Source organism: Dasypus novemcinctus, chromosome 17 (assembly GCF_030445035.2).
Source record: "Dasypus novemcinctus isolate mDasNov1 chromosome 17, mDasNov1.1.hap2, whole genome shotgun sequence".
Classification (NCBI taxonomy): Eukaryota; Metazoa; Chordata; class Mammalia; order Cingulata; family Dasypodidae; genus Dasypus; species Dasypus novemcinctus.
In genome coordinates this window covers 9,197,324-9,341,502 of record NC_080689.1, presented here as the reverse complement: position 1 = coordinate 9,341,502, position 144,179 = coordinate 9,197,324, and the positions used below count along the sequence as shown (strand labels likewise).

Sequence of the window (144,179 nt, the reverse complement as noted above, 5' to 3'; positions counted from 1 at the left end):
CCTTGACATAAAACATACCCCCCCAGCAGACAGTTGTCTGCTGGCACTTTCCCTCCCCTTTTGTCTTGAACATATGTAAACATTCATGGTGATTGCTCAGCTAGTGTGTACGTTTAATGGCACCTGGCCAACCTAACCACTACATCTGTTTCTGGTGAGGAGGTAATAAGATCATTCTTCACCTGCAGCAGGAGAGTGGTGCAGGCATGCCATCTCCCTGGATTGATTGTGGCGTGAGACCCGGTGGCCATGGAGGACTGATGCATGCTAGCAAAGCTGCTCTCGCCCTGCCTCTTCTCTATGTGAGTAAAGCATTGTAACATCCAGTGCCTATGTGAGTCATACTTTTGTTGGCAACCCCATCACCTGCAACCATGGAATGGGTTGAGATCCTAGAACTGCTGTTCCTGCGGGCAGGCATTGTTATTCTCCATGCAGCTGGACTCTTTGCTGGAGGTGGTAAGGTATTGCTTCCCTGACAAAAATAAAAGAAAGATTGTGTTCTTCCACATCCTCACCAGCATGTGGTGTTTGGATTTTCACCTTTACCATAGGTACACTCCTATTAGTGGTACCCCCTTGTTATTTTAGTTTACAATCCTCTAATAATATATGATGTTGAGCAGATTTTCCTATGCTTATTTGCCATCTGTGTATCTTCTTTGATGAGGTGTCTGTTCATGTCTTTTGCTCATTTTTAAGTTGTTTTTTTTTGTTTTCTTTATTGTTGAGTTTTCAGAGTTCTTTGTATATTTTGGATACAAATCCTTTGTTAGATATTTTTTGCAAATATTATCTCCCAGCCTGTGGCTTGTCTTTTCATTGTCTCAATATATGCTAAAATTTTAATAACGACATTTATTATGAGTATCCTGAAAGTACCTACAAGATTTCTGGAGCAGAGCAGATTATTATTATTTGCTTACAGTAAATAATACCTGTATGGTTCCCTTATATTCCAATTCTTTTCCCTGGGGTGATGTGATTAAAGCCAGTTATTATTATATACATATGGGATCTGTATTATAGACAGGTGAACTCATAAAAAATGAATTTGGATATTTTTATATGTGATAGATTTCTCCCTTCTTTTCAGAGAGTCTTCTTGGAAACATAATGGGAAAGATTCTAAGTTCTTAATCTATTTGAAATATAAGTAAATTACTCAGAAGAAAGATAAGATCAGCTTCTTGTTCTTGAGTCTCATCCTACCTTGAAATGTAAATATTCCAGGGAAATAACTCACTCTGGAACTCTTACTATCTACTGCATCATAAATTAACCTCTAAGGCTTGTGGTTTAGTCCAGTTCCCCAATTTTTTTTTTAAAGATTTATTTATTTATTTATTTCTCTCCCCTCGCGCCCCCACCCCAGTTGTCTGTTCTCTGTGTCTATTCGCTGCGTCTTCTTTGTCCGCTTCTGTTATTGTCAGCGGCATGGGAATCTGTGTTTCTTTTTGTTGCGTCATCTTGTTGTGTGTTGTGTCAGCTCTCTTGTGTGCGGCACCATTCCTGGGCAGGCTGCACTTTCTTTTGCGCTGGGTGGCTCTCCCTACGGGGCGCACTCCCTGCACGTGGAGCTCCCCAATGCAGGGGACACCCCTTCATGGCAGGGCATTCCTTTTGTGCATCAGCACTGTGCATGGGCCAGCTCCACACAGGTCAAGGAGGCCCGGGGTTTGAACCGTGGACCTCCCATGCGGTAGACGGACACTCTAACCCCTGGGCCAAATCCGCTGATCCCCAGTTCCCAAATTTTAATAAAACTTCTTTAGTAAGTCCTAACTATGCAAAATCATAAAAATATTTTCTCTACAGCCCCACAGCATATTTTGGTCCATCTGATATTATATCACAGCTTTTAGATTCTCTGTTGTTTATTTTTCCCCATTATTTTTTTCTCTTTGAGCTTCAGGTTGGGCAATATCTATTGACATATCTGCAAGTTCCTTGCTTTTTTCTTCAGCTGTGTCAAGTATTCTAATGATTCTATCAAAGGCAGTCTTCATCTCTATCAGTGTGTTCCTTATTCCAAGCCTTTGCATTTAATTATTTTTTATAGTTTCTATCTCTCCGCAGAAATAATCTGTCTGATCTTGCATATTGCCTGCCTTTTCCATTAGAGGTGTTAATATTTAATTCAGTTATTTTAAATGTCCTTGTTATATTTCTAAGATCTATATAATATCTGAGTCTAGTTCTGATGATTGCTTGTCTCTTCAGATTGTGTTTTTCTCCCCTTCCATTCATATGCCCAGTAACTTTTTGTTGAAAACTGGGAATGTTGTATAGGACAGTACCTGGTGAGAGTGAATAATTTTTATGCTTGATATGGGCACACCTTTTCTTCTGCTAAGCCTGTAGTATGAAATTTATGTTAATCTGGCCAGCGGTTGTAGAGGTTTAGAAGTTTGATGTTGCTATGGTTATCCTTAGTAAACCACAGACTTCAAATTCTTCTAGAAATACCTTCCATTTAAGGTGTGTGCAACTTTGCCAGAGGGTTTTTCTCATTGTCAGCTCCCTATTTTCCCTTGGGCGTTCCCATTTTCTGCTCTTTTGTAAGAACCTACCTTCTTGCTGTATTCCACTGTTATCTTGGTCCAAGGCTTGTTAGCATGGCATTAGAGGATGAGAGAGGGTTATGTTCTCTTAAGATATAATCTAAAGCATCATTCTTAAACAGTCACACAGAAACTTGTTCTTGAGTGTATGGCCTTCATGACTTTCTCTGACCCTTTTCCAGCTATAATGTTGGGCCAAGCACATATTCTTGTTCTTCCTCAATTTCCAAGTTTCCTTCCCCAAGCCTCAATGAGGTTTTACCCATGCCAGAGACAGCAATGTTTGTTACTTTTCTTCCTGTTTCAAGTGCCTGGTGCATTCATGAAGAAAAGCCTGGAAGATGGTACAAATGCCCACAATGTCCGTAACCCCACATTAGTCAACACTCAGTCTTTAGGAATTCATCGGAAAAAAATTTAACTGAATCATCTTACTGGCTTAAATATATCCTGTGATGTCTGCCCAGGTAAGCTACCATGCAAGTCTTGTTTCTCTCTATAAGTGCCTGTCATTCTACAAATTTCATGTTAGTTGTTTGTCCTTCAATCTTATTTATATGCTAGGTTTAAGAAAAATTGTTCATTTGTATTTTTCCCAGCTTCTGTCTTGTTGTAAGTGTGGGAGATATTCTTTTCCACTCAACATCTCCATGATGAAATTGGAAGTATTAGAGGCTGCATATTATTTAACATGCTTTGTTCATTTGAAACATCATGGATATCTTTCCAGTGAAATGTGGAGAGATTTAACTCAAATTATTTAAATAGCTGCACAATATTCTGAGTATATATAATGCCATAATTTATTTCACCTGTCTTTCATTAAAGGGAATTCAGGTTTTTATTAGTTTATTTGCTTATTGTTTTCTGCCATTACTAACTTCACTGCTGTTGGCACTTTTATTCCTATAAAATACATAGTTCGCCCTATGGTTAAAACTATTCATCATCTTGGCAATAAGATTTGAGACTACTTATTTCTCCACACCATCATAACCATATGGTTATAATAAAATGTATTTCTAACACTTCTAATGAACTTGAACTCAGTAAATTCTTCAGAGAGAAGTTTGGGGGTCATCAAATCATAATATATTTTATCTAAAGGAGCCATGTTGAGTATTTAATCCTGTAATTCCCTCCCACCCCCAGGTTTGTTATTTGGCAAATATTTATTCAGACAGAAATACATGTGCCTAAACGAATCTTAAACAGAAATACATGTGACTAAACGAATTCAAGGCTACACTATTATGATGAAAGGAGGGCTTGTTTTTCAGATGGTGTAGTTGAAAGATGGTAGGACTTCAGCCTTCATCTCTGCATGGACAGCTCTCTTCAGAGTAGCCAAGAATATAGGCAAAAAATGTTTGTTGTGACTAAGGAACTGGGATTTGTGGGATAAGCTTTACCTGTATCGTGACATAGACTATCCTGACAAATATGGATACAATGAATAACTTTAGTCAAAAAGCAAAGGATGTAAAATTATAATTTTATCTAAGGAGTGGTAAAGACTGACATGCATATAAGTTACTAGAATAGTATAATGGCAAGTGTCAAAAAGTAAGGCAAGCAAAGGGTTGTGAGAGCATTATAATGCACATTGTAATCCAACAGGAGAATCAGGCGAGGCCTCACAGAGGAGTTAGCATCTGGGTGAAGCACCAAGAGCATCGGCATTGCACAGCATTTTCTACTTGAGGTATAGGAGCCCATTCAGGTCCTGGCAGAGTCAAGGCCAACCTTTGGGTCTCCTTTCAGACTGCCTCTGAAACAGCACTTTTTATTATAATAAGAATTTATTCATTTAAATAGTTTTGATTAAAAAGACCTCAGAATTGACCTTTTACAATTTTTAAAGATGGCAAGAAATAAGAGGAAAGAGCTATTTAGAGAAAGTCCTTAGTGAGTGTGAAAAGCTGTCCTCCTGGTGACCACAGGAGATTTTTCTTCAAGATCTCCCACAGTCAGATGCTCTGACAGTTCACCTCAATCCCATCACTGAAGCATCAAAAAAGGATGAATTTGTGTGTGTGTGTAAAAATGTATGATATAGAAGGGCTACTTACCAGGAAATAGAGGGAATCTGTAGTTATTTCCCTGAAAATGTTTTTCTGCTTGTTTGGATAATTATTTCCTCTTAGAAACTGTCTAAAAGTCTCAGTCTATAAAGTCCATATTCAGCTTCAATAAATAGGCTGTTGTAACTGGATCGCTTCTACAAAACTTCTCTATTAATGTCTTCTCTTCTATACAATTGTTTTTGCCATAATTGTCTTGAGTATATTTGTTCATCAGAGGAAACTCTCCTAGGGATTAAAGAAATTGGCAGGGACTTTTGCTATTATGACCTGTGTGATTACAAATATTCCTGAAACTGTTTTCTATGCCCTTTTGATAATATCTTAAAATATAAAAGTAACATTTTTACATTTTTGTTAAATTACCAAATTTCACATCACATTAAAATATATTATTATAAATACCTGAGACTTTGAACCCCATAAACTAATTAGATTTAGGTCCATAAGCCCAGGACAGGCTTGAAAAATTCCTGTAGTCCATAGAGACTTTGTGGATAAAACTGTACATATGACAATCTGTGTGGAGGACCATGATATAAGGCTAGTTGTGCCTTGTCCAAAGATACCTCACTGAGAGAATGTGTTTTAGTTTGCACTGAGGGATTATTACCAAGTGCCAACTAGCAATGCATCTGGAAAAAGACCTTGACCAAATGGGGGAAATGGTAACTACAAATGAATTTTTATGGCTAAGAGATTTCAAAGTGAGTCGGGAGGTCATTCCAGAGGTTACACTTATGCATGTCTCAGTAGAATCTCATAGACTGCCACAGTAAACAGTGCCTCAAATAATGGGGCTCCTGAGGGCTCTAGAGACTCCAGACACTATAAGCAGAGCACACAAGCTCAGGAATTCAGCACCCTGTCTGTGGGTTTTGCTTTGGAGTTTATGCTCCCCAGTGTAACAAAGATAGACTCCTTTATAATTTCCCTACACATGGCTCTTCTGCCCCTTTTATCTGAACCTATAATTAGCACTATTCTTGTTAAACATATGTCTCAGAGACTTAAATCTTTGGTCCGTCCATGTGCCAGTTGAGTGCTGAATCTCAGCATAGTTGCAACACCTACTCTCCAGTTCTTTGGACTCACCCAGGTCAACTAACAGGGAGATGATGATGGACAACATCTATCACAAGGAACAGAGAGTGTCTGCAACTACAAACAAGATAGTTTCATCCATCCGCCCTATGGGATCTAAGCCCTATCTCAATTGAAACAAAGTGGAGTGGGCATCATGATTCCAAAATCCTCAAGATTGGGGAATGAACAATGGACTAAAGTAAACATTATTATTCTATTATAGGCTTATTATTAGTCTAGCAATGGAAGAACTTTTATCATTGATATAAAGGCAGTGGCCACCAGAGGTTCTGAGAGGAGAGAGAAGGAAGAATAAGTGTAACATGGGGCATTTTGGGAACATTAGAATTGTCCTGCATGACATTGCAATGACAGATACAGGCCATTATACATTTTGTCAAAAGCTATAAAATTGTGTTGGACAAAGTATAAACTATAATGTAAACTATAATCCATGTTAGTAACAATACTTCAATATGTGTTCAACAATCATAGCAAATGCACCACACTAATGAAGGATGTTGTTAATGTGGGAAAGTGTTGGAGGGGGAGGGAGTGGGGCATACGGGAATCCTCTATATTTTTTATTTAACATTTTTATGTAATCTAAAGCTTCTTAAAAAATAAAAAAAATAAAAATAAAATAAAAACTTTTAAAAAGCTACTGGGAGTAATACACCAGAAATGGGTTAGCTTTTATAATGGGAATTTGTTAGGTTAAAAGTTTATAGTTCTGAGAACTTGGAAGTGTGCAAATCAAGGCATCATCAAGAAATACTGTCTCACCAAGTTGCACCTGTAGGTGATCCAGCACAAGGCATGGCATGATGGCTGCTCTGCTGATTCCTGCCTTCTCCCCCAGGCTTACTTTCACCCCAAGCTCAGGTGTGAGCAATCATGCATTTCTCTCATTTCTCCCCTCTCCTTCAGGCCTCATCTCTTTCAACCTCTTGAGGACCTTCTTCCATGCTTCTGAGCTCTGCTAATTCCAACCTCCAGCCTCTAGGACCTCATTCTCAGCCTCTCTGGGTTTCTCTGGGTGTTTCTGTGTATCTATGCTTATTTATCCCATTTATAAAGGACTCCAGTAAAAGGATTAAGACCCACCCAGTGTCACACCTACTGAAGTAATCTAATTAAAAGGAAGGTCCCTAAATGAATCTGCTCAAATGGTCCCATCTACAATAGGTTTACATGCACAGGAATGAGTTTGGTTTAAAACAAGATTTTTCTGGGGTCCACAACAGACTCAAACCAGCACAGAATGAATAGGGGCCAAATTCTAGTCTATTGTTTACCAAGTCTTGTGCTTTTGTCTGATTATGAGCTATCAGTGAGAGGAAAGTGTAATTTATTCTTTCCTGAAATCTACAGGCTCACTAAATCATGAGACCCCAAGTCTGAGTCTCCCACTGGGTAGCATTTTTTCTAATTTATACAGTGACTTGATATAGTTTAGCAGTGAAAATAAATTATATATGAAAATAAAGTGGAAACTCTTGAAGTAGGGAAATAGAACTACTAAAATTATGACCTTAACAGATGCATTTAATAGCAGATTGCATGCAGTTGAAGAGAGAATTTGTGAACTGGAGCACAATTCAGTAGGAAATACCAAGAGTGGAGCACAGAGAAAAAAGGATGGAAAAGATAGAAAAAGGTTTAAAAAATACATAGGTTATGTTGAAAAGCCCATCATATATGTACTGGAGTCACAAAAGGAGAAAAGTAAGTGAAGCAGAAGCAATATTGAAAGAGATACTGGCTGAGAATCATTGAATCTAGAGTGAGACACCAATCCTCCTAGTCTAAAAGCACTATAAACTCTATGTAAAATAAATACCAGAAACAAGCTAACAAAAGTAGACAAAGGAGAAAGAAAATTCACATAGTCATGTAGAATCAAATTGCAGAAAACCAGTACCAAAGATCTATAAGAAGTAAGCAGCCAGGGTAATAAGACTGACAGCTGACTTCTCAAAAGAAATGGGGAGGAGAACCAGCAAGATGGCGGCAGAGTAAGGAGCTAGCTGAAGCATCTGTTTGGGGGCTTCAGAAGATGAGAAGATCATCCTGCAATGTCCTTGAAGGAGTCGAAGGAGAAGACTGCCCATCTGTAGAGAAGACTCGTAGTAGACACTCCACACCCTGAAGGCCAGTGCCCATCCTCCACTGGAGGCATAAGCTGCCTCAGGAACTGTTCTGTGGCTGGAATTGAAAGCTCCACTTCCCCAAAACGGGGGAGGAAGAGAAGGTTGGGCACCAATTTTAGCTATGATGAGGAAATTCAGTGGGCTGCAGTATGATCCTGAGAACAGCTGAGGTTTGAGCTTGTCCAGGTCAGAAAGAGGCCAGGAGCTGCCATCTAAACTATGTGCCTGGCACGAGGGAAAACAGGGTGGACTGAAAATCCCAGTGCTGGTAGGGACTGGCTTCTTCCCATCCAGATCATATTGCAGGTCTAGCCTAGGTCCCAGTGCCACCTCCAGTAGGGAGGAAGCTGGGGGGACCTGCACCAGCCTCTCTGGGAAATTACCGGCCAAGCTGCAGAGACCGGTGATCTTCCTACTCTGGCAGCACAAGCCACCCCAGGAACTGCTCTGTGATGGAAATTGGAAGATCCATTTCCCAGAAACAGAGAAGGAGACAGTTGGCTGCCAATTTCAGCTACTGATTGGGAGGCTAGGCTGGCTAAGAGATAACCCTGGGAACAGCTGGGGTGAGAACCAGCCCAAGTCAGAAAGAGGCCAGTACCTGCCATTTTGACCCCACCCCCAGCCTGAGGGGAAGCCAGGCTGACTGAAACACTCAGTGTTGGCAGGAACCAGTTTCTCTGATGCAGATCAGCCTGCAGCCTGCCTAGCCTTCAGCCCCACCTCTGGCGGTGAGGAGACTGAGGAGCCCTGTACCAGCCTATACAGGTAACTGCAGGGAACTTTGGCTGGCATAGACTGAAAATCAGAAATCAACCAGGGAAACTGCAGTCATCTTAGGACCCACACTGCATAGATTGCTACCCACAGCTCCATCCCTGCCCCAGGCAGGGGAGAAAGAAATGTGAAGCTTCATCAGTCTTTCTGAGCAACTACAGTCTAGGCCTACACATGGATTATTCCACATAGTTGTGATTCTGTCCCTACCCCTGGCAAAGGAGAAAGTTGGAAGAAGCTTCACTGGTCCCTAGTGCAATGAGGGCAACTTGAGCCTCCACAGCTTACAGCACCAACTACATGCTTGACTCCTACTGCATAAGCAGCAAGAGAGAAACAATAGGAAGCCCTAAACTAGAAAGAAAAACTGCACCCAGAAAAAAACACTCTAGTAAGCCAGATGCGAAGACACCAACAAAAAATTACAATCCACACCAAGAAACAGGAAGCTATAACCCAGTTAAAGAAACAATTCTCCAGATGACATAAAGGAGTTGAGACAACTAATTATAGATGTTCAAACAAATCTTCTTAATAAATTCAATGAGATGGCTAAAAAGATTAAGGATATTAAGAAGACATTGGATGAGCACAAAGAAGAATTTGAAAGCATACATAGAAAAATAGCAGATCTTATGGGAATGAAAGTTTCAATCAATGAAATTAAAAAAAACATTGGAATCATATAATAGATTTGAGGAGGCAGAAGAAAGGATTGGTGAGCTTGAAGAAATGGCCTCTGAAAGTGAACATACAAAAGAACAGATAAAGCAAAGAATGGAAAAAATTGAACAAGGTCTCATGGAACTAAATGACAGCAAAAGGCATGCAAACATATGTGCCATGAGTGTTCCAGAAAGAGAAAAGAAGGGAAAAGGGGCAGAAGGAATATTTAAAGAAATAATGGTAGAAATTTTCCCAACCATATTGAAGGACAAAGATATCCATGTCTAAGAAGTGCAACATACTCCCATCTGAAAAAATCCAAATAGACCAACTCCAAGACACTCATCAGAATGTCCAAGGCCAAAGACAAAAGAGAATTCTGAGAGCAGCAAGAGAAAAGCCATGCTTAACATATAAGGGATATCCAATAAGATTAAGTGCTGATTTCTCACCAGAAACCATGGAGGCAAGAAGACAGTGGTCTGATATATTTAAGATACTGCAAGAGAAAAACTTCCAGCCAAGAATCTTATATCCAGCAAGACTGTCTTTCAAAAATGAGGGCAAAATTAGAATATTCACAGATAAACAGAAACTGAGAGAATTTCTAAGCAAGAGACCAGATTTTCAGGAAACACTATAGGGTGTGCTAGAGTCTGAAAAGAAAAGACAGGAGAGAGGGGCCTGGAAGAGAGTCTAGAAATGAAGACTATATCAATAAAAGTAATTGAAAGTGTCAGAAGAGTGGTGAAAATAAAATATGACCAATAAAACTCAAATAGGAGTAAACTTAACCAATGATGTAAAGCACTTATATTCTGAAAACTGCAACTCAATGTTAAACAAATCGAAAAAGCCCTAAATAACTGGAAGAACATTCCTTGCTCATGGATTGGAAGACCAAATGTCATTAAGATGTCAATTTGGGAAGCGGACTTGGCCCAGTGTTTAGGGCATCCATCTACCACATGGGAGGTCCGCGGTTCGAACCCCAGGCCTCCTTGACCCGTGGTGAGCTGGTGCACGCAAGGAGTGCCGTGTCACACAGGGGTGTCCCTGCGTAGGGAAGCCCCACACATAAGGAGTGTGCCCTGTAAGAAGAGCCACCCAGCATGAAAGAAAGTGCAGCTTGCCCAGGAATGGCAGCACACACATGGAGAGCTGAGACAGCAACAAAAAAAAACACAGATTCCTGTGCCACTGACAACAACAAAAGTGGACAAAAGAAGAACACACAGCAAATAGACACAGAGAACAGACAACTGGGGTAGGGGGTGGGGAGCAGAGAGAAATAAAATAAATCTTTAAAATTGAAAACACGATCATTAAATTTATTTGGAAGGGTAAGGAGTCCTGAATAGCCAGAAACATCATAAAAAGGAAACGTGAACCCTCATCTCCAGACTTTAAATCATAATACCTACCTATGGTGGTAAAACAACATGGTACTGGCCTAAAGACAGACGCAATAGACCAATGGAACCAAATTGATGATTCAAAAACAGACCCTCACAGGTATGGTCAAATGATTTTTGACTAGTCTGTCAAACTCACACAGCTCGGGCAGAACAGTCCATTCAACGAATGCTGCTGAAAGAATTGGACATCCATAGTTGAAAGAAGGAAAGAGGACCCCTATCTCACACCTTATCCAAAAACTACCTAAAAAATGGATCAAAAAACTAAAAATATAAGCAAGAGCCATAAAACTTCTAGAAGAAATTATTGGAAAATATCTTCAAGACCTGGTAGTAGGTGGTGGATTCTTAAAGGAGATAAGAGAAGACTGAGTGGACTACTGATGTTTAATGTATGTAGAAGTTTTAATTAGCTTTACTGTAAAATTGTGGAAATGTATAGAGTGGATGGTAACTCAGTGAGTTAACAGCTAGTTTATGAATGGGCATATGACTGAAAATGGTAGTCTCGTTATGTAAATGCCAGTTGACAGAATGCTTGAGAATAATCTAGGAACTGGATAGCACAGTAAACCAAGAGGTGGGTGAGAATTGTGGCTGATGGTATAGATGCAAGTGTCCTTTGTTAGCTAGAACAAACGTATATCCCTACTGCTGGGTGTTGGGAATTTGGAGAAGCATAGGAAAAATACAGCTGGAGTGACCTGTGGACTGTGGTTAGTAATAATAATATAATATTCTTGCATCTATGCAAAAGATGTACTGTGCTGATTCTGAGGCAGTATGGAAAATGTGAGCCAAATGTACACTATGGACATGGCAATAATCAGATGATATTATTTTATCTGTCACAAATGACACACCACATTGTGGTGTGTTGATGGAGGGGGTGTTGTTTGGGAATTCTGCACATGTGCATGATTGTTTTATAAGTTTACAACTTCTGTCATAAAAAATATATATTTAAAAAATAATAATAGGGTGGGATGGGGGAAAAGACACCAAATGTAAGATAAGAACTATGATTAGTAGTAAGCTTTTGACAGTGTTCTTTCGTAATTTGTAACAAACATTTTATGACAATGCAAGGTGTTGGTGGAGGGTTGATGTTTGGGACCCCTGTATGATGTTATGCATGTTTGTTTTGTAAGTTCACAAATTTTACTATACACTTACTTGTTTATGTATGTTCATATATAAATGATATAAAGACAATGATAATCAGGCTAGGGAAAATACTTTGTTTAGTAGTAATATTTTGACAATGCTCTTTAATCATTAAAAAGTTTAAAAACAATGCAGGTTTTTGGTGGTAGGGTGAGAGGTTATGTGTTTGTTTGATGTTATATATGTTTGTTTTGTAAGTTCACAACTATTATACATTTATTGTTTATGTATGTTTATGTATGAGTGCTATGTTTTAATAAATTTTTTTAAAAATATGAAGGAAAAAAAACCCTATGGAGGGAAGCAGATTTAGCTCAACTGATAGAGCGGCCGCCTACTATATGGGAGGTCCAGGGTTCAAACCCAGGGCCTCCTGACCAGTGTGGTCAGCTGGCCCACTCACAGTGCCGATGCACTCAAGGAGTGTCATGCCATGCAGGGGTGTCCCCCACATAGGGGAGCCCCACATGCAAAGAGTGTGCCCTGCAAGGAGAGCTGCCCCGTGCAAAAAAAGTACAGCCTGCCCAGGAATGGTGCCACACACACACAGAGCTGACCTAGCAAGATGACCCAACAAAAAAAGAGACACAGATTCCCAGTGCTGCTGACCGGAATACAAGCAGACACAGAAGAACACACAGCGAATGGACACAGAGAGTAGACAATTGGGAGGAGGGGGCGAGGAAGAGAAGAGAAATAAGTAAAAAATAATCTTAAAAAAAAAAAAAGAAATGGGAAGCCAAATAATAAAGTAGTGAAAATTAAAAAGCTGCAAAGCTAGAATTCTATACCCAGCAAACCTTCCTTAAAAAAAATGAGAGGAATAAGTAAAGACATTTTCACAAAAGAGAAAACAGATTGTATTTTTTACAAGCTCATACCAATGTATGCTAAGATGATATTTAATACTCAGAAGGAAAAATGAACCTAGGCGGACACACAGAAACAAATGAAAGAATGAAGAGTAACAAAAGGTTAAACATTTTGTTATATAGATATCAGCTGTACAAAACAATACAATAGCAACATCTTGTGTAGTTCAAACCCCCGGCCCCCTTGACCTGTGTGGAGCTGGCCCATACGCAGTGCTGATGCGCACAAGGAGTGCCATGCCACGCAGGGGTGTCCCCCGCATAGGGGAGCCCCACGTGCAAGGAGTGTGCCCTGTAAGGAGAGCCGCCCGGTGCGACAGAAAATGCAGCCTGCCTAAGAATGGCACCACACACACAGAGAGCTGAAACAACAAGATGACGCAACAAAAAGAAACACAGATTCCCATGCTGCTGACAACAACAGAAGCGGACAAAGAAGACGACGCAGCAATAAACACAGAGAACAGACAACTGGGGTGGGGGGTAAGGGGAGAGAAATAAATCTTAAAAAAAATAAACATGCAAAGATATAAAATTCTTGAAAATCAAAACATGAGAGAAGGGTAAATGAAGTTGAAAGAGTTAAAGATCTTTGCTTTTGTGGGAAGTTATAGAAATACTAATTTATATTGAACTTTAATAAGTCAAATAAAAGTTTAATATACACATCTGGATATCCAATAAATTAATAGTAAAATAATCTATAAAAAGAGGGGGAAGTTACATAAGACACACTACTTCTCCAATGCAAAAAGAGAAAATTATTAACTCCACAAAAAACTAAAATTATTTTAAACAGAAAAAATAAAACTAAGAAAAAATTAAAGAAAGAAAATGCAATTGTAGTCTACTTCATAGGTTAGCTACAACTAACATTTGCAAAATTATAAAAATATAGTTATCAGATATTGATCTAATCATAAGGAATAATATCTGGAAAATAGAAACTGAATGTAGGAGAGAGAAATCCACATTTGGAAGTCATTGGAGCATTTTAAAAATGGAAACATTAAGAAAACACAGTATAGAAAAGTAAAGGCATGACAAAATAATACAAGTAAAAAATATGAATGTAAGACCCAGAAGAAACAGCTAAGCGTGTTTACCTCTGAAAATCAGAGGTAAAGAAGGGAAAGGAGAAGCAAGAGGCTCATGATTTTTCAGTGTAAACCACAAAGAAAATTTGATTTGAGTGAAAAGTAAATATTAAATTAAAAATAAATATATTAAATTATTTATCCAAAAATGAGTAAAAACATAGCATAGACCTTTAAGTAACTCAGGAAATCAATAACTCCAGGGTTAATAGCATTCTCTATTGAACTAATATAGGAAATGTATTGGATCCTTAGGTGGGAATTGAGGCAAAAATTTCAACAGATGACAAAGGGAAAGAACTAGTCCATTTGAATTTTGCTCCTCTCCTTTAAGATCAACAGACTTTTCTTCAAAAAAGAAATACTACAATATTTGTCATTTATATCCTAAGAAAATAAGGAAACATTAACTCCCTATCAGAAGCGCTTTCAAAAGCCTTCCAGACAGAGGTCATGGAAATCTGTAGGAGGCTAAATTACCAAACTCTTCAAGAGGGGAACAAAATATATTGTAGGCATTTTATAATATTTAATAATTTCCTATAAAGAAAATTGATGATTTGTGAACTGTTTAAGAGAAATAATGATATCAAGTAAGCAACATAGGTTTGCTAAGTACAAGTCAGGCTGTATTAATCCATGATCAAAGACTGAATCTTCTTTCTTATAGCAGATCTCAATTTCTGCAATATATTGATAAAAGCTATCATGATATGTTTGTGTGCATGGTTTAGGAGTTAGTAGGGAAGACTATAGGAGACCAGAATATTTATCCATGCTGTTTCACTAGAGAAACTCTTCATAAACTTTTGGGGAGGTGGCGTGCTACTTCCTAATATTTATTTGAAGAAAGATTTCCCTGACAATAAAGAATTGAACATCACTGGTTAGGTCAAGGGTCAGAAAACTATGGTCCCTGGGCCAAACCTGGTTCACCGCCTATTTTGGTAACTAAAGTTTTATTGAAATGCAATCATATCTTTTAGTTTTTGGCTCTTTTCATTTTACGGTGGCAGACTCAGTTGTGACAGATCATCTAGATCACAACACCTAAAATATTTAGTATCTGGCTCTTTATAGAGAAAGCTGTTGACACTTGGGTCAGACAATACTCTTAGGGCAATTAATATTTTATTCAGCAATCATACTCTATATTGTCAAGCATATATATCAGTGAAGAGAGTGTCAATTGGAAATGTGTTTGGCAGAAAATAATAAAAACCCAACTCACAACCACTTACACTGGACAGGAGATTAGCCTTACAGTGGGGTCTGGAGAGGGTGAGCCAGGGCTGAAGACAGTTGCTTAAGGATGCCAGCCAAGAGCCAAGCCTCTTGTAGTTTTTCGTTTTGACTTTTTAAAAAACTTTCATCTTCATGGTCTCAAGAAAGCTGCTGTACCTCCAAGAATCACACCACATTACAGATAGATTACAGATAGGACAAAGAGGAAAAAGCTTTCTTCTGGTGAGAGTTTGCATTTTTGATTGGAAGGGAAAGGCTTCCACAGGAACTTCTGTCTATATTTCATTGGTCTTGGAGGATTATTCATTTATCCAACAATTAATTATTGACTGTCCACCAAGCTAGACACTGGGAAAGGTGCTAATGCTAAAGTGGCAGGTAAAACATTGACAGGTCCTCTCATTAGTGAGATCACAAGGTAATGTGAAGGTAGATGATAAAATAAAATAAATACAATAAAATGTAGCATCTTATGATTCGATAGTGTAGGATAAAATGGGGGCGTATATCAGAAGCCTAAGAAATTCCAAAAGAAATTTTAAGCGTAAGATAAGATTTGAATAGGGAAAACAAAACAAAGAATGACATATTCCAGGCAAAGAAAGGACATTATGATAAGATGAGAGGTGAGAATGACTATGTCATATTTGAAAAAAATCATTATCACAGGGTAAAATGGGGCAAGGGGTGGTAGGCCTTGGAGATCTGAGAGGTCACCAGAAGTCACCAGAGGTTAGACCTGGATAAGCAAGCCCTTTTAAGGAGCTTTTGGTTACCACAAGGGCATGGCAAGGCCACTGAAGCAGAGGAATGATTCGATCACATCATTTTGGAACAATGACTCTAGCCACAGTGCAAGAAAATGAATTAAAAGCTGACAGTGCTGGAAGTGCAGAGACCTTGAGGAGGTCACTGGGATAATTCAGACAGGAAGATCGTTGCCTGGAAGGATGACACAACAGAAGGAGTAGAGAGACAGATTCAGGAGCTCCTAAGGAAATGAGTCAACAGCACCTGGGGGCGGTGGCTCTAAGTGAGGGAGCTGGTGCGTGCAGGGAGAGGTGTGGGCATCTGTCAGGAGCAACTGGCTGCTCCCTTGGAGGAAGAGCACCAAGGAGACATGGCGACAGGGTACCCCCGTGAGCGCTGCCTGGGGCACGTGCGGTTTGAGGGCCTGGATCCATATATCCACATTGGGAAGTCATAGGCAGTTGGCTATCAGCTCTGCACGCCAGGAGTAGGGAGGGAGGGGTGCAGCATTTTGGGGGTCAGCGGAATTAGCTGGGAGTGAAACCAGAGGAGTAAACGAGCTCCCTCGAAGGGGCTTGTGCAGTGAGGACAGACCACGGTCTGGAATGGACCCTGATGACCACTAGCTCTGAGGCAGAGCTTCTCAGATGAATCGCCCCACGTCAGGTCGCCTGGCAAGCTTATTAAATCAACAAAAGGAAATTCTCTTTTGATGAGGTCCAGGCAATTTTTCATGGTATTAAAACTTGTGAATCACTGATTGGAGGGTGGATCAGGAAGGTGGTTTAAAAGGAACAATTGGAGAAGTTTAAGGAAAAAGGAAAAATTGTTTCAAAAGGAGGCAGTGGTCTACCGTGACAAAGCTGATGACAAGTTTGAATAAGAAAAAGGTTGGGAATAGCTGGGAATAAACCTCGGGCATTTTATTGGCATCCCTGGTACATGCAGTTTCAGTGGAGTCAGGAAATCAAGAGTGAAGTATGGGGCTGGAGCAAGAGGGCAGAAGGTAGTCAGAGGAAAATGAAGAAGTTGACCTGTGGACATTTCTTTTAGAAACAGGGCTGTGCCGGAGAAACCAGAGCTACAGAGGCAGAGGAGCAAAGCAGGGAGACTTTTTACAATATGGGTATGAGAGAGACTTGCATGTTAATGAGAAAGAAATTGGAAAAAAAAAAAAGCTAAGTGATACAGGCCTGTGTCTCATGAGAGAATGGTATTCAGAGTTGAGGTGGAGAAACTGGTTTCGGAGAGGAAGAGGGATAAGCTTATCTTTTGTGACCTTCTGGCATCTGAAAATTTGGTGATAGGATTTTTCACATCTGTATTCGGTCAATCATTCTACAATCGCTGGTTTGATTTAGTGACTCTTATTTTATTAATTTTTTTTGTGGTACATATATGTAAGTTTCAGTATCCAAGATGTGAATTGGGCCGCTTTTTAAATGGGAATTGAGTAGTTTAATAGTTTTTTCAATGCTTTGTAATGAATTATGTAGCATGGGAATTATCTGTTTCTGTTTTTGTTGCTTTATTTTCATGAACATCAAAAAACAGGTCAGAATGTTCTTCTTACCATTACAGTATTAATATTAGATATGCTTTGTACCAATTCTCAAAATATTCCTCAGAATCTACTTTGCCCCTGAACTCCTTTCCTCTCTGTCCTCTCAGGCACTAGTTGGTCCTTGTAACAGTTTGATATTATTGATGAATTCCAAAAAGAAATATTGGATTATGTTTGTAAACTGATCTTTTCCTCTGGGCATATCAGATTACATTGAATTTAGAGGTCTACTTGATTAAGTAATCAAGTAAATTTCTTGTGCCAGTAGGGTGATAAAAGACATGGCAAAGGACAGAGTGGAGGGTTTTTGATGTTGGAGTTTGATGCTGAAGCCTTAAGCTGGAGCCCTGGCAAGTAACATCAGAGGAAAGAGAAGCAAACCCTAGGAACAAAGGAACCCCGAGCCTGGAGAGAAGCAAGCCCTGGGAAGAGAGGAGCCTTGAACTAGAGAGAAGCAAGACCCTGGAATGGAGGAACCCAGGAAGCCTGAACCCTTGCAGACATCGGCAGCCATCTTGCTCCAATATGTGAAAAACAGATTTTGGTGAGGAAAGTAACTTATGTTTTATGGCCTGGTATCTGTAAGCTCCTACCCCAAATAAATACCCTTTACGAAAACCAACCAATTTCTGGTATTTTGCATCAGCACCCCTTTGGCTGACTAATACTGTCCTCAACCTAATGATTTCTCACCTGGGCACCTCACTGGTCTCCCATCTGACCCCCAGCTGCCAGTCTTTTCCCCACTCCATTCACCTTTTACATTGCTATTAAAATTATCTTCAAAAAAGCAAAATCATTTATGCCATGGATCTGATTAAACAACATTGATTACTCCTGATTAGTTTCAGCATCAAACTCCTAACTATTCAGCTTGAACACCTTTATTCCAGCCTACATTTACCCATCCTCACTTCTCAAATTCCAGTGCCATACCTACCGTCCAGTGCACTTGTGTTTCTTTGTTTCCTCATCATTTCAGGTCTCATGTCTTTGCCCCTACTTAGAATGCCCTTTGCACCTTTGTCTTCTGGCAAGATTTTGCCCAGTCTATAAAATCCAGATCAAATGTCACCTCCTCAGTTTAGCTACTGTCAGGTTCCTGGGCAGTGTTACTTCCTATCTCCACAATCACATCACAGTGGTTGATTTTATTTGCTTGTACTACCAATGAATTTGTTCCTCAAAGCACGGAAACATGTCTCCCTGATAAGTTCCCCACTTTTAAAAGAATGTTTGTCACATGTAGAGTGCTCAGTAAATGTGAGGTGAATGCACAGAGTGGATGCATGCTGAAGGAATAAATAAATGAAGAGCTACCAGTCTCTTCTTTGAAATATACCACATGGTATCCCTTCCTTTTGAACTGTACCTGCTCTTTTCTTCACTCTTTAACTCAATCACTTCTTATTGATCCCACAGCTATGTTGCTGTGGTCTCCAATCTATTCTTCATATTGCTACTAACTTATTCTTGATGCTCTTTACATCAGCTCATTTCTCTGTTTTTGTGTCTACCATGGCTTGGTTTCTCTTACTTTCCTAAGTCTAAAACTAGCCCACCTTGTTTCAAGAACTATTGTAACCTGGTCTATCGTATTCATCATATTTTAAGCCATTTATGGACTCAGACTAAGAATAACTACACCAGGAAGAGGCTTCTGGAAAGAAATCAGAATCTCCAAAGCGACCAGGTATTGAGGTAGACAATACCTAGATACAGGTCTGGGGAGTTTCTGGGGACCAGGAGGCAGAGCAAGATAGCAGAAAAATTGATGATGAAAAACAGACAGATACACATAACATCAGGAGATCTAGAAAAAAGTAGCAATGATTAGAAGTTCAAGGACAGGTGATATTCTGAACTTCAGGTAGGCAGGCCACAGAGGAAAGTGTATCAGTGGCTGGAAAGGCACAAACTACTTGGCTAAATTTCTGAGGAGGCTCCAGGTTTGCTTTACAAGGCATTGGACCCATGGAAATTAAAAACAAAGCCCACTGCTCAAAGGATTGAGCCCCAAGGTACTAAGGTAAGAACAATGGGTACGTGGGACCAACACACAGCATCCCCGTCAATTTAAGGTGAGCACACAAGAACAGTTGATTAACGTGGCAATGTCAGTGAAGAACCATTTATATAATCAATCTTCTCTCCCAACCAGAAAAGGAGAAATATAAGAACAGAAATATTAACTTTTGTGACAAATTTTGAAGAGAGCTGCAGTGGTTTTCTGGTCTTAAAAAATTCGCCCCAAAAGGTGACACATTTCTGAGATGAATGAATGTTTCCTAAAATATCAGTAAATATTTCTCAATGGGCAAGACAGAGACAAGAAGTGGGCACAAATTTTAAGGCTATCTTCCCAAATTTCTTACATGAGCTATTAACTCCCAATTGCCCTCAAGATCTCTTCTGCGAAAGTGTGATAAATGTTTCTGAGCTACGCTCCTACCTTAGAAAGTTGTCTTAAGAACAAAATGTAATAACGTGAAAGTTTTCTGTTGACTAGAGGTGCCTTGCAAAAGCTTGTCACCTTGTCACCGTCACGGGTAATAGTATAATAGTGGAAAGTATTGTATAAAAGTGGAATACTGATAGTATGTGGACTGTATTTGGAATCCTTTCCACTTAAAGGACAATTCAACCTGAAGGATGTGTGCTCTTTTCTGCTTTTCTGGTTAGCTTTACGCAGGTTTGGCCCCCGTCCAAGTGGTGCAGCAGCTTGGACTGATGACTGAAATTCACAAAGAGCAAAGATATTGCTGGAAGATAATGCCCTGGACCAGGACCCTTTCCCTCCCTCTGTCACCCCCTCCCCACCACTGTCTCCCTCCTGTGCTTCTCCTCCAGAGTGAGCTCCTCGGCGTCTCTGCCAGTACAACAGTGACAATATGAGATATCGCATCTGAAGAAGCACAGCCAAATATTTGATTTGGACGATCATACTGAAGATGCCTCATCACAACTGTGCATGCCCAGATTACCAACTCCTTGCTCTTGGCTTCCGTACACTTTACAGTGAATACAAACTGCATGGAAGAGCGCATTACAACACTGATGGAAGCGATCCCAAATGGCTGATGTGGAGTGTCTTGTTTGGGGAAGGGTTTACTGATGAGGAGTAAGCTGAGGAGGCAAGATGCTGTTGTTTTTCCTGTCAAGGCAAATGGTACCAAGAACATGGCAAGCATATCCGTCCTCCCCCCTACCCACCCCCAACTTGGATTCAGAAATTCTTGGCATTGAGAAAGCAATTGCTTTTCATGGGAGATCACACAGGAATAGTCACAATGATTCTCACCCTTCTGACCTTGACATACAATTGTCCCCATTTCTCATTTACCATCAGAGATGGAAATTACAGATCTGGAAAGAATCTAGACTTAGCTGTTTCTATACCTAGCTGGGTTCGTGTTTCAATCTGATTGTAACATAAATACAACCATTGTGCACACTTGGCATCAAATAATACCATTTTTAGGTTTTTATTATACAAGGGATAATATCTTTCAAACTTTATACAGAAACAGAGTTCTGAAAGAAGAGAGGATACCAGAATTTCAGATTTCCCCACATCTGTTGAAGAAAGGAGAGGTACAACACATTTTCACTTTAAAGGCATAAAAGTGAATTTCTGATTCAAAAGTATCCAGTCTCTCTGCCATTAGAGTTTCAGTGACAATTGTAGTAGTTATAAAGTTTAGGGGGTACATTGAAATGCAAGACTGGTGATGCCCTAGTCATTATACACACACACACACAGCACACACTCACATACATTAATTATGTGAGAATATTAGTTGATACACATGCAGCCATGCAAAATGTGAAGTCTTCATTTTCTACCTATGGTTATATATGTTTGTGTGTATTCATATACATGTGCATGTACATAAATATGCACATGTGCACACAAGCATGTATGCATACCTAAGTTGAGGTCTTAAAAAACTCTGGGTAAAGAATTAAAGTGTTCAAATATGTGCATGCATGTGTGTGGGTTTGTGTATAGTCATTGATTTCTCTACTTGACTTTCATAGCCTGCTCTGAAAAAAAAAAGCCAAGTCATATGAGAGGAATCTGGGTAATACGTTTCTTGCTATGTAGTTAGTTCATTAGTTCTATGCTAACCATATGAAGGTCATCGGCTCAGTCCCTACGTGGACCATATATGTTTACTCTGCTCCAAAGCAGCACACAGCATGCCCAGCCCCACATCAGTCAAGTGTTCAGTAAGTACACAGCAAAGGAGCTTGGAGGTTTAAGTGTGAACTTTGGAATTAGACTCCATGGGTTCAGAGCCCAGTGCTCCACTTCCAAGATATGTCATTTCTGACAAGTTATTTAATCACCCTCTGCTGCTTCTATTTCCTCATCTGTGAAATTGGAATAATAATCATACTTATCTTATCAAACTTATGGAAATTGAGAAGACATACAAAGGGTTTCTCATAGTGCCAACATACAGAATAAACAAGGATGGATGGTGGTAGAGGCTGGGGAGGAGTGAAAATGATGGCTATGATAGTTTGAATTATGTACCCCAGAAAAGCATGTTCTTAATTTGAATCCATTCCTATGGGAGTGAATTCACTGTAAACAGGAACTTTTAAAGATGTTATTGTTAGCTAAAGTGCTGCCCTGAATGAAGTTGGGCCTTAATCCTATTACTGGAGGCATGATAAAGAGAAAGCCATTTGGAGAAAAGGCTGCTGGAAGTCAAAAGGACCCAGAAGAGAAAGAAGGAACTTTGCCATGTGATAGGAAAGCCAAAGAACCCAAGAATAGCCAGCCAACCAGAATGCTATGGACTCTGGAAAAAAAGAAGCTTCTTTCCTCTGAAATTCTAAGCCAATAAATTTCTGTTGTTAAAGCAATTCATTGCATGATATTTACCATAGCTGCCAGGAAATTAAGATGGTAGCAATATCCATAACTTTTATCACAGGGGAACTAAGAAGTTATTTTGAATGGGTTGTATACATCTTACCTAGTGGTGGTGATTCAGTAGTAAATTTGAAACCAGGATAATGAGTTTGAAGAACCTGATACCTAGAAATTCAAAATTAATGGAACAATATCTAGCTTACTTACCAGCTTTTTACACCCGACAATTATTTGAAAGATACCTTCAATGGATTTCATGGTTTCAAGACCAATTGGACCTTTTGTGAAGAAGTGAAAAACAAAACAAAACCAGTAAACATAGAATTAATGTCAAAAGTATGTAGTCAAAGATTCAAAGTGAAATACCTGTACAGTAGAAAGTTAGTTAACTGTGTTTTCCATACAATCCTATTCCTAATCGGCCTCTGCCTTGTCTCCTTTCCACCAGTGTTGCTTCTCCAATTACACTGACTCCCACTGAAGGATGGGCCTAGACCTTTTATTAAGATATGCAGTCACATTTCATTATTTTATCCAAACTCCTACTTCATTAATTTCATTAAGATAGAAAATATGAAACCAAGTAGTGAGCCCAAGTGATATCCAGAGACAGGTATGGTACTTTCTTATGTGATAAATTACCCGAAATCATTAACAATGGGGTCAAGATTCATGTTCAATTTGAGATGATTATAACCCCTAGACTCTCCTCTTCTGTCCTTTATTCACTAGTGGCACAATTTCTTATCAGAATATTATTTTACATTGCTTCTTTAGATAATTTTCTCAAATGTTTTTTTCCCCAGATAAATAGGGATCATGAATAAACAAAACCTCAGCTTGTTAAAAGTAGGAAAAAATTGAACCTATCATTTATCATCATCTCTCCCCTTCATATTAATTCCCCAATATAGATGAGTTAAATGAATTCAACTTGTGATATAGAGAAGGTCTATTTTATGATTAAATATAACATAACCTAAATCTTAAAAAAAAAAAAAAAACCTGAAGTTTTTCAGAGCCATTTGGAAGAAATTCTTTCTAGCTCTTTCTAGAAACTTCTCAAGGGAGTTATCTAGAAAACTGTTGAGTATCTCCAAAAGGCCAATCTTATTTAAAATATGTTCACATGATTGATTCATCCTACATTTTTTATCTATATAAAGTTTTAACATTGTTTATACAAACATGCCACTATTCATAGTTCTTCAAGCAATTCTCTGCAAAAGCCAGCTAATTCATTCTAACACTTTTCCTCTTCAATATTAAATCAAACGAAAAAGAAATTTTATAAAACTGAAAACTCTACTCAGTGCACCTCTAATAAAACCAAATAATGTTTTACTTTAATTATCTCCTCACCTTGGAGCATGAAAATGTTCTAATCAAGCCTAAAACAACCTTTATGCAAGAAAGCACCTATTGTCTACCCCAAATCCTAGCCCCACTGCTAGTAAGTGTAACATAATGAGCATGTGGCATATTTATCAGGGGTTATAGAAATGAGAAATATTTCCAAATATGGATTCATTTGCATTTTTGTTAGTAATAAAATAAATAAAACTACCATAAGATGTTTTCTAAGATGCTAGTTTTTCCTGTTGGGTGTCCTCCTGGCAGTTTAACGAGGCTTCCTGAAAATAGAGTCTGGCATATCAGATTTGACATGACCATACAAGAGGGCCAGAGGAATAAATCTTCGAATAGAGAGGCCCAGACTTCTCCCTTCCTCTCTTTCTAATCCCAGACTCTGTTAAAACCTAAGCTGGGGAGAACTCTAGGTGTCTGCCCTCACTAGGAGCCACACCCTGCAAGCACTATGGGCACAAAACAGAGCCACTGTTCCAGAGAGTCCACAGAGGATGCGGGATCATTTGAAGATGTTCTCCCCATGTCCCAGACACTAAGACAGTGCCACCCTCCCCATCCCACCTCACCCCCGCCTTCTTCGTTTAGGGCACTGTGATTTCAGGGCACGTTTTCCCAGTGAGGTTGTGCACATACTTTTCCAGTTATGTTAAGAGGACGGAAATGTACAAAGAGCATATTTTGATAATGAGTAATATGATGCTGGGAAGTGGATGTGGCTCAAGCGGTAGGGCTTCCACGTACCGTATAGGAGAACCCAGGTTCGATACCTGGGACCTCCTGGCGAAAAAGAAGAAGAGAAAGCGTGCCTGTGCGGCGAGCCAGTGCCCACATGGTGAGCCAAATGCCCATGCGGTGAGCCGAGTGCCTGTGCAAGTGCCACATAGTGAGCTGAGTGCCCACACGGCAAGCCAGTGTCCGTGTGAGTACCCACGTGTTGAGCCGAGTGCCCACGTGGTGAGCTGAATGCCCATGCAGTGAGCTGAATGCCCAGGCGAGTGAGTCACACAGCAAGATGATGATGCAACAAAAGAGAGATGAAGGGGAAGGTCAAGATGAAGTGCAGCAGAGACCAGGAACTGAGGTGGCACAGGTGCTAGGGAACCTCTCTCCACATCAGAGGTCCCAGGATCGAATCCCAGTGAATCCTAGAGGGGGGAAGACAAAAAGAGAAATAGATACAGAAGATCTCACAGTGAATGGACACACACAGCAGAGACAGCAGGGCACGGTGAGGGGGAGGGGGTGAAGGAAGGGGAGGGGATGAGAAAAATATATGATGCTAATTTGAGGCAGGAGATGAGAAGAAATCCAGCTCAAATCAGTATCATTCCTTCTGGTACATTTCAGTCAGGGGCCAAGGTTGTGAAATGGTTACATTTTGTAAAAACCATAGAGCAGATTCTTTTCTGGTTTCATACTTCAACACTTAACCCTTAAGTATTGCCCATGGCCAAAAAGAAAAGAAAATAAATAGTATGTAATGCTAAGTAATAGACCAAGGGAGAGAATAAAGCTATGAAATGGTGATAAAGCTTCTCTTAGGATTTAATGACTGTTGGAAAGTGGATTCTAAGTACTCGGAGAGACAAGGTATTACAGAAGTCAAGTGCAGCTGAGGAGATGTTTTCTGCATCATCAGTGGCTGAAGTGGCTTTGTATGGTCTCCCCTGCATACAACACCTACCTTATTGTGAGGCTCAATAAATATTAATGGAAGATGAAAAATGCATGAAGAGACAGGAGCAGGAGCTGCGTGCCAGAGGAGAGGAGATTGAGAACTCGAGAATGCATTCACTCCCTTTTTAATCTGGATGAATATAAGGAGTTTGAGTAGGATGAGGAAATCCTCAGAACAGAAAGGATGGGGATGTGAGGAAAAAGGAAATTGAGAATGATTTTTAATTATTCTAAACCTGCTTATCACCACTTTATATTTTGAAAAGAGCCTTGTAACAACTTATTCCTTACAACAACACTGAGAACAGGAGGAGTAAGATGCAGAAATCAAAATGACAACAGGAAATACAATTATAGAGGGGTAAGAAGTTGAGCTTTTGGTAAAGAAAGGCAATTAAGAAAGGAGAAAAAAAACGGAAAAAGCATGAAATCTTTAAGTATGATAAATAAGACCTGAGGTGCAAACACAAGAAAATAAAAGGAACATGGAGCAAGGAAAGATGTTTGATTTTAGTTTTTGTCTGGTTTTTAATCTGCACTGAAGGCCATGTCTAATTATATTTGAGGCAGGGAAGAGAAAAAGTGTTTACTCTTATTTCAAACAAGAGATGCTTCTTCTTGCCACAGTATCATCCCATCATTTCTGGTATTCGAAGAGGGAGTTTTGGAGTCAAGGTGCTGATGTAAGAACATTAAGTGCGAGAGGTAATCAAGGCTGTCAGCTGACAGGAGAGAAGGTGATTGAATTACTTAGAGTCTGTAAGTAAAATATATTGTAGATCCCTAGGGAATGACATCTACAAACACCTTGTTGGCTGCCTTTCTCAAGGTCCTTACTTGTTTTCTAGATACTTGTTTATTTGTTTTTAATAAGATTTGTTGACCTTAGAATCATAGAAATTTAATAGTGGGAGAAGAGAGAACCAACAGTTTTTAATGAAGATAAAAGTATACAATGAATTCCTTATTTTAGTAAAAACTTTACTATGATCAACCGAAATTAGCCAACAAAAGCGAAATGTTCCAATAAATGATCATATATTCCTATTGGGTTTGTTTAAAAGTGATGATGTGGATTTGTGTTTATCAACATGGAAATATGCTTATGGCATATTGTTAAATGGAAACCAAGGTTATAAAGCATTATGTATACCATGATTCTAAATTTAAAAATATATTTTATGCATACATACATTACTAAAATGATAATGGTAATGAAGGCTGACTTTTAGCTCCTCTTTTTGCTTCATTCTATTTCCTATTTTTTCCGCAAAGGCTAACAAGGTACTTTCAGAAAAAAATCTGAAACAGTAGCTCACACAGAACTCAATTACATAAATAGTAGATGGCAAAAGGCTAGCTTGGTAATAATTCATGTAACAAGTACCTAGGGGTTTTAGTTTGAAAACCAACCTATAGTTTATCAGAAATGATAGAACTGATTTGGCAAGGAAATGTTTAAAAGGATTTGCTTAACAATCAGAAGAAAACAGAAACTTGAGATTGTGTAAGTTGCACTGTAATATTCATATCTCAGAATCTTAGCCTTGTCATATATTGTTGAAATCCTATCTGGAGTATCATAGATACTTTAAGGTATAAAGGGAATATTGATCTACAAAAGAGTGGCAATCCTCCTGGAAAAGTGGTGCTAAAAGGCCAAAGAAACCAGAAGTTTCTAAATGGAAAAGAAACTACTGGGACAGATGTGGCAACACTCTTCAAATATTTGAAGAATTGCTATGCAGGCAAGACAGCAGGCTTGCACTGTGTGTTTACAGAAAGGAGACTCATGAGAAGTAGCTGCAAGGAGGAAATTCAGTTTAAAGTTTAGAAAGTGAAATCTTCACAGTTACTCAATATTATGCCAGTGATGGGGTGGGCTGCCATATGAATATAACGCCTCTGTGCTCATAGTGTTCCCTTTCCATGGCCATGCTCTCAGGAAGCCACTCTTGTAACCTTCCTCACATCCTCAAAAGTTAGGGACAATTATGATCTGTAGCTTTCAAATGAGTAAAATGAGGCATAGGAAACATTTGCAATGTATTTAATGCCACACAGTTAGTGACTAGTAAATTCTAAAGCTACCATACCATTGTTAATCATTGTTCTATGCTACCAAAAACAACAACATGAAATTAATAAACTCCTACATCACTGGTGACATTGGAAACATGATTTTTGTGTGCGTGCATATTTCTTATGTCATTTGTCAATGTATATGTAGCAAGAGCAAAATGACATTTGTTCACTTTACCTAATAACTGTAGTCCTAGAAAATTCCTAATATAAATAAAGAGAAGCAAACTTAGAAGTGTGGCAGCACTTTTCAGCTCTTCAGCATAGTCTTTGCTTGTAAAAACCTGGACGTTACAGATGTGCAGTGCTAGGGGAATGATTGTGTGTGCTATGGCATAACAGCCCATTTGAATTTTATGTGGGCATTGAATGAAGGCCGCAGAGAGAAAGAGAAAATGTTTATGATGCTGAATTTTAAAATACAAAATGGTAGCTGCCACATGCTTGTAATTACATAAAACTATATACAAAAGAATGGGCAATTCATATAAAAACTTTTAATTATGGTAAAAGAGTGACTTTAAGAAATTTTTTTTCCAGAATTTCCTTACATTGCATTACCTTTTGTTAATAAAATACATATCTTAAAAATATTATGAGTCTTCATAGTTACTGAGATGCTGAGTATATAAAACAAATCCAAAGAAATAAAATTTGACATGACCATACTTCAGCTATGTGAAATCCCTAATAAGAGGAAAAGAAATTCTGCCTCAATATTAAGGAAATAATTTAGCCTTCTTGTTACCTCATTTCCTGGTTGTTTTCTTCACTCTTCTTTATCATTTTCCAGCTTTCACCAAACAGTTGAAGATTCTGCTCTGGAAATAGTGGAAATCCTGGAACACTAGACTAGCCCAAGGACACAAAAGATTTTCCCTTAGCTTTCTCCCTAAAAATTGTATATAAAATCATAAACCCGTATCAGTTTCACACGTAGACCATGATGCATTTTGAGTTAATTTTTTTTACATATGCTGTCCTATTTCTAGTCTCCAACTGTGGTACTCTGGTCTATTTTTCTAGACACCAGCATCATAGTCTTATTTACTATAGCTTTCTAATAAGTCTTGAAGGAACTTTGTTCCTCTATTTTTTAGGTTGTTTTCACTATCCTAGGTCTTTTGCAGTTCTATCAGAATTATAAAGTCAACTTGTAAATTTTTACAGAAAAGCCTGCTGAGATTTTGATTGAGAATGCACTGAATCCATAATTCAATTTTGGGAGAACCATCATCTTAAGAATATTGTTATCCAACCCTTAACATAATATATCTCTTCATTGATTTAGGTCTTCCTTAATCCACCTCAGCAATGTTTTGTAGTTTTCAAGGTACAAGTTTTTTCACATATCTTGTCAGACGTAGCCCTATGCAATTTTATTTTTGACTGTATTGTAAACAGTATTTTTATTCAATTTCTCATTTTAAGTTGATGGTATTTAGAAATGCAATCGATGTTTGCATATGGACCTTTTATCCTGAAACCTTACTAAGCTCACTAATTAGTTCTAGTGGTTTCTATCAAATTTTCTACATAATCACATTATCTGTGGAGAAAGATTTTGTATTGCCTTTCTAATCTGTCTAATCTGGGTGGTTTTTTTTCTTTGCTTTTTTGAACTAACTAGGTGGTTCAGTACAATGTTGAATAGAAGTGATGAGACTGGATACCTTTGTTTTGTTTCTAATCTCAGGTGGGAAACATTCAGTCTTTTCCAGTTGAGGATGTCAGCTGTAATTTCTTCAAGGATGCTGTTTTTCAGGGAAGGAATTTCCCTTCTATTCATAACGTATTAAGATTTATCGTCAAGAACAAATGTTGGATATGCTTTATCTTTTGTAGCCTGTTAATGTGGTGGGGTGGATTGAACTGTGTACCCCAATTTGGACAGGTTCTTCACCTTGGTCCGCAATCCAGTGGGAGTAAACCCATTGTAAATAATTTCTCTTCAAGGTTTTACTTCAGTGTGGCCCAACTGAATCAAGTTGGGCTTTAATCCAATTACTGGAGTCCTGCATAAGCAGAGTGAAAGTCAGATGGAGAGAAAAGTCAGAGGGAACAGTCAGAAGGTGGAAGTCAATGGAACACAGAAGAGAAATGAGAAGACCTTGCCATTTACATTGCCATGAGATAGAAAAGCCAAAGTCATAGATTGCCAAAAGTCATCCCCAGAAAGCTAACAGCCTTTGGAGAGAATACGTTACCTTGTTTGTGCCTTGATTTTGGATGTCTCTTAGCCTCAAAACCATGAGCCAATAATTTCCTTTATTTAAGTCAACTCATTGTACAGTGATTGATTTAACAGCTAGGAAACTAAAACATTTGGTGAATTATGTTGATTGATTTTCACACGTTAAACCAACCTTGTACCCCTGGGATAAACCACCCTAAGTCAACATGTATTATCCTGTTAATATATTACTAGATTTGATTTGCTGAAAGAATTCTTACATTATTTTCACGAAGCATGTGTGTCTGTAGTTTTCTTTTTTATTATGTGTTTACCTGGGGTCGAATCAAAATAATGCTGGCCTCTTAGAACAAGTTGGAAAGTATTCTCTTCTCCTTAATTTTCTGGAACAGTTTGGGTAAAACTGGTATTAGTTCTTTCTGAAATGTTTAGTAAAGTTCACAAGTAAAGACATCAGAGCCTGGATTTTTTATTTTTTCAAGGCTTTTAATTAAGAATTAAATTTTTCAATAAATGAAAGACTATTCAGGTTATCTATATCTTCTTGAGTAAACTTTGACAGTTTGAGTCTTTTAAAGAATTTATCCATCTCATTTAAGATGTTGAATTTAATTACATAAAGTTGTTCATATTTCTTTAGTATCCTTTGATTTTTTTAAACTTTATTTTGCACATTTAGTAATAGAAAGTATAAACAATTAAAAACTAAAAAGAAAACAGTAGAATAAAAACATATGTTTCTCAATGAAATGTACTGGATACCTATAAAAATATTTTTCTTGAATCATACAATAAGTTACAAAATATATTTGGTTGAGTTGAGGATGTGTAGAACATATAGTGAGGTCACTTTTCTCCTTCCTACTAATGATAATTAGTGTTTTCCCTCTTTTTTTCCTGATCATTCTGGCTAGAGGTTGTGTGGGTCTTCTAACAGTTCTATAGTCACAAAGACAGTGGGAGATAAAACCTTTATAGGGCTCTGTCTCCAGTTCCCCCTATGAAGTCCTTCTTTCTAAACTTGCTAACTTGACAATATCAGCTAGCTTAGGTAACAAAGTCTAGTCAGGCTTTAAAGACTGGTGAAAATGGTGACTAGGATTCAGCATATGTTGGTTTAACTTCATCTCAGTAAAAAAGGGCAAGGGATACTAGGATAAGGATATGAGTGAGCAAGTTCACACAATTCCCTGGTGTCTTCTTCAGTGTCTCGTGAATGCATGTCTAGGTTTTAGAGGTCCACAAAGGCAGTACAGTGTAGGAAAACTGCCAAATCAGAATATACAACTATGGTTGGGAGGAGGCTATACCAGCCTTAAAGGGTAAACCTACTAATATATAAAGAAAATATTTGCTGCCACAGATTCATGCTATTGCATTTTAATCATTGACGTATCATCAGGTCTAGTATGCCCGTGCAAGACTACCATCTCATCCTTCACATGTACTATGGTGTAGTGATCAAAGAATAATTTGATCAATTAATTAAATAATCAATTAATTAAACCCTGATGATGATTGCTTTTGTAAATAATGCCTATGATGATCATTATTATGCCTAAAAGTAGCATTGTTAAGTCAAAAAGTGCAGGGTTGCAACTGATGTAAAAAATAGAACTATACCAACAAATTATCTTCAATGTCAAAAAGACTTAGTGAAGTAGTTAAATTAAGAAGACGGAAACATAGAATATCCCCAGAAAAGGACAGCTTCCCAGTTCTTCAGACCTTCCCCACAGGCAAATAAGGACGTGACTAATACCTGTGATGTTGAATAGGGATTCACCAAACATAGGAAATGCTCTTTGTTAATCCAAGTGGATCTTTATGCTTTACTGAATTTACCCTTTCACTTGGATAGTTTTTATATTTTAACTATGTACCACTTTCTAAGCACAAAAGTCTTTTTCTTTTTAAGGGATCCTAGACATTCCTAAATATTTCATCTGAGATTGTAGAAAGAGGCCATTTTCCAAGAAACAACAGGTCCAATGTTTAGACTTGGTTAAGGTTCATTCCTTAAAGCAGGATACAAACCTTAAGATTTTCATGGATATTACTAGACTATCGGTTTGAGGTTATATATTCAAACTAAGACCTGAAAGAAAGAATTAACCATGGATATTTAAGTAAGGACATGCATTTCTAGCAATATGGTGAGAAAAACTGTTAAAAATAAAATACATTTGAAAATAATCAAATAAAGTTTTTAGAATTAAAAATATTGTCATCAAGTTAAGAAATTTAGTGGGTGATTTAAATAGCACATTAGGCATAGATGAAGAGAAAATTGATGTAGCATCATGTAAGTTTTTATGGGGGCACCATGGTTAAAGAACAGAAAAAAATAAAAGAAGAAGTTAGGGTAGTTGCTCTATCACACAATAAAATCATATTATATAGCGATAGCAATTAGAATTAAATGATATTGATGCACGGATAAACAAATAGTATAATGGAGGAAAAATTAATGCCCAGAAACAGACATATGCAGTACATGAAAACCTGATACATGACATGATAAATCAATTAGGAAAGGATGAATAGAACTTTTCATAGTTCTGGGACAATCAGTCAAACACATGGAGAAAAAAAACTGAGATCTTTTCCTCATACTGTACACGTAAATAAATCTCAGCTTCTCTCCTGTCTCTGCTTCCTCTTTCCCCCTAAAGAAACCTAATTTAAAATATTTTTGATTAAAAATGTGGTGATATTTGGGAAAAATAACTAATGTAATCTGTAGACTATAGTTTATAACAACACTGTAAAGTCTTTATAGCAAAAGCAAAGTTGATACTATATTAATACTAAAGATTAAGAAAAGAACATGGGATTTGGTTTTGTGAGATATGAATATTATTAAGCATTGTTTTCTCACCTTCATTTTTTTCCTTAATAAGGAGACCTAGTCTGTATTATTTAACTAATCTGTGTTCTTCTGTGTATGGTTCTGAACACTAGAGGAACTATTGAGTTAATAGTTGGAATGAGATAAGATGAAGGTGCCTGGACAGAACTTTTTAAGGTAATGCTTCTGTAACTTGATGAGTTGCCTTTTCCTGTTTTGTTTTTTTTTTCAGTTTGAAATAAAGTTATTAAAATATTTTAAATTTACCTTACTTTTCTAATACAGGCCCAACATATCAGCCCTTGGGGGTGGGGTAGAACCATGTGTCTAGTTCAGACCAATGAGTTGTGAACTGAAGGGATGACGCATGACACTTTGTGGCCTGAGTGTTTAAGTGCAGTTAAAATACCCTTCTGATCTCTCTGCCCGTGAGATGGTGGCTGCTGCATCAATCAGAGTCCTGGAGTGAAGAGTCCTGGAACAAAGTCCCTAACCAAATTGTGCTGCATATGTAACATGAGCAAGAAATAAAACAAACTGTTTTAAATCAGGGAGATGTGTGGGTTGTTAACTGTCACTGCATGACCTGGTCTTTCTTTAACAAGCCTCACTTTGTTTATTTGTGTCATTTTGTGTATCACAGTCGTCTTCCCTTGAGGCTCCCTGTGCTTCTTTCTTGCAGGCTTTATCTTTTTTCCTTCAACTTGAATATTCACAATTTAATTTTCTTATTCTTGTTGTTGCCCCCATTTTATATTAATCCTTGTTCCTTGAGCAGGTAGAAAGTCCTCTCTAGATGCCTGGGATGCCAACAGACCAGTTAGGCAAATTCCCCTGCCTCAGATTACTGACCATTGGGTAATGGATGAATCCTCTTCTCAATGCTTAACCCAAAGACCCCTCTCTGACTGGTACTAAGTGGAGCAACCCTGGTTTACAGAGTTTACAGTGTCAGAATCTTTAAACATTTTTCTGATCTTCTTACATTCTGGAGGGAACAGCCTGATTCTAAGAATATCTCAACCAAGATAGCATAGTGAAGTTCCAGTTCCAGGCAGTTCTTCTCTTTTTCTCTGCACAACTGAACTCCAGACTCTCTTCCAGGAATCATTTCTCATCATCAACTCCTCATGGTTGTTTGGGACTTATTTTTGGCTTTGAAGATAGGAAGTAACAAAGAAGCACATTGTTTGGAATTCTTATGCTATTGTTATTTAATACTCATTATTAGAGAGTTTATATCAACTCAGATTTTAACTTCATGATACTCTTGAGGAATCAGGACCTGATGATGAGTTCTGTGGTTTCTCCCAAAATCTGGGTCATGCTTTGATTGAAGGATGGCTTTTATTCTTTGTGGCAGGACCTCTGCCACAAAACTCTGCAACCTCAGAGTGATTCTCACCCTCTGCCTAGGTAAGTGGTTTCTCTTATATTAGATGGAAATTTATCTCTAAGTTCACCATTTTATTTTTGACATGAATTGAGTAAGTTCTCAGTAGCTCAGACTAGGCAACTATAGATTCAACTGGGAAACCTGAGAGAAAAAATGAAGTATCAGTCATTATAAAACCTCAGTCTAAGGAAGCAGGAGAGCTTCAACTGAGTAATGAAAGGTTGGGGAAACACTAAAAACTTCCTTCGAGATACTAGCTGTTGACCATATCTAATGAGGATGAAATGAATACTTCCTAAGTAGAGAAACAACCTTAAGAATGGTTTTCCTCCAAACAGTTTCACCAAACCTATTATTTCCCAGTCCCAGCTCTGACACCATCACTTGGTCAAATCACAAAATCTTGTGATGCTCAGTTTCCTTATGTATAAAATGACGGCAGTGAGACTGGACACTGATGTACGATACTGTCATGAAAGTCTACAATTAAAAACATATAGAGCAGAGCTGAGAATGAGAGAAGAGTTGGGCCTCTGGCCTGCAAACCTGCCCTCCTCTTCTGGCCTCGCTCTTGTAGCCTGCTCATCCTGCAGAACACCTTCCACTATGGACACCTCCTCAAGTTCCCACTTGAACAACGCCATCAAGCAGTTTTACCTGGCTTGTATATCTGGATTGTATATCAGGCCATGTAAATCTGGATTGATGGCACTGGAGAAGGGCTGTGCTGCAAGACCTGCACCCTGGACTGTGGACCTAAGAATATAGGAGAGCTGCTCTAGTGGAATGTTGACGACGCTAGTATTTTTCAGTCTGAAATTTCCAACAATGACATGTATCTCAACCCTGTTGCCATGTGTCGAGGACCTTTTCTGCAAGGACCCTAGCAAGCTGGTGTTCTGTGAAGTGTTCAAGTACAACTGAAAGCCTGCAGAGACCAATTTGAGGCACACCTGTAAATGAATAAAGGACATGGTGAGCAACCAACACCCCTGGTTTGGAATTGAGCAGGAATATACCCTGATGGGAACAGATGGGCACCCCTTCAGCTGGCCTTCCAATGGCTTCCCTGGGCCCCTATTACTGTGGTGTGGGAGCAGACAGAGCCTATGGCAGAGACATTGTGGAGGCCCACTACCGGGCCTGTTTGTACTCCGGCTTCAAGATTGAAGGAACAAATGCTGAGGTCATGCCTGCCCAGTGGGAAGTCCAGATAGGCCCTTGTGAAGGAGTCAACATGGGAGACTGTCTTTGGGTGGCCCTTTTCATCTTGCATCATATATGCGAGGACTTTGGCATGATAGCGACCTTTGATCCTAAGCCCATTCCGGGGGAACTGGAGTGGTGCAGGCAGCCATAACAACTTCAGCACCAAGACCACGAGAGCAGAGAATGGTCTGAAGTACATTGAGGAGTCCATCGAGAAACTAAGCAAGTGGCACCAGTACCACAAAGAAGCCTACGATCCCAAGGAGGGGCTGGACAATGCCTGGCGCCTAACTGGGTTCCACAAAACCTCCAACATCGATTTTTCTGCTGGTGTGGCCAACCACGGTATCAATATCCACATTCCTCAGACTGTTGGCCAAAGAGAAGAAAGGTTACTTTGAAGACCACCGCCCATCTGCCAACTGCGACCCCTTTGCAGTGACAGAAGCCCTCATATGCACATGTTTTCTCAACAAGACCAGTGATGAGCCCTTCCAGTATAAAAACTAAGTGGACTAGACTTCTGACCATCAAACTCTTCCCAGCTTTTTATCCCTTGCCCACTTTTCCTCCCTCCCAATTGTCCTACTAGCTGTAACTCAAAGGGCAGAATATTATTCCTCAAGCCCAGTTAGTAACTCTTGCTTTTATAGGCCAGGTTGAGAGGGCAAGTTCATCTCTGCACCCATCCCAGCCCACCCCTTTTTTCCTATCATTGAAGCTTTTGAAGACTGAGGCAATATTGCAATAGTGGGGAGGATGGTGGGGAGACCCAACCACGGCTTCCATTTAATCAGATGTGTTTGTCCAGTGGGTATCACTGTCTGGACAGAGAGCATCTCTGTTTGTGAAGGCAGAGCAGGACTTTTTCTGTAAAGTAGCTGAAAGTGATGGGGACCTGACTATCTGTAGTTAGAACACCTCCTTCCCTTTGGGGGAAGTTCCATTTTTTGAAAAGATTATAACCAATCTAGAAGGGGGGATTAGTAGAGAAAGAGGGTTAGGGAGATTAGGAGGAAAATGCCTTGGTCTCTTGGCTGTTAGTCTTCCCTGGCTTGGGGCTAAAGCCCTAGGCTGTAGACAAAGCTCAGAGGATTAGCTGATAGATAGCCCTACCTTAAGAAGAAAAAGTTCCTATCAGTTGGTCCTTCATTTACAATACAAAGCAGAGTAGTATTTTTATATTTAAATGTAAAAACAAAAAAATTATATATATGGGTGTGTGGATATGTGTATTTTTTTCTAAAGGAAACAAAAGAAACTTTCTAAGAACCAGGAAGCAAATTTGATGCAAGTCTGGTTAGAAATAAGGGTCTCCTCTTAAGTGGGGGTGGGAGAGACATTGCTTGAAAAGGTGGCTGTTGAGGGCCATTATTCCCTCCCTACCACTTACAGAGTTTGGTGTGCCCTGTCCACCTTTCTGAAGGGAATGGAGATGGGTCCATTAACAGGTGGAAGCAGGTGACTGGCAGTGGCAGTCACCTGAGTCCGGTAGCTCTAGCTTAAAAGATTCACATGTGCTTGTACACACACAGGGTGTTGTTCTTATGAGTTGGCTGGCCTCCTTAAGCATGTTCCCAATGAAGGGGGTATTGGGATTATTTTCTGGTGGGAGTAGCATGTCACTAAAGCAGGCTTTTTGATATATTAAAAAAAAATTAAAAGCAAAACAAGTTTAGATTTTAATCATATTTTGTAGGGTTTCTAAGTCTTCTCATTTTACCTAATTTCTTGTTGGCTTCAAGTCTTCCCATCTCTTCCTTTTGAAGACACCAGGAAGGCCTGGAGTCACACAATTGTTCTGGTGTCTTTTACCATGAGGTCAGGTATTCCTTTCCTTTAAGATTTTTAAAGTCATTTTTTTTCTTTTATAATTAAAAAAAACACACACAAATCCTATCTTAATCCTTATATTTTCCCCTACTGTTCTTTGGTTATTTTTGTATTGGCTACAGCAAGTAGGCTGTGGTTTTCTCTTGCCATGATAACTTCTAATTGCCACATACAGTATGTTCACAGTTAGATAAATCCTCATCGTAAATAAACTGTTAACTGCCCAGAGCAGCTCTTATAAGTTCACCTAACATTTAAAAAAAAAACAAAAAAAACATATAAGTCATAGTTTATATAAATGGAAATGGCTCCTAGAATATTAAGCAAATGTAGTGTCAATGAATAAGACATTGTCCAGTTGCTATAAGACAGTCAAACTTGAGCCTTCTGCGGTAAGTATGGCTTCATAACAGGCTAAATTCAGAAAGGTACACTCCATACCAAATGGTATATATTTTCTATAGACTACCATATAGTACAATAAAAATAATTTAAATCATTATGTATTGACACAAGGTTTAGGTATCACTCTAACCTCCAGTTTCTGACAAAGACACACAATCACTTGCACACCCCCACTCATTAGTATGTGTGTGTGTGTGTGTGTATATATATATATATACATGCTCCCTCACAAACACACTCATATACTGTGTACTTTTCCATGAAATATTTCAGTGGTATGAGTAGACTGAGTACTGCTTTCCTCGTTTTATAGCTGCTCAGACACAGAGAATCCAAGTAAGGTGCTCCCAATTATTTAGCACATGCGTATGCAGACAAGAAACTTATCAAAATGCCCAGGCTCCATTCCAGGGCTCAACAGTATATTGCCTCTAGCCATTCTTTTTGGATGAAATATGTCAAACAAAGATAAGGCTGATACCACATTTAATTGAGTAAGAGACTTTCAGAATTTAACTCTACTTCTTAAGAAATAATCATTATAAAAACAAAAAAAACCAAAAAACCCTAGGGAAAGGAATGAGAGAGCCCCAAGAAGGCATCACTGGCTGATGCTGTCCTGCTGCTTCCCTAACACTTTTTTGTGAAAGCTGCCCTGATACAGTGTCACTGCTTGACAGCCGAAATGCCTCTTGCTGCGTAGGACTGAAAGAAAAAGATAACCAGGTGACTGTACTCTATGTCAGTAGCAAAGAAAACGGTATCTCTTTTACCCCCAAAGCCTGAAAGCCGTTTGAATGCCTGAACTAGGATCTCCTAAGAGGAATCTATTTTCCGTGTAGTGGTATGAATTTCCCTCATTGAAGCTAAATATTCATGACTTTATGAAAGCTCTAAGCTTCTGTAAGGAAAAAAAATAGATTCTAAGTCCATTTTACACATTTTGGACAAGCTAGTATTTGACATACTCTATATGATCTGAATAGTATTATAATTTCAAATAAATCTCTACAGACATCATTTCAGTAATGTCATATCCTTAAAACCCATCATAGAGGTGAGTTATGCTTTTCATGGATTAACCTAATAGACATATGAGGAAGGATGTAGAAGAGAGAAGAGAAAGCAGGCCAAGAAAGGGACTCCCTTCATGTTCTTTGCTGGAATCTTCCCTCATCTTACAGTCTCTTTTCTTGCTAAGCCTCTCACAAATCTGTCAGACTTCTTTATGGTTCACTGCTTAGGGCATTTCTCAACAAAGATGTGGCAAAATAGAGAGAATTTTTCTTGCTCTTTTCCTCAATATGGGAGAATTAAGCCAAGCATGTTATACAAGCAAAACTGATCATGGGGCCATCTTCTGGGCCAGGCTGTGTCAGGTAGGAAAGTGAAATGTGTTTTATGCATCTAGCCACGAAGGTGATTTAATGCAAATAAAAGACCTTATAAACAGTACAAATCAGGGGTTCTTAAACTTTTTTGTTCCATGGATCCCTTTGCCAGTCAGGTGAAAACCATCTACCCTTTCTCAGAGTGTGAGTCAGACAGCTTTATGACACTCAACTGGCATCGGGTCTAACAACTACTATAATTTCAAAGTGTGGTTGAGCATAAGCAATTTTTTGAGATATGCAGCAGCTGTTATGTGATATGAAATGAATACTGGGAAACGGACTTTGGCCCAGTGGTTAGGGCATCCATCTACCACATGGGAGGTCTGCGGTTCAAACCCCGGGCCTCCTTGACCCGTGTGGAGCTGGCCCATGCGCAGTGCTGATGCACACAAGGAGTGCCCTGCCACACAGGGGTGTCCCCCGCGTAGGGGAGCCATACGCGCAAGGAGTGCGCCCGGGACCGAGAGCCGCCCAGCGCGAAAGAAAGTGCAGCCTGCCCAGTAATGGCGCCGCCCACACTTCCCCTGCCCCTGACAACAACAGAAGCGGACGAAGAAACAAGACGCAGCAAATAGACACAGAGAACAGACAACGGGGGATGGGGGGGGTGGGGGGCGGGATTAAATAAATAAATAAATCTTAAAAAAAAAAAGAGAAGAAATGAATACTACTGTAATTTATTGTATACATTCATAAGTGAAGGAAATGCTAGATTTCAGTTAGAGGTCAGAGAAAGATAAGTTAATTTTTTTCAATTCAATCTCATGGACCCCCTGAAATCTCTCCACGGACTCCTTGACCCCTGGTTAAGAACCCCTGGTATAAATCCTCCAAAACCTCATTTAGAATGTTCTTTATATATGAAAAACCACACTCGTTTCCCTTTGTAGCCTCTGCATCCTCCATGCTTATTCCAGGAACAAGCCTGCTACTTCAAACACACTCATATTTTGTTGAATACGATATAAAAATCACTCGTCAAAACTCCGTGCTTGGTGTGTAGTTGGTGAATATATAACATTTGGAGACTATGTTTGAAAAAGAACATCCAAATGTTTAAAAGAAAATCAATATATATATTTTAAAGGATAGAGTCAAAAGGTCAGAGAGGGGGCATGTCATCAATTCTAAAAGAGACAGTGTTTTAGTTAATGCAGCTGTCTGAGGCTTCGGAAATATCTCAGGAAAAAAAATGCATTCTTCTAATATTCTTGTTTTCTCTTCACCAATTTTTCTTAAAAGGGAATGTATTCAAAACTTTTTCTTGGTTTTCAATAAAATGTTTATTCTACTAGCAGCCAGTTAACAATGATTGTGAACACAAGCCAGCCCCGCTTTCAGATTAGAATATAGCAGGAGAGGGAAATAAGGAAGTGGGTGACTACATTGCAGAGAAAGGAACGCTGTGCTAGGTTATGTCAAATCCCTGCAGATAGGAAGGCAGGGGAGGTTATTTCTCTCCATGCGCCAGACTTGAGCCCTGAGCTTTTGACAGAGTGAAGCGGAGAATGAAAACGTGGACATTCAGCTCCAAATCCTGATATCATGAGTTCACACTCAGTATAAGACCAAGAGCCCTCACTCTGCAGACGGTTGATATGCCCCCGTTTCTGCGGCTTAGCCTCTTGTGAGCCATCCCGTGCTTCCCAGGCAAATGCTTTTCTGCCTGCCCTAAACCTCCTTCCTTTCTTCACTCCTTCTAGTCCCTGTTTTTGAATTTTCTCTTCCCAAATTTTGCAGATTAGCCAATATTTTCTCTGCAATCCTTAACTCTTCAGTCCAGACTTGTGTGTGTCCTTAATTTCACAGATTCGGGAGACATGTGTGAACCAAACCATCCAAGTTTATTGGCTGAGGCAGAGCCTTTGGGGAAGGCAAGACGGCAGGTGTGTGTGCAAGAGTGGATGAAGGAGGGGACTAGCCCCCATTCCAGACACAGTTTACTACATGACAAATAGAATGTCATCTTTGTGTTGCATCTAGGTTAGCTTCTTATAAATAAACCTTACTGGATCCATGTGATGTAATTGTAACCTCCCACCCCAGTGTCAAATTAAAATGCCCTTTTCTAAAAGCATAGTAAAGAATGTGTGCTATACTTAATATTGCTTTCATAATTATTAAATGTTGTCCCTGAATAGCACCCAGAAAAAGAAGCCAGTTTTGTAGAGGAGATCATGTACAAAGACAGTTCTACCTCCGGGTTTTCAAAGATATAGATTTTGAAGTTACTGCCAAAGAGATGTTTATTGAAGTCCCAAGACCAGACGAGGCTGCCTTCTACATGGATGTAAAATGAGAAGGAAAATGCTCCTCAGACAGAATACTGAAAAGGACAGTGTATGAGGAAGAAGACTGGAGAAGGCTGATATGCTGACTGGAGTGATAAGAGCTGGACTGGGAAATTGTGGCATCAGTGACTTTGAGAACAGCACAGATGTCAAGGACATGGCAGTGTTTAGTGGAGTCAGGAACGAAAAACATTTTGCTGAGTTTATTGACAGCAGTTTGTAGAGTAGTGGAGGCAGAAGCTAAATCACAATGAACTGAAGACTGAATGGAAGGTCTTTTATATTTAGAACTATGGCAAACTGGGTATACAGAATGACCACCTCTATTAAATAAAACACATCTTTAAATGCTGAGCTGTCCAGCTATTAAAGGATTTCTCTATGCTAAACATTAAGAGCAAGAACTATAGGAGATGGGCAATCTAGTTTTTCTCCTAACCCTAGTAGATCCTGAAATCTTGAGCTTCCACACTGACAGTTACATGTGATCATGGTGGGCAGACAATAAACCTAGGACCTGTTCAAGCAGGAAGAGATCTAATAGGATCTTCCCACATATGGCTGAGAACTCAGAGGGGTTTAACCGCAGAGAAGAACAAAGATAAAAGAACAAAGGAAGGGGAGTTAAAGAAGTCAAATTTCTTGTTGACAAGAAGGCAAAAAATTTTCCCCTGTAACCGTCAGGAAGCCCTACCATGGATTTTCATTCTGAATTCAGAATTTGTAGGAGGTCCACTATTTAAAGAACCTGCACAAAGACCATTCCAAAACACGGGAGTGGCTTGCATTTAAGAACAATAGACAAAGAAATAAAGCACCATGAGCAAGAACCTCCAGAAAAACAGGCAGCAGGAAAGCACCCAAAGTGTGCTTTGAGGTGCCCTGGGGTGCCACAGAGAAGTTGAATGCCACAGGATGGTTTAAATGCTCGAGGGAAATGCAGCACTGCTCAACAACTGTCATACTCAGAGCGAACTGCTAATTTGATCACAGTTTCAATATTCGATCATGCTACATTTCTTTTAATGCCTTTATATCTTTGTAAACCTGGGTTTTCAGTGGCTGCCATTATAAAAAGCAATTGCTCATGAAAATCAATGTGAGATGGAAATAGAGGGGGGTCAGTGTCAAATATCTTTCCAAGGTTTGAGAGGCTGTCATCATCCAACAGGTACACACATCTCATTAGTAAGTAGTTGTGGTTATTTAAGTATGGGATAATAGGATTACTTTTTAAATTTATGTGCATTTTTTTTAGAGCTCGGAGGCTGTTAGAACCTAAAAGACTTATTTAGTTGTTTGGACCTAACCACTGATAGATCTTTCTTTTGGTCTCAGGATTCTGTGAATTAGTCATGTGAGTGAGTCCTCTGGGAAGTAGATGCCAATGCAGAGTTGGAAGTGTAAGAGATTTATTGGGGGTAACGGCTGTGAAAGATAAAGGGGAGAGGAGCAGGAGTAGGCAGGGAAAGCTTTCCAACTGCCAGGAAGGTCTGGTGACGCCTTCAAAAGGAAGGAGGAGTGGGTGGGAACCCCTCAGACTGTTGTGCAGCTCTGAGAAAGTCTCAGCCCAGTGGAGAGCTCAGATGCCAAAATTGTCCATGGAGGAGTCCTGTGTGTGGCAAAAAATGACCAAGCCCTGGTTCCTACAAGTGCTCAGCAATTGGCTGCAAGCTGCCCAGGGAGCCTGGAATCTTGGTTCAAAGACTGTGACTGGCCCCAAAGCACAGCAGCTGGAGGCTGTCAGCCAGCTCATGGCCCACAGCAGCTCTGGCTGGAAAGGAGATCTGAGCAGCACGTCTGCCCCTTGAGCCATGGAGGACTTGCGACACTTTTCCAAACATATTCAGGGAAGAGTTCCTCAGTGGATCCCATGGCTTCTCTTACTGAGAGAAAGTAGAAGAGGCAGGTTGCTGGGAGGCGCTCCAACCCTTTGTCATTACATCAGCCGGAAGCCACACTGGGATTCATCATCTCCCTCATCCACTTCCCATTCTGACTTCCCCTCACCCTCGGCTGGCACCTCTACAGCCTTCAGTGATTTACTCTAGGGTGACCCTAACCCCCATTCATTTTCCCCCTCCCCCGCCCTGCTGTTTTTGCTGTCTGTGTCCATTCGCTGTGTGATCTTCTGTATCTATTTCTCTTTTGGTCTTCTCTTCTCGTTTTTTCTCCTTTAGGATTCACTAGGATTTGATCCTGGGGACCTCTGATGTGAAGAGAGGTTCCCTGTCACCTGCGCCACCTCAGTTCCTGGTCTCCGCTGCACTTCACCTTGACTCTCCCCTTTGTCCCTCTTTTGTTGCATCATCATCATGCTGCGTGATTTGCTTGCACAGGCACTTGGCTCACCGCACCGGCACTCGGCTCACCAAGCAGGCACTCACGCAGACACTCAGCTCACCACAGAGGCACTGCCTTGCTGCTCAAGTATGCTTTCTCTTTTTTTAAGTTTTTTACCAGGAGGGCCCAGGGATCGAACCCAGGTCCTGCCATATGGTAGGTGGAAGCCCTATCACTTAGCCACATCCACTTTCCCAACTCCCATTCCTGAGGGTCTAAGCCCCTCATAACTGAACCCTTCTCAGTCCAGGGTTGTTGTACTTGTATATTCATTGTCAAAACTGAACAAGAAGTACCAAATGGTGCCCAAATGTGTCACATCGTTGACCCGCACATTCCTCCCTGCCCTTGTTGTATAAAAGCAGCTCTACCACTTATACCAATCATTAGGGGAATAGTTTCCTTCCCAGCAGTAGAAGGAGGCAAAATGGAGAGGAAGTAGGAAAAATATTCAATGAAACCAAAATATGATAGGAAGGGAAGAAAAGGGAAAAAGAAACACAAAGGGCAGGCCCAATAAAAACACACAAAGAGGAATAATAAGAAGTAAAAATTAATTCAATAAGGGGGAAATTCTCTGCAGGATATGTGGAGTATATGGGAACTCTCTGTACTTTCTGTGCATTCTTTCTGCAAACCTAAAACTGCTCTAAAAATAAAGTCTATTTAAAAAGTAAAAAATTAAATTCAAATTAAACAGTGACCACAATAAAGAATCAGTGACTTAAATATCTAGTTAAAAGATAAAGATATGAGCCTTGATTAAAAACAGAATATAACAAAAGAAAACCAAATAAAGCAAACAGCTCTGCTGTTTACAAGACATATACTTTAAGCAAAAGTGTAGAGAAAAATCTCAAGGAAAGAGACATACTAGTTCTATAATAACTAAAAAAAGCTGGTGTCATTGTACTAATTTTAGATAAAATATTCTTTAATGCCAAAAGTTTTATTAACAAAATAATAAAAGGTTTAATTCCCCCAGGAAACCATAATAATTATAAACATATATATATAGTAAAATTGCCTCTAAAATATGTATAATTTATATATATTCTATATAAAGTATAAATTGACAGACTTTGAAGAACAAACAATTCATCTACCATCCTAGTGCAAAATTATAACATGCATCTTTCAATAGGTGAAAGATCACATCGACATAATAGGACAAATGAATAAAACATAAGATTATGGAATATTTGAATCTTACACATAACCACTTTCAGCTAATGGTTGTATACAGAAAACCCTCCCATCTATTGAAGATAATACATTCTTTAGAACCATATATGGACCAATTAGGAAAACTGGTGAATTGCTAGGCCATAAAGCTATCCTCAAAAATTATCAAAGGGCTTGTATCACACAGAGCACTTTCCCTGACCTGACCACAATATAATGAAACTAGAAAGCACTAAAAAAGATATCCCACATATTGGTAAATTAAAAATACTCATTCTAAATAATTCATGGGTCAAAACATAAACCATAAGGAAAGTTAGTAAAAATCAATGAACTGGGTCATAAAAGACCTAATATGAATGAATCTCCAAAATATAACACTGAGAAAAAGGGATACAGTACAGTATGATTACATTTATAGGAAGTTCCATAATAGGTGAAAATAAACATGGTGGTGTTTAGATATAAATGTACAGGAATATAACTAGAATGAAGAAGCAAATAAAGAATTATACAAAATCAGAATAATATCATGATTATCTCTATGAGGAAGAAGGAGCTACTGTTGATGAGGGGCATAGAGGAAATTGCTAACGATTGATAATTTTTCATTCCTAACCTTGGTTTTGGATACAAGGATATCAATTCTATTAATATTCTTTTAAAATGTTCAGATACAGTATAAATATTTTATATTTATAATATATCTCAGTATACTTTAAGAGTATTTAAATTAAAAGAGAACATTGTGGCAATTCCTTCAACATATGCAATATAAGAAATTTTAATGTCTTTTAAAGTCAGTAGAGTTAAATGTTATTATTTTTAAATTATTTATTTGTATGACAGTGCAAATATCTCTTCTAATAAGTCACCTCATATGGCACTATAACTTTTATTTCACACACTGTTCATTCCTAATTTTCAAAATTGTGCTCAAGGTACATTAAAAGCATTTTTATTCACTTATATTTTGACAGAAAGATGGAAATTGTGAGTACATGGAAATTTTATGAAATTTCTACCAACTCTGGCGCCTTTAGCTTGTGAGGGTGTCCATTTTTCTGTATACGTATTCCATTGTGAGTTAATATTATGGAAATCCTGTGATAAACCAGGGAAGGGGATTGTGGTGGCTATCTAGGTGGATTGCAGGCTAGTACCATACTCAAAATGGCGTCGAACTAGCCTCCTCCTATAACACGAACAAGTACTTCTCCAGCAGAGTTCAATTCTCTTTCCATACGAGCATTTCTCCTGTCTCCTCATCTCTGTCTTGTCATTTCTCTTGCAGCTCAGATCATTTATAGGAAATATAATACCAATGGATGAAAGGAGGGCTGACGTACCTACCAGAGAGAGAAAAAAGGAAAAAGATGGGATTGCACAAGTAAATTAGACATTTTGTTAGTGCTGCTTGGGGGCAGCTGTATTTGTGGTGTTTCCAGTCCACAGGTGCCAAAAAAGGTCACAATTAATTAATATTTTCTGAGACTAATTAGAACTTTCAAGTGGAAGCATAATGAAAATTAGTATGGCCTACCTCCCTGGATTTACATCTGTGTGTCTCTAAATTTCAGAGTTGCTCAAAAGTTCTATGTATTACTTGAATAAACATGCAGTAAAGAGTGAAAGTAGTCAATTCACATCTAGCACCTGATACCAAACATGAAGTCCACTGGCCTGAGGTAATGCGCTATAAATGAAAATTCCCCAAATTTTTAGTGGAATTTTGGAAGGTTGCCATGCCATGGATCATTTTGTTGACCACTGTACTAGATTTCCCCTTTTGAATCCATAGGACTTTTTCCAGCTGAAACATATTTTTTGACCAATACCTGACATCTTCCATGAACCAGAAGAGGTATGAGAAATTAAAGGGTGACAAACCAGTGCCAGTAGTCTTGTGGAAAAGGCTGGAGTAAAAGCACCATGACGTCAGATTTGTGGCATGGGTATGGTGTGACAAATATTCTCACTTTCTCCTTTCACCCTGAGTTTTTGTTTTCTGTAGACTAGGTATAATTTAAATGTTTTGCACACATCGGTATCAAGCTGTTAATTAATTGAAATAAAATAGAAATTAGCTCATTATCATATGACACAATCCCAATAAGGGGGATCTTCTTATAGCTTTATATGGCAGGCATTCAAGGGGATTTAATAATTTAAAATGTAAGGAAGGGGTATTTTTGAAGAACATATGCATTTTGAAGAGCAAATGTGTTGGTGTTAGACTGAAGATGTAGCTTAGGTCTTTCATTAAGTGTCTTGCCCAAGTTTGCCCCTCTGCTGACTTTGCAATTCCAATTTTTCTGAGTTTGCTCTTGCTGCTCTTGCTATCCTGCTCTTCTCTCTAGATGCCATAGGATAGGTTCCAACACGACACAGCAGGTAATTGACTTCGGGAAGGTATTATGCTTCCGAACTCCATTGTTAGCAAAAGATCAGGAAATTTCAGCCATTTCCACACCTAACTTTTAATTTTCTAATTTTTTATTCCCGAGAGAATTGTCTAACAGTAGTTTTTTAAAAAGCACATGTGGTATAATATCAGCACTTGGTCACAATGAGAAATGGTCCTTAAGTTTTGAGATGATTAATACTAGCAATTTAAATAAAAAATTCATCCTGTTACATGCTTAATGTCATTTGTAAAGGCTTCTCTTCTATCTTACTTCAGTACTGAGACATTCTAGTTTAAAGACTGAAACTATACCCTGAAATGTGTCTCCTTAAATAGAATAAAATTTAAGAACAGTATATTATTAATATTGCTGGTATTTAGATTAGCTTCTCTGAAGCAGCCCAGTGGAGTCTCATTCAATAAGATATCCCTTGAATAAAGTTTTTTATGATGAAATAAATTTGGGAAATTCTCTCCCCTCTTGAATTTACTCAGCACATAAGAAATGTAAGCCCCTGAGAAATTTTGCAAGAAGGAAATGGGCTCAAATTTGTGCAAACATATTTATCTAAATATAGGTTTCTAATGTAATATCTATGGTTATTTACTAAATACTGATTCGAACTTTATGTTCCCTAAAGCAGGAACTGGAGTAATCCTGTAAAATCCCTATCAAAGCCCTGTAATTCCATAATAAATAGTATTCAGTGAGAGTGAGGATCAGTAAATAAGCTTAACCCTAGTCTAGTATAAAGAGAGTTTTATTGCCAAGATACATGAGCAAATAGGAAGATACCAAATTTGAGGAGCACCCCAATATTGAAATTGGAGCTGTTCTCATTTTATTCTTTTATTCTTCAATTCACATGCCTCGTTGCAGCCCTTCACCAAAGCATGAGAAGCAAAAAGTAAACCAATTGCTGAGATGCTCACCTCTTTTAGAGTAGAAGCCTGCATATATACTGTCGAGGGCATGGGTTTTGCGTGAGGGGGTTTCAGTTGTTGGCATAATAACAGGAACTTGGTTCCCCTGATAAAATTGTCCCGTGACTACCTAGATTAATGACACAATTAAAAGTATGAACTCTTAGTTCTGTAAATGTATACCCAGATACCCAGAATGCTCAGGTACTTGCCTCATCTGTGCACTATCTGAAGTCCACTTTCAAGAAATAATAAGGATGGGAGAGAGAAGGTAACAGAAAAACCAGCGGTAAAAGGTCAATATATGATGAGACAGATTCAAGGGTAAGAGAGGAGCGAAACAACCCAAGAAGAGCAGGTGCCCAGACAGGATGGCCCAAGTGGGAGGGAGGACCGGGGACTGATCAGGGTCACTGGTGCCTAAGAGGAACTGTGGGCGCAGGGCTTAATAAGGTGAAGCAGGGAAGCTGAAATTTGGGTGGGAGGAAAGAAGACTCAGACTCATTTCTTGCCACTGCCAAGCAAATCTAGTTTGGCTGAATCTTAACGTGAAACATATTTCCTGACATGTCGTTGCCTGTAGAGGAGAAAGCTCTCATACATGCATTTCTCTTTCTAAGAGGCAAGCCCCCAACTACATTAAGAGAGTGGATCTATTATTACAAGCACTTCATTCTGGTTTAGAGCAAAATAAAGTATCTGGTTAGCATAAAAACCTCTTGAACAGGAAGTCTCTCAGTAACTTTACTGAAGGAAAAAAAAAAAAATTGCTGCTTTGATAAAACCAGACCCACAAGAGGATACGCAAAAAAATTCAAAAATTCTTGAAACCAATCCTTCTTGTTTTAAAATAAGATGCAACAAAAACAACAAAAAAGGATCTTCCTGCTGCTTTCGAATTATAATGAGCTCTCAAAATGATAGGGCAGTCATACCAAACAGAGGATTATTGTTATTGCTTTGCAGCTCCCTCCCTGCCCCCTGGCTTCCTCTAGCATTACTTTTATTTTATTGTCGTTCAGGTAACACTATGGATAAAGTCCTCAAGAAAAAAAAAACTACCAGGCCCAAGACACACTGATGGCGTTTTCCCTTTGTAATTATACTCACTCTTACACCACTAAAGACAGGTCTTATTGGTGGTGGCTGAGGCCTTTTTCACAGAGAGATGGATTGATTCTGCAGGCCTTGATGGTCTTCGAATTATCTGAGCACAGAAAAGAGGGCAGAGTGAATTTTATTTTAACTCATTTTATTTCTGACTTTATTTCCCAGGAGCTAGGAGGTGATGGCTGCCCCAGCAGTCAATTGTTATCTGTGGGACTGCATTACGTTTGGACCCAGTTGCTCATTTTGAGCAGGGCACAGTTAATGAGGAGAGAAATGAAAAGTGCACTGAGTCACAGTGTGTTTGTGGTAATTTGTGACACATTTACTCCACTCAGTTCTTTGTTTATTCCTCCCCCTTCCGTGAGGTTCTGTAGGAAAAGGAGCACAGACGCGGGCTCACTGGTAGACAGGGGTGTGGAAGGTAATGAATCTCTCTCTGGCTCTGTCTCCATTGTCGGCAGTAATTGGGGCACTGTTCATCTCTCCAGGAAATGCCAGGGACGCTCATCCTAACGAAACATCTTTTTCCCCCCATTATTTCACAGCATACTTTTCAGTGACACGGCTGGTTTTTATTTTCAGTGTGTCTTTGTGTGTGTGTGTGTGTGTGCACGCTCATCGCCACTTTTCTAAATAATAGTCCATTAAACAGTTCACAGTGTGTGTTCTGTAGAAATGTAAAAAAGTGATTGGATGATACTAATTAAGGAGAGATTTTGTTTCCACTTACTGCAGATCAATGGTGGGTTACATTAAAGCTGTATTTTGTGATGAGTTTAAACACAAAAGAACAGCTGTGCTAAATACATATTTCAAGACATACAGGTAGGTCAAATAAACATTTCTTTTTTGAAAAAAGAAGTCTGCTTGTTGTAACTATAAATTCTACTTGCAAATCTGTGGCAAAACACAAAGGCTAATTATTTACTACAATCGTTATTAGTTTTAGAGGAAATCATTAAGAGTAAAATTGTGATATATTCAGTTACTTCTAGTTCTTACTTTAATTTGGGTCCTTCAATGTATTGGGTTTACGGTGATATTTTTCAAGTCTAATTTGCAACAAAATTTCCTTTTGAATTAGATCTTCTTTTAGCTTAGCTTTTTTGAAAAATGATTTTTAATGAGCAGGAGAAAGGTAAAAGTATTTGTCAAAAGTAACGTTAAAAGTCCTTGCAAATTTTAACCTATTACATGATAGAGTTTATTCGTTGCCCAGGAACATGATTTTCCGTACTAGTTTGAGGTTATGCAGCCCATTTTGGTAAATGACAATCACCAGCCATTAATGAGCATCATAAACACTGAAGGACACAAATGCTTAGACTAAGAATTACAGAGTGGGGAAAAGGAAGAGAAAATATCTAAATCTACCATAGAATGTTGGGCGGCAGTAGCCTGATTACAGACTTTCTCCGTGCCACCCCTACGTACATACCTCTCTTTCAGTAAATTTTTTCTCATCAGTAAGACTTTTGTGCTGCGCCTTTTGACACCTGAATATATACAATAGGTGCAGTCAAACAATGCTCTTTCTCACCTCCCGTTTCACTTGCCTACAACAGTGTCCACTGTGGTTACAGATCTGGAAATGCACAGAGGCTCTCACAACTGCAATTTTGCTGTAATTTAAATTTGTGTCATGCCCATTTTCTGCTTCGGTTTAGGCATTAAAGGTCGGACTCTAGAACTGAATTGGCTGCAAGGCTGAGAGGGAGGAGGGCTCTGGGATGACTTGCCTCATTCCAAGCCCGCCTTGCTGGATGAATCGGGCCGTGGCTCTGGGGCTCTGTCCTGTCACGTGCACAGCCCTCCTTAACGGAAATGAGAGTTACACAGGAGCACCAGCATGCAATTGACTTCAAAGGGATCCCTTCCCTTGAGCGAGACGCAAGCCGGAGTGTAAAGGTGAGAAATCAGGCTCTGAAAGAGCAAATTTCTTTCAACGTGGGACAGAAAGCTCGGGAGGCTACAATTGGTTATGGAGCTGAACTTTTCAAATGAAACAATAGAATTCATATTGGTTCTGAGACCAGGGTGTATCTACTGTTTTTTTGTTTTTTTGCATTCCAGTGTAATAAGATAGGACAAAATTAATATTCACTGGTGTAATATGAATGACATTGCATTCATGTAGGTATATGTACATGCATTTTTATGCCATGTGTTTACTTAGGCAGCTTTTTTCCTGCATCTACTTTGATGATGCTCTTTACTTTAAAGCACTGTGAACTCTGCGTCTTGTTACATCATTTATAAAATTGGAGCAGCAACATTCACTCTCTTTACATCAGAGTTCTCGTGAGGATTAACAAAAGTAGTGTACTTGGAAGCCTTTGTGAAACATGCACTGCCGTTGTTCTAATAACTTTGCCAATTTATCATCGCATGCCTAGTGTGGAATTCAGCACTGATGAGCACAGGGTATTAATTGGTTTCCACTGCCTTTATCAACCAATGTGTATGAAACACTTGCTCTACACCAGGCAGCGTGTTTGGTTCTCCGGATATAGCAGTAAACCAAACAAAATGTTCTACTCTTGTGGAATATATACCTTAGCAAAATGTCCCTCCTGACACTGTCACATTGTCAGCTCAAGAGGCAGTGTTTTTATTTTGTGTGTTGCTACTTGAAGAAGGAACAAGCACAAGGAAAAGGCTTTCTTTATTAAACCCTGAGAATAAGTGAAGGGAATATGAAGTCACATCAGAAACTCCAAAATCCGGAATTAGCTTCTCTTTATTCTGCATTCTTAAGAGGTGTCCTTATAAACCACATTCCTCAGTCTTGTCTGGGTCCCTCCTCTGACGTGCCCATGGGGATGGGCGTGCTCTCTGCTGGGCTGGAATGGGACGCTCTAGCAACTCTTACCAGCAGCTTAGGGATCTGAATCTAGAGACTGATGAACAGATGTGTCCCAGAAAGGACCCCGAGTGCCTAAGATGGGAATCTGGGGCTGATCTCAGAGCACAGGACCCCCAGCATGGAAGGGAGGGCCATAGCAGTAGAGACAACTGAGACCTCAGTCACCAGTGGGGCCCTTTTTATACCACTGGATGGCTCAGCATTATTTGAGCAGAGGTTTGGACTGAACAAGTGATGCCAAACGATGAAGGATTATTCACAATTGAGATGGGAATTGGCATGAATGATAACTAGAAAGCCTGCAAATTTCCAAATGAAAAGTTTAGCATTTAGTACAAGTTCTAAGCTTTACCATGAGTTGGATCATTTGAGCTGATTACTTAAAACTCTCTGACTCTCATTATCCTGATCTTTTAAAATGGGGTAAAAACCCCAAGCTCATATGCATGTAGTTATTTTAAACAAGAAAATGTGCTTGGAAGCACTATTTAAACTGTAGGGCTGATGTAAATTTTATTGCATGCATTGTCTAACATAAATTTGTATCAGAGCTTCAGATATTATGGGAAAAAAAGAAAAATGACATTTATAGGAGTGAGCCAAAGTGTTTAAATATGAGTTTTTTCCTAAGAATTAATAGAAATATCTTCTCCTCAAAACTGTTACAAAGGCTTACTCCCATTAGACTGAAGAGAAATTTCCTAGAATAAATCTCATTAGTTGTTAAATCATCTCAATAGACTGCTTTATTCTTCTAAAAGATGTTGAAAGCATGGCAAATACCTGTTAAGAGTCGAGAATATTTGTAAGGATTAAAAAACATATGGCAATACTAATTAAAGACCTTATACCGTGACTTGTGTGGTAGACTATATAAGACAGTTTTGCACAAAAACCTCACGCAACCATATTCCACCCCTGCTCACCTTAGTACTACAGTATTGGTTTCTAAGGATGTTTTTCATGTTTTATTTTTTATGACAGCAGACATTCCAGGAGGCACCACAATGACAAGACTGAAGACCTTTGGTGCTGGGGTTTAGTGTATATCCAGGAGACATGAATCTGTGGACTGACCATGTGATAGCCAGGCCCTGAGCCTCAACAGGCTTGCAACTCCTACACTCTGGTTTATTGGACCTACCCCACTCAGCTAACATGGAGGTGAAGGTCAACCACCACACCAGGGAGCCAAGAGTGCCTACAACTGAAAGCAGGAGAATTGTATCCAGCATCCATGTGGAATCTAAGCCCCCTCTTGATATAGATATGGAGTGGTCACAACCATTCTAAGGTCCACAGGATGGAGGAATAGAGTATGGATTAGAGTGGACTTACTGATATTCTATTCATGAACTATTATGATTAGTAATTGAAGAAATGTGGCCTTGGTGTGGAGAAAGTGGCCATGGTGGCTGCTGGGGGTAAGGAGTGGAAGGAAGAGATACGATGTGGGGGCATTTTTGGGGGTTGGAGTTGTCCTGGGTGGTGCTGCAGGGACAGTTACTGGACATTGTATGTACTCCCATGGCCCACTGGGTAAACTGTGGGTGAGTGTGGGCTATGGTGTGGACCATTGACCATGAGGTACAGTGGTGCTCAGAGACATATTCACCAAGTGTAATGAATGTCTCATGATGATGGAGGAAGTTGTTGTTATGGGGGGGAGGAGTGGGGTGAGGGGGGTGGGTGGTATATGGGGACCTCAGATTTTTTTAATGTAATGGTAAAAGAATAAAGGAAAAAAAAAAAAAGAGTTCCCCAGACTCTAAGCTCCTTTTGGGGAGGAGCCATATCTTGTTCATGGTTTGCACTCCAGGTCCTGGCACAATACTCAGCACATAATAGGTTCTCAATACTCTCTGTTGAATAAAGTCAAATTGGGAAGCTAGATATATATTTTTAAAAAGTAATAGAAACTGGGAAGTGGATGTGGCCCAAGTGATAGACTTCTGCCTACCATATGGGAAGACCTGGGTTCAATCCCTGGGGCCTCTGGTGAGAAAGAGAAAGCATGCACACACCACAAGCCAGTGCCAGCATGGTGAGCCAAGTGCCTGCGTGGTGAGCCAAGTGCCCATGCAGTGAGCCAGCACCTGTGCAAGTGAGTCATGCAGCAAGATGACGATGCAACAAAAGAGAGACAAAGGGGAGAGTCAAGGTGAAGCATAGCAGAGACCAGGAAGTGAGGTGGCACAATTGACAGGGAACCTCTCTGCATGTCAGAGGTCTCCAGGATCAAATCCTAGTGAATCCTAAAGGAGAAAATAAGAAGAGAAACAGATACAGAAGATCATACAATAAATGAACACAGACAGCAAAAACAGCAGGGAGGGGAAGGGGAAGGGAGGAGGGGAAAGGGGGGAGGGGAGGGATAAAAATAGAAGACCTTCCAAAAAAAATGTAATAGAACCTGATACAAATATTAAATAGTTATATTGTACTTTGAAACTTTTCCAAGACTTCCATTCATTATCTTTATGTATCCATATGGCAACACTTATTTTAAGCACAAAGCAGGTCAAAGTATAGATGCACTTGGATAAATTTTGTGGCCAAGTGTGGAATGCTGAATAGCTGGGTGTCAAAAATCAATATTCAGTCAGACTAACACCACTATCATAGAGGCTACTATGAGAAATAAGAATAAATCTGAAAGAACTTCCAAAAATTATTTAATTATTATTACAACTTGACTATTAAAAGAGTCATTGAATTTTAAGTTGAAATGATAGTATAAGAACAAACCTTGGGGAGCAGATGTAGCTCAAGTGGTTGAGCACCTGCTTCCCATGTACAAAGTCCTAGGTTCAATCCCTGGTCCCACCTAAAAATGAACAAACTAAAAAAATCAACTCTCATTGGGGAGTGGATGTAATTTGTGGTTGAGTGCCTGCTTCCCATATATGAAGTCCTGGGTTCATTCCTTGGTACTTCCTAAAAGAAAAAATTCCTCATACTGTTAGCTTTTCCTTCCCTCTGACAATTACTGTATTAAACTAAATAGAGATTATTTTTCAACTAAGGATAGGGGAAGAGCAAGATATTTAGGAGATGGCATACATAAAGAAGACCTTTTCTTGAGAGACCCATTGCCCAACAGAATTAAATAAGTAAAACTTAGGGGAGTGGATGTGGTTCAAGCTGTTGAGCACTTGCTTCTCACATGGGACATACTGTGTTCAGTTCCCAGTGTCTCCTAAGAACAAAAAAACAAACATGGAGACAAATGAGAAAACCAACTCAGGGGAGCCAATGTGGCTCAGTGGCTGAGCACTGGCTTCTCACCTACAAGGTCCCAGGTTCAATCCCTGGCCCCAGTGACTAAAAAAATAAAAAGTAAAATTTAGAATCAGTTGTAAATATTGTATTTGATGTTGTAAATACTGATGGCAAAAAAATTCAACAAGAAAAGAAATAGAATAGGTATGTATTATTGTTTAAAAATTGTATTATCATATGTTGGCTCAAAAGTATATCATGCTTATTCCTAAAGTTAGTTAGCTAATGCTTTCTTTTTTATTTTTAGTTTTAGCTACCAGTCTATTTGTTTCCCTATGTGTTTGTCTACCTGAGAGTTAATAGTGTTGAGTTGTCATAAATTTTTACAGCTTTTTCCCACACAATCATAAATACACCTTTCATTTCAGCAAAATTTTACCATCTAAAGCACATAAAGAAATGTTTCTAACTTTCCCAAATAGTCTAGAGAAAGGTGTAATAAATCTGAATACCATATGTGGTTTGTATTTCTGACATTATAGTAGGTAGATATGATCATCTATGCTAGTCTACATGACTACAAGATTATTAAGAGTGCACATTCAGGGGAGCATGAAATGGTCTTCCAAAAGCAAAAGCAAAATCCAAATTATAGGAGTTGACTTTGTACTAAAAAGAAGCCCAACTTCAGAGGATGCTTATCAAATCTTTGCATCTCTTGATGCTGATCCATTGCTCTTTCCCTCATACCACACCTGCACCCATCCAACCCTACCCTTTCATACAGACAGATCCACAGCTACGTTCTTCTCACAGCCCAGTTCCCATATTTGAAATTCATTCCTCAATGGGAGAACTTTTTACATTAAAGTTTCTTATCAACTAGAACTTATTTAGGTATTTCCTTGTCTTAAGAGTGGACACAAGGCAAACTTTAGAACTTGTACCATGGGAATTTGTTGGATTTGGTCAACATCTTTCTTCTGAGAGGTAGCAAAGTATGGCAATTCAGAGCACAAGCTCTGGAATCACACTACCTAGCACTGTAGCACTGTATGCTGGCTCTACCACTTGTTAGCTGTGCAGTCCTGGGCAAGTTACTTCATCTCATTGTGTCCCAATTCCTCATCCATAAGATGGGGACATAAGCACAGATCCATGTCTTTAGGTTGTTACGAGGACTATATGAGTCAATACATGTACAACAGAGAGCAGACAAATGGGGGCGGTGGGGGGGGGGTTTGGGGAGAGAAAAAAAATACATGTACAGAGTGCTGGTATGTAATAAGCAACTGCTAAATCTCAGCCATCCTGTACTTCACTGCCAATGCCCTCTTGTCTGCTTCTGTAACTCCATAATCATCAACGTTGTTCCTCTACCACCATGCTGGACTCAACTCAGACTGGTGTTACAATTAATTTGGGGGACTCCCAAATTCTGGATGAATTCTTTCAGTTTTTGAGTATAACCAATTTTCTTTAAAAAAAATAATGCTTGCAAAAAATTAGGCTGGGATTCTTCAGTCCAGAACATGTTTGTTGTGAATAAATCACATACCAGTCCAGTGCTAAAAGTTGGGCCTAAAGACATGATGCCTTTTGTTGAGAATCCTAGATTCTATTAGGGAGACAGACACAGGAACAGATAATGGCATAGAAGGGTAAATGTGCATCATGTGCTGTAAGAGTATAGAAAGGGTACCTGGCTCAGCACCACTGGGTCAGAGGAGAACTGGGGGTTCTGAGACATCGCCCCAGAGCTGAAAGATGAGTCTTAGCAAATTAGTTCAAGTTCACATTTTTTAATTTTTCTTTCAATGAATTCTACAAAACCTTTGCAAAAGAAGAAGAAGGAGAAGGAGGTAAAGGAGAAGGAGGAGGAGAAGGAGATAGAGGGCATTCCAGTGAGAGGGTAAGACCAAGAACTACATCAAAGATGGACATGATGTGAGAGGTGGAGAAGGGAGGGAGAAGGGAGTGTGGGGTCAGTAGTATAGACAGGTGTCAAGTCTATGCCAGGTAAAGAAAATTGCACTTCATCATTTCAGCCTGTGGTGCCACTGAAGTAGTAGTGGTACATGGTCTTATTCATGAATTGGACTAATCCGTTTACTATAGAACATAGTGGCTGAAAGACTGGGTTCCTGCAAAAATAGAGACAACTGTTGAGGTTGGTTTGATTTAAGTCAATGCAGAAAGACTGAAGATGAAAGAACATTTTTTAGGAAGATTTATGATATAAAATTGGCAGAACTTGGTAATTGGTTAAACATGATGTTTGAGGCAATAAGAACAACAGAACATAGCACCCCAGTTTCTATGTAGACGTTGTCACCAACTGAGTAATGGAATATGAGATGAGAAGCAGAGTACAAGTTCTTAAAAAGTTCCCTTGGCATATGCTAAAATTGTGGTGCTGGTGGGATCCCAGGTGGATGAGTCCATTAGGCAGTGGATGTAGAGATTTGTATCTGTTGAGAGAGGTCTGGGTTCAAAGTACAGATGTACAAGTCATGAACTGATAGGTGGTTGATAAAAATACCATAAAGATGAGACCATCTAGGGAGCAAGGCAGCAGGAGAATCAGGGCTGGGCCTGGAACACGTTACCCCTTCTCCCCTGGAACACCGATTAGCATGGTCATTTGAAGGGTGGTTGAGAAAGGACAGTCCAGGAGGAAGGCTGAGGCTGCACATAGCTGAGGTAGGCAAAATTCTAGATGACTGGTAAACCTCCACCCAATGGTGTATGAGCCCTGTGTATTTCACTCCTCTTGAGGACCTGGGAAAATGATGGGCTACTCCCTCCCCTGATTAGGTTAGGTTATGTGACAAAGGCAATAGTCACTTCCATGATTGTTACATTACAACAGGGTGAATTTTAGCCGGCTGAGGAAAGCTTCTCCTGCTGGCTTTAAAGAAGAAAGCTTCCATGTTGTGGCCACTAGAAGCTGAAAGTGACCTCCAGCCACAGCTAAAAAGAAAGCAGGCTTTGGTTCTTGAAGCCCAATGAGCTGTAAAAAGTATTGCCTGCTCCAGCTGGAGATGCAGTCCTGCTCCAGGGCCATTTCACACCTGTGAGGCCCGAGCATAGCACCTAACCAAGATGTCTAGCCTACAAAAACTGTGAGCTATTAATGTCTGCTGTTTGAAGGCACTATACTTGTGGTAATCTGTTGTGCAGCTGTAGGAACCTGACACAGTTGCCAGAGAGGTGGGAGGATTTAATGGCCACGCTGCTGTTACCTAGAGACACTGAGGGCATGAGACATCCTTCTTTTTACTTGGAGAATGATTAAAACCCAGGGTCCTATGGCCTCCTAATCAGTCCCAAAAGCGGAATCACTGTTTCTCTCAAAAAAAGAAAAACTTGTATGTGCTCTGGGAGGCCATCCGTGCTTGCTAGATTGGACTCCATCTTCAGCCAAGAGGTACAGATATATTTTGGTGCCTTTAGCCATAGGTAAGAATTTAGTGTAACTGCTAAAAACCATCATCACCACCAACCCCACCATCTGATACATTTAAGAACGAAAAACCACTAGTTTCAAAGAGAATAACATCCTATTGGCATGACAAATATCCATGGAGATAAACTGCAAGATTTCTCCCTTCCTTTCCTTCTTCATCCAAAAGAGGGAGAAATGAATGGCCCTTGATTGCCTGCAAAGGCTCTCTGCACTGTCTAGTCAAAACAATCTGCCACATTTTGAATAAAGGATGGTTTTTAAATGCTTCCTAACTTAACATTTTCCAGGGCAATATTTTCTTTTGCGTTGACAGACAAAGCCTTCATCTGACAAATGAATGTACTCAAGAGATTATATCAGTGGCTAATCCAATTAATAATCTTTGATATGTTCAGTTATCTCTGCCGTGAATTTGATGAGTTATAGATTATGGAGAACTGAAAGTTATATTTACTTTTCACTTAAATCTTTTTTAATCGCATTTTGCATTTAACTTTAGGGAAATTATAACTTCTAATTATTTTCCTTATCTTTAGAATGAAAGAGGCTAATAATAAAAGAATAATCCTGCCCCAAATCTTTTTTCTAGATTAGTTTTTTCATGGTTATCATCTTAATCTTAAGCAAACCTTTACTACATTCAATGAATAGAAATGAAAAGAAACACAAGAGTGGGGCCAACCAAGTGTTCCGTGTTTTGTTTGGGTTTGATTAGGGATGTGTTCAAAATAAATCATCAATACATTAGGTTGGCCTGCTTTCCCAATTAGATATTTTGACATTTATGTAGACGGAGCTAGTGAGTATATAGTAGGTATGATATAATTTCGAACTTAAAGAAACATTTTAAGAGCAATAACTAATGATTATCCTAGAATGAAAAACACTATTTTCAAACCATATAAAAATCAAATCATTAACAAAGCACAGAAGCATCACTTCTTCCATCAGACTGAGATTTTGCTTGCTTGTTGGTCCATGTATGTGTTTGCATTATGGAAACAGAGAAACAAGGCAGCATTTTATTTTATATTATTCCATTCCATTCCATTCCATTCCATTCCATTCCATTCCATTCCATTCCACTCCATTTCGTTCCATTCCATCCTATTCTTGATGAGGGGAGTGCCTATTCTTACATTTGTGACCTTGCTCGTTTTCCTAACAAAGTTATTTTTCTGAGTTACAAAGGTTTCAAACTGTCTCCCAAATCATTCCAATAAACATCTAAGTAAGAGCATAAATGTATCAATAGAACCTTTCTAGCCATCTGCCTATCTGGCTATTTCCTAATAGTGTCTAGAGGAGGCCACTTCTTGCCTGGGAATATCCAAGCTCAACACAGTATCCTGTTCTCTAGCAGATTCCATCTGAGTTAAGAGAAAAGTATCGCTGTCGATTTTTTATAACACCCTCCTCCACTCTTACCTCAAACCCTGTTTTCATGGTTTTAATTCTACCTTAAAAGATGCAACAAGAGAAAAACCGACATTCCAATTAAAATGCTTCTCTGTAAGTGCTTCCCCCCTGGAAAGAACATGGCTAGGATGAGAATTCTTTTTTTCCCCGTCATTTAGCTGCCTTGGCTATCATAAATTTGGCCGTCCTCTTTTGCATCCCTAAAGCTTTACATGTGTGATTATCATAACTCCCTTTTCTGTGGGATTATGTGTAATTAAGTTTTCAATCAATTTAACTAATTAAATGGAAGCGCTGTCTATGGGCTAGATCTGGAGAGTAGAAACCTGGATTTCTGATTATTACCACTAATTCACTAGGTGAATAGAGCAGGTTATTTAACTTCTAATTTTCCTGTGAAGGCAGTCGAGGAGAAATATTTAAAGTCAGGTCTTATTATAAGGCCCCAATTTTTCTGAAAACACCAAATTCCTGTCTCTGGCCCGTTGTTCTCTCTTGAGCCTCAAATCCAGTCTCCAGCTGCCCCCTCTTACAAGAGAGTGCGGTGTCTCATCAGGCCCCTCGGACAGGTCAGCCATGAAGGGTTTGCAATCCCAGAGGGATGACTTCAAAATGCTGGGCTATGGCTGCCCCCTGGGCTTTATAAGTTTTACTGTTCAGATTGTGTTGGAGGTTCTTCAGCACTGATTTTTCTCCATGGGTCAATAATTCCTACAGGGAGGGGTCTATAACAACTTCATTGGCAGAAGACTTTGACTCTCCTTTATTTCTTCATTAGACCCAAATTAAGTATTGTGGTAGGGGAATGTCCTTTGCCATAGCAGTGTTTCTAGTTTCAGAACAAATATAAAATATTAGGAAAAACAATTTTGGAAGTGACCTTAGAGATGATCTAGCCTCACCTTCTTGCTTTCTGTGAGGAAACTTAGGCCCCTAAAGGATAAAAGATTGGCTTATCTCTGAAGAAGCCAGAATTTTATGCTTCCTTCCCATTGTTCTCATCATTATTTATTCTTATAACATGTCCTAGATGAAATGTAGTGCACAGTCACAACTGCTTATGCCATGAAGCATGATCCCACTTGGCTAAAATAATTGAATATCTGGATCAAACATGACTCAAATCAATGACAGGACAATTGATCACTGTTAGGCATCTTTTAGGCATTCAGAGTAAAAGAAAGAACAAGCACAAAAGATCTACTGGGTGACTCCTACACTCTTTGTTTTCCACATGACACAATTTGTGCTACTCTGTGGAATAAATTAAAGTTGCAGGAGAAGTCTTCATGGATACACAATGATTTCCAGAAAAATAAATAACTACCTACGCGAGAGGGAAGAGATGTATAAATATCTAAAGAGCACAAGTTGTCAAAGAGCCAGCAGGCTGAGCTCAGGAGAGCTCACTCTTCACTCCAGCCTCTCTTCTCTGGGCCTTTCCTCAGGACCCCCCCCCCACACACACACACCGAGGCCTCCAACTTGCTATCAGCACCCCACTTCACTTAACCAACCCTAAATTTATATTTCCTTCTAAGACTAAGTTAATACTGACTTAATCAACCTTCCTTGACAAACCACAACCTAGGGCAAATGATCCCTTATTTTAGGGATAAGTATCTCATACTTATTTATATAATCTGCTCTGTGCTATCATGCATTTTTAATATGTTGCTTTGAACATATTCTTTTGTTATTTCACTTATGTTTTTTCACATCACCCTGCAACATTACAACATTCCTTGAGGGGAGAGGCCATGACTTCCACTTCTTTGGATTCTCTAACAGGACTTACCATTTAATAAACGTACATTGAGTTTAAACAAACCTCTATGGAAAACTTTAAAAAAGGTAACGTTGTTTATTTGTTTGTTTCTTTTGGAGCCACTCTTTCTATGTTCTTGTCACAATTAAGCAAGGATTTAAATTGCATGAGCCTCTGGTGAGTTAAAACTGGCTTAGTACCCAAGCACCAAATTCATTAAAAGTATTTGTTATTTGAAAATGAAAAGAAATTTCAAAGACTTTAATGGTTTTTAATCTTAGCTTACCAATCTATGTCTTGAAGTTAAAACATATTTAAAAGTTAAGGCACAGCTATATAAATAAATAGAGCAATAAAATAGGCCTTTTGTAGGTTGGTTTAAAGTGACCCCTGAATCAATAGTTATGATTTAGAAATATGATATATCTCTTCACTAGAAATGAGACATTTTGATTTTTGCTTGCTAAACCAATTCTTATTCTGTCATGCTTACTGCTCACAGATGTTTCAGTAAATAATACGTAATAGTGCTATTAGGGACAGGTCTGTAATGTTAAACAGAAGCAAGTCAAAGATGACAAGCCTTGTCATTTAATGAGCCAGAGATCAGATATAATATTATATTAAAATTAAATGACGTTAGTCATAGTCTGCCATTCTGTTTGCTTGCAAAATGTCAACAGAAAATAGCAGAATGTGGAAGACAAAAGTTACCCAATGAATTGTTTAATTAAAAGAAGTTCATACCTTCTATTCATTTAGATATGCATCATCCAGTTCATTTTAGAACAAAAATCTAATATCTGCTTGTAACTTCAGTCATATTTTCACATACTTTTATTTTCCAGAAAAATACTGAGTGTTAGAAGAGAAGGGAAGAATCAGAATTTATGTTTCCCTGTATATACTACGCATATACAGAAGTCTCAATAAAATTAGCTTCAAAGGTTCTGCATCAGAAGTTAGAATTAAACCAGATATAAACAGGAGGTAAGAAGGAGTATGAATCAGAGCTCTCTTGAAAGCTTTAAGTCTTTTAAAATTTACATTCATATCCACTGAGTGGTGGCAGATCAAGACATTTCTAGGAAACTCTGAAGGCAGCCAGGACCTTGGATGCAGCTTTTTTATAGACTATTTAGCTGAGTAGAATAAAAATGTCTCTATTAAAAATAAAATTGACCGATGTAAGAAAGTAACTGATTCCAGAATATGTAATATATGCAATCACACATTTTTCAACACTATATTAGTTAAAGTGATCTCACCTCTTAGATCCTGGGGATCTACCAAATTATGTAGAGTGATGTCTGTCTCCATTAAGTAATTTTCCAGAGAGCAGCAAGACTCTCAGCACAATAATAGAAGACTTGCCCGTTGACAAGAAAGTTTGTTCCCTGACCTGGCCATTGTCGATGGGACTCTGATGTGATCTCTGAGGAGGGGAGAGTCTAAAGCAATGATTTATTAGTCTGTTTAATCTTCATGGTTGCTAAGAAAGAGGTCCTCCTTGATCTAAGGCTGTCAGGCTGTCATCTCAAGAGGTTGGCCCTTGTCGTACCCTCTATCCACAATCAAAGAAAATAGCTCTTAGCCCTGTTACAAAGAATTAGCATGAAGAAGAAAGCAATACAGCCCTGGGAACATGGCCTCCTTCTAACATATTTCATTTAAAAAATTAGAAATATTAATAGAAGCCCTGGGTAGGGAATTTTTTAAAAGGGTATAAAATTAATATCTGTTGTTACCTGAAAGTCATCTCTAGACAAGGTGAAGAGAGCTGAGGTAATGTGTCTTCCCTTGGAAAATACTCCTCTGTTGAATAAGAGGGCTGATAAAGGCAAGACAGAGCAACCCAGTAGGTGAGGTGAATTCTGGACTGAAGTCCCTCATGGTTGGGTTGTCTGGAAAGGGGGGAGATAACGGAACAATGGACAGGACGCCGAAGCATAGCAGAGAAGGGAAGAAGGATAAGGAGCCTTAAAAATGTCACCTAATGTGGAGAAACAAAGTTTACAGGTATTTTGACCATTTTCCCCACATTTTTATCTCAGGGCCCACCTTTTCAGGAGGAGGCTAAGTGGAGCAAACAAATACAGTTGTGTGAGCTGTTTGACCCTATCTACTCAGGTAGTCATAGTAAGAGATGAGAAAAAAAGAAATCTGGATGGTAGAATCCAGTGGACAGACCCAGGAGAGGACCCCCGCTGACTGAACCCCCGGCCTGACATAAGCCTATCAAGAAACAGCAGTGGGGTCCTTCGCACAGGCAATGCTCTCAGGTAGCCTCTCTTGGAACCTGATTTTAGCCATTTTCTTCAATCACGTAGAAATGACAGGTAACAGCTTAAAATATCATCCTTCCCATGGATATCTGTATTTTAACAAGGGATTAAGCTTTAAGCTTAAGTGCCTTCAATGAGGTTTCAGGCAATCTCTCAAAAGTGGCGTAACAGTTTGGAGCCATCTAAGCTTTCATGCGATCTCTGAAATCTCTCATTAAGTAGCCACACAGAGGCCTAAGAGGTTCTTTCTTAGTCGGAAGTCCTATCCCAGCTATACCTGCTTGAAGGAGATGCAATCTTTTATGAACCAAGAAGTAGTTCCCTTTCTAAACATAATTAGTTGAAGAGCTCTTTGCAATAACTTAGCTTCTATAAATGTCTTGTTAACTTAGTTTCCCATGACTTACAATTCACCTCCCTTGTTAGACACATTATTTGTACCTTACCTCAAAGACACTACAGGTTGACTTTGTTCAATTGTCACTAATAGACTGCTGAGTTACAGCCAATTCATTACCAGATCAGAATAAATTAAATATCTTTCATCGGTCCTTGCAGAAGTGGGAGGGTTTTGTGTTGTTTAGAAAAGGGGTGGATGGGAAGAAATGCCATTTCCAACTACTTTCCTATGTTTTATTGACTGAGATTGCTTTGCTACTTTGTTCTCAGAAATTGTGATGCTTGTAGGGTTTATGGATGTGACAAATTTGGAGAAAGTTTATTCAGGATGAAAAAAAATTGTTACCAATGGGAACAAAGCATAAATCTGGCTGCCCTGTGAAACTGATATTCTATGGGGAAGTCAAGGCTAACTCAACTCATCTGTTCTGGTGAGTAGAATAGCATAACCTGATTCAGAGAGATCTTAGACATCTGCTCGATACTCAATATTTTTAAATAAATGCAGGAAAAATTCCAACAAAGATTAACATAAAAAATGTGAATAGATATCTAATACCCTTGCTAAATGGATGAATTTTGAATTTTCACCTACTTCACTATAAAGGAATAGTGTAAAAAATCATATCAGTATATATAAGTGGTTAGAATGGTAAGTAGAACTAAAATACATGATCTCATTCCAGTCATTTAGCTCATATCATACATAAACAAATATTTCTGCAATAGTGAAATTTTGTTTCTTCTGTCACAACTGGGAAAAAGGTTTAAATCAATTATATCTCAAGTCCATACTCTTAGACTTCCTGTAGTTTTAGTGAAGACTGTCATGATTAAAGACCATATCTGCAAAGTATCACTTTCCTCTTTCTTTTATGTGCCATAATTGACCTAGGTTTTGATTAAAAGAAAATTGACATGAAAATGTTATAGGTTACCATTAAAGAAGTGTCCTGCTACTTTAAATATATCCTGAGAAAGAGTAAAATGGTGGTATATAATATAATATTTTTGAATATTAGAGAAAACAAGAATTATTTGCATATCCTTAAAAGTTAACACCTTTCCTTCTATTAGATGTTGGCTCTACTCTGCTTGTCCTCTATCGTTGGACTCCCAGCTTCAGGGGTGTCTATATTATCAGTCCCTTTGGGTCCAACACCATTAATGTTCACTGCCAAATCTCCACAAATCCACATTCCCCTTGTCTCTCAGGCTTAAAAAACTCATTTAACACCAAGGCTAATTAATTAATTGGATTTTCTTATATCTAATGGAGAACATTCTAAACCATTAGAATCCAGTCTTATTCAAATTTAGGTCACTGGAGAGGTCTACGAGGGTGCCTGTCAACAGAAAACACAACCATGCAACCATTTTTTTTTTCTTGGATTTTACTTTATTAGCAATCAAGTTTCTTAAAAAATATCAAGTTAAAGCAGGAATTTTTTCAGGTATGTAACTAGAATGATTTCATCATGCCTATCAGCACTGCCTTACTACCAACATCACTTCACTTATCACAAAATGAACTTCACCTTAAAATATGCAGTAACATTAATTTTTTAAATAATGTGAAGACCTTATGCTAAATATTTGTATATATTTGATTACAGAAAGGTTCCTTGTGTTCTATGACCAAAGGCAATAAATGGACTTTCTAAAATCATAACTGAGTGTTTCTCCTATGCTGAGTTGTCTAATCTAATATTGTAGCTAGTCTTTTATTTGAAGTTAGCTATCTCTCATAAGCAAACAAAAGCATGAGAGAAAATACGGATTTATATCAGTGAATACAAATAAAGTGACCTTATTCTGCAAAGCTTCAAATTTTCAGATATTCACATATCAATTTCCATAAATTCCTTACTTCTGAAGCTGGATCATTTCTCTAGTGAAATCTCAGGCCTCCATTTCTTAAGAACGAGAAACTCTAAGTTCTCTATTGCCATCAGAAATGCACTTTCTATCATTTTGTATTACCTGCTCAGATTTATTTAAAGTTTGTTTTCCAAAGTAAAACCCAAATGCATCCTGAGGTAACTTCACAGTAGAAAGATTCAATCAAGAGCAAAATCATTTTCAAAGATTTATCTTCATGGATATGAATGGATTATTCCAGCTGACAGCTCTCTGAAATACTTTGGGTGAAAGTTTTGTTGTTTTGTTTTGTTTTGTTTTAGAGAAGCTGTATTTTACTGAAAAAATCATGTATCAAATACAAGGCTCCCACATTCCACCCTCTTATTAACACCTTACATTGGGATGGTACATTTGTTACAATTGAAAGCACATCTTTCTAATTTTACTATTAACTATCATCCATGGTTTAACTTAGGGCTCACTGTTTGTTTGCAGTTCCATGGATTTTTTAAAAAATTTTCATTCTAAAGACATATATATACATAACCTATAATCTCCCTTTTAACCATACTTAAATATATAATTCTGTTATTAATTACATTCACACTGTTGAGCTACCATCACCACCGTTCATTACTGAAGTGCTGCCATTGTTGCAAATAGACACTATGTTTTAAGCCTTAATTCCCTTTCTCTACCCATACCACATCCCCTGTTAACCTATGTTCTTAATTCCAACTATATTAGGTTGCTTATTCTAATTATTTCCTATCATTGAGATATTTGTCCTTTTGAGTCTGGCTTATTTCACTCAACATAGTGTCTTCAAGGTTCATCCACATTTCCCTTCACACGGAAAGTCTGTACCCACTAATTATTAACTCCCTATTCCCTACCTCTACCTTTCTCTAGCACTCTGTAATCTACTGTTTGTCTCTGTGAATTTGCATATTTTAGATATTCATATCAATGTAATCATATAATATTTGTCCTTTTGTGACTGGCTTATTTCTCTCACCATAATGTTTTCAAAGTTCAGCCATGATGTTGCATGTATCAGGACTTCATTCCTTTTTATAGCTGAATAATATTCCACTCTACGTACATACTGCACTTTGTTTACACATTCATTGGTTGATGGACACTTGGGTTGCTTCCATCTTTAAACCACTGTGAATAATGCTGTTATGAACACCGATGTAAAAATATCTGTTAGGTCCCTGTTTTCAATTCTTTGAGTATATACCTAGAAGCAGGATTTATTCCCTGAGATGTCTGTTACTTGAGTTTGTAGCAACCTGGGGATATGAGAGAGATTTTCTTGTGTTAGGAGTACCTAAATAAAACAAATCTAAGCAAAAATTAACTTGCACTGTCTTTGCAAATTGGCTTTTCATTGACTGGTGCTCTCGGTGAGGGTTCAACCCTCCTGTCAGGAAGGTCAGCTCAAAGTGAATGCAAAATGCAGGGTTCTGCCTGTCTTTTCTGGGTTTATGTCTTGTCCTGGCCTTGTACTTGCCAGTGGCCTTAGGAGCTCCCATGTTTATGGGGGATTAAATGCCCCTCTACTTCCCAGTTAGCAGACCTTTTCCCTCTCTGGTGTGCTCCACTGCAAATCTTAAAAGCAAGTAAGCCTTTGCCCCAGGCAATCTGCCTCAACTGTTTCTTTTTTTTTTTTTTTTTAATCCTCTGTTTTTTTATTTTTTTAATTTTTTTATTGACTTTGTAATAATATTACATTAAAAATATATATGTGAGGTACCATTCAACCCCACCCCCCCACCCCCTCTCTCCCCCCCCCCAACAACACTCGTTCCCATCATCATGACACATCCATTGGATTTGGTAAGTACATCTTTGGGCACCTCTGCACCTCATAGACAATGGTCCACATCATGGCCCATACTCTCCTCCATTCCATCCAGTGGGCCCTATGAGGATTTACAATGTCCGGTGATTACCTCTGAAGCACCATCCAGGGCAGCTCCATGTCCCAAAGACGCCTCCACCTCTCATGTCTTCCTGCCTTTCCCCATACCCATCGTCCACCATGTCAACTGTTTCTTATACTGCTTTGGTTGTCTGGAGCTGCTTTTACCTGTAGGGCAAATTCGGGGGGGTGGGGTAGGAATACCAGAGAGGAGTTTCCTAAAACAGTCTTGGGAATAAGGTCAGATACCCACAAAGGGGACACCAGCCAGTTCCTGACTGCCCTGGAGAGAGGAGGAGGTAAGGGTTTTGGATTTGTTTTCCTTTTCTTTCCCTGGAAATGTAGCTGAAACTATCTGCTGAAATGAGAACTCTCTCAAACTTTAATCTCCTCTTCAAACTAACCCTTTCCAGATTTAAGAGAAATGGAGCCTAAACCTTACATGATAGGATTCCCAAAAATTTCTGGCATATTCCATTGTGAAAAAAAAAAAAATTGACAGTAGAACTGCTAGAAATTCCAGACCTGAATGTCCAGAGAATTTTAGACAACAGGCAGCAGCCCAGGAAGCCATAAATGAGCATAGAATGGTTCCAAGGATGGAATCATTAAGAAAGTTGATTAGGGAAGTTGAACTCATTAGTAAGTCGGTTTTGTTCACACTATGGTTTACATTGTAGACCTTAAACCTCACAAGCTCCTTCAGATAGTCAGAAAACATAGAGAACTTCCAGAACAGTCACAATAAGGACAATGACCCAAAGGGCACTAAGGCAGTTTTTGAGAAGGTAGATTGACCTGTGTAAGGGTCAGTTTCCCTCCCTCAGCAGCTAAGAGTGAGTCTTCAGGTCTTAAGAAATTCAAGCCTAAAGGATTTAGCTTGGATGGTTCAAAATCCCGCGGAACTTCATAAGGGCTAAATTCTCAGAAAGCCTGACAATCTCATGTTGATAATGCCATGCTTTTTGTCATTTCTCCCATAAAGTATATTTAATAATGATATTAGGTAACTTCCATGAAAGTTAATATTATATCAAGGAGAATGACATCACCTAATGGGTTATTAGGTTCACGCCTTTGCTACACAACTCATTTTTGATCATCACTCCATCATCATGAGACTAAAATTCATCCTCAGAAAAAGTACACATTTCGACATGCTATGAGTCTTCAAGGACTAAACTAGGAATACTAATGTGAGCATGCCAAGGGTCTACTTACTGTGATATCCGTCATTTAGTCTTTATGGATGGACTGATCTATTTCTTTGATCTGCTGATAACACCTAGCAAAGTACATTGCACTGAGCAGATAGCCCCTAAATATTTGTCAGGTAAATTAAATAAGTGGATGGATGAATGAACTTATGATACAAAATAAAAACATTCACCATGGTTCCTCTTCTCAACTCTCTCGACTGTCAGAAAGCAAACCAAGAATAGCACATGAATCCATGCAAGCCTAGATCCATACAACCCTTGAGTTTACTCTAAGACGCTGTTGTATACAAAACGATTCTATCACCAACCATAATTTAATTGCTTCTAATTTACTTCTGCCATCCATGTATATTTGAGCAGTAAGAACAAATAAAAATATCATTAACAAAGTTTGTATCTATATGGGATAATAGTCTTACTGTTTATATGGCAATTGTGTTGGGATCTACTAAAATGCCATCCTATGAATGCTAGTAAAATGCAGTTTGAGAAACATTGAATGAATCTTTAGCTAATAGAAGTACAGCTGTTTCAAATGTTTAAACCAGATAATATTTAAATTAGAGATCACATGTTTGTACATATTTATTATATATTAATTTGGTCTCATAGTTCAAGGGAAATAGTTAATTTTTAAAAACCTGCCCATTTATATCTCTTCTTTCCACTGATTTTTCTGAACGTTCAATATCATACCTGTTGCAGTTTGGCATTGTTTATGAATTCCAAAAATAGTTATTGGATTATGTTTGTAAAGTTGTCTGTCAGAGATATCACTGTTAATTGATTAAATTATAATTAGGACTTTGATTGGTGGTAGTCAGGGATTCACAGAGAAAAGACATGGCAAAGGACAGAGTTGTGAGTTTTGAGCTGGAGCCTGGGAAGTGAACACACAGGAGAAGAACACAGAGGAATAGAGATGGCTCCCTGGTGAGAGACACAGAGCTGTTTGTCTGATAGTCTATAGCTGACCTTGTGGAGAGAGCTCAGCAGCTGAGCCTGGAGAGAAACAGAGTCCCAGAAAGAGAGGAACCCAGGAAGCCTGAACCCTGGCAGATGTCAGCAGCCATCTTACGCTACACATGGCAGTAAACTTTGGAAAGGGACATAACATATACTTTATGGCCTGCTACCTGTAAGCTCCTACCCCAAATAAAGACCTTTTATAAAAACCAACTGATTTCTGGTATTTTGCATCAATATCCTTTTGGCTGACTAATAAATACCCAAAAGCATATGCCTATTTTTTCATTGAATAATAATAATACTTCAAGAACAATCAGATTGTCTCCTCAATATTGAAAATGTTCTTATAAACAGTATCATGAAACCACCTATATTGACTACATGCAAGTGTTATCTATAACTAGTGGGATTAGCATGTCTTTTAGAAATGTCAAGTAATTATTCAATATTGGAGACATGCAGGTATATCATTTCTTTTCTAAAGCAGAGTGACTTTACCCTTTATCAATTATGCTCTATCCAACCTGCATGCAGATGAACCTTGGAGAGGAAGAGGCTGGGCTTTGATTGTCAGTAGAAATCCTTCCAGACAGGTTTCCAAGGACAAGCCAGAGGAGTTTCTTACCTCCCATCCATGCAAAGGGCAGGTTGTGAGCAGAAAGACAGAGGTGGACCGGGAGAGAAGACACGCCAAGTCTATGCAGTTACTGGACTGAAACAAAGCGAAGAGGTGAGCAGAGAGTAGGGTGAGAATAGGGCTCCAGCTCCCCACAAGCAGGGCTGAAGTGAGGTGTGCATCAGACCTGGAAAACAGTGAGGGAAACCAGCTGCGACTCCCGCGTTCCCTTCACTTGCTGCTGGGTCTCATACTATATCTGGCAGGCAGGGGTTAAGGAAAAGGGTACATTTTAAGGGAGCAAGATCATAGTGCATAGAACTGGAATTATTTGTAGGATTTTGTGGTCATTTTAATTTATCTTTATTATATATACACCAATCTAGTCACTATCCTTATGTCTGTTGACTTCAGTCTTTATCAAGATGCATTTTGATATATTTGCAATTATAGCATAAGCATATTTTTACTTAATCTATTTTAAAGATGGATCCTTGGTACTATTATCATAATCCTCATGCTATTACATAGCACTCATCACCAATATTTATGTGTGGATGTTTCCTTGTGCCTCTTAATGTGTGCCCTCTCTTTCATCCTTGCCCCTACAAGCTGGGCAATGTGCCTGGGGTCCTGAGAACCCTTCGATTATCTCTCATCAAGGCTTGGGTATGTCACTAAGGAGAAAAGTTGCAAGTTGGTCTCCAGTGTCTTTCTTCATTCTCATCCCATCGGTCTTGTATCTGACTGACGGTTTCAGTATTTCTTGCATTTGGATTATACCTGTCTCCTGATTTCCAGTGCTGATTTAAGTTTTTTTCTCAATTTTGATATTTTCTCCATCATTTATTCATGCCTGAAAAGGCAGCTATAGGAGCTTTTTGGCCAGTTAATCATCCTGCCAGTTTCAGAGCGTGGGTTTGCTCACCTGCTTGGCTGATGCTCTGGTTTCATTCAGCCACTGGAGTCCTTTCTATCTCTTTCTGGCTCACCTACAGAAACAGCAATTCTCAATCACACCTGGCTCGTTATTGGCGCACAGGAATCTCCTGGTACAAATCCTGAGACCAGATTGCTTTTTGACCTGAACTTGAGATGACTCCATTTCTTTAAAGCACCTGGAACTTTTTCCTTCTACCAGTAGTAATACTTTTCCTCCCTGCTTCATCCCTTAGTTTCCTGGAGTTCAACAAATATTTATTGGGCTTTTAATATGTGCCACTCAGCAATAGTCATTTGAAAGTTAATAGGACATAGACCTGGACAAGGCTAGAGGTACAGGCAGATAAAGAGAAAATGTTCAGTTTCAGCATACTTTAGGTAACTGAATAATGCTTGATCAAATTCCATATATTAAGATAAAGTTTGGAATAAGCATACAGAAAACCTCTATTTAATTGTGGCCTTCTTTTATGTGTAAACCATTAGGGGCTTTAACTATTTGCATCTTACTTTCTTTATTATGCAAAACTATTATACTAATACTTGCCTTGTAGAAGTATTATAAAAATTGATTGGAGATATTTACAGGAAGTAACATTTTTCATTGTAAGCATTTAACTGTAAAGTGAATTTCTTCCCTGTGGCTCAGTTTCCTCACCCGAGTGAATGAATAACATATGGAACCCTTAAAAGAGTTCCTGGGGTCAAGTGAGTTTTCAGTGCTGCTGAGAATCAAGGCTGGGACTAGGAGGAGGCGAGCCAGGGTGCAGCAGGACTAGGAGAGCCAGTGTCTCCTTCACCTGTGTGCCTTGGGCTCCTTCCTCGCCTCACCTTAGTCCCAACCCTGATGATGACGATGATGACCCTGATGGCAACGACGATGATCCTGATGGCCACAACGACAGCTTCAAGGTACATTGCATTAATTTGTCTGAAGTAAGCTGAGAAGGCGTCCTGAGGAGCAGCTCCACAGCCCCGAGTGAATCGCAGCTTTCCTCCCCTTCTGCGATTTCACTGAGTGCTGATTCCTAGGGTTAGACATTGTCCCCGGGGGTCTCTGAGAACACTTTAGGAGAAACGAGGCCTCACATACTGCAGGGAGTCTTACCTTACTGTAGTCAGCTTGGGCTTCTAAATAATAGGTCTGTGTTGTCTATGGAGTCTGTCAATGTCCTCCAGCCAAAGATCACCAGGAACACACCTGCGTTTGCACAAGCTTCATGTTTGTTCTTTGCAGAGGAGAGGACACAGGATGGGAAGCCAAGGGCTGTCTCAGGAGGAGCATGTTAGAAAGGGCTGATTAGAGGATTTGAGTTTTTAATCAGGTATTTGGGGGGGGAGGGGATTCTAGTAAGTGAGGCCTGGGTCTGGACTGGGTGCTGGCAGGAAGCACAGGCAATTCTGTGGCCGGGTATCTTAGTAAATCGTGTCTAGAGGCAGAGAAGACAAAAGTGAAGCTATAGCTGTGGTTGCTAAAGAAGCAGCAGTCATTCAAATTAGCAAGGCCATGGGGGGAAGGGTGCTCATCTTTGTAGCGTAGACAATGTTCTTGATTTTCTCCATGTTCAGATATGATTATGCAGGGGTCTTGTTTTTGCCTTGATGCATTGGAGTGGCCTTACTTATGTTGTTCTGTGAAATTGCTGATGCTCAACAGGAGAACGCCCGGTCCTGAGTCTGAGGACCAGGCCAGCTGCCCAGAGCTCTTCGGGCTCTGTGGACAGCACCAGGCTCGCTGCTGGAGGCAGGGCCGCTCTTCTCTCTCCCAGGACAAGTAGATGTATGTGCATGTGCATGCATATCTGTATCTAGAAGCTCATTGTCACATGCCAATTCTTTTACTAAAACAGAATAAATTAAATTCTCAGTCCATGTTCATTAATAGAACTAAATCTTTCCATTAAAAAATATCAGATCAGCTCTTTGTAATTGTATTTTATATACATAATTTTTCTTTTACTTATTCAGTTTTAAAATTGAAACTCTCTCATGTTGACCATTAAAAAAAAATGTGTAATGGCCCAATACTTCACATGGTGTGAAAAGCATAACCAAGTATAAAAAAAAGTAAAAATAAAATAAAATAATGCTCTTCCAAAGGGGAGAAAGATTCCAAACATCAATAAGTTTAAAAAAAAACAAAATTTATGTAGATGTTTTCCTGAGTTCTAGTTTTGATTATATTTTGAGCTACCCTGATTGCCCACTGTACAAAAGAAGAAAAATTTTATTATTTTATTTGTGGGGTAAAGAAGGAATAATTATTATTTCCTTCAAAATAAATTTATTCCAGTATGTAGTACTGAATGATGTTGCTTAGACATACCAACAAATCATCTTCATTCCTTACCATGCTTGCATTTTGCATGGAAATATCTATGCCAAATGGTCATTTTTCTCACATTTATTATGTTAACAGGATAAATGCCAACATTTGTCAACATCTTGTAAATGATGAGTCTTAATGAGGCAAGCTACTGTTTCACTCCTCTGAGGAATTTCATAGCAGGATAAGCAAAATATCAGGTTAAAGCAAGTGGGAGGGAATCCCAGAGAGCAAACCTTTTCAATGAGTGTATATTCCTTGAGGTTTTGCTTAGAGTGGGTTCTAGGATTCAGGCCAATTTGGCCCAAACCCTCATACAACATTTTAATTATATTTTTTAACAAATTCTGCAAAATGAGGTTCACATGTTGATACAGCCAAAAAAGCAGTATCTACAAGCTGAACAGAATGCAAGAGAAAGGGAGTGATTTATTCATTGCCAAAACCCAATGAATGCAAGTATTTTTATAATACTGGGCCATGTATTCACTCACATTGGGGTAGATATAAAAAATTCTAAAGGAGGTATTCTTGCTCTAGAATAAATGAACCAATAAGGTTGTTGCAGTTTTTTGGTGCTTTTTGGGTGTTTTTTTTGTTTTTTTTTTTTTTTGACACATGTGAGCTAGACTCAGAAGTAGCAAATGTGGCATTTACCCAAACATTGTTTATAACATGAGGTTGCAAAGAGAAACAAATATAAAATAAGATAACATCATGGCTTCCCAATGTGCTCTGGGATAAGACTGGAAGTTAATATAGGAATACCGTCAACTTCCCAAGTTTAGGGATCAAAAATATCTTGTTTCTTTTGTTTAAGTCCTGATTCCAGTATTTACAAGCTAAATACACATGGACAAATGATTCCATTTCCCTAAATCTCAGTCTCCTTATCTGTAGAATGGAGATAGCAGTACCTACTACATAAGATATCTGTAATAATTAGAGGTGATAATGTACCTAGAACAATACTTAATAAAAAGCAACTATTGAGGGAGGTACCAAGATGGTGACTGAGTAGGAAGCTTTAAACAACCAGTTCCTCCTTCAGGGAAACTAATAATCAGCCAGGATCTGTCTGGATCAACTGTTTAGAGGACTCCAGAGGCCAGAAGAACACAGTGTACCGTACAGGGAAGAGGGGGAAGAGGAGACTGACCATCTGCGGTGAAGATCCTGACTAGATTCCTCCATGTTGCAGAAGCAGTTGCCCATTCCTCCCTGGCATGGGGGGCTGCACTCTCTGGCTAGAAGGAGAAGTTCTCTTTCCCCAAAGCAGGGGAGGAGAAGTGCCCTGGCACCAACTACAGCTGTTGACTGGCAAATTCAGCTAGCTGGATTCCAATCTTGAGCACAGCTGAGGTTTAAACCTGCTCAAGCCACAAGGAAGCCAGCAGATTACGTGCTGTCTCCAACCCTGGCAGGAGTGGAAGCAAGAGTGATTGAAAAACATACCAGTCCCCTGGGATGGCAAGGACCAGATTCAGCATGCCCAGTTTGGAAAGCCACTGCTTAGACCCCTACACCCAGCAGAAGTGAAAATTGGGTGCAGTTTGAACACTTTCTTGGGGTAGAACAGGCAGATTTACCACTTCTACCTTAAAGGCTGCTACACAGTGGATCCCAACACTCCCTGGAAGGAGGGAAATTGCACACTTTCCAGTAAGCAGCATGGGCAGATGCACCCCACCCACCTTAAAGGGCTGCTGCACCCTGGGCCCCCATATTTCCCAGAAGGAAAGGAACTATGCACCCTCTCTAGGGCAGCACAGGTTGATTCACCATGCCCACATTAGAGGGCAACTGCACTCTCATCCCCAAGGTGCCCCAGGAAGGAGAGGAACCAAGAGCAGTCTGATCACTTTCTCTTAGGACTATGCAGGCAGAGTCACCCTGTGGGGCAGGGGCAGCACAGAGTGTGGCAGTTGATTAGAGAACTCATATCTTGGGGACTGGGAGCTATGCAAGGTTTCATCCCAGGTAGGCTGGCAAACTCGGCCTCAACCATGCCCCCACTGGGAGCTAAGTCAGCTGAACATTAAAGGCACAGAATAACCTTAGGGAAACAAGGAACAACTGGATAAAGAGTGCTACTTGCAGGGTAGCTTAGGAAAACCTAAATTGGGACAGAAGTCAAAGAGAACATTGGAAGCTTTTATCATCTCTTTTCCAGAGTACATTGGAATTGGAATTGATCTACACTTCCTATATAGTACACTTCCCTGAGCCTGTTTTGATGAGGAAACCAGATCTGGGAATGTTGTCTCCTGGGAGACACTTCTGCCAAAATTAGCTCTTCAGGTAATAGCAGCAAGAAAAGGAGTATTAAAAATATACAGAGACAAATAGAAAACATACAGAGCAGACTAATATTCACAGAGGAGAAACAGGGGAAGCTTTAGCAGAAAACTGACCAATAATAAATCCGTAAGCTAAGTAGAGAAACTGAGCATTTAATAAACACATAAATAAATCAGATGCCAAGACATCAGTGAAAAATTGCAAGCTATACTAAGAAACAGAAAAAATATGGCCCAGTCAAAGGAAAAAAATTAACCTTCAGACAAAACACAGGATTTAAAACAACTAGTCACAGATATCCAAACAAATCTCTTTAATAAATATAATGAGATGGCTAAAGAGATTAAGGATGTTAAGATGACACTGGGTGATCATGAAGAAAAATTTGAAAGTTTATAAAGAAAAGTAACAAATCTTATGGGAATGAAAGACAATGGATGAGATTAAAATACATTGGAGGCCTATAAGAACAGATTTGAATTTGTTGAAGACAGAATAAGTGAGTTGGAATACAGAGCACCTGAATTTGAAAAGACAGGAGAACAGAAAGAGGAAAAAAATGGGGAAAACAGTGGAACAGGATCTAAGGGAATTGAATGACAATATGAAATGCACAAGCGTATGCAATGTAGGTATCCCAGAAAGAGAAGAGAATGGAAAAGAAAGGGGCAGAAAAAATATTTGAGGAAATAATGACTGAAAAATTCCCAGCCCTTATGAAAGACATCGATATCAATATCCAAGGACAATGCACTCCAAAGGGATTAAATCCAAATAGACTACTCTTCTACACCTACTATTCACAATGTCAAATACCAGAGATAAAGAGAAAATTCTGAAAGCAGCAAGAGAAAAGTAATTCATCAGATGCAAAGGATCTCAATAAGACTAAGTACTAGGAGTGGGTGTGGCTCAGTATTTGAGCACCTGCTTTGCATATGCAAGGTCCTGGGTTCAATCTCCAGCTCCTAAAAAAAAAAAAAAGATTAAGTACTGATTTCTCATGAGAAACCATAGAGACAAGAAGCAGTGGTATGATATATTAAAGGTTCTGAAGAGAAAAATTGCCAACCAAGAATTCTTTATCTGGCAAAACTGTACTTCAAAACTGAGGGCGAGTTTAAAGTCTTCATACATAAACAAAAACTAAAAGAGTATGTCATCAAGAGACCAAATGTACAAGAAATTCTAAAGGAAGTGCTGCAACCTGAAAGGAAAAGACAGAAGAAAGAGGACTGGAGAAGAGTGCAAAAATGAAGATTATTAGTAAAGGTAACTAAAAGGATAAAAAGACAGATAGTTGTAAGATAGATCAATGGAAAGCCAAAAGATATAATGGATGAAGTAAGTAATGCCTTTATAATAATAACATTGAATGTTAATGGATAGAACACCCCAATCAAAAGACAAAGATTGGCAGAATGGATTTTTTTAAATCAGCCATCTATATGCTGTCTACAAGAGATTCAACTTACAAGCAAGACCACAAATAGAAAGTAAAATGTTGGAAAAAAATATTACACACAAACAATAATCAAAAAAAAAAAAAAAGAACTGGAGTAACAATACTAATAAAGGACAAAATAGACTTTAAATACAAAACTGCTACAAGAGATGAAGGGAATTATATATTAATAAAAGAAGCAATTCACCAAGAAGAAATAACAATAATAAATATGTATGCACCTAATCAGGGTGCCCCAAAAGACATGAGGCACAAACTGGCAAAACTGAAGAAGTTCTAGTTAGAGCAATTAGGTGAGAAAGAGAAATAAAAGGCATCCAAATAAGATAGGAAGAAGTAAAACGTTCAATATTTGCTGATTACATGATCCTCTATCTAGAAAATCCTGAAAAATCCACAACAAAGCTACTTGAACTAATAGACAAGTTTAGCAAAGTGGCAGGATATAAGATTAATATGCAAAAATCAATAGCATTTCTATCAAATTCTAATAAGCAATCTTAGGAGGAAATGAGGGAAAAAATCCCATTTGCAGTAGAGACTAAACAAATCAAATATTCAAGAATAACCTTAACCAAGGACATGAAGGCCTTATATTTGGAAAATACAAAACATTGCTAAAAGAAACCAAAATAAATGGAAAGACATTCCATGTTCATGGATAGGAAGACTACATATCACTAAGATGTCAGTTTTACCCAACTTTATCTACAGATTCAATGCAATTCCAGTAAAACTCCCAACAGCCTTTTTTAGAGAATGGAAAAGCCAATTATCAAATTTATGTGGAAGGATATGAGGTCTTGAATAGCCAAAAATATCTTTAAAAGAATGAAGTTGGAGGACTCTCACTTACTGACATTAAATCATATACTTAGCTACAGAAAAACAGCATAATACTGGAATAAAAATAGACATGTTGACTAGTGTAACAGAATTGAGAATTTGGAAATAGATCCTCAAATTTATGGCAAAGAGATTTTTTAAAATGTTTTTTATTGAAGTTTATCATTCATACATGCACATACATAAACAATAAGTGTATAGTACAAGTTATGAACTTACAAAATAAACATGCATAACTTCTTACAGGGATTTCATATATCACCCCTACTCCAACACCTTGCATTGTTGTGAAACATTTGTTACAGACTATGCAAAAGCATTGTCAGACTAGTACTAATAACCAGAATCCATATCTTACATTTGGTGTGTTTTTCCCCAACCCATCTTAGTATTTTTTTAATGTATTTTTATTACAGAGATTGTGAACATACAAAACAATCAATTCCCATGCAATACACCTTCGTCAACACACCACACCATGGTGGAATATTTGTTACAGATTATGAGATAATACCATAAGACTATTACCACCAATCATGGTCTATAGCATACATTTGCCATACTTTTTCCATAGCCGCCCCCCCCAATGTCAACACAGTACATCTTTGGTATTGATGCAAGAATATTATACTATTACTGTTAACCACAGTTCATAGTTCATACCAACTGTATTTTTCCCATGCTTCTCCACATTCCTACCACCCTGCAATAGTGAAGTACATCCGCTCTAGTTCACAGAAGGACACTAATGCAGCTGTACCATCAACCACAATTTTCATCCAACTCTGGGGTCACTGTGTTATTCAGTCCCTAGATTATTCTCTAGTTTTCTTTCAATTGACATTCATATCCCTAGCTTCTCTTTTCAGCCACAATCCCATTTATAAACCAGCTCCTACTCACGATAATGTGTTACCATCAACCCTATCCATTTTCACACTTTTACAGCCAAGTTAATTAAAACTTCTACATACATTAAGCATTGATAGTTCTTCTCAAACCTCCACTTATCTCCTAATAACTGATACTCTAGGTTTTAACTCCATATGTTTATTCTTCATATTTAGTTCATATTAATGAGACCAGACAATATTTGTCCATTTGTGTCTGGCTTACTTCACTTATCATAATGTCTTCATGATTCTTCCATGTTATCATGTGTCCCAATTTCATTTCTTCTTACCACAGCATAGTATTCCATCATATGCATATATAATGTATATGCCAATTTTGTTTATCCATTCATTGATTGATGAACATTTGGGTTGTTTCCATCTTTCAGCAATTGTGATTAATGCTACTATGAACATCAGTGGGCAGATGTCTGTTTGTGTCACAGTTTTTGGTTGTTCTGGATATATTCCTAGTAGAGGAATTGCTGGATCATATGGCAGTTCTGTATTTAGCTTCCTGAGGAACGGCCAAACTGTCTTCCACAGAGGTTGCACCATTTTACAGTCCCACCAACAGTGAAGGAGTGTTCCTGTTTCTCAGTACTCTCTCCAGCACTTATTGTTTTCTCTTTTTAAATAATGGCCATTCTATGCTCTGTGAGATGATATCTCACTGTTATATTGATTTGCATTTCCCTAATAGTGATATGGAACATGTTTTCATGTGCTTTTTGGCCATTTGCATTTTTTCTTTGGAAAATGTCTGTTTAAATCTTTTGACCATTTTTTAAAAATTGAATTGCTTGCTCTTTTATTGTTGAGTTGTATGATCTCTTTATATAGAATGGAGATCAAACCCTTATCAGATATGTGGTTTCCAAATATTTTCTCCCATTGAGTGGGCTATGACAAATTAATTTTCGAGAAGGTTGTCAAGCCCACCGAGCTGGGCCAGAACAGTCTATTCAACAAAAGGTGCCAGAAGAACTATATCCATATCCAAATTTAAGAGGACTCCTATCTCACAGCTTATACAAAAATTAACTCAAAATGGATCAGAGACCAAAATTTAAAAATTACAACCATAAAACTCCTAGAAGAAAATGTAGAGAAACATCTTCAAGATCTTGTGGTGGGCATTGGTTTCTTAAACCTAACACCTAAGCATGAGTAAAGAAAGAAAAAACAGAGAAATGGGACCTCTTCAAACTTAAACACTTCTATGCTTCAGAGGTCTTTGTCAAGAAAGTGAAAAGGCAGCCTACTCAGTGGGAGGAATATTTGGAAACCAATTATCTGATAAGGGTTTTATATCCATATTATATAAAAAGACCATGCTACTCAGTGATAAAAAGTCAAGCAGCGCAATTTTTAAAAGAGCAGAAGACTTCAATAGACATTTCTCCAAAGAGGAAACACAAATTACCAAAAAGCACATGGAGAAATGTCCAACATCATTAGCTGTTAGGAAAGTGCAGATCAAAACTACACTGAGACATCATTTCATACCTTTAGAAAGACCATTATTAAACACACACACACAAAACAGAAACTACAAGTGCTAGAGAGGATATTGAGAAACAGAAACACTCTTTCATTGTTGGTGGGGAATGTAGAATAGTGCAACCTCTACGGAAGACAGTTTGGCAGCTCCTCAAGAAACTAAATATAGAACTGCCATATGATCCAGCAATTGCATTACCAGGAATATATTCAAAAGAAATGAAAGCAAGAACACAAAATGATATTTGCACACCGATGTTCATCACAGTACTATGCACAAATGTTAAAATATGGAAACAACCCAAGTGTCGATCAACCAACAAGTGGATAAACAAAATATGGTATATTCATACAATGGACTACTATTCAGCTGTAAGAAGAAATGAAATCGTGATGCATATGACAACATGGATGAACCTAGAGGACATTATGTTGAGTGAAATAAATCAGACACAAAGGGGCAAATATTGTATGGTCTCACTAATATGAACTATATATGATGAGTAAACTCACAGAGGGAAACTCTAGAGTATAGGTTACTAAGAGATAGAATATGGGTGGAGAATGGGAACTGATACATAAATGTATGTAGAATTTTAATAAGGTTTATTGTAAATGTGTAGAAATGAATAGAGTTGATGGTAATTAACTATAGTGAGTATCACTGCTGATTTATAAATGTGACTGTGGCTGGAAGGAGTAGTCTGTGGATTTAATATTTCAATAATAAAGAAGCTAGAGAATAAACTAGGGACTGTATAACAGTGATTTCAGTAGTGAATGAAGATTGTGATTAATAGTACCAAAATATTCTTCTTTTACAAAGTGTTAAGAATATGGAGATACTCAGGAAAATTACGATGAATGTAACTTTTGGACAATAATTAACAGTAATATTATAATATTTTTGTAACAATGGCAAAAATATATTTGATATTATATCAATTCTAAGGCACAACAATAAGGTGGTATGGGATTTTCCTTTTGGAGTAATGAAAATGTTCTCAAGTTGACTGAGATGATGACAGTAGAACTTCATGAAGAATGTGAGAGCCACTGAGTATACAATTTGAATGGATTGTGCACAGCATGGGAATGTATTACACAGGGAATCCAATGGTAGAAGATGGACTGTGATTAACAGAGCAAATATAAATGATAGATGTCGGAGTGAGACAATTGGGATGCAAAGACTAGTGATTGCAGACAAGGATTTATTGGGAAGCTCTCCCAATGGAGGAGGTCTGAAGAATAAACTTCAGCCCACCCCTGGCAGAAGCAGTCATGAATTTACACAGTACTTCTATAGGTGGGAACATGCTTAGTTAGTGGGAATGGGTTTTGGCTTGGGTGAGACCCAAGGGCCTTTAGGGATGGCCAGGGGCAGTGGGCTAGGCACAGTGAATTCTAAGGGTGCAGGAAGAGTTGGTGGGATCATGTGGCTTCTTTGTCTATTCTTGTGAGGGAATGAACTGTATCTGAACACGTCGGCTCAGGATGGGGGGCTGCTCTATGTCATGGGATGTAGCTCCTTCTGAGTAAATGGTTGGTTGTACTTCTACAATGGGGCAGGTTAATGATAAACTTGCAGCTTCTGCAAGTTGTGGCTGTTATAGGGCCTAGTCCTGTCAGTAAGAACATTCTCTCATGAACTATATGTATATAATACTAATACAGGATGTTAATAACCAGGTGGATTGGGGGAAAATTATACCAAATGTAAGGCACAGGGTATAGTTAATAGTAACACTTTGGCTATGCTCTTACACAGTTTATAACAATTATTTCACAACAGTGCAAGGTGTTGGTGGTGCGGTAATGTATGGGAGCCCTGTATGATGATATGCACATTTATTTTGTAAGTTTGCAACTTTATCTATATACTTACTGTTTATGTTTATGCATGTATGAATGATAAGTTTCAATTTAAAAAATTTTCTAAAAAGGCAATTATTGTCATTACTGTATCTTCTAATGAGAGTGCCAATTGCTAATCCATGGTATTGAAAGCAAATGCTTGGTAGTAGGCTACCAACCATCCCAAAAAAGAACATGCATCATGTTATTTGTGGCTTTGTATGATTATTTTTTCTCCTCTGTGGAACCTAGAATCCTTTAGAAGTCAGTGAGCAAAGATTTCAACACCTTTATTGAGTCTTTCTAGAATTATTTCTTTGTCAATATTACTGATTTGCTGGTGAAAAAAGATTTGGCAATTGGACTGGCAATGATGACAAAATCTTTACAATCATCACAGTTTTCTAAGAGTCAAGACGGCTGTTGCAGCTCCGTCCATTGGGTCCATATCCCAGGGAAAAAGAATAATCTCAACTATATTAGGAAAACAAAATAATTCACTGAAATCTTAAGCATATTTCTACTTCTATACCACATAAACATGCCTAGGATTTTGTTTGTTTGTTTTGTTTTTACTTTTCTTTTAAAGTTGGGTCTTTTGCAACCCCAAACAAAATTTCTTCTGTTAGCAAAAAATTGAGGAAACTGAAAATTTGGAAGATAACAATCAATGTCTGCAACAAATAAGTGGTGTGCAAGTGATGAAGGGATGTCGCTGGAAGAGAGGACAGAGGAAAGTGTATGTGTGCATTCCAGAAGCAACTGGGGATAATGACATTTTCAAGTTTAATTATGGCTGGAAGTTCAAAAAAGAAAGGCATTTTGAAAACTGGTAGTGCTAAAGCAATTTGTATTTTTATCCTAAGAGTCAGAGGGAATGGCATAGATAGATTTATACTTTAGAAATATCACTCTAGATGCAATGTGAAAAAAAAAATGGATTGTATTGAACAATGAAATATACAGGAATCCATTGCTAAGGAGAAACAAGTTAAGGAGGAAGACAGTGGATTAAGTTTGGGGCATATGGAATTGGAAGGGCGTTCAGGTTATCCATGTGGAGATATCTAAAAATTACTTTAGATATAAGTTTGAAGGCTGGGAAAAAGATCTGGACTGTAGAGGCAAATCTGTCATCATTCAGCACAGAGACCAAAGTCATGAGTATCGATGAGATTGGGCACAAAGAATATGAATAAATTTCCTAAGATGAGTGGACAAAAGGTGAAAATATGTATTTTAAGGGAAACACCAAGTCCTCAGAAGAGGAAGATGAATAAGTCAAGGAAACTGAGAATAGGTAATGGAAAGGCCAGAAGAGGACAGTAGCATGGAAAACAAAAGAACTGGCCAGGAGTGGCAGACATTACCAAAAGTATGAATGCCAATACTACTAAATATTTGTGAATACCTATTCTGTTCCAGGCATTGTTCTAAGCCAGGATTCAGCAAATAGTAAATATCTTAGGCTTTGTAGACCTTATAGTCTCAGTCCCAAGTTCTTAACTCTGCCATTATCATGTAAAAACATTCACTGGTAACATGTAAATGAATGGGAATGGCTACATTCCCCCAAAACTTTATTTACAAAAGCAGAGCATGAGTTGGTGAAGTTTGCTGACCCTGGTTCTAAATACTCTGCAAGAATTAACTTGGTTTATCTTCAGAACATATGAAATAATTTTATTCCCATTTTAAGGTCAGGAGAATTGAAGTATTTTGCCCAAGACCATATAGCTAGTAAGTATTGAAGACAGGATTGGATTCCAAGTAGCTGGATCTAGAGCTGTGCTCTAAAATTGTGACTATTTTCCTTTATTAATAGTCTTTAGTGAATTTGGTGAGAACAGTTTCAAGGCAGTGACAATGAGCAGAAGGGCAAGTGGGAAGTAAGAAGAATCAAGAGCAGGCAACTCTTCCAAAAGTTCAGCTGTAAAGAAAAACGAGATAGATCAGAAAGGGAATAGGGTCAAAACAAGGCATACTTTTAGTTAAGGCAGGAAAGGCACTCTTCATGTGTTTAAATGATAATGGGGAAAAGAAGGGAGAAAGTATAATAAATAGAAGTTTCTGAGGAGAGCACAAGGACGAAATTCAGAGACCAGGTACTGAGGTGAGTCTTAGAAAACAGTAGGGACACTTGTCTGTGGCAGCAGGATGGAAAGAAACATGATTTTTCATGTGTACATATAATTTTGTAGGTAATGTGAATGGAAATGTGGAAAACTTTTGCAGGGAATCTTCTATTTTTCTCTTTGAAATAAGAACATCTACTTAGGGATAGAAGTTCGAGAACCCTGGAGAAGATTTGAATTATTTGCTTTGCAGAAAAATAGTTATTATAATTCTAATGAATTAATGTAATAATTTATTGACTAATTAAGTTGCCAGATACTCAATAATGCTTTTGACAAGCATTGTTTCATTCCAAACTTAGAGAAACCCTGTAAGGTAGCATATTACTGGTTAATTAGATGAAGAAACTTGCCAATTAGTGAAAGATGGATATGAGTTCTAAAACAATTACTATTTTTTTATTTTAAAGCCAGTACTTCAGGGGAAGATAGGAGAGTTAGGAACAACTGTTGGAGATTGTGAAGTTGTAGCAGTATTCATCCAGTTGCAATCACCTTAAACCAATACTTCATTAATTACCAATAAATGTTGTAGGCAGTAACTGTTCTAAATATCTGAGGTGTGAGAGGTCATTCTCTATATCCAATCGGACATCTAATTCTATTTGTTTTCCTTCAGACTTGTTTTCATATATACAGCAGGGAAAGCAATACACAGACATTTCTGCCAGAATCTTTGGAGAGCAGTTTCAGGGAAAGGTGAGATTCAAGGGCATCAAAGTCCCAAAATTCAGCAAAAGGAAAAATTGGTCCATATAGGTAAGAAACACGGAGATCAGAATCCAAAGTGAATCAGACAGTGTGAATGAGGAGTGAGTTTGTAAAGCCTAGTCAAAACATGGCTGATGCACCACACATTCAATCATTTATTCATTTAGATAAAATCAACTAACTACCCATGATGTGGAAGGTATCAGCCAGGGTGTTTGAAGAGGAAAGTGATGATGAATCAGCATCATCTTCTTTCAAGGAATCTGCACTACAGTAGAGGAGAAAGCCATTAGGCATTTAGCTAAAACACTAGGCTATGAAATTTATCAATAAGTTCCTCTAGAAAACTACTGAATGGGCATAGAGACTCATCTGCATATTTCTAACCATTCACTGTAGTTACATGGATATGTGTACACACACAGAATCAAAAAGGTTGGTTTGTACCCAAGAAGAAGACAAATATCTATTTTATTTTGAGTTCAAATTATTTACCATAAAGACTATCTTTAGTCTTTAACTTCTTGAAGTTAATCCCTCATTTTTTTTCCTAATAGAAAACACCCATCTTTATCACTATCCATGACTCTAAATGAATTTTATTTTTTCAAAACTGCTTTTACCTTCAGAGGATGCAGATTGTCCCATGTGAAAATAATCAAAGGAATGTGCTTTAGATTATGACAGCTGAGTATCTGGCACTGAATTTTGAAAGCATCCTTGACTTTCCAAAGCAGTTTTTGGAACAAATGACACGTATCAGTGTCCTAGTTCTAGTATTTTTATTCTGAACAGGTCACATAAATTTATATTATTTTGATACCTGAGGCCACAACTTTTTTTTAATGATGGATTATTATGTTTCTGTTCTAAAAGGCTAGTGATCTATATACCAGGAATAGAAGAAATGCTGTTAGGAGCTCCCTGGGTAGGAAAAGAAGGTAAAAAGAGAAGAGAAGACGTGGCTTGTGGGGCTTGCCTGGCAACATGGGACTCTCAGCAACAGCACAGAGAGAAGAGTAATCTGCCCTGAGAACAGTCCAGTTGTCTGAGGATCTGTTCGGGAATTCAGATCTTCCTTTTGATTTCCCTGCTTTAGAATTTTTGGGCCAGTGTTGAAGAGGCATTTCAAGGTCTTCAGTGTATTCATCTCCTCCTGGCACACCTCCAAGTCACTCCAGGAACACAAACACCCAAGGAGAAGAATACAACAGTATTTTAATCATAACACCTATTGAATATTGAATTGGAATTGAATCTGGTATGTAGATTAACTACTTCTTGATGTATTTTCTCTGAAGGATTAAAGGCAGAGGTTTAAACTCCAGAATTTAGAAGTCCAATGTTGGAGTGAAGTTGGAAAATTATAAAATCCAAAAGTAGAAATAATTAAATAACAACATGTGATAAAGAAATGTGGGAATGCCCCATGACAACCTATCAACTTTCCTTCCTATTACTTATTTATTGTCCAGGTTTTAAATCCCACTCTTCAGATGAAGTCAGATATGGAAAGAAAAAACAAAAAAGTTGCACTGGAAGTAACAAACAAAAACCACCAACCAGAAAGCAAAGCAAATACTCAAACCAGAGGCTCATATAAATAAAGAGAAAGGGAAATAGATGACTCAAGCATGATTTTACTCTCACTGTCTCTAAGGCAGAGCAGGAGGCAATCAAAGGGTTTCATTAATCCTCTGTGACAGAACTGGAGGTTTTAACAAAGTTTCTCCAGAAATTAATTTTTGATCTATTCATTCTGAGTTTATCATCTAATGAGAAAACTATGGAATACAGATGATAAGAAAACTTGATTATTCTTATGTGAAAGAAAATGACTTGGCGTCCAGGTTGTCTTCCTTTGTTTCCAAAGCTTATATTTCTAATTATTTTGACTATTATAATTCTGTAGATGGAAAGAATAGGGGAGAACTTATAGGTGAAGTCATTGATACATTGCAAAAGAATTTAAGTTTCCTGGAGGACACACACTGGTTAAAACAAGTAGTTAAGGGAAGCGGCTATGGCTCAATCAGTTGGTCTCCCATTTACCATATAGGAGAGCAGCCAGCCTGCAAATTCCATGGAGTGCTGCCTGGCCCTCAAGTGCTGTGGAGAGCCGACTCAGCAAGATGATGCAACAAAAGGGAGACAAGTAAAAACACAGAAGAGCATGCAGCAAATGGACACAGAGAGCAGACAACAAGCAAGTTGCAAAGGGGAGGGGGGCAGAATGAAAAAAAAGCCAAGTAGTTAAGTGTTATGTGAAAGAAGGGATACTTAGATATTAGCACAAAACATGTCTGACAACATAAAGGGTTGGCAAGGTTGTTGGGAAAAGGAATTTTCAAACATGGCTAATAGAATATAATTGCTACAGCCATGTTGGAAGATGTTTCAGTAGTATCAAGTACAATGTTCAAGACGAGCATCCTGGGAAAATGAATATAATGCAAATACCAAAGCCTATCCAGTGTACATGTCTTCTTATTCAGTATTAATGGAATATTGTGGAAGAGGAAAACTCACCACAAATCAGAATGCCATTGAGGCAGGCCAGTAAAATACAGAATCAATAGATGGATCTGGAACCTGGCAAGAAACCCACGTGGCCTTTGGTACCCCCCAAGATGGCTGCTGGAAGAATTTGTGAGAGTTCCATTCAGAGCAAATTTCCTCCAGAATCAAGAAGAAGCCCCAAATATTCTCCAGGGACCTTATCATTGGGCCCTCCCAGGGGATTGATGGGTGAGGTAATTAATCAAAGCAGCAAACAACTGGGACTCCTTCCCTGTTATTAGCAAAAGGCAAGCACAAGGGCCCAACAGGCCCCTGGTCTTGCCTTCTCCCCCGTTCTTGCCTTCTGCTCCCTGCTCTTGCCTTTTTCGCCCCCAACCTGGATCTATACACAAGTTAACCTGGGCATTTATAATCTGTAGTGGGGAACTGTAGTCTGTAAATTGACCCTCTTTAACACTCTTTAGCCCCTTCCTCTCTACCTGGGACCCATGATCTGTTGCTTTCTCCCATTTCTCTTCTCGCCATTCCTTAATAAATTACTGGCCTAACTAATCTGGCTTGCTCTCAAAATTTATTTCTTATAGCTTAGCCAAGAACCTAGAGAAAATCTAACAATACCATGATACCTAATGAAATGTTGCATGGCATTATTGCATGACCTTGATTTTGGAGTTAGGCCCAAATCCTCTTCTTGGCTTTGCCATTTAACAATGGTTTGTCCTTAGGTGAATTACCTGATTTTTCTGTATCTTCTTTTCCGCATCTATAAAATGTCAAAATACTAATAGCCACCTCATAGACTTAAAAGGAATAAGTAAGACCATTTATATTAAGCAGTTAGCTTAAGTGCCTAGAACATAGTAAGTACTCAATAAACATAGCTATATAGCTTTAACAATTAAGACTAATATCATACAGGATTCCCCCATGCAATCTACTGAAGCATTTTATCTAGTCATTTTCTCAACAGCATAAACTATTGTGCCTAAAGGGCAAAACCACCCCCTAGCTTTTGGACCACATTCAAGACCAAAGCATGGCTGGAAAGGGAAGCAACAATACAGAAAGCAGTGTTCTCAGCCACATGGGAATCCAGCATTCTAAGTTGAAGACTGGAAAATGTCCATGATGTCTACAAAGCTGGTAGTTGCTGCTGTTTGGACTGGAGCCCACCAGATACCCACAGGGAAAGGAAAGAGTTCCTGAGGTCCCCTTCACAACTGCATATAACCTTTCTTATGGAAGGAGTCTAAAGTCAGCCAGGAGGTGAAGGAAACCCCACAGGGCTCACCCTGGGTTCTTTCCCAGGAGCAGATGAGTTGGCGTTCACACTGGGCTGGTTTATTAACACTGGCAGAATAGGAGACAGGAGTGTCTCAGACCCTCAAATCTGCCTTCCCTGAACCAGGGGAGCAGGGGTGTTTAATGTGTTCAAACAGGGGAGGGTGGAGAGGTTACCATCACAATGGCAAGTAGACTCAGGAGTTAGCCTAGTTTTGAAATAAGCATAAACAAGGTAAGGTCAAGTTAGAGAGTTTTAGTAATTTCAGGTATTAACTTTTGGCAATTCTTAATATACTCAAAAAGTAAGAATAAGTACTTATATGGCATTTCAGTTCATACTTATTTAGTCAGTTCTTAATTCTTGTTTACAGTTTCAGGCATCATTTTCTCCTCAAAACAAATTGACACTTTTATCAAGTAAGCTGCTAAAACTCTTTTAACATTAGATTATGGAGAGCGGGATTCCCTCAGTCAAGACCCTGGTGTTTGTAGTATACAGGGTGGGCTGGATGTAAATGGCTGTTGTTCACAGGAAGTGGAAATAATAAAATAATAGCCCCGATGTGCGAGGCACTGTTTGAAGTGCTTGCCTCTTAAGAGGTAAGTGCTGTTACTATACCCATTTTAGAGATGAGGGAATGGAGGCACAGGGGGAGAAATGGCTTGCTCCAGGTGGCACAGTTAATAAATGATAGTTTCTTTACATAGTTGAGCTCACTCAGGTTCCCATGCTCTTTATCCCCAAGCTATGGCTCTAAAATCCAAGAACTGGGAGTGGAGGTTAAAGTCACCGGCCCTGTGCCAGAACCCACTCCTCCATCTACCAGATACCCTGGGAGGGAACTAGAATCTAAACAGTAGAAACTGGTTGTATTGAGTATAGCATGCCTTTCAGGAGGTCACTTTTTAAAGTACTTTAAATCCAGCTTCTTGGAGGAAGCAGGTAAATAAAGGTTATAGTAGCTTAACCTCGAGGCTTAACAAGAAACTGTTTTTCTAATACTACTATTCTCTGTAAGAAAATAATCTCTCTCTCTTCCTTTATGTAAAAAATATCATTTTAGAAAGCTAGTGTACAAAAGATACATCTATAGTGTATTTCTTAAATAATGACTTTAAGTAGGCTCTTGCAAACCACTTAGCTGAAGGGAGCTACTAACAGGATGATACTATTGATAATGTGCTGATATATTCTGGGCTGATTTCTTGTGTTCCTCTGTGCCCTCATCTACTGCTATGAGTGGGGAATTTCTATTCACTTCATGGAGAGAATTGCAAGCAAATCAGCTGCATGGAAGTAAAGGGGGGAAAGGCTAGAAACAGATCCTTGTCTGACAAAAGGAAGGAAAATAATGCCGAAAATGGGGTGAATAATAACAGTCCTATTCAAATGAAGCTGCCAGAAAATGGAAGCAAAACAATCCTAAGATGGGTCAAGGCTACTTTCTGCAGAGAATGGCATGTGACATTATCTGATGAGAGAAATGATTTGTTTCTTTTCACCAGTACTTGCAAAATTGTATAAGCTTGAAGGGTTTGGTGGCACTGGGAAGTTACCAAGATGGAGGCTGAAGAGCACAGGAACGGGAAATCGCACCATTTCAGAGGTTAGGATGTGCATTCATTGGACAAAGGCAGACCATTTCCCAGTTGTGTATGTTTAGGAGGAAAACAATGGCTTTCCATCAGTCAGTCAGCATAACCCTGGTGATATATGTTCAAAGGGGCTGTTTTAATGGAATGCAATTATTTGTAAAGTTGAAACACAAAGAAAATCACTTTAAATAGCATGGCTTGAGGCAAAGGATCAAATAAGTGTGTGTGCAAATTCCTGTACCATTTTTCCTATATTTTTTTCCCATTGGAGTGAGGAATATCCAACACTAATAACTTGATATTTAGATATCTCAGAGTGAGGAGGGATGCAATCACTGCACTTCTGTGTGGGGTGTGTGTGTTTAAAGTGAGTAAAATATTGAACATGCATTACACCAGACAGATGTTATTTAGATCAAATAAAAAGTGAACATAGTTAGAAGTTCATACCCTTTCCTCTCATGATGTTAGTGATTTCATTGATTTACCAGGAAGCACCATAAATATAAATATCATTATTTATATTTGTCATGAATACAGTCCCTTAAAATTGTTTATGCTAGGTTTTTGTATAAAGAAATGTTTAATTTTTAAGTCAAATATATTAATAATTCTCTATATGATCTGGGTTATCACTTAATACTTAGACACCCATTGCTCATTCTAAAATTAGTTAAATGTGACAGTTTGCTATTGTTTATGAATTCCAAAAATAGATATTGGATTGTATTTGTAAACTGATCTGTTCCTCTGGGTATGTTAGATTATATTAGATTCAGAGGTTTCACTTTTACTTAATTAAATCAAGATCAGGGCTTTTTTTATATTTGACCATGTAATTAGGGCAACTCAGTTTGTGTGCCCCCCCTCCTTTGTGGCCTATGTAAATAGAAGCTCAATCAAAAACAGGAAAGTAAATACACAGAGAAGGAGAACACAGAGTTTAGTGTTGGATGCTGGAGTCCCAGGGAGCAAGCCAGGCTATTCACCCAATAGTTTGCAGCTGAAGAAACCAGTTCTCTGAACAGCTCAGACATCCTAGAAAGAAACAAGCCCTGGGGAGAGAGACCAGCCTTATCCCAGCCTAGAGCTGGGAGTGGAAGAAGGTGGGACCATGGAGCTTTAGAAGGAAGAGAAAGGCTGAACCCTGGCAGAGACTGGCAGCCATCCTGCTCCAACACTTGGCGACAGACTTTGGTGAGGGAAGTAACTTGACGCTTTATGGCCTTGTGACTGTAAGGTTCTACCCCAAATAAATACTTTTTATAAAAGCCAAGAGATTTCTGGAATTTTGCATCAGCATCCCTTCAACTAACACAGTTAAATAATCATATCCTTTCTTATTCAGTGGCATAGCTGGGGATGGTGGTGGTGTTTTCATTTGTTACACTCAATTCTTTATTTTATCTGGAATTCTGTCTTAAACAATGTTTGTTTAAAACTAAGATATTTAGATAACATTTTAAAAAGATATTTGTTCAATTCAATTATTACAGGTATTGATCCAGCTTTTAACAACGACTGCCATGACCATCTTCAATCCAGGTAGCGCACTTTTTAAAAAACACAATCTGCATCTTTAAGTATTTTTCCTGATAGAGACTTTAACCTTTTCAGACATTCTCTAAGAAAACCAAACTATTTTCAGCCCCAGAGATATATCACAAAGCACTTACAAATGACACTTACATGATATATTATCACCAATATTTTTCACCATGTAGCTGTCATTTTTAAAAAAAGTCGTAGTACTGAGTGTTGGTCATAGTAGTGATTTTCTGTGAGCAACTCTATGCCTCCTTAATTTTATAACTTCTAAAAACTCTTGTTCACCAGACCATTCATCACATTGCTTGTCTTAGCACTAACCAATAAAACAATTGCTCTGGAGATAGAAGAGCCTGTTATGCCCCTCACAACCTCCCCATATTCCATATGATACAGAGAAGCAAGTATAGCCATTGACTTCTACAAGAACTGAATGAAAAAAAGCAAAAGAAAACATGGTAGGGAGTTAAAAGAACATTGGAGGTTTCCGTGCTCTGAAGTAAAGATCTTGAAAATGTTTCCTCCCATTGAGCATCCTCTTTCTGCCTAAGATGGGAAATACAGATTTTACTAAGAACAGAAGTTTGCATTTCAGATATTCACCACTGCAAGGAGGCTGAATCACTCACTCCCCCAATAGGCTTAAAGGAGAATTTTAATTCCGAGAGCTTGGTTCATCCCACTTTTCCCTGAAGCCCTAACTCTGTACTGGGTGTGACTCTTCAGTGGAAGGGAGGAGATTAGGCCCACATTGTCTGGTAATTACACCCTTGAATCTGCCAAAAAGACCTGTTCAAGTCCTAACCCCTGATCTCAGGAAGGTGGCCTATTTGGAAAGAGGCTCTTTGAAGAGGTCTGTAGTTAAGATGAGGCCAGACTCCATTAGGGTGCCCCCAATCCAGCACGACTGGCACAGCTACTGACAGCTGCAGGAGAACGCCGCGTGCAGACCAAGGCAGGGATGAAGGGGGCAGCTGCCGGCCTCACAACGCCAGGGATTGCCAGCCACCCCCAGAGGGGGCAAGGCAGGGTTCTCCCCCAGTTTTCAGAGGGAACATGCCCCTGCCAAACCTTCATTTCAGAAGTCTAGCCTGCAGAACTTTTGTTTTAAGCCATCGCGGTGGTGATACTTGGCTACAGCAGCCCTGGTAGCCTAAGACAATGTCCAGGAAAAGAAGTTTTTAATTCATATGGATAAAAGATAGTTAAATGGGAATGACCACGTGCTATTAATGATATAATCCACAGAGAGGAAACAAGTTGATGGGCAAAGTCTTCCATGTACAAGTCATGGGTCATGGTGCATGTTTATCTTTAAATTAATTAGATATTAAAACTAGATCTACTTTTCTCTCACTAGTTTGACTTCACCTCTTCTCAGCAAATGATTTAGCCATCATAAGAAGAAAGGAGGATAATTGGGGAAATGTTATTATAACAGCAGGAGTAATTAGTATCAATCTATAGACCTGGTTTGCCGCCATACCCTGAGAGGTAGGAAGTCTTAGTGTGTGGGGGCAAACCAGGTCTACAACTTCCTTTGGGGAATGCTTTCATTAAATTCTTATTGCTATTGAGTATGAAAGCGTGCTGTATTTTTCTTTCTATTTTATTTAAAACATGCGACAAATGTTTGTTGAGTTAGCAAATATCAGGTATCAGTTCTTTACTGAGGTAAGGCTGCCAATCCTGGAATTAAGACTCTCTAAAGGCTCTACGAAGAAAGTCACTTTGTTGAATGAAGAGTAAGGCTGTGGCAGATGATATGACAATAGTGGGTATAGTAGCAGGTAGTTCCAGGATGGGATTGTTATGTGAAATAGCCATGGACGAGATTCATGTGTCTCAGTAGTCATTTATTCTCAGAGGTACATTAGCTGAGGGAATTACCACATACGGCTGGGAAAGAAAAATAAGATAACTTCCCATTTTTTTCCCATAGATTTTTTTCTTCCTGAAAGGTAAATGCTTATACTCAACGGTTCCCCGATGGACTTCCCAGGAATGGGCACATGCATAAAGAGATTGGACTGTTTGGGAAGAAGGATAGTCTCCCCATGTGAGTGGGCTATGACTATGATTCAGAAGGCCCTCCAGACGATGAAGCACATGAGGATAAAGAAATACAAATGAGTTTTTATGGCCAAGAGATTGCAAAGTGAGTCAGGAAGTCATTCCAGAGGTTACTCTCCTGCAGGATCTCATTGACTGCCACAGTAAACAGTGCCTCAAACAGTGGGGCTTCTGAGAACCTTAGAGATATCTAGACACTCTAGACAGGACAGACAATCTCTGAAATTCTGCACCCTATCAATGGGCCTTATTTTGGAATATATGCTCCCCAGTGTAACAGAGTTAGACACATTTATAATGTCCCTATGCGTGACTTTTCTGCCCCTTTTATTTGAACCTATAATTAGCACTACACTTGTTAAATATATGTCCCAGAGACTTAAATTTTCAGCCTGTCTATGTGCTGGTTGAGCCCTGAATCTCAGCAGAGTTGTAATACCTACTCTCTGGTTCATCGGATTCATCCAGGAGAACAAAAGGATAATCATGGACAACGCCCATCGGAGGAAGCTGAGACTATCTACAATGCAAGCAGTACAGTTCCATCCATCTGCCCCATGGCATCTAAACCTCCTCTCAATTGGAGGCAGGGTGGGCATCACCATCTCAAAATCCTCAAGACTGAGGAATGAACAAATTTAAGGGTGGGAAGAAACTATGGGCTACTGTAGACTTATTATTAATCTAGCAATGGAAGAACTTGTATCATTGATATAAAGGCAGTGGCCACCAGAGGTTCTGAGGGGAGGAAGAGGGAAGAATAGGTGTAACATGGGGGCATTTGGGGGACACTGGAATTGTCCTGCATGACATTGCAATGACAGATACAGACCACTATGCATTTTGTCAAAATCTATAAAATTGTGCAGGGCAGAGTGTAAACTGTAATGCGAACTTGGTTAGTACAATGTTTCAATGTGTTTGTTCATCAATTGTAACAAATGTATCACACTAATGAGGGATGTTATCAGTGTGGGAGAGTGTGGGAAGGGGAGGGGGTGGGGCATATGGGAATCCCCTATTTTTTTATTTAACATTTATGTAATCTAAAACTTCTTTAAGAGATATGATATGGGGGCATTTTGAGGATGTGGAGTTGTCCTGAGTGGTGCTGCAGGGACAGATGCTGGACATTGTGTGTCCTGCCATGACCCACTGGATGGACTGGGGAGAGTGTAGCCTACAATGTAGACCACTGTCCATGTGGTGCAGCAGTGCTCCAAATTGTATTCACCAGGTGCAGTGGATGTGCCAGGATGATGGAAGAGGTTGTTGATGTGGGAGGAGTGGGGTGAGGGGGTTGGTGGGGGGGTATATGGAGACCTCATATTTTTTTAATGTAACATTTAAAAGATAATAAAGAAAAAAATAAAGAAATTTGATTTTTTAAAAAAAGAACATTCATGAGTTATGAGAGTAGGTAAAAATAAAAACATCAACATGAATAAAAAAAATTCTTTAAAAATAAGAAAAAGAATTGTTTAAAAAAGAAAAGAACTGCTCTGTCGATACACTGGCTAGAAGGCAGTGGTCTCTGAGTCCCAGACTTCTTTATTCTACATTTGCTTTTAATTGCCATTTATTTTCTTCAAGAAATCTTCTTAAAAGGGGAATATATTTGACAGAATCAGCCATATAAAGGATTTTCTGAAAAGGTAAACGTCAAGATTCATATTATTTGTTGCACCTCTGCAGCTTGCAGGCAGGTGTTGGAAGTTGTAACCTTATTGAACTCACAAGCTGGACCTTTGCCCGAAAAATAAGCACATATTTTTATATTGACGGGAAAAGGGATTCTGACCCCACTAAACTTAACTCTTTCTAAGTGAGTTGAACAGTTTTCCCTGTTTATTTTCTTGGAGAAGTTGAGATCTAAAAGATACACATGGCAGCACCACACAGTCTGAATTTCCTTCATCTGTTAGGCCATTTGACTACAGAGAATAACCTTCATAAGCTACAGTGGAAATACATCCCGAGTTGCCTGCCAAACGTCACAGAAAAAGCAGAGGCGTTTGAGAGGATGGCTTGACATCAAGTGAGGGTGAGTGCTTTGCTGTACTCACTTGGAACATTCTAGAAGGTTTTCTGGATCCATGCAAATGAGTAAAGATTGATTTACAAACATGTTCTTGAAGATCCCAGACAATTTTGAGGGCCTTGTGTTGAAGTGAGCTCTAATGTACTCTATAATCAAAAGGACATAGAACATTTGTTTCCAGTTAGTTTTGAAAACTTATTACTAACTCAGATAGAGGTGAAGAAGTGTAGGGCCCTTTAGTGATTCTGGCTGCATGGATGTGAATATGTATAAGGAGGAATCTATACCAGATCATTCATGAGAAGGAATTAAATATTAAAGGGGAAAGTTTTTCCAGATGGAAACCACCGTGAGCAAAAAAATATAAATGATAACTCAGAAGACACACCTCAGCAGAAGCCCCATCATTGTGTGTGGGGAGCAGGGATCTTGGTGGGAGTGAGGTTGAGGTAGGCTGATGTTCAAGCTCACAGGCTTTGGAATTAATGAGATCTGCATTCAAGTACTTGCTTGACTATACTTAAGAGAGCTTGGGGACTCATTTTACTCATTTGTGAAATGAAAATAGTATAGTAGTATTTAATTCATAAATTTATTTTAAGGATTAAAGGCAATGATAAATATGGAACTTAGCATAGTTCCTGGAACATAGAAAATGCCCCAAAATGAAACTTTTGACATTGTTCCATAGTTAGAAATGGTGATTAACATTTGAAATATTAGTTACCTATCTCAATTTCCTAACTCTAAAAATGTCCTCATGTAGATCCCTCTGTTTTGAGAATTTGGTGATATATTGTACATAAAGAATAATTAGTGCTCTATCTGGAACATAAAAAAGACACAGTAAAATTTGGTATCGTGTTATAATTAACTAGTATTGGCATCCTTCCTCCTCCAAGCCTTGAAAAAACTATCTCTAAAAATGGCCTGTAGCTGAGACGTAAAGATGAGTAGGAATTAGCCAGGAGAAGAGAGGATAGAGGGAATGTTTCCAAGGAATAGAGAAGAGCAAATGTCCAATATCAAGGCAAAATAAGGGGCACGAAAGGAATTTAAAAGACAGCTGCACAGCAAAGTACACATGGAAAAGTGACCAGATGAACCTGGACCTAAAAATGTTAAAGTAGTTTTCTATCCCCTTTGTTAGGGGACTAGTTGTTCAAACACTACAAACTCACAAAACCAAGCCAAAATGAAATATACAGCCTGAAGATTTCTATAATAATTAAGAAATTTAAGATTTTTAATGTAAAAGCTCTTGAAAATAAAATCTTGGGCCCAGATGTTTTCATCGGAGAATTTTACCAAATATTTAAAGAATTAACACCAATAATACAAAATTTCTTCCAGTAATTTGAAGAATAGAGGATATTTCCCACATCAGTTTTGAAGCTAATTTTAGCACTACACAAAAACTAGACAAAGGCAGTAAAAAAAAAAAAATGACAGACCCATATGTCTCCTTAATTTAGATATAAAATTCTTCAACAAAATATTACTAAATCAAATTCTTACAAAATATGGCCAAGTGGATTTACCCCAGGTCTGTAAGTCTGGTTCAGTGTTTGAAAATCAATGTAATCCACCATATAAGTAGGCAAATGAAAAACAAAAGATACGATCAAATCAATTGATATAGAAAAATACCTTTGACAAAACCAACACCCATTCGTGATAATTTTTTTTAAATTACCTTTCAGCAAACTAGGAATAGAAGGAACTTTCTTAATTTGATATGCTCTGTAATCAAAAGATTATAAATGATGAAGATCTTCCACAAAAAATTTCCCTACAACTAACATCATACTGCATGGTAAAGGGTGAAAGACCTTCCCCCTCAAACTGGGAACCAGGTAAAGATATGCACTTCTTATTCAACATAGTACTGAAAGTTCTGGCAAATGTAATAAGGTAAGAAAAAAGAAACAAAATACATATAAGTTGGAAGCCAAGATGTAAAACTGTCCCTCTTTGAAGATGATTTGTTTAGCAAAATAGAAAATTCCAAGGATCTAAAATGAAAAAAAAAAAAAAAAAAAAAAGCAAAACAATAAAACCTCTTCTGTAGCTAATAAATGAATTCAGCAAGGTCTCAGGATGCAAAATCAACATTCAAAATTCAATTATGTTTCTATATAGTAAGTGAACATGTAGAAAGCAAAATTAAAAACATAATGCCATTTAGAAAACACTGAAGAAAATTAGATACTCAGTTATAAATTTAACAAAACATGTATGGGACCAATATGTGGAAAATTCAAAATGCTGATGAAAGAAATAAAAGAAGACCTACATAAATGAAGACATAATGGTTCATGGATTGAAAAATTCAAGTTGGAAAGATGCAACTTATATCAAAATCCTAGCAATTATTTTGTAGATATAGACAAGTTCATTCTAAAATTTATATGGATAGTGTATTAGTCAGGGTTCTCTAGGGAAGCAGAATCAACAAGAGATATCTGTAAATAGCAGGAGATTTTATGAGTCTCTCACATGACCATGGGGATACACAAGTCCAGCTTCCACAGGCAGGCTGCAAACCAGGGGCTACCATGAAAGTCTGATAAAGGTCTTTGATAAATTTCCAGGAGACTGTCCAAAGATGGGCTGGGAAATTCTCTCTGAATGCTGAAGTCACTTGCCCTCTTAAGGCATTCAGCTGACTGGATAAAACCTCATTGCTGATAGCAATCTCCCTGGTTGGTATAGGTATAATCAATTAGCTATGCAGTAAACTCACTGATGGCTAAAGCCCATAAATGTCCTTGTCGTACAATTAGCCCAGTGCTTGCTTGACCAAACAGCTGGACACAATTACCTGACCAAGCTGACACCTTAGCCTAACCATCACAGTCCACCCCTTGTCAACTTGGCAACCATACACATTACCTTAACCCATACTTAGTCTTTAAGTCAAAACAATAAATGACATGCATATATATATGTGTGTGTGTGTATATATATGTGTGTGTCTGTGTGTATATATATATGTGCATGTATTTCCACCTAACAGTGTTCAACTCTCCTGCATACATCTGGAAATGCATTAATTGCCTACAGAATAGGGTGCAAGTTCTTGGGTAATATTCACTCTTAAACTTGACATCCTTAAATATTATGACATGTAACTAATACAACTTGTAATGAGAAAAAGGAAAAGGTTGGGGAAGAAATCAAAGAAATTCATTTTCTGTACGTATACCATCATACTCATAACAAAACAAGGAAGAAAGATTCATGACCATTACAGTCCTCATTTCTGTAACTGGTCATGTGATAAAATTCATATTTATCACTACTTGCTTCCACTACCCATTCCATGTTCCCAATACCTTCAGCAAGCACTTCAGCTGGCCATCATTCTTTGCCTGGGGAAGTGGCACAAACTTTCATTCCTGAAGATTCTGGACCATTAGTCCTGCTTGGATTGGGTTGTTGAAATTTCCCATTGACTTTAATGACATGGCATGGCAGTACTAGGAGATGCCCTAGAGGATATCCTGTATTCCAGGCAAACTCTTCTTTGCCCTCATTATGTACATGCAGCACTTTTTCCCCTTGATAAGGATCAATCATCCCAGCCAGCACAATAATTCCTTCTTTGCCTGTTGATTCAGAGGTAAGAGGAACTCAAAGTGGCCAGGTGGCAGGCTTAACTTCCAGTTCAGTGGAATGATTGTTGTGTTTCCTGAAGGCAGCACTCCTCCTTTTGGGACAAAGACCTGTAGATCAGCAGAGCTTAAGGTTTCAGGGACAGGAAGCAAAAATTTTCCTTGTGGGTCACTAGGGGTAATAGTGAGTGGTGCCACTCCCATTTCCACCCCTTGATTCCTGGGCCCACGAAACCTGGTTATGGGAGAAATAGCACCGTAGAGTGGATGCTGACTTAGAGCATGCACAGCCTCCTGGAGGACACTGCCCTAGCCCTGCAAGGTATTGCCACCTAGTTGGCAGCACAATTGAGTCTTCAAAGGCCATTCCTCCATTCTATCAATCCAGCTGCTTCAGAGTGATGGGGAACATGGTAAGACCAGTGAATTCCATGGACATGTGCCCATTCCCATACATCATTTGCTGTGAAGTGGGTTCCTTGATCAGAAACAATGCTCTGTGGAATGCCATGGTGGTAGATAACACTCAATAAGTCCACAGATGGTAGTTTTGGAAGGAGCATTGTGGGCAGGAAATGCAAACCCATATCTGGAATATGTGTCTATTCCAGTTAAAACAAATCACTGCCCCTTCCATGGTGGAAGTGGTCCAATGTAGTCAACCTGCCACCAGGTAGTAGGCTGATCACCTTGGGGAATGGTGCCACATTGGGGGCTGAGTGTGGATCTCTGCTGTTGGCAAATTGGGCACTCAGCAGTGGCTGTAGCCAACTCAGCCTTGGTGAGGGAAAGCCCATGTTGCTGAGCCCATGCAAAACCTCCATGCCTACCTCTTGGCCACTTTGTTCATGAGCCCATTGGGCAATGACAGGAGTCGCTGGGGAAAGAGACTGAGAATTAGCCACAGAGTGGGTCATCTTATCCACTTGATTATTAAAATCTTCCCCTATTGAAGTCACCCTCTGGTGAGCATTCATGTGAGACACAAATATTTTCATGTTCTATGGCTTCTCAGAAAGATCTATCCACATACCTCTTTCCCAAATGTCTTTTACACCAATTTTCCAATCATGTTCCTTCCAAATCCTTGACCATCCAGCCAAACCATTGGCAACAGCCCATAAATCAGTGTACATATACACCACTAGCCATTTCTTCTTCCAAGCAAAATGAACAACCAGGTGCACTGCTCAAAGTTCTGCCTGCTGGGAGGATTACCCTCACCACTATTCTTCAAGGATGTCCCAGAAAAGGGCTGCAGTGCTGCAGCTATCCACTTTCCAGTGGTACCTGCACATCATGCAGAACCATCTGTAAACCAGGCCTGAGTTTTCTCTTCTTCAGTCAACTGATTGTAAGGGACTCCACAGGAAACCAAAGCTGTGGTCTGGGAAAGAGAAGGTAACATGGCAGGGGTGGTGATCATGGGCATTTGGGCCACTTCCTCATGTAATTTACTTGTGTCTTCAGGGGCCCCATGAGCCCTATCTCATATATACCACTTTCACTTTATTATGGAGTGCTGCTGTGCACACCCAACTTTATGGTTTGGTGGGTCAGACAATACCCAGCTCATGATAGGCAGCTCAGGTCTCATGATAAATTGATGGCCCATGGTTAATTGTTCAGTCTCTAACAAGACCCAGTAGCAGAACAAAAGTTGTTTCTCAAAAGGGGAGTAGTTATGCAAAGGTGGGCAGGGCTTCACTCCAAAATCCTAAGGGTCTGCATTGTGAGTCTCCTATAGGGGCCTGCCGAAGGCTCCAGACAGCATCTCTATTTGCCACTGTAACTTCCAGCACCATTGGATCTCCTGGATCATATGGTTCAAGTGGTCGTGCAGCTTACACAGCAGCCTGGACCTGTCACAGACCCTCCTCTTGTTCCAGTCCCCAGTCAAAACTAGAAGCTTTTCTGGTCACTCAGTAAATGGGCCATGGTAGCACACCCAAATGAGGAATGTGTTAGCTCTAAAATCTGAAGAGACCAACTAAGCATTGTGCTTCTTTTTTGGTCATAGGAGAGGCCAGATGCAACAGCTTATCCTTCATTTTAGAAGGGATATCTTAATGTGCATCGCATCACTCTGGACACCTAGAAATTTCACTGTGGTGGAAGCCCCTGTATTTTTGTTGGATTTATCTCCCATCCTCTCTCATGCAAATGCCTTGCCAATAAGTCTTGAATCCTTGCTGCTTCTTGCTCACTAGGTCCTATCAGCATGATTTCATCAACATAATAGATCACTGTGATGTCTTGTGGAAGGGAGAGATGATCAAGGTCCCTGAGGACAATATTATGACATAGGGCTGGAGAGTTGATAAACCCCTGAGGCAGGACAGTGAAGGTATACTGCTGGCCTTGCCAGCTCTAACAGTTTGATATTATTGATGAATTCCAAAAAAAAAAAATATTGGATTATGTTTATAGACTGATCTTTTCCTCTGTACATATTAGATTATATTGGATTTATAAGTTTACTTGATTAAGTAAATATGTAAGCCTCTTGTGGCACTAAAGGGTGGAGACTCACAGATAAAATGCATGACAAGGGACAGACTTAAGGTTTTTGATATTGGAGTTTTGATGATGAAGTTTGATGCTGAAGCTTTAAGCTGGAGCCCCAGGAAGTAAGCACACAGAGGAAAGAGAAGCAAGCCCCAGGAAGGGAGGAACCCAGGAAACCTGAATCCTTTCAGACCTCAATGGCCATCTTGCTCCAACACATGAAAATAGACTTTGGTGAGGGAAGTAACTTATGTTTTATGGCCTGATATCTGTAAGCACCTACCCCAAATAAATACCCTTTATAAAAACCAACTGATTTCTGATATTTTGCGTCAGCATCCCTTTGACTGACTAATACACCAGCTGAAAGCAAACTGTTTCTGGTGGTTCCTACTAATGGCAATTGAGAAAAAAGTGTTTGCCAAATCAATAGCTGCATAGTAGGTACCAGAGGATGTATTGATTTGCTCAAGCAATGATACCACATCTGGGGCAGCATGTGCAATTGGAGTCACCAACTGGTTAAGTTTATGATAATCTACTGTCATCTTGCAAGGTCCATCTGTTTTCTGCACAGGTCAAATAGGAGAGTTGAATGGGGATGTGGTGGGAATCACAACCCCTGCATCCTTCATATCCTTGCTAGTGGCGCTAATCTCTGCAATCCCTCCAGGAACTTGGTATTGCTTTTGATTTACTACTTTGCTAGGTAATGGCAGTTCTAGTGGCTTCCACTGGACCTTTCCAACCACAATAGCCCTCACTCCACAAGTCAGGAATCCAATGTGGGGATTGTGCCAGTTACTGAGTATGTCTATTCTAATTATGCATTCTAGATCTGGGGAGATAAACACAGAATGGGTCTGGGGACCCACTGGACCAAATGTCCGTGGACCTGAGCTAAAACTCCATCAGTCACTTAATTTCCATAAGCCCCTAGTCTGACTGGTGGACAACAGTGACATTTTGGGTCTCCTGGAATTTATGTCACTTCTGAGTCAGTATCTAATAATCTCCCAAATGTCTTATCCTTTTTTTATTCACTCAGTTTCTTGAATCTTTAGGTTTATGTGTCTTACCAAGTTTAGGAAGTTTTCAGCCATCGTTTCTTTGAATATTTTTTCAGTCCCATTCTCTTTCTCTTCTTCTCCAACTCTGATACAAATATTAGTTCTTGTGTTAATACCCCACAGGTTCCTAAGACTATTCATTTTTTTTTCCAATCTATATTCTTTATGTTGTTCAAATTGGGCAAATTCTATAGGTTTGTTCTCCAGTTCATTGGTTCTATCCTCTGTCACTTCCACTCTACTATTAAACCCATCAAAACAGAGTTTTGTTGTTGTTGTTTTGTGTTTTTCAGCTCTATAATTTTCATTTGGTTCTTTTTTAATAACTCTTATTTCTTTGCTGAAATTTTCTAATTTTTAGTTTGTTTCAAGAGAATCCACAATTGATTTTTGAAGTATTTTTATGAGGTTATTCAAAAATTCTTGTCAGATAATTCCAACATCTGGTTCACCTCAGTATTTTCTTCTGTTGACTGTCTTTTCTCATTCATATTGTGATTTCTCTTGTTCTCAAGATGATGAGTGACTTTTTTTTTTAAATTTTTTTATTTTTTATTGACTTTGTAATAATATTACATTAAAAATATATATGTGAGGTCCCATTCAACCCCACCCCCCCACCCCCCCTCTTCCCCCCCCCCCCCAACAACACTCGTTCCCATCATCATGACACATCCATTGGATTTGGTAAGTACATCTTTGGGCACCTCTGCACCTCATATACATTGGTTCACATCATGGCCCATACTCTCCTCTATTCCATCAAGTGGGCCCTGTGAGGATTTACAATGTCCGGTGATTACCTCTGAAGCACCATCCAGGGCAGCTCCATGTCCCGAAGACGCCTCCACCTCGATGAGTGACTTTTGATTGTATCTTGGACATTTTGGATATTATATTATGAGTCTCTAACTCCTACTTAATATTTGTTTTTAACTGTAATCCAATTGTTTAGGTATAGCATATGGGCAGGGTGGATGTGTATGTTCATTTTCCTGCTGGGTTCTGCCAGCACCCACAATTAGTTTATTACATAGAAGTGGGGTGGGAGTTCAGCTTCCATCCAGCCCTGCTAAAACCTTTGTTTTGAATTTAGGGTCCCCTCTCACTGTATCTCTTTGCTTCAGCATAGGGTTATGAGATCAACTCCCCACTGGACCCCATTGCCAGCAGGGAGTGGGGGAAGCAAGGGGCTGACTCACACTTTTGCTATTGCATTGTGTGGGCAAATGCTCAGCCCTTTGCCGAAGGAGAAGGGGAAAGTGGAGTGCCAACCAGCTCTTTTCCCACTACCTCATTCTGCCTCAGTGATGCTGACTGGGAGTGGACTTTTAGCACTTCACAGAGTCTCACTGACACTGGGATGGGAGGAGTGGGCAGAGAGCTTACTAACCCTGCCTCTAACTACTTTGTTAATCCTCCTAGGTACAAGGTAGGTGTGGAAGCTCAGCTGCATGTGGGATTCCATGACACTAGGTGGCAGGGGAATAAAATCACCTCTTCCTTTCACTGAGTGAAGAATGAAGGCTCAGCTCTTGCAGGCACTTTCCTGGCATGGGAACCAGAAAGGCACTTGGTTTGGCAGGTTGGGAGATAGACGGTCAGCTCTCAGTTTGGTCTCACTGACACCACTTGAGAAGACAAGCAGGGGAATCCAAGAGTCACCTGCTTCTACTAAGCAGAGTGTGGAATATTAGCTTCTTGTTCAGACTCACCAAGAGCACCCAGAGAGGGAAACAGAGCTTCCTGCTTCAGCAGAGTGGGGAGTACAGTGTTCCCTTGGTAAGTAGCTGAGAAGCAAAGATATTGCCAAAAAACTTTTCTGTAGTTAGGTCACCCTTTTCCCAAGCCTTTGCCTAAGGGTGACAGGAATTTTGGAAGTGTTTTTTATCTGTGCCCACTGATGTTTTCATTTGGAGCCTTTGGCAGTGCCCAGACCAGAAAACGTGGGAACAATCAGGAATCTCAGGGAATTCCCTGCAATCTTGGTCCTCAAGTCATGAAGTCCCCAGGCAGCCCACCTTCTTCTTTCCACCTGTCAGAGTCTGCTGACATGTGCTTGTTTTGTTTTAGTTATAAGAGGGAGGAGCAGCAAGGAATGTCACCATCCAATCTTGTTGAAAGTGCAAATCCTTGCCAGTGTCCTTTTAACAAAATGATCTGACCTCCTGTTTCTCTGATTCATCCCCACATCACGCTCACTCACTCATGTCACTCCAGCAACAGTGGTCGCCTTGCCGTTCTCAGACTTGCCAAGCACGCAGCCCCCTCAGGGCCTTCGTCATTGGCATTTCCTCTGACTAGAGCAATCTTTCTCTAGACGTCCACACGGATATCTCTGCTCAAATAATCCCTTCTATATCACAAAGGACTCTACATAAAATAGCTCTGCTCGCCCAGCATTCTGTCTCTGTTACTCTGCTTCACTTGGATCCATAGCAATCATCACCATCCAACCTAGTACGTACATACTTGATTTTTTCCAGTTTCCCATGCTAGATTAAGGGCAAAGACTTTGTCTATTTTGTTCTCTCAATAATATTAGTTCAATGAATGAATACATGAGATAGAAATTCTCTTTCCCCTGCCTCAGCTCCGCGATTTAGACCTGAAGCTATGGGGAGGGGGAGCTTCTCTGATTCCTGCTTTGTGGCTATCAGACACTTGACTAGAAGATCACGAGTGGAGGATGTTTAAAATGTTAGAAGCAGAGGGCATCCAGCATCCATCGAGTCCATGGAGGGTGAAAACTCATGTAGACTTCCTTCCTACCACTGCCATCCTAGAAAGCTGAGTAAAGATTTTGTCTGGGGAAAACCATGTCGTCTCTCAGTCACTTACTTGATAGTCCATGTCAATTTAAGGATCTAAGTGCTACATCATCTTCATTACTTTATAATTATTATTTCAATTTCAAAAATATTCCTCCTATTTGTTTTCTGGGCTTCTCTTTTGAAACTTGTCAAGTAATTAGTTGATCAGCTTACCTTTCAGCTTCAAGTGGTATTTTATCTTAATCTAAGATGTCTTTAATAACAAGGTATCAGTGATGTGATAATTCAATTCAGAAGCCTCCAGAGAATGGCTTGCATTATATTCGTCATACAAAAGCTGAGAACTACTCAAGTGGAATGGGAATATCTGTGTTCAGTCAGAGTTAACACTGTAATAAACTATGAACTGAAGATATAACAAGACTTCAATAGTCTTGGTAAATAGTATATTTTATATATTATAATAGGTATAGTGTTTAACAATAAACAAAATATGTAATATTTATTAAATATAATAATTTATATATTTATTACATGGCATATTTCTTCCTTTTGCCTTAGCTACCCAGAGATTTGGAGTCAAATTTAATTTAAAAGTATAGCAATCAATTTACTTTAGGCATCTAGAAAATCCAAATTAAAAATGTACCTTTTTAATAGAATTTTATACTATTTCTTTTTTAACATCTTGAACTACTCTAAATTAAATCATTTTAATATATAATCTGCCTACACTATTTTGTAGAGTGAGGGATACAACTAATTTAAAGCTACCTCTACTAAACAATCTGATATCTTTACTACAACACTAGTGGGACCTTGTAGGTTATAAGAATGCAATGGATTCTCTCTCTCTCATACATAAGGAGTGCCAAAGATAAATCTACCTGATAATCCTTCCCCTTTTATTGTAGGGGCCTGTTCAAGCTGGTAATATATACTAAAATATAATGATTACTTAGTTGGTTCATTCGTTCAAGAATTTCTGGCATATTCTCTTAATTTTCTGTATCTATCTGTAAGTGGGGAGAGGGAGTGCAGGGCAGGGCTCTGTATCAGGTATTTGGTTACAATATCCTATTATTATTGAAACACAGACTTTGAAAAATCATTCCTAGCTTTAGAGCTGCTTTTTAAGACTAAGGAACAGAGAGAGTTTTCCAAGTAATTGTATGAAACTCAAGGAATAAAGCCTTCTCAGAGGCAGAAAAACATAAATGCACAGACTATAAAGCTGGAATGCCTGGGTTCATCTCCTAGCACCCTAACTTACTACATCTGTGACCTTAAATGGGTTACTTACCTGTAAAATATTTCCTCATCTCTAAAATGAGAATCGTAGTAACACCTACTTCATGGGATTGGTGTGAGGTTTAAATGTGTTTATCTTCATAAAGCACTTGGAACAATGCCTGGCATATACGTGTTAGCTATTATTATTTCTGAGCAGAAGTTGACACTCTAATGCTATAGTATCCTTGGGTCAAGAGACCCCCATTCCATTACCTTACAAGCAAGCTTCCTAATGGCACAACAGAATAAGAATCAAGAGCTACTAAAAACGGTTTAAAGATGGGACATCATTACTGCATCATAATTAAGTAACTATGCTAATCTTGAATTTGTGACTTCTTTATAGAGTCTTACAGGAATGTTTTTACTTATGTATTCATTCAACACATATTTATTCTAATGAACTACAGTAGGTTCTGTAGAAAAATCCAAGGAGTAATAACTATCTTTTAAGGCTTATAGCTAATATATGAAAAAATAGAAAAATAGATGGTAGATAGATATAGATATAGGTGGACAGATACAGATAAAGGGATAAATAATATATGGTGTCTATCTACATCTATATATCTTTCTATATCTATCTAATCTATCATCTATCAATCTATCTATCAGTACAACCTAAGACCGATTTTATTGCTACTCACCCTAAATGGGTTATATTAATATTTTTTAAATGATTCATCTTAGATTTAATTTTAACTTTCACTATTCCTAATTGCATTATGATATTTAGCTAAAGCCATCAAGCTGTTTGTTCTCGATGGAAATACTTTGCTGAATCCATCCTCCATCCTGACCAGCAATCAGGAACAGCACGTCTTCACCTTTATAAATGCTCTAATACCCTCCATCCCCACACAGCTTGATTGTTTCCAGGAGGTGGGAGGTCTCACCATGTCCTACCCCACTGCATTCTCCTCCCAGTGCCACCTCTGCTTGGTTTCAGACCATCGGAAGGAACAGACTGGGTTATTAACCCACACATGACTGAAGGCTGTAGTTACTGATTTCTAGATTTCTAGATTATTAGACACCTTGGCAAACTGAAGATATTTTGAATTATTGGCTGAGTGGGAGAAAGGAGGGGGGACCTCTGGCAGCAGCTACACCTGCTATCTTTTACCTAATGTTTAAATGGAACCCCTTGCACTTTTCTCCCAGCATAGCACTTTCCTTTGCCTTTTCATTTCCTTGTCCTGGCGCCTGCCCCCTCCAAGGGCTCTCTACCCTGTTTTCTTGCTACCTTAGTTGGTAGCTGCCTCCAGCTCAAATGAGCTCCAGCAGGCCTCCCAGGGCTTGGCACATGGCACAAGAACACAATGTGGTAGGTTTTTTTCCCCCTTTCTTTCTTTGTAACTCTTAATGATCTTTTCTTTGTAACTCTCATCCCCAATTACAGTTCTCAAAAGACAAAGTCTCTGCATATGTACACAGCTCAGAGACTGTCTTCTCCTTGTTTTTCTTATGATTGCGCCCATGAATAAAACCCTGAAATTATCAATTGGATAATAGAGCAATGTAGCTCTTCCAAATGGTTGGGTTCAATTGACTGTGGTTTCAAGTAGTATTATCATTAGCAATAATAGTAATAACCCTCCCACCAGAGGAGTAGTCATTCACACATAATAGCCTGCAAGGCCCCCTGCTCTCCAAGTACCCAGGGGATTGCTGTCTGGACAGAATCCTCGAGATAGTGCCGAAGGAAAGGCCTGGAGGGACCCACCATGGATAAAGGGCCCCATCGCTTTCTTCAGACCTCTGGTCTTCCTTCAAGCCCCAGCTTTGCAAACATTTTTCCCCTTGCAGCCCAAACCTTTGATGAGTCACCCCTCTTGGGCGATATTTATTATCTCTAATGTCCACTCGTCACCCTATGGTGCTACCTACGTGAGGCAGGCTAGATGAGGGAATAGAGACCAATCGGAAACCTGGCAAAAAACCCCGGCCGCAGAACACGTGGCATTGGGAATCCTTCCTGAGGGAAAGACGGCTGCTGGAAGAACCTCGAAAGCATCCCCATTCAGAATGGGATGGCATCTGGGATCAAGGAACAGCCCCGGATATTCTCAAGGGGCCTTACATTGGGCCCTCCCCAGGGGATTGACTGGTGCGGTAACCAATCAAAACAGCAAACACCCGGGATTCCTCCCCCCACATTAGCAAAGGGTTGGAATAATTAAGGGTTTAAAAAGCAAGCACAGAGGCCAACTGGCTGTTTTTGCCCTTTCTCTCCCTGCCCGGATTGGCATGGAAGTATACCTGGGACCCACAATCTATTATTTCCTCCCATTTCTCTTCTCTCATTTTCTTAATAAACCACTGGCCTAACTAAACTGGCATGTATTTTAAATTCTTTTTTGTAGCAAAGCTAAGAACCTAGAGAAAATCCGACAATATCGGGTTGTTATTGATCTTTTCATGTGTGCCCTGCCCTTATACTTTTAGTTTTGCACTTCACCCCAGCTCCCACTTCTATTTCTTCAAGACTCTCATTTAGCAGAGGTAAGGTCCATCTCTCAAACCTCTTATAAGTGGTTTGCCCAAATAATTCCCTTGGCACCCTCACGTTGACCAGAGAGTACTTAATAAAATTTGCCACTCTTTCAGAAACTCCTGATCATATGATCACCACTTACTCTGACTCACCATGTGCCAAGTGCTCTGCTCAGTCCTTGGCAATGATCATCTTATTCACTCTCAATATGGTATTAATTCTTATTAATTCTATGAGAGAGCTAATACTATTTCCCCTCATTTTACAGATGATGGGCCTAAATTCAAGGTTTTTCAAGGTCATACCACTAGTAATTTTCAGAGCTGGTCCAAACCCAAGTCCATTGTTCTGCATCACCATATCACTCTAATGATAAGAGGAGGATGCAGGATGCTTTCTCTCCTGACACATACATTGTTGTAATTAATTCAGTTGCACTGAAAAGAGGAAAACAGGACAAAGTATGAAGGGAAAATAATTCTCAGATTCCTTAAAGAGCCGGATAGTCCTTGTTTCGTGGCCCACCTTTACTGTAGAGGTTGTTTGAGGAATTGTGGAAGCAAAACAAGCCATCCTCTTTTTTATGATGCTTCATTCTGTAGTTTAAAGGACCGTAGCTCAAAATGTTGCACTGGCCCTTGTATTATGCAGAGCTGGCTCAAGAGGTCACAGAAACATTTTTCCCTTCCCGTGGCAGTTTCTTTTATTCCTTGATTGAGATTGGCCCTGCCCTGCTTCCAGACTCCTCTCAGTTCTGATATGGAAACTTTCCAGTCCCAGTGAAATATTTCCAAGCAAAAGTAGTTCATTAAAACACTATTCGTCTTTGTCTAGTCATAGCAATGCTTTCTTCCTACATGCTATCCCTCATAGACATGTAATGAACTATTATAGAAGCTTATTGCACCATAACTTTTTTCTGTACATTCCAGTTACATTAGTATGGGTCCTTGGTTATAAATGTTTTCCAGATATTTATCACAGTATTTTTGTGAATATCATTCTTAAAGCTTTCTTTGTAGCCTATTATCTTCAGCTGTGCTTCACTGTCACTTGATTGCTCATATTGCATTTGTTTGGGGCCTGTTGTTTAATGAGGACGGAATTGATCCTTTAGCAATTACCTACTTATTGGGGCCAACCAAGGTCAGAGGTATTCTTGGAAAATTTTTTATGCTGGTAAAATTGAACCAATAAAAACTCCCTGTCTGTCATTTTCCCTTAGATATTAAATGATTGAAATTAAATAAAATATGAGTGTGCCATTTTGGGTGATTGACAATATCTTCTTCTAATTCCTCATTACTTCCCTATTGTTTTCTCAGGTTTTCCTTTGTTTTATTGTCATCGCTTGTGTTTCGCCGCCTGGTTGTCAAGCCTGTTTTGCTGCAATTTTTCTCTCCTCTTTTCTTCCACAGACTTCCTCCTTCACACAGCCAGGAGAGACTGGCATGACTTACCTTTCACATTTCCTCCTTTCCCTGGTGATGGGGGATTTGTTGACATTTTCTACAAACCCTGTTGCTATTATGAATCAGAAACCAGATTTCAAGCTTCAGCACGCTCAGAGTTAAGCTGCTCTGAAAAGGTGGAAGAAAATAAATGGGAAAAACTTAAAGATTTGGAATAAGAGACCATCTGTGACAACAAAACAATCCCCTTCCTCAAAACACAACCTCTTAAATGCAACATCTACCATAATTACAGGGTGAGGCTTTCCTCCCTTTGGAACTTTGCGAAACATTCATTTGTGCTTCCTAACCTCCTGGTTATGTCCCTGCTAATAAATATGTTCCTATTATTATGATGATCATTATGGTTTCCTTATACAGTTATACAAGAAAGTCTTTTCACATAGGGTACTTCCTTGGTTTTGAAACACAAATGAAACCAGTTGCTTAGAATTCCTTTGTCTTTATCTATCAATTTGCAATTCAAGTCTCACAAGTTTAGATTAGATGCTCTTTAAAGTATTACCTGTGTCCATAGCCTCCTACGATCTAAGTCATCATTTCTTCAGTCTCCATTAAGAGATAGCTCATCCACGTATGACCTGTGCAAACACATAATGTGTAAACACCAAAGGGCGTGCTGGGGCTGAGCGGGGCCATTTCTGTTCGTAGATGCATATGAACGTAAGATAAACTACGTGTCTGTACACTCGTGTAAACTGCACACACACACACACACCAGTGCCCCTCGTGATTGGTTTGGCCTTTTGCTGCCACTGAGTTTAAGAGTATTTTCAGACTAGTCGAAATGTTTGATTTTTGTAATTATTGTCGGGATTTTTTTTATCTTGCTCTACATGGAAAATAAAATTGTGATTTAGATAGTTTGGTCCCAGCGGTCCTGACTGCACTCAGCAAATGGTTCCATGTCACTCCCTGCATCACAATATGGGAGCCACCGAGCTTGGCGGCAGCTAATCCTCTGAGCCTGTTAATAAGCTTAGGAGCACGTTCATTGAAGGCTGAGCGTTAGGCACAAACAGGGAGAAAATATCTACTGGGGGAAGCTGAATTGGTTTTAATCATCTGCTAATCACCAGTAATGAGACCTACTCTGGGGAAGAAAAGAAAAACAGATAGTCGGAGGGAGGTTTTGTTCTTCACAGCAGAGTAACAGGGAATGAGAGGGCAGCTGTTATTAGGAAAGAAAGGATGGAAAGAAAGAAAGGATTTGGCCGGAGCAGATGAAACGTCCTCTGCAGCGCTCTGTTTTGTTAGCTGAGTGTTTCTTTCATTCAGTCCCTGGAACTTCAGATCTTACAGACTCCCTGACAGCCCACCTCTACGATATTGGTTCTTGAAAAAAGAACTTGCCTTTCTCATCCCCGGCTTTGCGTTTGCACATCTAGCATTTTGCCATTGCACTTTACATGTTGTACCCTCGCTTGAAGAGAGAAGACCAGGAAAAAGCAAGGGGAACTCTTGACTGGTGCCCAACTAAAAAGTGTGTGTGCAGGTGGGGATGGGGTAAACCTGGGGTGAGAGCATTGGGCTGCCTTGTTCTGAGAGGCTAGGCCTGACAAGGAATCCAGAAAGGAAAGGTGGACAGAGTCAGTTGCAAAATGGTTGACAGAACCTCTTTGGGTAGACAGTGTTTGTAAGCCGTAGGCTCTGTGTTTCAGGAAATTTAAGTACAGTTATGACCACCACCATTTTGGATGCTGCCGTTTCACTGACCTTTCCTTCAAAATGTCAAACGATTGCAACTGCTGAAATCTAGCCAGGTGGTGAATTCGTCATCCTGTACTACATTGGACAGCCTTCTTTATAAGAAAAGTTATTAATGTCTTTGCCTTATTTGTTTACATAAACTTGTGGAATCATATCAGCACTTCAGTACTTCGTGATTTTGTTTTTCTTAATAGATCTGCTGTGGAATGACTTGCAGCTCTTATTTTCCAGGTCCCACTGCCTTGAAAACAGATGTGAACACGATCACCAGTTGCAATAGTATTTGTTTCAATGGCCTCATCCTCTCCCTTTTAATGGGTCCTAAGTGCTCAGGATTGATTCATTTAGCAATTTTATTTTTCCCTATGCTGTGGTCATCATCACTGGGACAAGTGAAATCCCAGTTTTCTGGTACTCCCCCAAAGTTTCCCCATCTTCTTTACTGATGACCTTGTCTTGCATTGCCCAACCCCCCACATTTCCACCAGATCTAGTCCCCATCCCCCTCACTCTCCACAGTCTATTGTAGCTATCTCAACCCCTGTCTTCAATTCTAAACCCCTTTTTAGAGCCCCTTTGTTAAATTCCCTTTATAGTTCTGAAGACATTCACCTTTTAGTGGGCAATTCTTTTTTTTTCCTTTTGGAAAGAAAAGATGAATTTTTAAAAATGTGTCTTAACTATTGTTCTCAAATTCCATCTTATTCAAAGAGAAAGCTATTGTGTTATCACCACAAAAGGAACAAATAATACTCGTGAAGTTCCCAAGGAAAAATTCTTATGAAAACATGCGCCATCTTGCCCTAACTGCTACTATTGACCATTCAGTCTGCCTCAATGAGTGAGCTGAATTATGATTGGATTTCATTATTATCAATCATTTCTAACCCAGAAGAAGTTTTACAAGAGGCCAAACACCTCTATCCTTTGAAGAAGTATTCTATTGTTGGCACATAGCTCTTTGTCCCTCCCTCCACAAAGAAATGGGGTCAGCTTTGCTCAGAAATATGAAAAAGAAGTCATTTCCCAAGCCAAGGAGCTGAATAGGTTGGTGAAGCCAGGGTGAATATATCTGAAAGCTGTGCCAGTATTATTTGAAAGACAAAGTAAAGTAGCAGCAGATTAAACCTTTCACTATTTTCTAGTCTTTTCATCTTCTGGCATTTCTGCCTCATCCCTTATTTTACAAGGACCAAAGAACCTAGCCTTGATAAGGGAGTCACCCTTGAATTTGGGAAGTACCTGAACAAGTCTCCTGTCACATTCACCCTTTTACGTTCTTATATCAGTGGACCTTTCCTCCCATCTCTATCAGATGTTTTTCTAGCACCCAGAACCTAACACACCTACTCCTGTCCACTCTCCAATGCCCCATCTCAGGCACCTTCATGACTTCCCTCCCAGTCACCAAGGATCATGGCATTGGCTTTTGGTCTACTTTTTCCTTTCCATATTCCTCATCAAATCGATGTAGAAGAAAGAGACTAGCTTCTCTTGTTGGGGTCTATTTTGTTTTGCTAGTGACGAGTGTTCAGGTAATATTTAAAATACTATTCAGTCTATTTTCAAAAACTATTTCCTATCCATTATTTTTTTTCCTTTTTTCCTTCTTAAAAATTTCTTTCCATTCCTATATCCTAAAGATGGTAGCCGATATCAATGGTCTCCAAAGTTGGTTTTGTACACTCAGATATTACAACCATGGGGGTTCAAGAAAAAACATAACTAAACTTCTAGTTGCATTTATCTGTTTTATCTTATTCTTATTAATTTTAAATTTTTTGCATCTTTACAGGGGACATAATTTAATTAATATATTAGATGTGTGTTTTGTCAAATATATATATATATATATATATATAGGAGGTGCATGCTCAAAAAAATGATTGATACAGTGTTTGAAAAGATTTAGAGGCTCTGTGCCTAATGCTATATTGAACTCTTCCTTTATATTTTTCCCTCATAACTATACAGTTCCAAGAGCTTTCCTACCCACAACTGACTCTTTTTTTTCCAAACATTTTGTGTGCCATGCTAGGGTAAAAATTCCAAAGCAAGCACCCATAACCTCCTTTCCCCACTCCAGCTCAAAATCCTCATCAGGTCTCAGTTATCTACATATTGAAACCCAAAATCTTTATCCCAGGATTCAAGTTTCCTCATACTTTAGCCCCCAACCTCCCTTTCCAGACTCTTGGCCTAGATCTCTGCCCGCATGCCCTCTACTTATGCTAAACACTGAGCCTTACTACTCCCAAAATTTGGCCTGGCCTTCCCCTCCAGGGCATTTTCTGAGTAGTATGTCCTTTTGATGTGCCCTTGCTGACTGCTATTTCTTTGAATGTACCAATGTCTAATTGTTAGTGAAGAAGACTGTTCCTCTAGCCTAAATAATCTCCCTCTTCTCTCTGAGCTCTCATGGTAATTTGCTTTCAAGCACCCAATAGCACTAATCATAGTCTCTAAAGCCATGATGATTTCCATACAAGTCTCTTCAACTCCAAGGGCAATGTTGTTCTTGCTCACATCCCCCACAACATCTAATGCACTGCCTTGAACAGAATAAATTCTCCATTTTGTTGAAATAAATTGAATTTTAAGACTTTTAGCAGAGGAAAAATCAAGTTAAGATTTTAGCATTTTTGTAAATGTATATTCAAATCACCAGTTGGGTCTCAGGGTATAAAAAACAAGCTAAACTCCAATGCTCATATCTAAGTTTATTTGTTACCCATTTATATTCATTATTCTAGCTATAGGCAATGAGTTGGGAGTGGGAAAAATCAGAGTATGACTAAAAACTGTATTTTAGAGAAAAATGGAAAAAGCAAAAAGTACACACTGAACATCTGGGCAAGTCATTATTTCATAAAACTGTTATATGATAACAACAACTGCTGAACCCCACCCCTCACATCCCTTGAGAAGGCCAGTCTTAGAAGGGAAATAAAACTTGTGAACAAAATGGTAGCCATCCATTGCCTTAACACTGCACAAATCCACAAACGTCAGGTGAATACTGAAGGTGCAGGACCTATTTAGCTTGAAGGTCCTTCCTTAGAAAGGTGTACAGAGAGGAGGTTACCTATAAGTTGCAGCCCTGGAGGGTAAGAGTTTTCCAGAAAAAAGATGGGAACTTCCAGTAGGAAGAAGGGTAAAGGCAACTGGAGAGCAAACAAATCAATATGTTGGGAGAATGTTGAAAAAGACCATAATTAAGAATTCAAAGTTGACATTGGATATGATTTCAAGATCTATCTCAGAGCTTTGCAATGAAGAAGTCAAGCAAGGGTAAGGACATAAAAGCACATATGATTTCTCTTCTGACCACTGTCCCATGTTTGAACTATTCTGTGTTCTAAGAATTGAAAATCCTTTTGGATGTTGTCCTATCAAAGGACCAACCCATGATAAAAACTCTGGCCCTTTTAAAGTATGGCACAGTTCTTGGGCTGTGGGGAGCAATCAATGCTTGTCATTATCATTATCATCATTGTCATTATTTATAACCAATACTAAGAAAAGATACTACCACCGCAAAGGCTATGAACTCAATTCCTTTATTTTCAACAGCAGAAATGTGACTCAGAGAGATGAAGTGGCATATCCAGGGTCAATGCTTAATCATGGTGATAACTTTTATTTGCATAGAACTTTCCAAAAGGCTTTTATGTCCTTTGTCTCAGTTATAGATAACATGAAGTAGGGTGTGGAATTTCCAGTGCCTCAGTTTCCACTTCTGTGAAATGGTGAAAAATAACATCTGCCCTATTTTACTGGGTTACTAAGAGGCTATGAGGCAATCTTGTACAGGAACCTGCTAAAGGTAAGCTTGAGGAAAGGGCAGGTAGTGGGAAGGCTGAGGTGATACCTGAAGGTGAGGCTTAAGTGTGATTAGAAATGAGCAGTGTAAAGACCTTGTGCAAAGGCCTCCAGCAGGATGGTAGGGGTAGTGCCTGGAGACAGCCTCCAGAAGCCTTTCTGCCCAAGGGCCAGGGCAGGGCAGAGGGCTGGCTCTTCCAGAAGAAGGACTGGGCCTTTATCCTGTAGGTGAGGAGCCATCTCTGATGTGGTCTAACTGGGGAACATAATGTCAAGGTCTGCAGTAACATGTCTCAAGACACAGTGTCAACAAAGACTTTAAAGAAACCATGCTGAAGGCAAGACAGTGGTTAGGAGGCTTGGTGGGAATGTGTACTGAGGCAATGCTTATGGAGGGACATTGAGAATTTGAGAGAAATTAAGAAGTCTGAATCTGTAGGGCCTGTGAATGACTCCCAGCTTTCTGTCTGAGGCAATTGATGAGGTATTGGTGCTTCTATTGAATTGGGTGCTATTGGGAAAGTATAGTGCACTATTGGCATAGGCTTTGGGATCAAGAAGACATGGGTTTCGATCATGGCTTCAGCACTTACCAGACATACATAGGACAGAGCCTCAAATATATAGATTACTGCATATTCAGATATAATGTGATGATGATGATACAGCTGATGATGAAGGTGAGTTCTTGGTTACTGCAGGCAACCAGGTAAGTGGTTCAGAAGCAAAGAGTTCTGTGTAAGCCATCTTATAGATCCCGTATCACAGATATTTCAACACAGATATTGATGAAAATATGAAAAATAATTAAATAACCAATGGGGCACATGCATAGTTAAGAGGGAAGATTGGAGAAGACACAACCCTGCAGGACCACAATGTTTCTAAAACAGACAGGGGAAGAAAAACTCTCCTTGAAAGAAGAAGCAGAGAAATAAGACAAGAGCTAGTAATTGAGTGAAAGATGATGAAGAGCAGTTTTCCATCTAAAGTGTCCCTTCTATGAGGGCAAAGACTATATCATTATGGTCACAATATTGACAACTGTGGAACAATTCAAGGATAATTGTAGATGTTAAATAAAAGGTTGTCAAGGAAATGATCTTGAATGCCATATTGTGTTTTTCTTGGCCACTGTAATAGCCACCACACATGCCCTACTCGGTGGTATTAAAACACCTGAACTCAAATAACAAAACTCTAATTTCAGTGGTTAGTAAACCTTTTCACTACACTTTCTACACTAGGATTCACAAACCATTCATGTAATGAAATGTCTGTGAGTATGTGTGACGTGTATGTGTGGTATGTATGTGAAGTGACCATACATGTATGTGAGTGTGTGGGTATGCTATGTATAGAAATGGAAGCATTATCATGTTTTTGAGAAAGGGTAAAATTAAAACAATGTCAATATTTTATCTAATTGATCAGACACAAAAAGAGGTGTTTATGATGACGACACCATACACGGTATACGTGAAAATAAAAGAACTTCAAGAAAGTCTGAACATTCATCCAGAAACCAGTGATAATCATGTGTGTAGCAACTGGCGTGCATTTATGTAGATGAGTAGTGACCATGCTACTGACATTCTCCTTGGAACCTGGGAGTCTTCTGGAGTCATTTATAAAAGACGTCTGCTATCCCTGCTCAGATGATAGAAATCCCACTCTTAGAAATGTAGAATCTTGGGATTCTGCTACAGAAGAATATTGAGTACTATCTTGTTGGACTACACCCAAAATCATGGATTCAGAGACTTTAAAAAAGTATGATCAGATCATTTAGAGCCTATCCCTGGCTTCTAAAAGACCAAAATATTCTCTAGCTTCTTTCCCCAGGGAGGCTGAGTGATATAAAGTGAAAAACATGGACTTTAGAGTCAAATATATGAAATTCCAGTAGAGTCACTGTGTGTTATTAGGCAAGTTACTTATCTTCTCTGTGCTTCATTTTCCCTTTTATTTTACAAATGATGCAAAGACAACATCTAGCCTTTTTTTTTCCTTGGGAGCCCTAAGTGAAATGATGTATATAAAGCAGCTCACCTAATGTTTATGGAGAAGATAGTCAATAATTTCCCCTTTACTCTTCCTGTCTGACCTAGGTATAGAAATGAACTCAACAGTTGGATGGTGAAGTATGAATTCAAAAGATCTATGCAATTCAAAAGCTAGATATAATTTTTATATATTTTTTATGACTTTTAGTCAGAGAAAGTCCTGGTTGTTGTGCAATAACAAAATAGCCTGAAACCAATGGCTTAAGGCAACAAAAGTTTATTTTTTGCTCAGAGTACATGTCTAATTGGGTTGTTTCTGCTCTATCCAGTTGCTGAAGAACCCTGGAAATTGGGGCTCTTTCGCCTGGTAGCTGTACCACCCGACTCCCAGGCCTTCCATTCCCCTCAGCAGAGGAAGAGAAAACTGGAAGGCCGTGTACCAGTTCTTAAATGCTTTGACTCAAAAATGACACGTCATTTCCACTCACCTGGCCATGTGGCTCCACCTTATTTAAGATGTCTTAAAAATACAGGGGTGGGCACGGGCATTTGAGGCGCTATGAACATCGCTGTTGAAATCATATAATAACTGACCCTTAAATTAGGACATTTTATATAATCCCCATCACCATCACAGCCACATTTTTTAAGCTATAAATTTCTTTCATGCTCACCTCCCAGTTCAGAGGAACTGTCTGGAATACATACAACATGCACTTGCTTGCCATTGCTGTGCTTAAAATAAAAATGGTGCTTAGCTTCTCAGACTCTTCCTAGCTCTAAATTTTTGGGGGTCACCCTGGAAGAGTGCCCCTCTGGAGTGACCATTGGCCATATTTCCCTTAACTGCCCCAGACCCCTCACTCTTCTTTCTGATGATTTTCCTACTTGTGCATCTGCCTCTGCCTTTTATATTTCTGTCTGCAGGCTGATTAGCATACTCTGACAGATTAAAAGGCTAAGGTCAAGCCAACAATCCCCTAAAGAAATACTGCTAATTATTGTCATATGTTTTTTAAATACTTTGCTCTTCAAAGAACTTAGCAAGGAATAAAATGCACCTTTGTACCCCAAGGGTTGTTTTAATATTATATTAAAAAATAAATCCCTTAACTTCCTCAATTCCATTTGGTAGGAGTGCAATGAACTGTTCTGAGGGCGCTCACGTAATTACCATCTCCACGGCAGGAAAGTTTCTTTCTAAAGTGACAAAACACTGCAATACTGCAATGCTGTCATAAAGCAGTCCAGGAAGATGAAACTGCTTTAGCGGCTAAGTATAATGCTGGAAGTTACCAGCATGGTGGGAAGTCCTGCCAACAACCCTGACAGGCAGTAGAGGCTTAGGCTTGGGAGCTCAGGTGCTGAGGCTGGCTGCCAGGGCTTGAAAACTGTCCGAGCTGCGCAGTAGCCCGCTCTCTCATCTCTTGCTGCCTGGTTTCCTCACCTGTAAAATGCGAACCTGGTAATAACAGCACTCCTCTCTTCAGGGTGTTGTGAGAATTGAGGTGAACTTAGAAGCTGGCCTGGAACTACAGCCTTGCTCCCAAAGACTCCTGCTTCATCTTGGTATACCCAGCTTCGGTTTCCCACAAAGTGCTGGCCCCTTTGGGGAGCATAAGGGAAACTCAGGCAAAGAAGCACTCACCCAACAGCTCTATGACCTCGCTGGCTGCAGGTCGGTCATCAGGGCACCCACGGCCAGGGCTCCTTCAAAGCCTGGTCAATCACCACGGGTCCTGCCAGGTGCAGGGCTGAGAAGACAGGGTGGCAGTGGACAGGTGCAGTCTCTGTTTAACCATCAGAGAGTTAAAAATCAGTCTACAGGGAAGTGGTTGTGGCTCAACTGATAGAGCGTCTGCCTACCATATGGAGGGTCCAGGGTTTGATACCCAGGGCCTCCTGATTCATGTGATGAGCTGGCCCATGCACAGTGCTGCAGAGCACAAGGAGTGCCATGCCAAGCAGGGGTGTCCCCCACGTAGGGGTGCAAAGAGTGTGCCTGCAAGGAGAGCCACGCCGCACAAAAAAAGCGCAGCCCGCCCAGGAGTGGCGCCACACACACACAGAGCTGATGCAGCAAGATGACGCAACAACAACAACAACAATAAAACAACACCGTTTCCTCGTGCCGCATGACAAGAATGCAAGTGGACACAGAAGAACACCCAGGGAATGGACACAGAGAGCAGACAATGGGGGGAAGGGGAGAGAAATAAATTAAACAAATCTTTTAAAAAGAAAATCAGCCTGCAGGGTGGTCACTGAGTTGCCACCCCTCCCTGGACTTGCTGGCTACAGAAGCAACTCAGGCAGGTGCAGGGCCCCTGGGGCTGGGGCTGGAGAAGGAGTTTGGAAGAGAGAGGAACCTGGGGGAGGACGATGGCGAGGAGCTAGAGGAAGGAGGAGAGGAGTCCAATCAAAAACTAATCTCTCTGCATGTTTGGAAGGGCAGGGACAGGCCAGCTCCCAAGCAAGAGGCAGCTAATAGCTCACGAAAGTCCCGGGTAAGTTGCTCACGACAGGTGAAAGGCCAAATTACGGGATCAAGTGGCTGCATTATCAAAAATGATTCTATTGATTTCAGTGAGGGGTGTTTTCCATGAGATGATTACCGCCTTCTAAAACCTCCTCTCCTGCTGATTTGGAGCATGCGACACCGTCTCGACGTTTCAAGTCGTTCAAGATGTGTGCGTGGCTGTGGGTAAGCGCGGGTCTGCCTGCTGTGCAAGTCTAGTTAGCACCAGCTCCCGACGTCGGGCAGGGCGCGGGCTTCAGCGGGTCAGCGTCTGTACCGTGACTAAGAGACGAGGGGCAATGGGGTGTCACTGACGCTGGGACCTTTCCGAGTTCTGGATTTTCCGGGACATTTTCTTCTGGAGACCTCTTGCTTTGGGAAACGGTCCCTCGTGAATCACTGGGATCTTGCAAATGTATTTGGTCACAGCAGGAAAGCACACAGACAGACCATTTAACTTTACAACTTAGGACCCCCACGGGGAAGTGCTTGAATCTAAATTTGAGGGAGGTGGAGAATAGGGAGAGGGAAAGAAAGGGGCTTCTAATTTCACTCAGATGGCCGTGTACCTGTCCTGGTATTTAAGCAGTGTTACGAGAAAAGAGCATTTACTAGAACAAGCCTTCCTCTTAGTAAACCTGCAAAATTATCTTAAAGGTGCTCCTATTATTTAACGGAAGAGAATGTTCTTCCTTCAAATATGGATATACTAGTTCCATGAGATTGCTCCCCAAGAATGAAATCTTTGGGGGTCCAGTGGTGGGTGAACAATTCAGTTCTCAATTGTCAGTGGATAAGAAGTGCCATGAAGTCAGGGCGTCCTCAAAACATCAAATTGCCTATCTCTATTTCCCAGCTTCTGTTCTTGAGTAAAACTGCTTGTGGTAAAACCAGGTTGGTAGAGAGTGCCTTGGAGCTTAGGTTTGAACTGGAGCCAAGAGAAAGTGCCTTTCCAGTGTTGCTGCACTTGCGCCGACCTTGAGTCCAGAGAGCACTGTCGTGTCTGTTATTAAAAGTGCCGAGGAGGGGATGCGGTGGAGCCTTAGGCCAATTACCCACGCACTTGCACCCCATCACATGCCTCCTACTTCCTGGGACTCCTCCGGCTGAGGCTGAACATATTCACATCTTCCCCTAAAAGGTTTAGATGAAGTTGCTTCTTCAGTACTGTTTGAACATTAAATATGCAAATAATCATCATTACACTTCCAACAATTACACATGTTTGCGAGCACCATGTCAAGTGCTGGCAGCAGAGCAATCATTTGTAAAGACAAATATTCCATTCCAAGAGATGTCATGCTGCTTAGAAGATTCTTTTTTGTATTAGTAGCCACACTGCTGCTTCGCAAAGTGTGCAAATGAACGTGACAGTGCTGCCAATCGCTGCCAGGCCCTTCCTCTCTGCAGAGCAGGTGCCAATCACCCGTCCCAGCCACGGCCTCGAGCCGCGCGCAGCCCTTAAACATGTCAAGCCCGCCCGAGGAGCCCCCGCACCACGCAGGCAGCGCCCAGCCCCTGCTCCCTCCTGCCGCCCCCTCCCCATCTGTCCTCCTCCTCTCCCAGGGGGCCCCCGGGCCTTGGGATATTTTAATTTCCGATTTCTGACTATATTATCATCTGTCTGTAACAGATGAATTGTCATTTGTAGCTCGGGGGTGATGTGGAGCGCCGCCTGAAACCAAGGCCGGTGTCATGCCAGGGCCAGGACTCTGCTTTCCGTTTTGCTCTCCTGTCCCTTTTTTCCTTCTCCGCCCTCCCTTCTCCTTGCTCCCTGCCTCTCCCCTCCCGGTTCTCCACGTAGTTATGGATAATTGTCACCATTTACTTTTATCACATCCAAAGGAGAGGCTTAGAGGAGCCGTGGCTGGAGTGGGGGCTAATCTTGCCTTCTCCTGAAGAGGGAAAAATCCCAAGGATTGCAGGGTCCAATTGATAACCCTTGTGCTTCTTTTCCATGAAAGACGGATGACTCCGGCAAGCTTGGGAGCCTGCAGATAATGGGATTGACTTGGTACTTAAATCTCAGCGAACCAGGACAGCATAAGTAATTAGTGAATCGGATCCATCCTGCAGTGCTAATGATGGCTAAGTCTGCCCCCACACCACTCTCAAAACTGCAAGAGGCACATCCATCTCACACAGATAAAAACCAAGGGGGCACTGCTCACAGACACCATTTATTCCTTCTTTAGTACACAATTTATCCTAGAAGGTAACAAAAAATCTAATTTTCCTGAAGTGATATCCAGAAGACCAAGTGACCACAGTCCCACCAGAGTTCATTTTGATCACAATACTGCTGCTGTTTTTAATTAAGAAAGGCTAATTAAGAGAAGCTCTACATTTATCTTCTTATCTACTTGTCGGCAGAGACTCAGGCGTTACCTACATTTGTTTGCAATTTGGTTACCGGCTTTCTATCAGGGAGCTGGTGAAGATTCGTGGTTTATATCAAGGTTGGTGCCGTTGATGGGTTTTGAAATTGTTTTCAAGAGTGAAATAACTACAAAGATATCTTTTAGCACCCCAGGTCCTAGTTTGCATATATATACACAAACACTGGTTACAAGAAGCATCTCAGTAATTCTCAATTCATTAAGGTGTAAGGCCTTCGTGTACAGACTGGCATTGTCCCTCGTTTTTCTTCTTACCCAGAGTGATGGCACTTGATCAGGATAATTTAGATAAATGTCTTTTCCTGGAGTTCACTTATCCTTCCAGCAACCATGATCGACAAAGAGCCACCAAAGATGAATGACGCTACATTGTGATCAAACATATGTTCTGTCAATGGAGAAAACCCTCGAGGTGGACATCTTCCTGCTTTTTCCTTTTCCCATTGGATTTGATCAAAATTCTCAACAGCTCAAATGTCCGTGAAACACACTTTGGTTGAGATGACCAGGATATCTAAAATTAAAAGTGAAAACCTGGAGCAAATGCATTTAAACTCAGAAGCTAGCAGCACTCAGATGTGACAATTCTTCCATGCATTGATCAGAAATCAGTGTGCCAGGCCATGAGTCCCCTTCACTGGTTTTGCCCTGGCAAGTGGTGTTAAAAGCAAACAACAACAACAAGTGCCGCGTCTTCTATCAATTTAAGTCCATCTCTTCCCTGGTGATTGCTTGTCTGCAAACTTTTCATTTGGGGGTCAGGGGAGTTATCACAGATAACGAGTTGAAGCCCAGTTAACTGGTTAAGAAGATGCTTTCCCAAAACTAACTCATCCCTCCACCCCATGTGCCAACCAATCCTTTTTTGTTGTAGTGTGAGATTTGGTTCCGTGATAGTGGCCTTTGTAGTGACTGGTTTCAGAAGTCATATTTGTATACATGGAGTGAACCTTTACAGGTGGGTGAATTAGCACACCAAGAACTGATTTCTCTGAAACTTTTCTTAATATTTTTTATTACAGAAGAAAGCTGATTTCGCGAGCACCCCATTTCCCCTCACAATCGGTCACTGATAAGGAGGCACATCAGCTAATGTAGGAGAGGGAGAGACTTATTTTCTTTGCTGCATTCATTTTCCTAGGTATGAATTTTCTCTACATTTCAATTGGACTAAAACTTGACTCATGTTCACATCAGAGAGGTCCATTTTATTTTTTTACTTTTTAATTTTTTTAGGAGGTACTGGGGGTTGAACCCAGGATCTCATACACGTGAAGCACCCATTCAATCCCTGAATTACACCTGCTCCACCACACAATTCCATTTTAGTATTCGCGGTTCATGTTTGTCTACCTCCCTAAAGCAAAGGAAGTTTATTTTGAGCTAATGATTTTGCTCAAAAGTAGTCTCATGTGAGATATATATTGCTTAAAACAGTTCATTTTACTTATCAACACCTATTTTTATTCTTAAAATATTTTATCTGAATTTTCCAGTTATACCAAGCAAGAATGTAGACAGATTTTTTTAAACTACTATTTTTTCCCAAAATCATCACTCATGTAAATGTGAGGTTCTAACACTCACTGCACCACCACAATAAAGGTAAATTACATAATCGTGTGTTTTTTTTAGGAGAGTAAGTGGCATGTTAACAACTTTACTTTGTGTAAACTATACTGTAAACTATAGATCATGATTAGTAGCAATGTTTCAATATGTGTTCATCAATAGTAACAAATGTACCACTCTAATGAAAGTTGTTGTTAATGGGGGAAAGTATGGGGTGAGGAGGGATGGAGTATATGGGAATCCCCTATATTTTTGGTATAAAATTGATGTAGCCTAAAGCTTCTTTAAAAATTAAAAGAAAAAAAAACTAACCCAACATAGTGACATATTTCTATAGAAAATAAGCTATTTGAAAATGTAAGCAACAAAATATGAAAGATTTAGTTTCCAAAAAAGCAAACATAATTAATTTATATTGCTTTATATAAGTACCTAACTTTTGTGTTTAAGTTTTTAATTTTATATTATCTTATGTACAATTTGATTGACTGTAGTTATGTTCAACCTTAACATAGTTGAAAGATGATTGTTTAATTAAATTTGTATAACTTCACAGAGTGATGTTGTTTGATAAAGTTGTTACTTATGGTAAATAAGTGATGCATTATCTTTAAACCATCACTTGAGGAAGAGTCTTTTTCTAATTCATTAGAAAGCTGGGAGTTTGTGCTCACAGTGGCCTTCGTGATGCTGGATGGCCGAGCTTCTTACAGGGTGAATGGAGTGCTTTGAAACCCAACGTCATCATCAATCTTGTGAAACAATCTAATACAACTTCAGCTAACACACAGATGAGCTCCATCCTATGACCACAAAAAATAAATAAATTCAGGAAATAACAACAAAAAAACCCTTTACTTTGAAATTATACAAGTAGCACTACATATCAAGAGAATTTGAATTCAGAAAAATGCACGTCCCTCTTCTGGGAAAAGTAGTTCTTCCATAGGATATTTTAAGGCTATTTCACATGTTCAAATTCATTAAGAAAACCCTTTCTGTTAAAAAATGTTAGGAGATAGTGAAAGCAATTATACATTCATATAGTAGAGCCCAGTGGGTAAGATACTGGGTGCTGCTGTCTGATTGCCTGGGTGGGAATCTTAACCTCGCCGTTCCCTAGCTGTGTCTCCTTAGGCAAGTTTCATCACCTCTCTAGCTCAATCTCTTCTTCTGTAAAATGAGGATAATAGTATTAACCTCATTGGGTTTCTGTAGGACTAAATGAGTTTATCCACATAAAGTGTGTAAATACCATCTAGCACAGGGTAAGCACTGAGAGATAATCAACTATTTTTTAAATAGGGTCGTATTAATAAAGGAAAGATGTATTTCCTTTATTTCCTAGATATGCCGGATTGCAGGTTTCCACTAAAAACTCCAGTGACTTCTGAGGTGCTCTATTAGCTAATGAAAGGAGAACCTGCGCACAAATCATATTCATGCAGTGCTGGCATTTGTGTTTTTGAAAAGTGTGATCCTTGGGGTCAGTCTAAGAGATTCTTGAAGGTCCAGAGCAGGTCTTGATCAGCCCTGAATTCCCCACGATCCTAGGGCAATGTTTTGCTGATAACACGCATTCATTTACTATATATTCAATTAAGAATAATTCTAGACTTAACCCCAACCCCACCCCAGAAAATATCTAATAAATGTGATGCTGACATGCACTGCCAAGAAATATGCCTGAGATGAGAAAATGGGACTTATCCTTTACTGAGCACCCATTGTGGAAGAATTATCTGATTTTATATGGCTCCCATTCTGGGTCCATGTTTAATAAATAAATATGAGAAGGAGTTTAATGTATTACCTTAGATCAGTCTGATATCAGTGGTGAGACAATGTCTTAGTGTAAATTCTTTTTTTATTTTTTATTTTTTAATTATCTGTCCCTCTTCTTCCACTGGTAAATAGTGGCCACTAAAAATATCCCCCACATTTTTTCAGGGATGAGTTTGGCATAGTATTTAAAATTATTGAGATCTTTGAAATTTTAAGGTGGAAATATTCAATAAAATTTTAAAATACCCTTGTGTGTGTTGATCACTTTGCTATCACAATTCATTATTTTTCACCTTTGGTGTTCCTCCTGGAAGGGTTTCAATGCCTGACTGTAATGTCGTCATTACTACATTGTTGTTTGAATTTCACCAGCCTGAAGTGGAGAGTTCCTTTACTCCACGAGAAATGGAGCCTTTCAAGTGGAATCCTGGCAGTTAGAATAACCATACTCTCTGAAGAGTAGGGTTACATGGGCAACTTAGATGAAATCTATGAGGTATTCTTTCTATGAAAGAGACCTAGAGAATGGGAGAGAGAGGATGGGAGTGAATGATTAAATGAACTTCAGGAGCATTTTCATCTGGGAAACAAGTGTGAAGGAAGGAATAATAAATGACTCCCTGCCTTTCTAGAAAACGATTGATTGCTATCCATTGTCTGATCTGGAAGCCATCTGATAACCCATGCCATCCACCAATGGGCAGAGAGAAGCTTACAAAAAAGGAGAAGGGTCAGCTAAAAAGAGAGAAGAGGTTTAGTCAAAACAAACCCAAATGCTTCATTTCACTAAGCTTTGACTAATGTGATAGTAGACACCCAGGACCTCAAGACAAGAGCGAACTAGCCTTTAGCAAGCCATGCCGTGAATCACACTTCGCACATCAAGTTGCGAGGTAATGAGATTCTCAGAAAGTACTACATTTAGAAACAATCCCTTAAACTTGAACAAACAATTCCCAACTCCTGCCAGTTGCTGGCCCATTTCCACTGGTGGAGTTGGAAAAGCAGCTCTGCAATTTTTTAGGGGTAGATTTTGTTTGTTTGTTCCCGACCACCGATAGCATGAGCTAGCAGCTGGTGTGAGAATAAAGGAAAATATGTGTGTATTGGCAGCCGACAATTTATAACATGGCGTGATTACTCCCTTGGAGTCTTAAACGTCAGAACGTATGGCTTTAAAAAATAATTTGCATGGACGACTTTACAACTGTACATTGAAGGTTATTTGCTGTTGTTGTATTAGGAGGGATTTTTAAAAATCTCCTCCCACAGAGATTTTTGTGAATTTGTAACCAACGTGATTCATAACTGATCAATCTTGAACATTTTAAATTTTTGTTAAGGATTTAGCAGCCATCATGGGCCATTTTTAGCCAGAGGAGTGCTTGGTAAACCTACATCTCCACCTAGTGGTGACAGGGAACAGTTAATTACTTTCCAGAACAAGGAAACCAAGATTTAGTCATACTTTGCAACCAGCATGAAACCCCTTGGTGGCTACATCGTTGAAGCACAATATTTAAAGATAACATTTTAATCTCGGAATATTTTTACTTCTGTTCCATCCCCCCTCCCATTTTCCTTCTCCTCCATCCTAAAAGCTGACATTATTACATTGCAAAAGAGCTGAAAAATATTCCTCCCACTCTATTTTTCATTTTTTATACTGTGCTCAAAGACTTTGACCAAAAACTCATTTGGGTGGCAAAGGATCATTTTCAAGATTTCCTCACCCTTCTCTGCTTTTTATTCTCTGCCAGCTCACTACTTGGCAGACATTGCACAGCGAGGGAGGCCAAATTTAAGTTTCTGTATAGCTGTCACAAAGCTTATTCTCAGTTGGCTAGAGGCTAGTAACAGGGCCATCTCTGTACTTCCCACTCCTGATCATCCCTAATACAGAGGAAACACAAAACTCATGCTAACCTCGCAGCCTCTGCTTTCCCATTAAGCCCTGAGGCCTATGCCGAACAAGAATGAGTTTAACCACAGTCATCTATCTCAGGTCGATGTCATTTGAATAATCAATAAACAATTAAGACTGTTTTGTTTCTTTAATGCCAAAAGGACATTTGAATTTGGGCACAGTTAAAAGGTAAGAGAGTTTGTTTTGCTTTTCATTTGATTTACAAGATTGCACAGCACCTGCTCCTTGAGATGTTATTTCAGTCGACTGTACAGCTTCTTCTATACTCAGCCCTTCCCACCTCTGGATTCATCATTGGTATCATGTGCACTGTAGTGAAATGGAAGAATCAGGGCCTGAAAAGCCAGTATATGTCTAGAAAAATTAAAGCTAACTAGAAGAGTCACTGCTTGCTAATCCCTGTAATTAAACACTACTTGTAAGAGGGTATATTAAACTGATTGAAGCTGTTGTCACTGTATTGGACCCAAAAATGTTTAATAATCCTACCCTGCAATGTTGAATTCTGTAGTACCTATTAATTAACATCCATTAATTTATATAGAAGGCAAAAAAGAAATGCATGTATTAATTGTCAGTTTGTTTCTGCTCTAATCTATCTTTTCCTCAAACCTAGTGTTCTGGCATGTGATTCCTTAAATTACAGGAAAGCTCCTTATACAGAGAGAGAAATGTATGGAAAGAAGGTAAGAAAAGAATTCTTAGGGCATTTTTAACTTTCTCCAAGTTTAGTACAAAATGAGCAAAAGTCTTTTGCTCAGATGCTTATATTCATCAGTTATCATCATCTTTACTATTACCAAAGGTCAATTATACTTTGCTTTTTTCCTCATAGCCCCCCAGTTTCCCAAAGTGCTGTATTGTGAGGTAGTTAGAAGAAATTTCTCTTAGTTTGTTCATTGATGTGTCCTCAATATTTTGCTCTTTAAGGAAGAAAAGGCTGTAGTTTACCATCTTTTTTTTGCCAGAGTTCTCTGCAGTTAAATGACAATAATCAGCACAATCTCACTTCATCACCCAAGAGTACAGCAAGGAGTGAGGGCCAGGATGGAGGCCTTTTTGTTTACATAGCAAAAAGGAGAAGCTCCAGAGAGTCCTTCCACATATTAAAAAGAAGAGAATCTGCTCCAAAATGAACTGGCATACATTTTAAAACTCTACACCTTGAAAGTTATGGGCCAACTATCGTGAAACGCATCAGTTCTTTAATTCCCTGTTAAGCTTCACAGGCTCTCCATTCTAGACCCTGGAGCAATAGCTTGGTAAAACTGATTCTGCAATAAGATCCCAAGGCAAGTCTTTACCTGGCACATTACTTGAAAGTCTACCTTCAATGCAAGATGGTGGCTCCCCTGGTCCCTGGTCCCTCGTCCCAGAATGGAAAGCTCTGGTCCTGAAAGGAACTTTGGCTGGTGGAGGAAGGCTCCTGACGTGACCTCACACCAGGGAGCAAGCCTTGTGTCTCCAACACAGAAACAGCTGGGAGGACCCAACATATGCTCTGTGGGTATACATCTCAATCGGTCATTGCAATTTGTTTCAAAATGTTATTCCTTTTTTTATTTTTTAAAAAAGAAAATTTACCACCAAAATGAAGGACTGTCTAATGAAAACTATAGGACTGGCCTAATAACTGTTTTTTTCTAAAAGAAAAACTTTCAATTCCATGGCATACTACCATCTTCCCACATGGCAGCAGGAATCCCAAACTGGAAGCTCCACAGAAAACACCAGAAGAACAATTAGAAACTTTGTGCAAATGAAAGGGGGAAAGGTGGACTTATTTCCACAATAAGGGATTCCAGGGATTCAGGAAGATTCTGCATCAAAAAAATATTTATGAATTTATTGTCAACAGTGTGCAAAAGCTACCCACTTCACAAAAGCTGGGATTTGTTCCTAGAATCCCACATCGATTTGAGTATGTCAAGGGTGTGGGGAAGACTAGGTTTTTCTGAAGTCAAGTGTCATTCTAGACAGGTAGCCCTAAATGGAGTGAATTTTCCATTCACTACACGTGAAACTACTAGAGCTCGGTAGCATGGTTTATAAAAATTAGATAGTCGCTTCCTTCTCTTCTTTCCCCTAAGTACTCCTTCATCCCCCTACAGAATTTAAAACTCTAATATGTTTTATATTATTGGATGGGTAGACAGAGAAAGAAGGCCAAATTTTGTGATCCCTAACTAAGGCAAACTCTATTAGCAAACACTTGGCTCACATTTTAGGCCACTTTCTTTAGTTCCCTCACAGAAATGATACTGTGTCTTTCTCAGAGAATCCAAGAGTACTTGATAAGTAGTTCTCTAGTGATCATTTTGAAATCCCAGTGCTTAAATGATAATGGATATTAGACCTTGGAAAATGCTGTCACCAGTCCCAGATAGAAGCACAAAGTCTAGAAGTGGAATGAGTGAAGGATCCCAACACTCACCTGCTACTCTATTCATTTATCTGATTTTTTCCTACTCTACATTTTTATTTCATTGAGAGCAAAAACCACTCCTTTTCTTATCTCCCAACAGTTACTGCAGTGGGTGGCTTGACGTAGACACTCAGTAAATACGTGTTGACTAATTTTCCTTAACAAATTAAGATCCAAACAGTGACTCTTAAGTCTTGAAATTTATTACTTTATTGCATTGTTACTTTGGTGCATCTGTGTGTGTGTATCTGTGTAAGTGTGTGAAAGTGTTTGTGTGTTGAGTATTATTTTAAGATTCTTTCTTTAGTGGTTGTCTAAGAATTGAGTAGGGTGATTTAAATGGGCACTGACTGAACGAAGATTAGAATGAATAAATTCTCATAGTCCAGGAATTTTTCCATCATTTTTCATATATAGTTATTTCAACAACTCTAAAATTCTTTAAACTGATATTTATGGACCTACTAAAATCTGATTGCTTGAAATAATGTTAAGGCTCATGCTAAAACTTCCCCAAGACAATAATTCAAATTACAAATCAACTTAAGGAATCATTTTAAGCTCCTCCAAATACTGATATCTCCAGCAGACTTCACTGGAAAGAAAATCCTGGAATGCTGTAACCCACTTAAGAAATATCTAGTAGATCCGATAGGTTGTTCTATGCCCGTCTTCTCCCAATTTAAAAATCAATTAGAATGGCTTTGAACTTGCCTTTTTATTTTCTGTTTATGTTTTCCTCTGTTATTGCCAGATTCTAAGGCCCCTAGTTTCTCATGTCATACAGCCTCCACACTTGCAAAGACAAAGCTACAGATGGTAGTACTTGGCCCTTGCATCCTTTTATGCCATCTTCGTTCTTATACACTTCTGTCTCTTACTTTGCAATTTTCAATCAAAATGAAGAAAAGTAAACTGCTGCATCCTATGTGAATCATTTCTTTCTCCACCTTAAATTGCTGATTAGTATTGCAAAGTTTGGGGGTGGAAGAATCGGCATCTAGGGGGCAACATATTGGGAGAGGTAGGTCAATAGCTGTGGGCAAGGGAGGCAAGGGTAAGACCACTTTGCAGTCAGACATACCGAGGTTTCCCAGTTGCAACTTGGAGGATTAAATGAAATGATGCATATGAAGCACCTAGTTCAGCCTCAGAGAGCCAGCGACACTTGCCATGAAGACAGCCAGTAGTTGTGGTCACGCGTAACTTCGGATGCCTCAGTTGCTACAAACATTTAAGCCTCATTCTAGTTTTATTCCTCTCTCCCCTCCCTTCCTCTCCCCTCCCATCCCCTTCCCTTCCCTCCCCTCCTTTCCCCTCCTTCCCCTCCTTTCCCCCCCCTCTCCTCTTCCCTCTCCTCTTTTCTGTCCCCCTCTCTTTTCTCCTCCCTTTCCCTCCCCCACTCTCTCTTTCACTGCATTTCATTTCTTCCTCATCTTCACCCCTCCCGCCTCTATCTCAACTTCCAATTCAGTTTAAGTAGCACATACACAAACTCTACATGTTTACCTTTTCAATTAAAAAGGAACGTGGTCATGTTTGTGTAGTGACTTGAGACTATGTCTAAGATTTTCTTTGTCTAAACCTCCAAATGTGAGCAGGCAGAGCCCCCAGAAGCATAGAGGGAAAGCACTTAGCACTGTTCCCTAAAGGTAAATCCTGTCTAGGCTGCCTTGCTTGAAAGCAACAAATGAATGTTAATTCAATACATTTTCAATGTGATTGAAATTAAAACTGTATGCTCTGTTGCAGGCACTGTTCTAGGGGCAGGGGCATTCCAGTGGACAACATGTCCTGAGAAGACACGGGGAGCCAGGCACCCTGCCTCAAGTTCTCCTCACACTGATTCTGAAAGGTGAGCATTGTCCCAATTTTATCTATGAGGAAACTGAGTCAGGGCAGTCTCACTCTCTCCCACAAAGTCACTGAGGTAAACCTATATAGAGATGAAAGTCACACCAAGTCTATTAAACTTCAAGACCCATCTTCTCCAGTATGTCTTTTGAAGAAGAAATTAGCATCTCAGGAAAAATGTCCTAATTTTCTTTTCTAAACCTACCAACTTTGCAGTGATGTGTATGAAGCTGGTATCCTGCCTTTAACTTGGTTGACAAGCTGCAGCTGGGAAAACCAAACGTGGCTGATGGCGAAGTGTCCTTAAACACTGTGCCCCCTTTTATGTTCTTGCCACACATGTTATCTAGCCAAGGATACTGCACCCTTGTCAGCATCACTGGTTTTCACTTGTGCCTCTTCTCTTGGGTTCAACCTCTGCTCTTCTTCTGCTTGTCTAGTGACTTTTCTTTCATGATTTTTTTTCTTCAGTCATAATATAATGATGATTTCCTGCCTTAATTATGGCTTGGAACTGCAATATTAAGCCATGCTGCCTGTTGAGACTGTACTTCATTAGCACTTGGCGATTGTGGGAACATGTCCTCACCTCTCATCAGCAATTGGAATGTGGATTCTCTTGCTGTTTAGTTTTCCACAATCTTTATGAAATGCAACACAATATTAGTTTCTAAGGCTTTCCCAAGCAACTGCTTTCTAATGGGAAAACTTTAACAAAAAAAATATGTATCGCATGCCAAAGAGCTAACCTTAGTCTCATCAATATTTATATTTTAGGCAGAGCTGAAACATCATTTGTAAGATAGATGTGCTTCTTTGGAGTTCCAGCAAGAACACGCCTCACAAGCTGAACCTGTTCCTACTACTATTGGGCACAGAGCTCTTGTGTCATGGGCATGGGGTTGGCGTGAAGCAAAATCACCAGGTGTTCAAGGAAGAGATCATCTCAGAAGAATGTCTCCAATATCATCCTCTCTCCACTAAAGCCAGGAAAGATGAAAAGAGCAAATATTGGAGAATACAGTTTGGAAGGATATCAAACTGCTATTTTGATGGGGCGTGCAACTTGGAGAAGTCTGTTAGCATAGGACACTGAGTGGTTCTCAAAGTGTGGTCTTCATACCAGCAGCCTCCGCATCTTCAGGTAACTTGTGAGAAATGCAAACTCTCAAGTTCCACCACAAACCTGTTAAATCAGAAAATTGCATGGTGGGCAGAGGTGACTACCATTCTGTTTTAAGAAGTCACCCAGGTCATTCCGATGTTTGAGAAACATTGGTATAGAGGTTTATGATCCTAATGTTAGAAAAAGTTGACTTTAAATCCTGGCTCTATTACTACCTGTGTAACCCGTGGTTTGTGGGTTTAACCTTTTCAACTTTCATCTATGAAAAGGGGATAATAGAACTGTGCCTATATCCTAGGATCTGATAAGGATTAGCTGAGCTAATCCCTATAAACTGTTACAGTGCCTGGCACAAAATAAGCATACCATGCATGCTATCTATGATGATGATGATGATGATGATGATGATGATGATGATGATGATGATAACTAAATTAATTCAGTATAATTCAATAATTTAGAAGTACATATACTGTAAACACATGATGGGATTAAAAGAGTAACATTTTCAAACAATGTATTCCCAAGGTGAAAGAAATTTTGATTAAACCTGATGAATAAGAATAACGGTATGTGAAAATCAGTTCCTCCTCTCCTACCCAAAAGGATGTTCCCCTTTGTGGGAAGGGCCAATGTAATGGATACCCTTGGGTAACACTACAAATCACCTTGGCTATGTTTCTTGCTCCCCTGCTGCAGAGACCACATCTGAACCAAGTCCTCCAGTGTTGCCCATTTGCACCAGCAGCATCCTGTCCTTGCTCCAAGGTGGCACCTTTGCCACTTGCTCTTGGCTCCAGCATTTTTCTGGCTCCATGGCCATGGAAGGCCTCCAGAAACTGCTTGTCATTCTCTATTTAGAAGTGCAGGAGAATTCGTGACCATGAGGAAAGCTTTGACTCATGGGAGACAAGAGCCAATGGTCAATTTGTTCCTCTTCACATCCTCCAGATGGACAGTCCTGTGGCGTATTTCAAATGATTCTTTTAGAAGATCAGTTGTCAACTTGGTAAAATGTCCTTGAGTTTGTTTTCTTTCCTTCCCTGCTGCAATCCCCACCTCCCTCCTCCTACCACCACCATCCCTTAGTCCTTCTCTCTGGGCTCACTTCCAAAATGTGCCACCTGCACACAAAACTTTGAGGCAGCTTCTGTTTGGGGACCTAGACTAAGGCAGCCAACTTCAGCCCAAAGGAATCATGACACAGAAGGTGATTTTTTAAAGATTACTCAATAATTTGGGATGTAAAAGAAGGATCCTTAAGCTGAGATCCTTGCTGGACTTCAATAAAGCAACTGAAATCTAATACAGATTTTGCATATACATTCTTCTCTATCGTTCTGTATAATATCCATAGAAAGCAGATATTCAAAGGTATCTATAACTAAACAAAGTTAAATTTACTGTTTCATACACACTGCAGGGCAAATTCCATTATAATACCTTTGGAAAGACTCTTTAAATTCTTTAGACATACTCTAATTTCAAAATATTAAAGAGTATTTGAAATGGATAAGACATCAAGTAAATCTAGTTTTGTTTTGTTTTGCTTTTCAAGAGGATTTGATGTACTTATTCTGTTGTTTCATGTCCATCCAAATCCCAGTCCTTGTTTGAGCCATCAAGAGCCTGTGCTCCAGCTCAGGCCTCTACCTCTTCTCCAACCTCATCTCCTTCCACTGTTATTGACGCTTACATTTGTTTCCTATTGCTGTTGTAACAAAGCACTACGCACCTAGTAGCTTAAAACAAAGCAAATTTATTCTCTTAAAATTCTGGAAGTCAGAGGTTCAAAAACAGCTAAAGTCAAGGTGTCAAGGGACCTGGTTCCATCTGGAGACCCTGGGGAAGACACGTTTGCTTTGTCTTTCTCAGGTTCTGGGGGCCACCTGCATTCCTTGGCTCATGGCTGCCCCCTCCCATCTCTCCAGCCACCTATTGCCGCCCTCACTTCTTCTCCTTCTGACTTTACTCCTCCTGCCTGCCTCGTATCAGCACCCTCATGATGACATTGAGCCCTCCAGGACAACCTGCCCATCTCAAGATCTGTAACTTAACCAGACCTGCAAAGTTCCTTTCCCCACGAGAGGTAGTATTTGCAAGTTCTCAGGATTAGCACGTGGACATCTTTGTGGGCCACTATTCAGCCTAACACACTGCTCTTTGAGGAGGCCAAGGGTGCTCCCACTTGAGATGAGAATGTGCTCTTCTCTCTCCCTGGCATGATTTGACTCCAGGGACTTGCATGATTACGACCCCCTTCCTTCAGGTTATGGCCTCAAATAACCCACTCATGATAACCCCTCCCCAGAGTAACATCACTCGCTATCTCCTTACGAGGCTTTAGTTTTCTTCAAACCACTTGTATTGATTATTTATATATAATCAGATATATATATCTATTCACTCATATATTTATATATTCATAATATGTTCATTTGTTCATTTCAAGAATCCCAGGGTCCAGTAGGAAAAATAGGAAGGCAACATTAAAAAAAAAAAAAAAAAGGCAACACAGTGTAGCAAAAAAAAAAAAAAAAAAAAGAAAAAAAGAGCTAGCTAAAGGAGAGCTAAGGAGGCAGAAGCTCTCTGATTCTGGGTGAGGGAGGAAAGGCTTCACAAGGTCTACTTTGAAAAAGCTCACTTTGATGAGAATGGAGAAGAAAGGGAAAGACTTTAAACCCTGACCTGTGGTGCTTCTGAGCCTGGCTGAAGTGTTAACACAAGCCAGAGGCTCCGTGGCCTTTCCAGCTCCTGATGCTTTCAGCAGCAACTGTGAATTTAAGGACTCTAGCAACCTCTTCAGTGACCTGTCCTGTGCTCTCGCTGTTCCCCTTCTCCCCTCAGTCCTCCACCTCTCCACAGACCCTCCCCTACGATTGGCCCAACAACATGTCTTTTCAATGTGTGCTAGTGCAGCATTCAGCCTTAACCAGCTGAATGTGGATGCTGCTTAAAACTAAGGAAATATCAGTGGTAAAGAGACAGCTCTACAAGGAGACCCGATTATGGGGCAATCAGCAGAGACTACAGAGGGTCTTTCTGGAATCTACACCTGAGACCAAATGATTTAACCCAAATGTAGCCACTGGCAAGCTCAGCTCCCACTGGTTGGTAGCTTTGTGTTTTTAAGTGTGGATCCTAATAACAGTACCCCTGCCCACTGTGCCACATTGTACCCATGCAAGATGGAGAAATGACAAAATATATTAGAATATACACAAGAAAAAATTAAAATGCCATGGCAGCCAGTTGAATGTCAGAAATAAAACACACTGCAGAAGTGCATGTCTTTGGAATTTGACTGTCTGAGTTTGAATACTGGCTCTACCACTTACTAGCAGTTTAGTACCTTGTCCATGGCTCAGTTTTCTCATCTGTAAAATGTGGGTAATGACACCATTTGCTTTAAGTAGCTTTGGGATTAAATGAGATGAGATCATCTACACAGAGTACAAGAACATCTGACATAGAGTATGTATTCAATAAATATTAGCCATCTCTGTTGTTTATTATTAACCACAGATACTCACACTAATCGTGGTACTGGTATTTGCTCTTTGACCTGGAGGTATTTTACCTTTTTATTTCACAAACGGAGATGAGTTTCAATGTAGACTGATTCCTCTCCTGGATAGTGAAGAGGTAAGGGTAGACTGAGGAGGCTAAACCACCCAAAGTGGTTTTTATCTTACCTTCCTATAGAGTCATGTGATATCAACCTTTGGACAGGGATGGAGGCACTTGTAGTGCTGTTTGATCATTCCCTGTAGGACCAACTACTACTTGGGAAATTCCAGTTTTTTAAAACATAAAATAAAAGCACCTCATCACAAATAGTCCATTCTATCACTGAAACTGAAGTACCTCTCTCCATTCCAGGTCAATTCCTTTTGCAAGGAGAAGCTCTGGCACTGTCTCGCATTGTCTTGTGTTTTCTAGGTAGCCATATTTACAGCATATTTATGTAGGCTCTACTTATGCATATTATAGTGTAAAAAAACGAATCGCCCCCACTCTGCCACTCCTCGGCTTGATTTCCTTCTTTATTACTGCCAAGGAGATGGCTACTATTTTTTTATTTAATGATATGTGAAATCATTGCTTTCTTTCAATAATGAATTTAATTTTGTATCGTGTGGAGCTGTTATTTGAGACAGACAGTCACTGATGCTTCTTTTTGTACCCACACCAAGTGGCTTCAATACTTTTAATTACTTTTAAATTAATAGAAGATCTTATCTAAATAAATAGCCACTTTTTCTAAAGTTTCCCCCATTGAATTATATGATGCCTTTTGACAAGAAGAGTGCCTTTACCCTCAAAGCAAAAATGTGGCCCTGGTGATGTTTTGGACATTTTTCATATGTACAACACATAGGGGTAGGTGCAGCTCTATACTGGTCTGTGCCCACGTAACAGACAGAGCAAAGGAAGAATGTTCCTTGGGGGATTACATTGTGAAAGCCCACAAGTGACGCTTGAAACAAAGCACACCGATGAAACGCAATGTGAGCAATACCAAGAGGCAAATGGTTATTGTAACTGAAACGCTCTGCAAAACAGATGGTTTCGAAGAAGGTTTGTGAAGAAAGAAGGTGAGCAGATTTGCTGTACATTAATAGGTGGCTGCTTTGGGATTCTGAGAAGAGAGAAATGCAGCAGTTGGGAGGAAACTTCTTTTCTTTCCACAAGCCTGGTGATTCTCCTTGCTTTCCTATTACTCTATACATATTTCAAAATTGGAGCAAGAGGACATGGCAAATAAACATGTTTCTTCTAAAGAAAAGTGGAAGGGAATGGCATTGGTGGGAGGAGGTAGAGTTGGCGGTGAATTGTTTGTGCACTGGGATAAAACAAACCTGGGTTCATATTTTGGCTCTGTTGCTTACCAGCTGGGAGGCCTTGGGCCAGTAACTTAACTTTATAAACTTCAGTTTGCTGGTTTTCAAAATTATTATTACAGCCCCAGAAACCCTTGGAGCCAGATGTATTTTGGAATTCAGAATAATTTGGAATTTACACGGGTAATATGATATATACACTACATATTACATACCACCCTGGCTAGGTCTGGGGTAATAAAACACAGACATAATTTTGTAGCAAAATATTCAAAGCAAGTGGAACAAATAAAGACTCTAAGGGGCCTCATGTCAGTTCATTCCAGGTTTTTCTGCCAAATGAATTTGTGTCAAATTTTCATGGATTGTGGGCTCATACCACATTTTTCTGTGATGAAGGTGAAAGCCCAGCACATGTGTGTGGGATAAAGAGTACTATAACTTAGGCACCAGGCACAGAGCAAACACTCGATAAATCATAACACTTGATGTTATGATTTTGTCTGATCCTTCATCAAGTCGTTTTACCTCTGTCCTCCTCCTTTCATCTACAGGCCAGCTCTCTAGTCCATGTTACCAACCTCTCCCACATGGACAACCACAAGAGCTGCTTAACTAGTCTTCTCTAAGTTGTGTCCCCGTAAGCCACTCTCCTGTGTGATGGTCTCGAAATGCAAATCAGATCACACCATCCCCTTGCTGAAACCTTTCATGACCCCCCTTATTCCCAGGTCAATGATTCAAACTCTCAACTGGGTGGCCAGCCCCCAGACTCCCTCCAGCCACTTGTCCCCTCAGGCATGTTGCTCTCAGTTCCTCAGCCCCTTCTGCTGTCTCTGGTCTTTGCACTCACCACTCCCTCTGCCCTGCCCGGAAAGCTCTTCCTCATGCTGCTCTCCCAGTTCTCATCCACTCAGTTTTCAGATTTGAGCTTGGAGGTTACTCCGCTTTGCCCAGATCTGGCCATCCTCGTACCTGCTGAACTAACACCCTGCATTCTCCTTCTTCAAATTGAATGAAGCTGGTCATTATTGATGATCACGTAATCCCAAACTGGATTATGGGTTTCAAGAAATCGAGGTACCTATTTTGCCCAGGCTTTTGCACATTTGCACATTTCTTGGCACATAGTGTCATCACATCACGTGTATTTAAATAAAAAGACTGAATGAGTGTATAATTCATTAACACCAACTGAGCAGAATGCTAGGTACTTCACACTCAGTTTTAATCCTTTTGAATAAAAGATTTTGTTTTTAAACCTCTTTTAGCCTAACTTCAAACTTACACTATATTGCAGGTGCAACAGCTGAGTCTGAGAAGTCAAATAATTTGTGAAATGTCACAAAGTAAGTAAAGTGTGAATTCATGCCTGGAGCAAAGTTCTCCCTAGACCCAGAGCCTGAACTGCACCACACAGCCAGGGCAACCAAAGCCAGGGTTGGGATTGGAAATACGAAACGGCCACATGTAGGTACAGCCAAAGATAACATTGCAACAGAATTTAGCTCTCAAATTGAAGTGAAGAGCTGGTTCAGGGCTCTGGACAAAAATAAGCATAGAACCCTTACATTTATAATTCAAGGGTCCAGGCAACCGAGCTTAAAAATAGAAATTCTGGTTGGTTCCAGTGCCCAAGGCCCATTGTCTCGTCCATTCTCTGGAGGGGTTAGCCATAGCCATGGTGGGGCATAGATATGGGGCACTCACACTCCCTATTACAAGAGAAGATAAGATTCTCTCTTTGTGTCCAGTCACCCCAAAATGCCCTCCCCGCAGATGTTCAAATCTCTCCTTGCCCTATGGTAAGCATGGGCACTTCCCGATCTCCTCTTTTAACCCAAACACAAGCTTGCATTTGTCAATTAGTGGGTGCCTTCTCTGTATGGGGTGCTGGGCTAAGGTCTTTACTTAGATGATCTCAGTGATTATTTCAGTTTCATATTAAGGTACTTGCTGTTTATAGTCCTTTAATCTGTGGTAGAGATAACATAGAATTATTGTTTTCTTTACTCAAGTTTTAAATATCATATCTTTTCTTATGTACATTCAAAGATAGTTCTAATTGCTAGAAATATGTTTTATATTTTTAAATTTTTAAAGAAATTCTTGTTTTTTGAATAATTTATCTTACCAGATTTCTGTGGGAAAATGTCTTATATTTTATATCTTTAAAAAACATGTAAACCATAGTATGCTACCTCTTTTGCCAGGTACATATCATAATTGCATGACATTCTACAATGTACATACTTTGGGAGGACTTAGGCACTCAGAACCAGACATCTTAGGATAAATAAAAAGGGCCAGATGTTATCCTTTATCCAAAGATATGAACACAACAGAGACACAGAATGGAGAAGGTCTCAGAAAGAAATGCCAGAAAAGCAAGGAATATTTCACAGGTTTCTAGTGATAGCTTTGGACTGGACAAATAAGTTGGGTTAACAGTGAAATAAAATTTTGGGATGCTGAAGTGATGGAAAGTTGGATCTGAATTTAGCTCAAATGTTCTAGAAAGAAAGGTTTATTTTAAAAGAAATTGAAGGTGAAATATCACAGGCTTCACAATCAAGCATTTTGTGGTTTTGGTCCCAAGATCAGCTACTGTCCTCGTATCTCAGAACCTATCTCCTCCATAGGACAATGGATAACACAGCTATTGTCAGAATTAAACAAGGCCATACCTTACCTAATGGGCACTCATTAAAGTAGCAGACTTATCCCCTCACAGAATTTTTCATAACTTGATAATATTACATAATTTCATTAGGGATTCCTATCAAAATACATTGTGGGAAGCAGATTTGGCTCAACTGATAGAGCATCCGCCTACCACATGGGAGGTCCAGGGTTCAAACCCAGGGCCTCCTAACCCATGTGGTGAGCTGGGCCACGTGCAGTGTTGATGCATGCAATGAGTGCCGTGCCATGCAGGGGTGTCCCCCGCAAAGGGGAGCCCCATGCAAAAGGAGTGCACCCCCTAAGGAGAGACGCCCTGTATGAAAAAAATAAAAGCACAGCCTGCCCAGGACTGGTGCCGCACACATGGAGAGCTGATGCAGCAAGATGACGCACCAAAAATGAGACACAGATTCCTGGTGCCGCTGACAAGAATGCAAGCAGACAAAGAAGAACACGCAGTAAATGGACACAGAGAGCAGACAATGGGGTAGGGGGAAGGGGAGAGAAATAAATAAATAAAATATTAAAAAAGAAAAAAAAAGAAATACTTTGTGATCATTTCATGAACTACATTCCATCCAAGAAACCGTAAGAAGGGCCTGCAAAGGCCCCCTGAAAGCCATCCTTCCCTCAGGCCTCTGGAGAAACTGGCCCCCGACACCCAGCCTGTTCTCAAAGTGAAATATAACAGTTATGTTTTTATAAGATGACCTCACTTCTTGGTCCCAGTTAATTGATCCAATTAGTTAAATGGGCCACTGTGAACCTTCCCCCAGATTTGTGGACATGGGACCTGACAGAGCATAATTGTAGTCTCTCCCCCAGGGCTGAAATAATGAAATATAAAACTGGGAGTTAACGAGGGCCAAGACCCAGCCCCTGGGCAAGGCTTGGCAGTGCGGCTGCAGGGCCTGTCACTTGAATCGACGAGGGCCTAAGAGTCCTGCAAACTGTGGTCCCTCGAGAAGCATCACGGTAAAGTGAAGAATGAATTAACCACTATCGATAAGAATTCTAGGATACAGAAACAGTGTGTACTCTGAAGTGCAATTCATGTAACTTGATCACTTGATCAGTAAAGCATCGGGAAATATTGTTAGGATGATACTCTCAGGTGAGAAAATATTGTTAAATTACCTTATCAAAAATTAAATTGATGGACTTTACAGGTGAACCAAAGTGGCTTTTATTCTTTAACTATTTCC

The 144,179-nt window shown here is 39.4% G+C and overlaps 1 long non-coding RNA gene and 1 pseudogene across 1 annotated transcript; one reads left to right on the top strand and one right to left on the bottom strand.

Moving 5' to 3' along the window:
* The first annotated feature begins 34,508 nt into the window (after positions 1–34,508).
* Positions 34,509–35,621, top strand: LOC101427889 (glutamine synthetase pseudogene; annotated as a pseudogene).
* A 9,883-nt stretch (positions 35,622–45,504) lies between these two features.
* On the bottom strand, positions 45,505–112,405 carry LOC131273932 (uncharacterized). The gene is made up of 4 exons (XR_009181098.2): positions 112,290–112,405; positions 49,004–49,100; positions 47,903–48,023; positions 45,505–45,911 (listed from the first exon to the last, which is right to left on the bottom strand). It is a non-coding gene; the product is annotated as an uncharacterized lncRNA (long non-coding RNA).
* Between the last annotated feature and the right edge of the window lie 31,774 nt (positions 112,406–144,179).